This window comes from Molothrus ater, chromosome 9 (genome assembly GCF_012460135.2).
Source record: "Molothrus ater isolate BHLD 08-10-18 breed brown headed cowbird chromosome 9, BPBGC_Mater_1.1, whole genome shotgun sequence".
In the NCBI taxonomy this organism is placed as follows: domain Eukaryota; kingdom Metazoa; phylum Chordata; class Aves; order Passeriformes; family Icteridae; genus Molothrus; species Molothrus ater.
The window spans coordinates 24924073-25038041 of NC_050486.2; the positions used below are offsets into that span (position 1 = coordinate 24924073).

The window sequence follows — 113969 nt, forward strand, 5'->3', positions numbered from 1 at the left end:
GCAGTAGAGGAGAATTGTAATTCTGTGGGTTATGGGTAACTGGTCAGCACAATGGAGAGTCAACATTTGTTTGTTATTCCTGCAGCTGACAGCACCCTGCTCCCTTAGAGAAGAGCTCCAAGGAGCAGTCAAAAGGAACTGAAAACACTCTGCAGTTCTAGATTCACTCAAATGGCCACACATTTATCTGGACACAACGTTTTGCTGAATTCATACATACCTAATTACATGGATCCAAATCTGGGAAGAGAGACCTGAAGTTGTGCAATATCATTGTTCCTTTTCATCATTCCATGTGTGTTCCTTTGTGTCCTCCTTTTTGTCTGTTTGTTTCAGGGGTTGGGTTCTTTTTTTTTTTTTTTTTTTTTGGTAAAACAATGTCCACATTAAGTATTCATTTCTTTATCTTGTTAAAACTGGCAAATGAACAATTTGAAAAAAACAGTGTTGTCATGGTGGTATTAATCTTTATTTAATACAAGACTTGATTAAGAAAGATTTAAAAGAAGTAGGAAGTGATGGATTACTGAGCTGAATGCTTTCCTAGGCAGCTGACACCTGCGCAGCTGAATGCCTAACACTGATACTGACTGGGTTAAGGGAAGAAATTACTTTTATTAAAATACTTGTTAAATAGCAAAACGTGTGAAGGGCTAAAACTGGAGCTGATGACACAAGACCATTCCAAAAAAGTTCAAATTTTAGCTTAAAAACAGATGTGTAAATATAACAAATAAATCAAATTATTTTTCAAGTGTATAGGTACAGTACTGTTCTGGGTGCTTTCTATTTCAAATGCAAAGAAGAATTGATCTAAATTTAATGTAAAATAATGCATATCCTGGAATTTAGCTAATTGTAGAACCAGATCTGTGTTTTATTTCTACCATCTATAAGATGAAGATGTATTTACCTCCTGTCCTAGAGGTGTCTAACAATTACTTGCACTTCAAACACATTAAGACAATCCAGCACAGCACAGCTATTCCCAGCTGGACTCTCCTGCAGCTGGGTGAGGGGAAGGAGTTGGCTCTGGCTCACCTGGACCTGTTCACCCAAAGTCCTTCTTATGCCAGGCTGGGCAGGCCCAGAGAAAAATGTCTGCAAAGCAGTTTGAAGGAAAAAACAAACAAAACTCTTCTCTTAGAGCCACTGTGTGCAGGTACCCGAGTGTGGGGGTGCTTGACAGCCTCAAGAGCTGTTGCTTTGAAGCATTTTCCTAGGGCCTGTGCCGTGGATGAAAACACTGCCTGCAGTGATGGCATTTGTAATTTAGGGCTGGAAGTGGCACAGCAGCCCGGGCACAGCCCCAGCTGGGCTCAGGGATCACCAGGCTCCATTTCAGCAGCACAAGGGACAGGGGCTGTGAAACCCCCAGGCCCCAGGTCAGTGCCACCACATCACTGCTTCCCCTGCACAGAAACTGCAGGGAGGGAGGGCAGCACCTGCACAGCAAGGATGTGCTGGGGTTCCACTTGCAGATGAGAGTAGGAAATGGATTTTGTCTCCTGCATGACAGGGAAACTCTGACAAACCTGCAGCCAGAGATGTAATGACAAGTAAGGAATGCTCAGTTTTGTACAGACCTTCATGCTTAAAAATTCTTGCATGGTACAGGAATTACCACTTTAATCATTTTACTTCTAAGGATGGTAATCCTTACTACTGTTGCCAGTTCATTATGTGAATCTGGGGGAGAATCATACATAAACAAACAAACCCAGCCCAGAGCATTTCTTTCTCAGGAACATGAGCCACATAAGGGTTTAAAAGCTCTTATGGTCTTGCAGCTTCCCAGGGCTGAAAGGAGTTCCATGCTTGGAAGGCTGACAGGCTCCCTTTTCAGTGGCAGAGGGGTACATTTCTGGGCTGAGGGATTATGAAATACCTGAATTTACTTCAGTTGCCACAGTTTCAGGACTTCGACATTTCCTGTCCTTGTGCAATTGTGGTAAAGATGAAAATTCTTTTGAGTCAGACTGCCAGTGAAATAAATAACAAGATGGCTGAAACTAAACATCCAGGGTCTCTCAGCAGTTAAATCCTGGATTAAAATGACTCAGGAAAAAATGTGGATGCTGCTTGATTACAAACAGTTACAAATCTCTAACAGTTTGTTACAGATACCACATTTTTAATAAAAACATACATTCTAATTGACAACCTATAAAACACATGAATAAAATCTGTTCAGAAGAACCCTTCTTGACTTAATACCCAGAATAAAAATTAGCTTCAAGGATTAACTTTTCCTTTGATATAGCATTTAACTTTGAAGAATATAATTTATGCTAACCATCCTTTGCAGATTATCTTGCATTTAAACCTGTTCTGGGATAAGAGTTCTGGGCTTTGGAATTCTTGGTATGAAATGCAAAGTTAATGCTTTGTGATAAAGAGAGCAGTCTAAGTGCACTCTGCTAAAGCATCTTTTTGATTTAAGCAGAAGAAATAACTGTACTTTCACACTAGCAACTGATTCATTACAACATCCACTCTGCTCTGACACTTTGCTAAGTAAAAGCTGCAGAGAGGAGTTTATAATGAAGAAATCCTTTGTGCAGAGCCCTTTCTGTGCTCCCACAGCACCGAGGTATTTGCTTGCTCAGCAAGAGGGGCCCAGCCGCACGGAGAGAGCCCCCAGCCCTTCTCTGTCCTCTGGAAAACAAGCAGCAGAAGCTTAACAAACCTGCTCTTTGCAGCACCAACCCCTACAAAACATTCCTCTTTCTTTCCAAAAAGGCATTTCAAGAGCTCTGCACACAGCAGTAAATGTTGGATTCATCACACACACTGCACAGGCCCTGGCTGCCCACACTGAGCCCTTTCCCAGCCTCACTCTGCTCCCTGGCTGCTCTTTTGCCAGGGCTCTCGCTGCACCATGACAGACAAACTTCTCCTTTCCAGCCTCTTTTGCCCACACTTCTGCCACGTTAGCAGGAGCTGCCTGTGTAATGCAGGATTCACGCTGGGGAAGCAGATTGAGGGAGGCAGACAAGGCAAGAAGTCAAGGAGGGAAAGGATGAATCACTCCAAATCTCTTTTCTGAGCAGGACAGAGCCATCCCAGGCACTGTCCCACTGAGGCAGAGCTCTGCTAGTCCAGAGTGAAAAATGATGCCTTCAAATCTAGAGCATAAAACTGCATTTTTGTGAGGTTACTCCACTGAAGGGCTCTTGCTAGATTGCCTGTTTGCCTTGGGGTTTCATCTTCTAGAAGGCTGCAAACTGCCCAGTCCTGCAGTGTGATCTACTGCAAACCATTAGTAAAGGCCTTTAACCTCTGCATTTTCCTCAGCCACCACCAAAGCTTTCTTTTCTTTTTAAAGTATCTTGCCTTTTCTAAGTACCGAATTTAATAAATAGTTGAAGCAGTTAACTTTTCAAAAAGCTTTGGCTCCAGAACCTGTTACCTCTGTGTGTGAGTATACATACATACATAGATGTTTTATGTATATTTATATATGCTTTTCTTCATGTATGTGTGTGTGTGACAGATCAGACAACAGCAGAGCTGTAGCAAAGACACTGTGCATGGAATTCCTGCTGTTCCTTAGAAATACCAACATTTGTTTGCATCAGTGATGAGCCCAGCCAGCATCACTGAATGGAAACCTGACTTTGGTATCCACAAGCCATAAGAATGAAAGGCAAATCAAATTTTTCACAAAATTGCATGAGACATTGGAATAATCTCCCCAAGCAATGTTAGCTCTCCCAGCACTGGATACTTCTAAGATTCAGCTTACAGGGTGCAGGGCCACCTTGCCTAGCCTCTGCCTCTGGCAAGAAAGGTTGGGCCAGATAATCCTTGAGGTTCCTTCCAACCTGATATCGTATCTGTGACTGAAATATCAAAACTGTAACTGGCCCTGATGTTTGCATCTAAAAACCTCTGCAGCTGCACAGCCTTAGTGGTGGTGAGAGCAGTGCTGTACCCACATGAAGATGACCCTGAACATGAGCCATGTAATTCTAGGATCCTCTGGAGTTAACAGCCTTGCTTCACTCCCCAGAATGATTTACAGAACTCCACTGAGATACAGTTCCTGTGCCACATCTGCAGAGCAGAGGCAGCTGCAGGCATCTCACAGCAGCACCTTCCCCAGAACATCAGGGAAAGCACCACACTGACAGAGCACCAGCTCCTCCTGGGACTGCCCCTGTGCCACAGCTGACACCAAGCATGGCCCGGGGCTGCAGCGCTGCAGACAAACATCCCACACAGCTCCAGCACCAAGGATGTTGTTCTTACCTTCACACCCTGTGCACTGCAGGATGAAAGAACAGGAAGAGCAAAACTGTCCAGAGTACTGCAGCTTCTGCCTATCTTCTCTTTCCTCCACATCACCTACATTACTTTTAGGCCACAGGCCTGAAAGTGCTGTTCCTGTACTTTGCTAGCAGAAGATAAACTTTTCTTTGCCTTTTTTAACATTGAATCAGCCCATAAAAAGAGCATGCAGGGGGTTACAACTGCTCTATTTTGTATTCTTCCTGTAAAACAGCCAAGGAGAGAGAAAGCAAGTAGATTTCCCTGCAATGCATAATTCTAAATAAACATTTTGCCTATGCTTAGCCAGCAATGAAAATAAGTAGGTCCTGAGGTTTAAAAAAACCACAGAAGATAATGGAGCACAGCCCAGTTCTACAGAGCCATGACTGAATTTGAGCAAACACTATGCAGAACTTTACCACAGTGCAATGCAGGTATTTATTAATCCTATTGCTATTCATAAATCTTGGAGACAGGGATTGACTGGGCATGTCCTTAAAAGAAAGTACTTGGATATTTTTTTTAAAACACCTGAAGCAAACCTAGATAGCATCTTTAAAAAATATTCTATGATGACAAATCATTCAATTAAACACTTGCTGGTACACGCTTTGCACATCACCTGCCACCAAAATGTATTTGCAGAACATAATGAGAAAAGAAGCAAGTTCTTTTCTAGCCTGTTCAGGTTGCCCAGTCTCATTCATCAGTGATGTTGCCAACCATTACCCATTTTCCTGTAGAGCAGTAAACAACATGACTCACCTCTTTATCTTCTCCTCTTCCTCCCAGAGGGGGAACGGTGTTGAATGCATTGTTTTGGTCATTTCATATACATTTGCTTTGCTGCTGTGTTTTTATGCTTGAGAAGGCAAAGAAATGCATCTTGCAGCTGGAACTGGAGGCTGAGTGTTGTATTTAAACTCTTGGGAGTGCTTTTTGCATTCTGGAACTGACCTGTAGGAAAGCTTTGTCTCACATGGAGAAGCATTACTTGGTGCCTTTGTTGGGCCAGAGGCACACAAGCTGTCAGCCTGTGAGCCTTTAGCGAGCTTTTAGTCTTGGACCCAGGCCACAGATAACTAAATATACAAAAGCACTCAATACAGAATTTAATGCCAAAACCAGTGTGAAATGGGAGGAAATGTTTGGTATGATCCTGTTCTACGCTGCTGTATTTCATAAAATGCTGTTTCCTAAGCCAAGCTTTGAGATGTAAACAGCCTGAGGCCAGGCACAGTCAGGAGGGGACAGTCCCTATTCCACCCCTCCCCGATGGCACCTGTGAGCTGTGCATGGCAGCTGAACTGCAAGCAAAGCAGGCTCCTATGACACAGGTGGAGTTGAGCAATCTTAAATGTGTGTTTCCAGATCACACTATCGTGGTTGTGACTTCATCAAATTCTCTTCTAGCCATCCAGAAAAGCTGTGTCCAGGTTGAGCTCCAGCCCAACATCCCTCACCCCACAGTTTGTATCCAATCTCGTGTTACTCACAAGAGCTGGGAGCTGATGCAATTGCACCTGACCGGGCCTCAGCAGGAGCTGCCTCTCCTCCCTCAGTTCCCTTGCACTCAGGGATTCCACATCACTGAGCTCATGCTAAAGGGATGCCCCTTCCACTGCCTTGCCCTTCCTGCCAGCACCACTTTCAGGTGACAGCATTGTCCCATGGGCCACCATGGCTGCTGCTGCAGACATCCAGGAAACTGAGGAGGAGTTTCTACCCCTCCCTGGTTACTGCAGGAGAACACTTCCTAGTTTAAAAAAGGACACACAAGAAGAAATCAAGTTTGTGGATTTTATGATGAAAGTCCTACCAAGTGCAGAAAACTTCTGCTGTCTGAGTTAGTAATTTTTGTCTTTGGGTAAGATCTCTGGCTTTGCTGAGGATGGGCAAGAGCTGATTGCAGCAGTTTTTGGCTAAAGCTGGTGCACAGAGTGGGTTTCTCAAGCATTGCTCAGACAGTTCAGTGTTTGAATGCAGAAGGAACTGCTCTTTCTGCAGTTGAGGTGTGGACTATACCCATCTGCATCTCCTGAATCTTGGCCCAAGCTTCAGTCTCTGCTGTGCAATTCAATGACAATATCTGCTATTTTCTGCTGAGTACCCTGAGGGGAGAGCTCACACCTTTGTGCTTCCCCTGATTCACTGCATTTGGGACTCCAGACTGATGAAGCAATTTACTGTCCTGCAGAGCTGCTCCAGGCACCACACACAGCTGCTGGAGGAGCAGTGGAAAAACCAGCCCAGCATCAACCTTCCAGCCCAGACTGACCCCATGGAGTTTGGATCCCTGCCATGGAGGAGCACCAAAAGGAAGGAACTGATGAGCAGAGAGATGTTGGGCAATTGCAAATGTAACACATCAAAAAACTTACACAGTGACAATGTACCAGACCTTCCATTCATCTTCTCCTCAAGTGAATCCATATTATTACAGTCCATAAATCCTCACTGCATAAGGAAGGTGATTATTTGCTATGGCTTGGGAGCAAATTGGGAGCCAAGGAGTCAAACATCACAGTGAACTACAAAGCACTCAGCTGAAGCTGGACATCAGGTCCACAGTGTGACTGGTGCTGGTGTTTGGAGATGACTCTGAAAATCTAAGGAAGGTTATGAAAACCTTAGGAAAATCTTGGGATTTTCATTGCTGCAAAGCATCAGGGAAGCTGGCTGAGTATCACACAGTACATCCTTTTGTATTCTATCTAAGATCAGGCAAAAGCAAGTTGTGGGTGAAATTTCAAAGATGAGAAATGAATCTACACTCAGAAGGATTGTTCACTTTCTGCAAAGTACAATTTATGCTAATTTTTCACGTGGCATTACTTGCTTAGAAGATGCTAAGGCTGCCAAAATATTTGAAAAGGACACAACTGGAAGAAGAGGCGTTATATGCATGAAGTAGAACAAGAAACTTTTTTATTCTATACAAAGAATGACTGAATTTTTACACTGAAGTTTTGATGTGCAGCATGTAAATAGCATAACTGTTTGTATTGAATTTTATCTGAATCGAGAAATTTATCAGAACTGAATTTATCTGAGAAAGTCACTTTAAAAAATGCATTCTTCATCTATGATTTTTAACTTGCAAAGACTTTTATAAAGGGCATCTATTTTTAAGACAATGCAAGTTCTCCATGTTGAGGAACTGGTGGTTCTGTCTCCTTGCATATTAATCTACAGTTATAAAACAATTTTATTTCCTTTGAGGAGGCAAAAGCAGAGCTATAAACTGTCAATTTTCTCTTCTGCTGGGAACAATCACTTTAGAAAGGATATGCACTGTGAGGTACATAGATATGAATCTTCCTGACAAACATCTCCATTGGAGAGAAAGGGCTGTCAGAAGACCTCCCATCTCCACCCATCAGAATGGGTAATGGGGAAGAAGCTCTTTCAAAAGGGAGGTAGAAGTGTGCCCCAAAACCCCAGAGGCATGCAGACATGGAGCTAGCCTGGAGAAAGCAAACACGAGGCAAAGCTGTGGTACCACTGACTTCAGCAGTTTTCTAGCAAAGCAGGGATTCCATGGCAGCATTGGAAAGCAGACCCAGCTCACTGCTCTGTTCTCAAAGCCCCTGACACAGAAAACCTCCCAAAAGATCAATAAAGAGCAGAAAGATAAAGGGCTTTGTCCTTTGTGCGGAGGGAGCCTGCTCCAGCCCCAGCTTCCTCCCACAGGGAACATCAGCCCTGTGCAACAGGGACATCTCAGCTTGGGAATCCTAAGAGCAGCCACTGCAGGAAGAGCTGCACTGTCACAGCCACTCCTGGGTTGCTCCAGCCACTGCAGTGTTGCCATCTCCTAAATGACCTTCAAGGACTTGTGCTTTCAATTTGACATAAGCTTCAGATCATGTTCATTCTGACAAAAGACATTTCCTAAGAACCTCCCATTGTCAAAGAAGAAGTGATGCAGTTTTATGCCATCACCACCTTTCCCCTTGCAATCCTCAGTAAATTAATTCAGCTGCTACAAGCAGCAGACTTGACAGGAAAACCAAACTCAAGAAAAAGTCAAGGTACTTGCATAAGGGAGACCATTCTTTTCACCAGCAGGGTTCTTACAGAAGCAAAAATGGGAAGAGAATAGCTTCTCTTCTGGTAAAGAGAAGCTTCCTAAGCACAACTAGACATGCCCAGGATCCAGAGCTCCTCCCTGCTCACCATTCCAACTAAGCAGGTACTGGGAAAAAGCAATGCTTCCTTCTCAGCTGCTAGCAGTATGGATGCAAACAAACATTTAGAACTAACAGATTAAATCTGGAAATCTTAAAGTGTTGCTGTTTGGTTTGTTTTTTCAAATGTTCCCCTTTCACTAAGCAAGCTACAACATAATGTTGCAAATGCAAGAAAAAGGCACACAATTGAAAAATTAATTACACAGATGGAGGTGTGTGCAAGTGTCACAAAGCCACTGTTGGAAAAACAATATTTTTCAGGGTTATGGTTGGTTTGAGAGATTTTTTTGCCATGTTATTACACTAGATTAATGTTTTATGCATCACCTTTGAAATTTTAAGTTATTTGGTTTTTCACTGACTTGAAAGAAAAGGAAAAATAATTCTAAAGTGTCAGTAATTTTCTGCACCAAAGTTTTCAACAAACAGAACATCAAAGAAGAAAAAGTTACGACACTGCCGAGGCTCCACAGTGCATTCCATTTTCTGGGGCGGATTTGGCTTGGTGCAGGGCAGCTTGAATTCTGAAATGTGTCCTTGTTTCCATGGAGTAATTCTTGTAATTTTGTCTGAAACAAAAGAAAATCCACTCCAATTAATATATATGTTAAAACCATTTCTAAGTTATCGTTGTATTACTGTTTTAAGCAAAACAACAGTAGACAGCAAAAAATTCTTTCTTCACAAGCTCCTTTGTTGCCTACTCTAAAATACAAGGCATGTGTTCCTGGCCAAACAACGCAGCTCTTTGTTCTTTATTTGTAGTTCCACTGTCTGGCAATTACCAGAAAAATATAGCTTAGTAAGAAATTGAATCTGGTCCACTCAATCAAAATATTGAGTCCACATTAATTATCTGTAACATCCACTTAGTTTACATTCAGAAATTAGAACATTTTTTTCTCCCTCTCAAAGTGTAACAGGCTGATTTGAACACAAATATTTTCAGCATTTAAAAAAATCATTTTGATAAGACAGACTAATTTCAAGAAAGTAAAGAGGAGGGGAGAAAAAAAAGAGAAAAAAAAGAGAGAGAGAAGGGAAGCTGTCCTGAGCCAGAGGAGGGAAACACCCCATCTCCATCCTATGGTTGCCAACAATGTGAATTCTGTGTGTAGGAAATGAAGGCAGACAATTTGCTGCTCCAGAGCTTGGAAAGAGAAAGTGGGCACACACCAGATCCCATATCAGCTTTTGAGGAGCAACTCACCATCCCAGGGAAAGACTGGCAGGATTTCCACCACACACATCTAGTGCCTAGCTCCACACTGTCATCTGCCTATAGTTTCCTGTGGTTCTGTCATGCTCTAAAGAATTACTGGAAGATTCAAAGAACCTGTACTTTCATGGAAAATCTTACATAAAAAAAAAGGAAAATTTGCCTCAGGACCACATAGAAATTGCAGATCCTACTTAGTAGGAATTAACATGTCAGCTCCTACAGGATGGCTACAGAATCCAGATACAAAAGAGGATTAGACCATGCTAATTTTCTTGTAGAAGATATCTGTCATCTTTACAGAAACATAACATAAAGTATTAAACTCTGTGTATCTTAACAGCATTTCAGTTCTAAATTCATAATTCAAACCAAGCATGGCAGCGTGGTATCTGCCTGTGGCACTGCCAGTCTCTTGGTGAAAACAAGGAATTCCATGCCCATCCTACACCAGCTTATCATTTTATGTATGCAACACCCAAGAGGCTGACTGAGAAAAGGAGGTGGCCAGGTTCTGCTGTGTGCTGATCTGAAACCCCTTGGAGTTTTCCTTTTAAATGAAATGGATTTCGTCGTGCCGAGCCTGTATTTCTCATGAGTACACTGATATTCTTGTTTGTAGTTTACAGTCATACAAATAGAAATATTTCCATGCATGACCAAGCCAAAACTGTTTATCATCTCATCCCACTCTTTCTCCCAGAGCTGAGGATCCAAGCCAGCAGCAGAACATGGATTTAGGTCAGGCAAATCAAATGTCAGGCACCAGCCAAGCACTCCTGCCAACTGCAAAGTGAATTCTGCAGCCCCAGCCCCACCAAGGCTCTGCTCTCCCTCTCCTGGCTCCTGAGACAATCAGTGTTGGTAGCTGAAAGCTCATAAACCCTGAGCATTTTAATGCCACAGGTGGAAATGTAAGAACTGCACCTTTATTCATGACTGACTGAAACAAGGGGGTTTGTAATGAAGGTAGGTTTGGATTTTTTGGTTTTTTTGGTTTTTTTTTTCTGGTTGCTTGTTTGGGTTTTTCTGGTTGTTTTTTTTTTCCCCAGTCATTGCAGTTTTCAAGAGTTCTTTGAGCACAGCAAGTCTGAGTAGCAGCTTTCATAAACTGGGCACAGCACATTTTTCAGAGCTGCTGTCTGTTAAGCCAAACACCTTCTCCTGAGAGGACCTGAGACACTCAGAGCTACCAGGGAAAGGATGCAATGGCCAAGCAGCAATGACAGAAGTTCCAGCTGGAATCAGCAGCTCCAAATCATTCATTTCTAGATCTCTTGTTAAGAGAGATTTGAACAAAGGAAATGGGGACAGGAGAGGTGTTTTGAGGAACATGAAGCCAATTGAAACACTTTCCACTGCACTTTGGTAATGCGATTTTTGCTGCTCTTAATATCTTCCCTGAGTCTACAGAGAACCAGGCTCAGAAGCACAGGAGACTTAAGACTGTAATATTTTAATTTTTGTGCTGACAGGCTTTTGGCATAATCTTTGGTAGACTTGATTTGCTACTCTGACTTGCAGAGTTGCCTGAGTTGGACAAAAAGCAACATAAAACCTCCATCTGACCTCTCTGAGCCAAGGGCAGGCGTCGGCTTTGTAGCTGCTCACACCTGTGGCAATGACTCTGCACATCTGGCCTCATTCAGGACCCAGGCAGAGGTGAACTGCCTTGCTGCTGCTACATGCTTGAAGAGGGAGTTGTTTGGGTTGGATTTCCTCCCTCCCCATCTCTGCCAAAATTTTGCAGCAGAGAAAGGAAGGTTTAAACAGAAGCAAAACCTGTATTTTGTTAATTTTATAATAAAGAACACACATGAGCAAGTCTAACTTCCCATAAACCTAGTTTGCTAGAAAAATTACTCACATAAAACAGTAAAAGCAGGTGTTTTAGTTGCCTTGATGCATATGAAACAATACAAAGATACCAAGTGTAACCTGAAGCGTTATCTTAAATGTATTTCATCAAGGAAAGAAACAGATACTGCTGGCCATCAGTTTAAGTAATGCTATTTTAGCCATAGCACAGAGCTTTGATTAAATTTAATACATCTTTTATATGAACAAGCAAATAGACTACAAAGATTATTACATTTTGTTACACATGGATTATTTCTTATGGAGCCTTTGACATTCCTATTAAGATACTTAATTTTTTTTGGCTCTTTTTTCAAGTCCAAGACTGAACAAATGCAATACCTACCACTGGAAAGGTCCAAACCAAAACTAAGGCTTGCATGCTCCCATTGGAAAAATGAAATGAGTTTCCATGATATTAATGAAATTATTCTGCTTCCTGCTAACCAGTGAAACACCAAACTGATCCACCAGACACCAACACAGGCTTTTCACTTACTTTGCTTTTTCCAGAAGTTTTATTGCTTCTTCTCTTCTATCCTGGTCCAGATACAGTATTGCCAGCTCCAGCAGGGCATTTGGAATTAGGTAATGGTCATATTTTATCTTCTTCTCACTGCATTGGAAAAGAAATAGCCTAGAGACCTTGAAGTGATATATTGTTTCCCTCATTTAACAGCTCCAAACACAAATAAATAGGAGATTAGCTAAGATCAGAAGGAGCAATCAATCTCTATTACAACACTTGTCATGTTCTCTATCCAAAGCTCCCTTCTGAGTTATTAAATGTGTATTTTGCATAAGCATCCTACACAGTATGTATAATCTCAGGATCAGAAAATAATGCCTTTATTATCAGGGAAATGTTACAAAAGATGACAATATCATGAGCTCTATCCATGTGAGCTGACAAAAAGAGATGCCATTCACCACATGATGTGCAGAAGGTCCCAGTGTAATCATGCTCCCACCAGTCTCTGCAGAGTGCATTTGTATTTTTGGGTACGGCTTCTTCATGACTGGGAAGAGGAAGGGGGCAATAAAAGCTAAGTGGTATCTGAAAAATTTTGTGCACCTACAGTACCCCAAAAAGGAGAAAATACCTCAATTAAAAATTACTTTAAAATAAAATAAAAATTGAAGATTTGAAATTCTTCAACACATGGCTAATAACAGTGGAAATTAAAATTGAAATACCTTAGAGCAAACACTAAAGATACTGCAATCCTCTCTCCCTTCTATTCATATCATGGTTGCATCTCCTCTTACTTGAAACTCAAGAGCTCTCCTACATGCCAGGTATGAAAACTTACTTTAAATAGATGTAATTAAAGTGGTCTTCTGCTTCTGAGATCTTGCCCAAATGCTTGAAGCATAATCCCTTTAACAGCTTTATCACACACCGGTCATCTGCCAGCAGTTCTGTAGCTGCAGGAGGAAGGAATTGGCACATTTTAGAAAACTCTACAACAGAGAAGACTTTCCTGCCTGTAGGGAAACTTTTCAAAGGTAAGTGTGAGTACAATCCATCTATGGAAACACAGGAAAGAACCAGCTGGTGAATTTAATTTAATGCAGAGACAAACACACCTCAACCTTTTCATAAATTCATTGAACTTTGTCCAAAATTTGTTGGGCTGTTCTTTCCCTCCCTGCTCCCACTGAACAGCGATTCCACAGTCTTACTGCTCTAACACCTAGAAAATAATTTAAGTTAGTATTTTGTATTAGTATTTAGACTTTAGTATTTTGTAAATACTAAAGTCCAATTTACATTCTCTCAACTCTTTGCCTTCATTGCCCTGTACAGCTCTTTTGCTCCCTGACTTGTAGACACGTGGCCTACTCATGGGCAAGAATTCTGTCAATTCTCCACCTTCATTTGGCTAAATAAAAATATGTGAAACTTTGCTACCTGTACCTCACATCTCACCATACCTTCTTTGGAGTTTATACTTCTGAGAGCCCAGAGCCTTTCCAGCTTCACCAAGTTCAAAATCCTTAGTACCAACACTCTTTCTCCATCAGAAAATTTCTGCATAATGGATATCAAAGAAAACTGCAGGGTTTTTCATAGCAAATTCATATAAGCAGCTTACTCTTACAAGTTTAGAGACAAAATCTTCAGCTTGGTCGCTCATTTCCAATTCACTAAATATGCCTGAAAACAGCAAGTCAATATTTTGAACAGGCAACACTTTAAATTGGTGGCATATTTAAAATATATCCCACTTTTCAATTACATGTCCTCATAGTGTTCTACAAACATGAATCTGCTACAAATCCCTGCAAAATGCAGCCTTAGCCACAATTTGCCAACTAAGAAAAAAAAGGGAACAGGGAAATACTTCACTTTTTTAAAATGATGAAACAAAATGGGTGACAAAGAAGATGAATAGGTCAAAGGCCTTTTTCTAAGATGTCATATTCACTGAAAATATTTTCCCATTCTCTTTTTCAATTAATTAAAAATAGATAGTTTTAGCCAGTCTTTCAGGCAACCCTTTCAAATCTTGTGTAACTCACTGCACAGAAGTCCAAGGCCCTAGAAAAGACTGCAATGCAGTGTTTTAGCCTATATTCCTTTGTCAACAGGGGCCTGATCCTTTTGCAGGAAGGTTGTATATAATAGTAGTAAGATCAAATATTGGTCAAGGAAAAACTGACAAATGCTGTGCAGACTGCTTGCACTCCCACAGGAACTGGGAAAGAGTGACAAGAAATAAACACCAATTCAATTTTCTCATGGATTGCTAATTAAGAGACTGACAGAAAATGTAGTAGCAGAGGGTGTTTCAGTTCAATCCCATATTGTGCTCATTGACAGAAAGGCCATCCCTGGTGTCCTGGATTTCTGCAGCACACTGGTGACACCAGAACATTCAGCCCAAAGGTCACATCACAAACTGACAGCACTTCTAAAACAAAAAACCAACTCCTCTCCTATTTATCCTTCAAAACTGAGGATAACAAAATCTGAGGGTAACAGAGCTTCAGGATCCAAGTAATGAAGTCAATGAATATCCTGATGAGATCTAACAAAATAAACAGACCTTTATCACATGTCATAAACCACTCCTAACACACATCTGCGGATGGAAAAATCACTTACTATTATTGTAAATAGTTGCTACCTTAAAAATAAAAAAATTCCTATCTGCATAAATAGTTCATGGTTTCATTACCTATGTTCCTCCTGTGACCCAATTAACTTTACTAATGAGTGTGTCTCTATTCACAGATAATATCTCTAGCTATTGCAGTGTAAAATAACTGCTTAAACCCTACCACTGGTTACCTGAACTTCTTGCCAATGCTTCTTCTGCTTCATTTAAAGTCTCTAACATGCCTTCTGTTAAGTTGGGACATTTTCCAATTACAGCATAGCCATTCCAGATATACATCATTTCCTGGGGTCAGGGAGAAATGACAGCACCATTAATTACAGCACTGGATAAATGTAGTTGTCAAATACTTCAGTTTATCTCTGCATGATGAAAAAGTTACAGGTTCCTTAAATAAAGTCAGTTTGTCAAAATGTATTTTCATTGCAACTGAAAACTTGTTACACTGTTTATCAGAACAAATTAGCCCTGGGAGACACCTCAAGAGCCACTTACTGAAAACAATGCAAAGGAAATTGATTGAACAGAATGCAAACACATTCTCACTTAGAGAAGAAGGCAAGTACCAACAAAACAGACTTTAAACATTCACGGCACATGGCTAATTGTCACTTCATTAAGGTTTCCTCTTGTTTTTCAGTTCTATCCTAGCAAAGGCAGTAATACCCATAAATAACTGCAATGCACTGCTTCCACAGAAAAATTATGAAATCTCAGGACAGGAAAACCAAACCCTCTAACCTTTAAGCCAAGTTTCAAACAGACAGAATTTTAAATCTGAACTGTAAACTTCTTAGATTCCTCAGGTTTGTTTGATGTTCCCAAAGAAAGCAACTTCTTTATTATTCAGCTGTCCTTGGAGTAAGTTTTATTAAAAACTATTGGCTGAATTCCTTTTTGCTATTGGGATTCTTAGAGTATATCACCAAATGTGCCCATTGCTGCTACCAATCACAAAGGGAAAGATTAAAATATTATACAGACTTACAACTGGCCTTCGTGACATTATTTAATCACAAAATCACAGAACATCCTGAGCTGGAAGGGACCCACCAGGATTGTTGAGTCCAGCCCAAGAGCACCCCAAGAACCCCACCCTGTGCCTCAGAGTGTTGTCTACAATCTTCTTGAGCTCAGTCAGGCTGGTGCTGTGACCATTCCCTGGGGAGCCTGTTCAGTGCCCAATCACCCTCTGGGGTGGTTGAACCTTTACCTAATATCCAACCTAAACCTTCCCTGACACAGCTTCATGTCATTCCCTCAGGCTCTGTCACTGATCACCAGAGAGAAGAGATCAGTGTGTAATATATTTATTCTATTTATTTACATGACCTTCCCTGTGGGTGATAATTTAAAGCATTTGGATAAAATTCCTATATAGAACAACTGAATTGTGCAACTGTGGCACAAAAAGCTGTCAGGCTAGAATAGCTGAAGCAGCATGTTAACCACAGTCACTGTTGCTTTCACCATCTGGTCTCTGTTGATTGGAAAACCTGTGCTGAGCTTAGTGGTCCTAGTACAGATTCATTAACACGGTTTTCAAACAGGAGTATTCAAACCACATTTATCCAAGCTAAATCTCTGAGCTAAGACTTGCTTAAGGACTCACTCTTTCCAGCAAGCCTCCTGATCATGAAAAGAAAAATCCTGGAGCTGAGATTCTGTCCCCAGTTCCAGATCCATAAAGTGCTTTTGTCTGTTCAGCTGCGGCATCTGCTGCCTCGGAAACGCAACTGCACGGCAGCCAAGGACGGGGGGGAGCTCCTGCTACAGAAACCTGCTCTGCCAAAATCCCAGCAGCACAGCCCAGCCAAACCCCAGTGTGCACTCCTTCCTCTCTGAAACCTGAAAGGCACATCAAAGTAACCTAATTATTTCTCTCACTTCAGTCTTACTAGTGGAACACGGCCCCTGGTGAATACCCATGCTCTGCTGTAACAACTATTTCAGTGTCACATACCCCTGCTGGGCTGGGGAGTGGTCTCCAAGAGGCTCTCCCTGTTCTGGCATTTTCTTAAAGAATATTTACCAATTCTCCATCTTCTTCTTAAAAACACAACAGCTGAAAGCGCTGCAAGTGTTAACACCACTGCACTTGGCAAATCCCAGGACTCAAAAATCATTTATGTTCTTTTTCACATGTTCTTTGCAGACAGATTTTTGTAAGTGCAATGGGTGGCTCATGCAACTGGCCACAGGGAACAGGCCAGCATTACAGGGAAAAAAAAAAATTACCTGCAGTGGTTTTCTGGGGTGGCCAAAGGAGTCAGTTTTTTCTCCCCAGCACCCATGAGCTGCTCTGGAGAGCACCAAACTGCAAACATTCAGGAGCACATTCAACAGCTCCTTACATGCAGTGCCCAAATCTTCCATTGTTTCCTTGACACCACCCCTCCTTGTACCTTATAGTGCTCTGTTAGCAAGTGACACGACAGAAGAGACCCAGGGCAAAGTTCCTCCAAAGGGGACCAAAAGAAAGCTGTTGGGAGCACGCTGCTCTATAGCTGGAATAATGAGTTACACACGCAACACATTTACGTGTCACAAACAGCTGGCTGAGTTCCCTGTGGCTGGTGCATGCCCCAGTTTTACAGCATTCCTTGCATTCATCTGGCTTTGCTTTGGGAACATTCCAGTCTCCTGCAGAGGGTTTACCTTAGAAACACGGAAAGATACTATTCCAATTATCTCTGGTTTATTTCTCTAAATTACAAAAATGTTGAAGAGGGGGTGTGTGTGGATATTTCTTACTTACCAAAGGTGGGACAGGCAAAGGAATGGGGTTTGAAGAAAGATACCGTCTTGCTTTCCGAATTGCAAACTTTTCTGTGGGCAGAGATTTCCCTGCAATTTTCAGTTTCAGGCTGGGAACAATCCTGAAAGTTTAGAGGAAAACGTAAGGAATTTTTCCCCTGTGAACCTCTGAGATGAAGACATTCAAACTTCAAAACCAAAAAAAAAAAAAAATCAAACCAAGGAGAAGTTTAAAAAGCTGTTACACACTGGGCTATTGCTACCTCGGGGAAGCTGAGCAATACATACTCACAAAAGCTGTCTTTATGCAGGGCACGTTTATCTCTAGGCTTCCTCTTTAATCAAGCAGGAGGAGAGGGACTCTTCCCCACTGAAAGATTAAATTAGATGATGCACCTGACTTATAAAGGGCTCATCTCTCTTCATAGACTATGAAAGAGGCAAACTAGCTTTTGTCTCCCCATTCTCCCAAAGACTAAAACTATTCACTTCATGATGGATTCCACATTCAGTGAAATCTGTTGATAATGATTACAAAAAGACAGAAAACTTGAAAAGATTAATGTAATCACATTTTAAAAAATTATACTTCATATAAAAATTGTAAACCTAAAGTAACCAAATTTTCTTTGCCCCAACAAGCCTTTTGAGCTTAAACATTACATTAACACAGTGAGGTTATCTCACTGTGTTTATAATGCATAGATTCACCTGCACATTTAATTATTTCTTACTTCTCTGAGACTCAGAACCCAAGAATCAAGTTGTGCTGATGTTCCCACTAAGGAAGAACACATCTTGCAGAAAAATCTATTGAAGGCTTTCACATCTTACATTCCATTTTGATTAAAGGAAGCAACTGAAAAAGAATGCATTACATGGAACAGCAGCAGCCACTGTATGGCCAGGAGAAATCTGCTGTCTAAACTCAGGGTCCACTTTAGTCTAAGGGATGGTTAACTCTGCAATTTCTTACCAATCCAATGCTATTTGCATGATAATTTTCCCTCTGTTCCTCCAACACTGTGACATGAAAAGATAGTAAATTGTTGTAACTGTGAGTTTGCAAATTTTACCTAAATAATTCAACTTCGCTGTCTCCAAAAGGACTGCAGTCATCTGGTCCAAACATACTGAGATAAGCAGCTTTCATGTAAATGTAAGTAGCCTGCAAAGGCAATGAAGAATATCTATATAGAAAAATGAATTTACAGCATCACCTTTATTCATATAAAGCACAACAGCAACATAAAGGGAAGAAGTTGCTGCTTTTGCTCACAGTTTTACAAAAATTTAAGTAAGAGCTAAGTATTTTCGAAAGCGAGTACAGAATATTGTTTTTAAATCGTGTATGTGTTTGCTTAGTATGTATCAGTTTATAGTTTGTGTCCAAATTCCAAGAACAAATCTCATGCTTGAGTAAAGTAAGTTTTTAATACTGTTAGGAACACATGCTAGAAAACCTAAGATAAGGTCATGCTCAGAGAAAAACCTTATAATATACAGTCTCTGTGTCCCATCACAACTTAGTAACATATCCCAAATAGTAAGTTCTAGGAAACAGTCACTGCCTGGAGTTCAGGAGAGCAGACTTTGGCCTCTTCGGGGATCTGTGTGGTAAAGCTCCACAAGATAAAGCCCTGGAGGGAAGAGGGACCCATGAAATCTGGTTAATACTCAAGGATCCCTTCCTCCAAGCCCAGGAGCAATGCATCCCAAAAAAAGAGGAAGTCGGGCAAAAACTCCTGGAGGCCCATGTGGGTGAAAAAGGATCTCCTGGACAAACTCAAGACACAAAAAAGGGAAGGGGTGAAGGGAAGGACAGGTAGCCTGGTAGGAATACAGAGAAATTGTCTGAATGGCCAGGGATCAGGTTAGGAAAACTTAAGCCCGATGTCTGGCCAGGGATGGAAAGAGCATCAAGGAAAGACTCTATAGGTATGTTGGTGATAAAAGGAAGACTAGAGAAAATGTGGGCCCTCTCTGGAAGAAAACAGGAGACAAGCTTACCCAGGATCTGGAGAAGACTGAGGAACTCTGACTTCTTTTCCTCAGTCCTCACCATCAAGTGTCCCAGCCTCCCTGCCCAAGTCACAAAAAGCAAAGGCAGAGAATGTGACATGAACTGCCCAGGGCAGGAGAAGTTTGGGCTCAAGACCATCTAATGAACCTGAAAGGGGCAAAGCTCATGGATTCCAAGGGAAGGGGTGAATGACACTGTTGAGCTCCTGCCCAGCATATCTGTGAAGTCAAGCTAGCTCAGGAAAATTCCCACTAACTGGAATAGGGAAAATATTTTTTAAAAGGCAAAAAGGGAAGAGAGAGGGAAGAGAGCTACCAGGGTTCTGGATTGAAGAGCTCCTCCCTTCCAGACGCACAGGGATACAGGCGCCACTTCTAATTGTATTTATTACCCTGGAGGCACCACCGTGGCTAAGCTCACTCACCAGCAGAAGAGCTTTTACCCACAGCATAATGAAAGAAATGGCAGCTTGCACCATTAATGGCAACATCTGATGACATAACCAGTCAATACACAGCATCTTTAACAAGTTGCTCTTCATCTACCAGTTGGGCCCAAAAGATTTGTGCTTGCCCACCATCTGTTCAGATTTGGATATTTGGAATTCACATCATTCTGCAGCAGCCACAGTGGGCCAGGTTTTACTTTACACTCTGCACCTTCAAAGCTACAAAAAATCAACTCAATTTACTTGAAAGTTTGTAGATAGAGGCCTCCTGCCCTCCTGTTCAGCTGAACTTACCTTTGACCAAGTGTTTTCCTTGCTCAGCAGGTCTGCATAGAAAAAAGCCATTTTCCACTGGCGCTTGTAGGTGAAGCACCACATCAGCTCCCAGTAGCACATGTGATGAAACTGCTTCCAGTACTGCTGAGCTTCACAGCATTCCTCGTACCTATTGACTGCCTGCACACAGAGATTGCCAAACATTGCCTTAGTCAGGTGTAAATGCACAGACAGTGGAGCTGTAACACACACTGGGGCTCCAAGATCTGCCTGCATGGCTCCAGTATTTCTCAAAATCACATTGCTTCACCCAAGAGATTCTTGGCTCCACAGTCATCCTGGTGCTAGCAAGTTTACCCTGACACAGAGCTCCCCATTCCTTAAAATTATGTTTCTAAGCATATTCAAAATGAATGTTTGTGTCTTGGGAAATTAGGAAACTGAAGGCAGAGGACAGATGCTCAGCTGACATTTATTGCTGCACTTCCATGGATTTCAAGGGATCTACTGCCCTGCACACCAGCTGATACTCTGTCTCAGAGTGTTTTGGGCATGCATTTTTCATCTTAATAATTTTTTCTAGTCTTTTATGACTCTGTTCACACTGAAGGCAAAGGATTACCACTGGGTCTCATTAAAGATACAATCTGCTGCAGGATGGGAAAGACAATGATAAAACTGTGTCATTAATCCTGGTGGACTACATTATCACCAGAAATTGAGAGGGGTAGCAAAAAGAGGTGGAGAAACAAGTCAAAATAGTGTACAAAATTCCTGTTTGTAATTCAATAAACTACGAATTACATATAGGCCAAAGCCAGAGGAAGCATTAGCCAAAAAGGAAATAACATTCCTGGAGGAATTTTTCCAAAGCTTTTGAAATTTACTTTCTCAAGAGCAAAATGATTACTTACCGCATCAATATTACCCTTTAGTGTTTCTATCCTCCCTGCAAAAAACAGGAATATGGCTCCCTGTAATAAATAATAATAAAAACACAAGTATTCTATAACAGTTTTCAATCTGGCCATACAGTCTAAATCTTTGATTTTTGGCATGAAAACATTAAATGACCACACCAAATAAATTATGATTCATTTTACCTTTGGATAGCGTGCCAAGTAAGGCTTAAGTAGTTTTTCTGCCTCCTCAACATTTCCTTTTCCTGTCCCTAGAATGTGTAAAAATGCAAGTGATAAAAAGAGTTAGAAAACAAAGCAAAAAAGGAGAACAGGAATGCAAGGTACTGATTTTCCATCCTCAATTGGCCAACATGTTGGTTCCTCTCTCACTAAGTAAAGCATAAATACAGGTTGGTGCTGCCCTAAGGCAGCAGCAGGAAGCCCTGAAAACATTGTGCTTCCTGACTTGAAAACTCAGGCACAGACAAACATATTTTGTGGAATGATTTAGCAGGAGATAACAGAGAAGTACACATTAGAGGGAAGCTGTCACCTCCCAAAGAAAATCCAATGTCAACAAAGCAATTATCACTTACAGTCATTATTTTAACCTCCCCAACAATGCATCCAGCTAAAACAGATTTCAGTTCTCACAACTTTCTTGGCCATCCCCAGTATCTCCCTTCTCACCTGTTAAAAAAACCTCCATCTTGAAAATTAAAAACACTCTTCAGTTATGATTACTGTAAAATGGCCCACAAATGACCTACATTTCATCTGGTTACAAACAAACTATTCACCAACAAACAGGTGATGGAATCATCTTTTTCCCCTTTGTGTCCCACAAGAACTAATCAAATCCAAGAGTTATGATAAACAATCTTACCTAACACAAAGGTCATGAAAGTATGATAGCAAAGCAACAGCATGGTACACAGCACCGACCTAAAGCTGTATGAAGATGCTCCCTCTTGAAGCTGCAGCAGACCATGTTCCTGTGAAACACAGGGAGGGGGACAAGGTGTTGGGAAAGAACCAGGGCTGTGTTTTGCTGGCTTAACTTCTGCAGGGTCAGCTACAGATTGCTCACTCACTAAATTCCCTAAAAGGCACCGAAAAATTCCTCAAAAATTTTTCAAAAGGCACTAATTGCTTATACAGCAATTAAAGATAAAAATACACCTACTACTTTATCTAATAGCTTTTCTAATAGTTACTGCTTAGCCTGGAAAACACTTGGTGACAGAGTAGCAACTTGGGATGTATTACATGGTTAACATAAGAAAACGAGAGACAACCTATCACTGTGATCCAAGTGCTGCTGAACAGCATTCCAGAAACAAAACACAGGGTTTTGAAAACAAAAAAACAAAACCCACACATCACCATTGTACAGAGTATTCTTGTTTGCTGTGGTTCAGTGCACAGAAGAGTTAAAGGTATCAAGAAAATAAAATCTGCAACGAACAGAGGAAAATATGTCAGGGCAAAAAGACATTTTAAAGTATGCCAAGAACAAAAGGAGCTTTGCAATGATGTTGGCCCACTACCACCAGTGGAAAAATATGATGAAAAGAAGAGAATTTCTGTTCCCTTTGGGAAGCAATCAAGGATAACACTGTGTTCGTAGCCAATGACAGCATGATGGATAACCAACTTTAGGGATTCAAGTTCCTGAGGCAAGAGCATTAATCAGCCCACTCTAGGACTAGTTCCATGATATCAACAGCAAGAATATAAATATGCAAATGCATCAAACAAGAGATCTGCCCACTTGTAAATATGCAGAGTAAGACATCCACTGTGTGCTGGGACAAAATCTGTTTCCGAGTTACTCCATCACTGCCCTGGAAGGTTGCTGGAACACGATGTGTGTGACTACAAGGACACCTTTCCAAACCAGCTACACTATAAATAGGAACCCTGAGGGAGGTCTATCAGAGGCACCAGGAAGGGCATCAGGGAGAGCCCTCAGAGCACGATCCCAGCACAGATTTACATCTCTTGTGTGTCCTTGTTGACTGAGGGGTGTTGCACTACCGCGCCTTTACCGTGTAAACACTGAAGCCTGTAATCATATTCTCATTTTCCTCAGACATCTATCTTTGCACTTAACTAGTGCAGTTAATTGCTTTTCACATAAATATAGGGGAGGTTGTGATTTTGCTTCTCTTTGTTTTTATTTTGAAAGCTCCTTGTATTACATTAATTACTGCTACAAGGAAAAATATGACTCATATTTGCAGATCAATTATTATAACATCTAGTTGGGACAAAATAATGAAAATACTGAGTTGCATGTCACTACAGAAGAAATAAAAAGATAGTAAAATCATTACAGAAAATCAGTGACTTAATGGAAATCAAGTACTCAGCAAAGTAAAACCAGCTTCATTTTCTGCTGAGAGGAAAAGTTTGATTGATACAAATAAGTAACAAAATATTATATATTCAGCTTCTTTAAACACCCTAGATGAAATCCACAAACATTTGTATTTTTAAAAAGTAGCACTTCAAGGTAGAAGTAAAATAAAACATTCTGTGGACTGAATTTTGGCAAAAAAATTTTCCAAAGTATATTTCCAAAGTACATTTTTTTGCAATGAAAATCTTCAGGCTGATATTTCACTGAGCCTTACTGGCACTAGACTTTACAGCATTTGGTATCTGCCATATTATATAAAAATAAATATAAAATGAATGTGAATAGCACTAATAATGATTCAAACAGACTTTGTTTGTCATATAAAATAATGCAACCTTTGTCAAGTTGATCTCAATTATGTTTTAGTCTCAAAAGCATATTTGAGTGCAGCCAAACTCAAAGTTATAATCTGTATAAACAAGGAATGAACCCACACCCATTTTACACAGGACTGCATCCTGGATTACAGTAACTGGATTAAGAATATTGCCCATTCATCAGAAGAGGGCTTCAAATCTGACACCCTTAATTCTAAATTCTTGAACTGAGTAGTTACACAGGCATGAGGAGCTCACTGAGCAAGTTAGTTCACTCTGTGGAATATCCAGAGAGGACATCTAGTCCAGCAGAGGTATTAAAGGCTCTTTACTTTTCACTCTACCACCCGAATATCCCAAACTTTCTGTATTAAAATAATAACAATCAGTAGAAGACACAGACTAAATAAAAGAAATCTAGTAGCAGTTGTTATTAGTATTTTAATTCTTGCTTGTAGAATACACTGCAGCAAAGCTGCTTCTCCTCAAAAAAACCTCTTGCACACTGCATCTCTCAGAATGGGATACCCAGAAAATAGGACTATGAAGGGTGTCACTGGGAGTCATGTTTTACATCCCACACTCCCTCGCTGGCCTCCCGAGGCTCCCTCTGAGCCTGGCTGGGGCAGGGGTGCTCCCCAAGGAAGAGTTTGGCACAGCAGCCTGGGTCAGGCACACGAATCACCTTTTCAAGCACCACCCTTTCTCCACAGGGAGCCTACAGGGATTAGCCAACAATCCCCACCAGCCAAGGGAGTGCCAGGAGCTGGGCAATGTAGAGCTCTCTGGGATCAGACTGAGGATCTGGGAACCAAATCACAAGCAGCTACTTGAGCCTGAGGAGTAACTCTGCAAACACAGTGCACTCGCTTAGGCACTGGCACCAGTGAGTACATTATAGTTAATTGCCAGGACACACCTTCTAACCATAAATGACCATAACTACCTCCCACACCTATGTCACAACTGATAGAAGCAATCCCAAAACACCAGGAATGAGTCTCCATACAAAGTCCATTACAGGGCATTTGGTGACAATATAAGACAGATGTCAAGGCAGTGAGAGTTCATAATTTTTCCAGAAAGACATTTTTGTGATTTCCCTAATTGACACTAACACATTTCAGTTTTATTTTCACACAAAACATAAACTACTCTAAAGGATATAAGGTAGAGCACAGAGCAGACGTGATCCAGTGTGGTAACTCAGCATTCTGTGCAAGTTCCTCGTGACATCCCACAATCCAATTCCCAAAACTGTCACTACATTGTATTATATCAGCATCTCATTGATTCAGTTCTTGTCCCAAGACACCCAGTACTTCATTCAGGACTCCCCACGTGAGCACTGGGGATTCCCACAGCAACTGCAGGATGAACAAGGACAATGCTCAAAATCATTATCAGACAACACTGAGACTGGTTCATATTTATGTCAGCTGTTACTGACTAAAACCCATCAACTTTCCTGAAACAAAAGTTCTTGGATGTTATTTTTAAATAAATATTTTAATTAGGGATCTTGACAATGAAAGCAAAGCAGGGTCATTGTTCATGTCCCATGGCCTGATCACATTGCTGCAGGTTTAGCAAGGAGGATGGATACTACTAACAGCTTTACAAAGAACTGACTGATTAAGCTGATAGGGCATTTGAATGTATCCCATTAAATAATATTATATTTAAGCTTCATTTAAAATTTGAAGAGACTAAAACGCAATTCAAAAGAGATGCTTAGTGAGAAACTGGAATTCAATTTATTAGAAATTGACACATCAAGAATATTCTTCAGCTTTGGGGAAAATGTCCTCCCACATTAAAAAAAAAAGTATAATTTGAAATAAATTGCTTCTATCTGACAGTTTTCCTGCCTGCTCATGAAATCACGCTGTCATCTGACCCCCTGACAAATTGCACTTAACATATGGTAGGCTCACGTCAAACTGTTCTACAGTTTAGCAGCACAGCATTTGTAATCACCTATAAAATAAGCCCAGGAGTAAATATTAGCCTGAGAGCTGGCAGAGGAGGCAGTGGGGAGGGTTCAGGCTTCCAGGAAGACAGAGCAAGGAGTGTCCTGCCCTCACGTCACAGGTTTGTCACATTATATACCTGAGTGCAGATGGGACACACGCTCCACCTACTGCCCAGCGAGGCTGCTGTGCTCCCCAGCACAGGGGGCCTGACTCCCCTCTGCCCACGAGGCTCTTCTCTCAAAACTGGGCAAAACTGCACCAAACTTCACTGCCCAGATGTGGGGCCTGTGCTACTAAACACAAATAAGCCCATGATTTCAGTACTGATGCAAAGGAAAGGAGCCTGAACAGTGCAAAGGGCATAGCTGGCACATCTTGGACTGGAAGGGAACAAACATGGCCTCAGGCTACTTTTTATATTTTCTTGATCTTATCCCACCTACTATTCTGAGACTCCAGACTGCTGTTAAGTTGATCATGATGTCCACAGTGCCTGTAAATGGCTTAGGAAGTGCTGAAGCTTTGGGCATGTCCTCATTTGCTGTTCCCCATGACATGACTCAGAGATAAAGGAGAGTCCCCAGGGGTAAATGTGCTGGCTTTGAGGTAGGTTAGTATCCTGGAAGATCACACAATGCAATTTATATCCAGTTTTAATAAACACATCATCCACACCAAAATCAAGCTGTCCTGCAGTGCACTACAGCTCTCCCAGGTAATCTACAAACAGCTCAAGGCACTAACCACGACTCTGCTGCACAATCTGATACTCAGAGTAAGCACGTAAAGGGAAAGACTGCAGCATCAAACACAGGTGTATGAAAATCTCCTGGACAATTGAAGCACAGATGAACAAACTTTCCTCTCCTCCTCTGTCACTGTTTCTTTCACCCTCTAGACTCCTACTGTCCTGTTGGAAACTTTGGAAAACCACCACTGGAAAGGACTGCACATGTAATTGTAATTTTGCTTTTGGCTTTAGGCACCTGACTCACGAATGTTAAATGCAGAAAGACTTTTTTAGAGTGTTAAAATAAAATTTTCAACAAATAAATTCATTGTTGATCAATGAACTTTGATCAACATGTTTAAAATGCTCCTTTGTATGGTGTGCAAACAACAGGGGTTTTGCTCAAATTTATGGTAATCTAGGTCATGCTTCAGTGAGTTAAGGAACTGAGCTGACTCATCAACACAAATATCAGCCCACTCACAGCCATGCAAGAAATCCCAGGGCCAAATGAAAACTCAATTGCAGGGACAATTTCCATCTGCAGGAGTAAGATGAGCACTCACCAGAGTATTCTCAGAACTCTGCTGGCACATGAATTACCTTTACATTTCTAAGAGAATATTTGCTTTAAATGCTCTCTTGTTGAAACTGACAGGTAGAACTATTTGATTTTTGCCTTTACCGATGTGAAATAGCTCCTGGTCAGCTCCTGGAAATCTCTAAATTGTAATCCACACTCTGCTCCTTGCTTTTAAATAAGACATTTTATTTTCAGATATAAGATCCTTCCCGTAAACCAATAAAATGGTGATGACAGTAATCCACCTGCCATGTAAGGCTTCATTCTGATTTAAAAAAGACACTTTTCTCCTTAAAATTTGTTTTGTAAATAGAAAGTATTATAAAAGAGTGAGTTTTCTGGTGCTCCATTACTGAACTTCCTTCCTTAAACATCTTGCTCAAACAACATAAGTCAGACTGGTTACTCTACAGTCAAAAAAGCCCTTACTCCCTTAGGCAGGAGAATTTAGGTGCCACACTCAAATTTCCAGTTGCTATTAAAGCAGAAATAAAATAGATTTTTGTTTTCCCCTACCATGCAAGAACCTGTCAGGAACATTCAAACCCTATAATGACAGTGACTACCAAGGAAGCTATATAAATATATTAAAGGCTAGGAATACACTTTTGGCTACAGATTTCTGAGCACAAGCTTACATCAAAAGACCAATAACTAAAAACCTAAATATGTTGACATCCCTGTATTAGCCATTGCCTCTACCATGTTTCACAACTGTTTCAAAACTGAACAATGGTATTACAACCTTTGAAGTGCAATAATTCAGAAAAAAAAATAATAAAGTAAAACTGAGCTGCATGAAAGCAACAGTGCCACAGTGCACATGTGTGATACCAGAGGGTTACAGCTCATGTGAGGGAGAAGAGAGAAACTCCTGCCTCTGTTTTTTAATTTAAGAGTGAGGGGAACATACCAATAATATTTAGTTCACATTTACCTTATTCCCAGAAAATCCAACAAACTCCAGTAATCTCAGAATCCGTGCAGGAAACATGGACAATGTCTAGAGAGAAAAATGTTAAGAGTTATGCAGTAACAGACTTTCTGCCTTTCAGCTACCAATGGCCTCCTACAATTTTTCCAAGCGCAAGAGATAATTAATAAAATTACTAAAATCATCTCTATATGACATTTTGCAGGGTAAATGTATACACCTGCAGTATTTTACATACAATTTAAACAGAAATATGTTTAATATATGCACCTTGTGTCTCCAGGATGCCCTACACAGAAATATGTTTACACAGCACATGCTTAGTAACTCCAGTACTTCTTGGATGTTTCAGAAATGCTGGGTTCATACCACGCAGTCCATATTTGTTCTTTGTGCAGTAAATCTGATATTTGGGCATGTGCCAGACTCATGCAAAGCAATGCAAGCAAAAGGAAGCTCCAGGCACTTTCTGCAGCCCATCACCCCTCACCATCTCTGGGTCAGTCCCCTCCCAGGAACCATCCTGCACCATTTGCTCATCTGCTTTTTGGCCAGAACACAAGCAACAACAGCCAACAGTGGCTGGAGTAGCACCTCAAACTTTATTCATGTACCCCACCCCTTCCAACTGCCCTGCTAACAGCCTAGATCCTGCTAGTTTTCCAAGTGTCAATAAAGAGTAAGTGGAATTCAACAGGCAGAGGCAACTGGTGCTCCTGGGCAAGGCTTCTCTGGGCCCTCACACCACGTTGTGGGCAGCAATCTCTTTATTTCTGAAGTGCTATTATCTGCTCAGACCAGGCACTGGGATCCTGCACTGTCAGAGCACACACCTAATTTTAAGCACATGATCAGTATGATGCCAGTGGAACTTCTCAGGAATTGAAGTCAGGGTGATTTTCAGGAGGTAGCAGGGCAGCAGCTCAGGATGGGAGTGTTGGTACATACCAGGTTAAATGCTCCAACTCCAAGTTTTACACCTCCCTCAAAATGAAGATGGTTCTCTCCTTTGACATAATGTGGGGACTGTATGAGACTGTCCAACTCCCTGGAAATACACAAGATTCTGTTACAGTGTCAGTAAATAACATGTTTAATTATAATTCAGTAAGACAGTAACCCCATTACCCTGAACTACAGAGCAGTTTAGAAAAGGCCAATTTGCCCTCTCACTCAAGTGAACATCATCTACATTTTGCTGCATTTATCAACAAATAATTTCTGTCACATTACTATCAATTAAAAACCATGGAATCCTGGAGAGGAATTCCTGCCAAACAGGAATTCAATAGTCCAATATTCAACCACATTTCAGCCTGAAAACGTTTCAAGGATGGCTGTTGGGAGCATCACCAAACTTAGCCACTGCAAAAAGAGATGATGGAGCAGTGCATGAGACTTAGATTTAAATTAGCAAATTTGACTTTGACTTTTTGCTAATTTGACTCCCTAATCTAGGGAGGTTCACTAATCCCTAGATTCAGTGCATGGTCAAAAGATTGTTTTGTTTTATATAGGAAAAGACAATCATAATAAATATTATAAAATGGGCAGATGCATCAGAAATTACTTTCACTCATTTTTCTAACTTTTATAGGTCTCTGTTTTGTAGTGTCCCTTTATTTCCCATGTAATCCAGCTCAGCTTGAAATCAATTTGCCTCCAAGCTTTCTATAGCTATGTGGTTTTTACACTACTGTTTTAGTTTATTTTGTTAAGTATTAGGAAAGAAAAAACACTGGAAAATGGAAGCATGTATTTGTGTTCAGGCTGCCACACGTTTTTGATTGGTTGCTGCCAACAGACTCAGCACTATTCCCTGTAAGTGTGATCTTCTGGACCTGCTTTTAGAGCCACCTTCAACCCACACAAACGTGGACACTGTCATCTCTCTCTCCCTTCCAGTGGCCTTCTGAACTTGAAGCTGTTTTGTGTCTGCTGGACACAAGACATTTTGTGCCCACTTTGAAACAAAATTTATAATTCTAAAATAAATAAAATGTGATGCATATTAAGCCTTCACTTTTTACTGTGCTTCAGCTACTGGCATTAAATGCTCCAAAAAGCTGTAGCTGGTACTATAAAGAAATGCCATTTCACTATGCCTAAAGCCTACAAATCCTGCAAATTCTGCTATGCTGACACAATGAACAGTACATCATTTAGAACAGTTATATTTTGGACATAATTTCAAGGATATAGTACTCCAAGGAAAACCTTGGGAGTTAACAGAGCTAGGGTCCACTGTCTCCACAATCCAAATAACCATAATGTTCATGTCCTTTGTTATGCAAAGGAAGATTCTGTAGATGCGAGGCCCATAATAAAGACTCAGTAAATACAACAGTAATGAATCTGTGAATTGGATAATTTCACCAGCAGCACTTTTTACTGGTAGAGTGCACTTAATGACATCATCACTCTGACTCACCTGTAGGTTTGGTAACTGTTTCGGACTTTGATGCCTCCTTTTATGAAGCTGACCATATTCTCATCCTGTTGGAATGGAAACACAGCAGCAATATGAATTTGCAAGCATTATAAAGGGCTTTTGTCTTCTGAAGATGAATACACACCTGGAACATAACCAGCATGACAGACAATATAAGCCTCTAAGATATAATACATGGATTTAGGATTTCCTTTCTATATTAAAATACTTTTTACTCTGCTTAGACACAGGCATTTTATTTTAATGCTTTGTGTGATCAGTCTAGCCCTTGTCACCTTTGAACCATCTGAATTTGCATTAATGAACACAGGAACTCAGCTAATAGATGTCACCTAAGGTACATGCATTTGTGGCTCTCTCAAAAAAAATAGCTTTCTCTCATTTGTACTTGAGTGTAGTTAGGATGTACCTGGTGCTGAGCCAGGAAAGGCTCCCAAGTAAACTGCCTGTCCTCAAGAGCCTGCAGAATAGAGTTTCATGTCCTGAAAGTGAAGCAGGGTCAGTAAAATTATGCAGGATATGCTCTTTCTGGTTTGAATATTCATATATATACATGAGATCCATACTAGGAAGATAACATGTTACATGATAAGCTATAACAAAGTGATAAATTACAGCAAAGTATCTGGGGGACTATTAGTTAGAGGGTCTTTAGTTTCATCACTTTTTGAAGGCACTTTCTTGCCTCACATATATAATCTGTCCCTCTGCTTTGTTTTGATGTCTGCTGTTGCATTAACTCAGAGTCTACATGTGTTTTAACAGAAGATACCATCACAGAAAAATCATAAGGGGGCATTGTGGAGAAAATACATGGTTTAGATGAGATGTACTAAGTACAGCATATTGGGGGGTGCAGCACACCCAGCCATGTGTAAAGGTTCAGTTATATTTTCCTTTGAATGGACAGTGGAACAAGGACAGAATATGGCTTTAAAATGTTTACACTCAGAATGATACCAACAATAGGGATAGAGCCAATGTGAGAATTTTTCTCAGCCCCTGAAAAATGCTGAGACTACATTTCATGTGTTTTCAACTGGATTTGGTCATTTTTACTAAGCATCAAAACTAACCCACTTCAGTAGCTGTTGGAACCAAGTGCCTCTGTTTAATTTTTCAAACTGGTTCATGTGTTCATGAAAAATTAAACACAGAAGAGAACAGGAAGCAAAGAGACTTTTGCAAAAGAGGACAAGAAATTGTTTTTGTACTCTTAATCCTCATGTCTCCATAAACATTTTCATAAACAGATATCTGTGAAAAATAGTGCTTAAAACCAAGAGACACTGCTTTAAAATGATCCTTTTCTATAGACAAAACAGAAAAGTTCTCAAAAGTCTTCCTTTCATAGTTTCAGATCTCACCCAAACTGGCTCCTCATCCCAAAGGAAAATGGAAACAGACAGCTACACCTTGGTCATATCAAAGTCCATCATCAGCACTCCAGAAACTACTAGAAGCTCCTTGATTATGGGTGTTGCTATGAAGCAATAGTTTCTAGCAGAGGGACTTAGCAGATGGCTGAAAAAGGTTACACGGTTCATAAACTCTAAGCAACATAAATCAGAGCCCACCTGGCAACTCCCAAACACTATAAAAGCACCACCTGCATTCCATTTCCTATCAGCACCCTTGCGCCAAGAAGCAGCAGCCTTTTTCTGACTGTGGCTTTTATTATCCCCTTGGTGGATGAAGAGGCCCACTTCCATACAGCAAGTACAGCCAAATCAATTAAAAAAAACAGTATTTCAACTGTGACTAACAATTAAAATTGCATGCTGGAGACCTAGCAAGTACTGCTAATGTTGCTCCATCAAACAGATCAAGCTTCATTAGGACAGGCAGATAAAATCCAAAGAAGAGGGAGAGCTCCCCTTTGTTAAAGACAGACAGCACTGTTAAGGAGAAAGCATGTGTGAAGCCTAATAGCTACACAGAACATAATTGCTGCTCAAGAACAAACCAGTGAGAAAGCAGCCTTGGGAGAGTGAATACCAGCCAGACTCAAACAAAACTCTTGCTTGTATTCCAGAACCAATGACCATCAATGACCATCTCACCTTTTACTCTTTTTTTAATCTGATACCCCAACACATCATCTAAAAATTGGTGCTTGCTGCAGTTACATTTCACACATCCAAAAGGGAGTGGGGAAAGGTGTCATAGGGCACTCAGCACTATATGTCTTGAGATAAGTATTTTTTAGTAATCATGAGGGAAAACTAAACATTCTAATATCCACCAGATAGCCCAGATAAAATCCAGACTTGATCCAGCTGAAAGATCCATTAGGTCAAACTATAGTCTTCTATCAGTCCATTTAGGAAAATAAACCTGTATGATATTTTTCCCCCCAAGAGCCATGCAGGAATCCATACCTGGAGGAATGTGAGTGCTGCTCTCTGAAGTAAACATTCAGCATAACAAATTTCTGCATGGATTTCCTCTAACAACACACAGAGGGAAGAAAACAAATCAATCAGTCAGAAAGTAATTAAAAACCACTTAGCCCATTAATTTAGGAATAAGATCACAGAGCTCAAACTGAGAAAAATATTTTCCAAATTTGCTGTGATCTTTCAGTTCTAGACTACTGATGTAACTCCAAACAGAAATTACACACAGTCACAGAAACTTTGCAGAAACTTTTCTGGTGCTTTCCATAAATTTCTGGATCTAGAACCTTTACAGGCATTTCAATACTTCTTTCTAGATATTTCCTTACCCAACACTTTTTTCTAGATATTTTCTTAGCCAGCAATTTTTGGGAGTGCTGAGTCAGAAAGCAACAAGACCAGTGATTTTGGATTGGTTACACAGCAATGGCCAAAACACTCACATTTGGTCTAGCAAATCCAGATCAGTGATTTTGTCAGTGAATTCACAATTTGCAAGCACATACTGAGTGAACAATTCTACAGGACTCAAACTGCATAAATAAAAAAGGGAAAAATTACCCATGTGAAAGATGTTACCTTCAGTGAAGTGTTCAAGGCTTTGCCTATGCACAAGATTGTTGATAGAATCAGCTACAGTAGATTTCTTCCTAAATCTGCAAAAAGTCAGTTTGGTCATTCTGAAGAAGGAGCATCAAGAACAGAGAACCACATCTTCCAGCCAGCCACCCCCACAGTCTCTAACGTGCCTCCAGTGCTCACCAGCCCCCTGTTATCTCACCACACACACAAACTTCAGCACAATCCACAGAAAACTCAACTTAGCCAACGTGGTCCTCTGGGATCTGTCTCTTACCCTTTGTGCACAGAAATCTATCTTGATGAAGGAGAGGGATTAGGGGGTGTTTTGATTTATTTTTTGTGTGTATGGGTGAATGTGGGTGCAAAAGTGGGAGCACAGTTGACTCAGACAAATGCAGTACAACCATCACCCATGGGAACATTCTGCAGTTTTTTAACATTGTAAACAACTTCCAGACCCTGCAGAACCAGGACTACAGGTAGGACAAATTCTAATTGACAGGGAAAATCAGATATTGTGGTAAACTGAAGTTTTCAAGACTAGACTGCTGAACACCCTCATTTATGTGCTGTGATCCTTCTCTGAGCAAGAGGCTGGACTAGATGACCTCCTGATGCCCTTCCAACCTCAGTTTTCCTGTGATTTATGTAAGATTACATTTCCTTTTGTATCCAGTTGCCTTTCAAAACTTTCCCAAGAAGGAACTATTTACTGACAGAATTGCTCCAGTCTTACCTTTGACAGGTGGCTTGAGCTTCCTTCATTGTGTTCCCTGCATTCAGTATGTCCTGAGGATCAAATGTCATCATAGCTTGCATCTCCAGTATGGTGGCATAGGTCAGGGCATGATACATGCTGTCTTTAGTTCTGCAAGAAAACAAGGTGCAAAGCACAGCTGATTTGATTGTATTATTGCTTTAAAAAAGCAAATACAAACCCAAATCTAGAAATGCATCAGCCTCATGGGAACAAGGTCTAAATGAATTAGAAAAAACACAAAGAACATGCAAAATAATCAAGAAACAGTAATAGACTGAGATTTGTACAAGAAATCATGTCTACAGTTCTCCATACTCTGCTAAAATGTATCAATTCTAAGCTGAGGATAGATATTTAACAAACATAAAGCACAGGAATTAACCACATGGCTCATCATTCAGAAACAATAGAATTATGGTGGGGTTTATTTTGGTGGGGGTTTTTTATTATCTAATGAATGCTCCAACATTTGACACAAATCCAACTGATATTCTTCTAATTTGGGACAGTTACTCAGTACAGGCTCAAGGAGATAAGTAACACAACACTATAACCATGGCCAAAATAGAATCTCCTTGAAACAGATCTTTTCACCAGAAGCATTAAAGTCTGTATCAAAAAGTACAGCTTTTTTTTTCCTCTCCCCTTCTGCCAAACCTCCATCTCAATCTGTTCAACATAAACATTATTCTCTAGGGGTTCAGACAGTGCCACGTTGGCAGAAAGTAAAAAACTTTGGCATCAGTGCAAGGAAAACAATTAATTCCTATGTGCAGCCATTGCTGGCACCTTTTCTCTGACAGGAAAGAGGGTTTATATATTGCACACATTTAGAGCATTCACCTGTGTCTGGTGTAATTCTCTGCAAGTGAATCAAAATATCTTCAGGCACAGAGGTCTAATAAGGACGACTTGAGAAATATGTTGAAGGGTGAGCTCAGATAAATTCCTGACACAGAAACTCTCTGTAGACCTTGCTAATCCACCCTGACAAACAGCACAACTTAAGACAAATATTGTTAAGGAGCAACCATTGCTATTTCCATTGTTTACACTCTGGAACAGATCAGATAGCTCTGTATGGCAGGGAATATTCAAAAATACTTGTAGTCAAACAAGGATATCCTTTCAAAATCTCCACCCTCAGCACACCTGTTCTCAATGTGTTTACTTCAGGTGCTTCTTCATTTTCTTTTTCTTTCAAGGAGAAAGGTGCTCTTGAGGCCAACAATGTGCTCTTGACAAAGACAGGGCTGCATGAAGAGGAGTGTTGCTGCCAGCAGGATGAGAGAGAGGGGCTCCTTCCCCTCTGCACAACACTGGTGAGGCCCCACCTGGAGTGCTGTGCCCAGCTCTGGGCTCCTCAGGGCATGGACACACTCAGGAGCAGGGTGGGGAAGGTGATTAAGGGACTGGAACATCTCTCCTGTGATGAAAGGCCAGGAGAGCTGGGACTGTTCTGGCTGGAAAAGAGAAAGCTCAGGGGGCTCCTATAATATCCAGAAATACCTGAGGGGAAGAAGCAAAGAGGATGGAGCCAGGCTGTTTTCCCTGGTGCCCAGGAACAGGATCAGAGGCAATGGGCACAACATGAAGCACAGGAGGCTCTGGCTGAACATCAGGAAACAATTTTTTTACCGTCAGAGTGACCATGCAGTGGCACACACCACCCTGAAAAGTTGTAGAGTCTGTAATCCTTGGAGACATTCAAAATGGCCCTGCTTGAGTACATGACTTTCTGAGGTGCCTTCCAACCTCATCCCCTCTTATTCTGCAGGGGTTTTTTAATGAGAAAAGCCAGACTTTAAAGACACCTCAATTGATGTAATTACTCACCCCAGAAATACACTTGCCTCCCTAAGCTTTGGTATCTGGACTGGATTGAAAAAAAATATTAATGGATAATTTCAGATAATCCTACATTAATCAATAATCTAATAATTCACTGTGGTGACTTGGGCCTGGTGCTTCCCAGCCCTCACAGTGACGACAAAGGGCTGCTTTTTCCAACACACAGGGCACAGAGCAGGATGGCTGCACTGAAGGAATTTGCAGTGCACATCTTTAAACTTCACTGCAGTCTGTGCTCTGTGGCTGTCCTTAATTCCTACTTGCCCTCACCATCTAAACCAATCTAGCAGAAAAGCTGTTTTGGGAAATATCCTGGTGCCATAAGTGCTATGAGACCCAGACTGTGCTACCATCCATCTCATTTGCAAGCTAAGAAGAACAGATAGATAATGGAGAAATTACTTTAAAATCCAGTGGAGTTAGGACAGCTCTTTCTTGGCCTTGTAAATCATGATTCTTTCAGTAGACTGATAATGTAAAGTAGAAAAAAATGAACACACTAAAATGCCAGCCTGATGAAGTGTTTCTGTTCATTAGATTATTCATCACCTTCAGTGGGCACAGAAAAACACACTTCATCTTGTATTTACTAAACTAAAACCTTCCAGAGGCTCAAATTCAAAGCACAGGGAAGTGACTGAAATGGTACGCTTTCAAAATGACAGAAATTTGCTTTCTAAAGCAAAGCAGATAAACATTAAATTCACTGCACTAAAAGGAAAATTGGTACTTTTCACATACATGTGGTGAAGAGGGATTTCCCTCTTCAGTAATTTGTTTCTGAAACAAAACCACCCCTTCCCAAATCAATGGTTTCAGCTATTTTACTTCTAATATTTAAAAGAGATAATAATTAATGTCTATCATTAGCAAACTGGTATTTAGCAACATTCAAATTTGTTCTTTTTATTTCAGGGGTGGAGATGCTGGCAGAAATGCAACTTATCTGTGCTATTTCTATTAACCATTCAATTAAAGTTGCCAGCTACATCCTGGAATATTCCCAGGAGTTTTAAGGCCTGAGTTTCATATGGATGGATACAGAATGAAATGTTATCTTTTTACTTTTCTCCTTTTGATTCCTCAGCAGCAATTTCCTCAGGACTTTGTTGGAGTTAACAAGCCTGTATGACATGAATGCAACAGATATTGTGATTAATGACTTTCCCCAGTAGTTGGTATCACATGACTGAATAAGAGGATTATAAGTAATATCTTTAGGCAGTTATGGAGTTCTGCCACATGCCTCTCCTCCAACTATGGTGCAATCATTGTCCTCTTGCAGCACTGTCCTTTCTTGGAGCTGCTGGAGAACACTTTTATTCCTGCTCTAAAACAAATGCTTAAGTGAGAACAGTCACAGCTTTCCAGCTGAAGTATGAAAATCAAACATCTCGGCTTGGTTTGACCTCAGAATTAACCCAGGGTTAGTAATCTTTTGTGAAAAATAGGACTCAAAATCTTTTCTGCAGATCCCTTAAAGTAATCCAGCAGACAGGACATGCATTCCTAAATTACAGAAACCTCAGATTTAAATCCATATGTTGATTTAGTACCAAGATGCTTCCAACACTTAAAACAAATCCAACAGCACAGAGGGAGAAAGACTCTGCACAGACCAGTCAAGAGTCTGTTCATCCAGGAGGGCTCAAGAGTGAGAGATCAATGCCCAAATCAAACCTGCATCAGGAGAATGTGGTCACAAGGGCCCAAAGGCTTTCCTCATCTTTGATCCCAGGCTCCACCAATGTCTGAACAACCCACTAGACCCACGGCACAGGCTTTCACAGAAATGCTCACATTTGATGAACCAACATTTCTGATAAAAACCCTTTTCCTGCAGGACTCCCCAGTAGCAATAAGTTAACAACCAGCAAGGACCTCTCCAGTCAGCCACCACCACAGCTCCCTTGCTAGCACAAACCACCAGGATGGCCCAAGACAAAAAGCTGTGCTTCAGCAAGAGAATCCCTGAGCCTTTTTAACCAAAGCCATTTTCCAAAGTTCCGAATCTGCTAAGCTCTTCCAGCAAAGAGGTGAAACCAACAATTTAGTTAGGTTTTGCTTGCAATTAATTTATTTACAAAGACTGTAAAAGTTGTGTTCTTCCAGACCTCAGGTACAGAAAAGACAAACTCCCTAGAAATAACAACCTTGCTCTTGTTCATGACATTCCTTACAATAAATAGCTAACCCAGGCTTTGAGGAACATAATTATCCATTCACTGTTTAGAGCTTGACTCTACCTGGGTGTGCTTCCCCCTGTTCTTTCACCACTTCCATTTGACAGTCACATCTGATCTTTGAGAGATCCGCTCCCAGGGAAAGCTTTCAAAGCACACTCATTCTAGAATTAATATTCCACCAAATAACACCAAGTGCTTTTTGGAGTCTATTTTCAGAATAAAGTCAACTGCCTGGAACGAATCACTGTCTTATTATTCCTTTAATACTGCAAGCAGCAACACATGTGGTGCTCTTCATCCAATGGTCCAGATAATTCTGTCACAAATTTATCTTATTTACCACTCTCCCAATGGATCTGATATCACCAAACTATCAGGTGATTATGCCATGTTTTCCTTCAGGATAATTATTAAAATATTAAGCATTTGTCTTGGAGAGGAAGGGAACATCTCACCAGAATCAACCCTTAATTTATTATTGTCTGTTTGCAATTACACAAGGGCTAAAATCCAGTCAGCATTTAATGGATTTACTGCATGTCTTAGGGCTGAGAAGGAAGATGAGATTTTTTTCCCCTGCTCCAGTGATTGGACAGTTTCAGTGTTATGCATGTTAACAGTTAACACATTACATACTGAAAATCACTGCTGCGCTTGGTGACTGAACTTTGGGAATTTCTTAAGAGTTTTTGGATGCAGTGTGAGTACTCCATATAAAAGAGAAATTTGATTAAACTTCCTGCAGAAAGCACAACATAATCAGAACCCACTATCGTACAATGATTGTTAATAATAATGAAAACTGACTCTAAAAGCTAAAAGGTAGTTCAGGAAACAAGAAAAGTTACATAACATGAGGCAAAAACACCAGATGTATTTTTTCTATGAAATGAGATCTCTTCTTTATAACGGATTTGTTTTTCTTTATGATGGATTTGCTTTTCTAACAGGAAAAACAGAGCTTTACCTCAACACAAGTCTAGACACCATCCTCAGATATTTATTTTTAAGCTTCTAGGAAAGCTCTTCTGATTTTAAGCCTCACACATTGTGCCAAATCTGCTGTCAGTTTCACATGGTACAAATTAGTTGAAAATACTCTTATTGTGGAAGTCAAATGTGAGTAATTTAGTGACTCTGCATTAACATAATACAGAGCAGAGTATCTCCTACACCAGAAGCGTTAGAGCCACAAAAATCTAAGATATTAAGTTTTCCACAAGCATGTAAAAACTGAGAAGCATTTCTCTAAACACTGATAGTATGTTTATGGACTGTGAAAACTAATTTCAAATCTCAGCACATCCAAAAGGAACAGTGAGGAACTGGTGGCTCTGAAAGAAAACACTCAGGACTACCACATGTGCCCACTCTACAACTCTTCTCATTCCTGAAGAGATGGAGTGTGTCCATAATGGATTTCATCTGTGGGGGAATTCAGCATCCTGTTTCTTCACTGCACTCACAAAGATCATAAGTCTCTATTTCCTTCAGTGCCAAAGGCAACAGGAATAAGGGCCTCCTCATAACAACGGGCTAAAATGAAAAATTAGCTTCAAAATGGTTTTGCAGTGTGGGATAGAGTCAGGTACAAAAAGAGAATCAGCTCATGAAATAATGTTCTGCAGAGCCCAACAAAAGCTGAATGAAAACCATATGCAACAGAAGAAAAATGGATTTACAGAAAAAAACAACCCATAGCTTTTGCAGTGTTTTGGAAACCTGCTGCAATAAAATATCCCCTTATTTTATGCTAAGCACTGAGTGAGCCTTCCCAGATGGGCAGAGAGGCTTTACTGTCAGGATTTAATGAAAATACAGTTATTCTTCTCACCATTTTTATTATATCTTCTGATAATACATAAATGCTAAACAACTTTGCTGTGAATAAACCCAGCATTACTTAAACAGCTGATGCTACAATTTATCATTAATCTTTCCCAGAGTGTATTTACATGGCTAAACTACAGATTCTGGCATCAAATATGAGACTAATACCTCAGCAAAGCAGATATGTAGCATTCATTGTAGTTACTCCTGGTGTATACCAAATTCACACTATGAATTTTACTTCTTTCATATTCCAGTGTCCTGGAATAAGGCATGATGCAATTTGCTGGTGGCTCAAAAATAAATGGAGCAAATTGGGTGGGTGGGGGAGAAATTTAAATTAACCACAGACTTCAACAAGCTAAGAACACAGGTAACTTCAGGACAGGGTATGACAGATCACAGACATTGTAAAGACACAACAATTTTTAGGAACTATTTCATGACCTCATTGCTTGCAGCTGGGCCACTCATTACACGTTGGGCTGCAACATAATTAGGAAACAGAGTGCATGACCACAACACTGACTTGCAAAATAAGCTGTGAGAAAGTTTCTGCAAATGGTTACAACAACAAAGAAAGAGTTGATACCTAATGTTTCTCAAAACTTCAAATGATGGTCAGTTACTCAGTTAGAGATATAACTATAATTATTCAGATTCTCACAGTGTGCAGAAAAATATGGGAAAGAAGACAAAAATTAAATGTGACAGAAGATGGTTTTTACTCTTCCAGGAGGAAGAATATCACATACTGCACTACAGCTGAGGACATCAATTTTAGAAGACAAATAAGTGCTTTACACTTGTGTGAGTCAATAACAAGATTTTATTTACTCACACGAGTGTAAAGCACTTATCAGTCTTCCCCAAAACTTAACACATTAACTTACCCCTCCCTTCTGAACCAAAACCCTACAGACTTATCAACTATTAAGAGAGAACCAGCTGTCTGGTCAAAATCTCCTGAGAGATGGTGAAGCAAACTAAAATAAACAGAGAAAAAGTAAGAAGTCTTATCAACTTACTTTGCTTGTAGAGAAGCCAAAGCATCTGAGAACTTGTTGTTAAGAAATAAATCCAGAGCTGCCATACATTCACGCAGTGCCACGTTGAGGTCTGACGTAGATGACCTGCCAGAAGAGATAACAAGCTCAGCACATCTGTTCTCCTTCTACCACTGCATTATTGCTGCACTTGAACCCCCCTTCCTCAATTCCAGATTTATTCCCTTGCATAACCTACTATTTTATCTTAAGTGATTGCAAAAAGTAAAAGTGACTGCTATTATGTTTGTGGATTTGGGGTTTTGGAGGTTTTTTTAAACTATGCTGTCACCAAGTAACATGTGAAAGAGACTGAAGTTTTTTTCTGAAAAAAAGCCAAACCAAACTGCACGTACTTTGTGGTAAGAACCTGGACATGGTGAATTTGCCATGTGGGAGCACAGCAATTTGATGAGCTCAGGTACCAAAAACACAGAAGCACTGGGTGACAATGCACATCTCATTGTAAGGCTGCCAGACTCCAGCTGGTGACATCATGATCATGTTATCACTTTAAGGATGAGACATTGTCAATCTGCATCAGAATATTACACCAACTGCTGCTGGAACATCTGCCTTCATTCAGCTCATGTTCAGAGTGGTGCCTGAGCAACTAAGTCACTACAAACTCACAGGTGGGTTACAATTTCCCATTGTGCATATTTGTGGGAACATCACTGTCTCTAAGAAGTGCCACTGCACTCAGAATAAATTACTGTGGTATCTCAAAGTCAGAAGACTCTCAGTGACTTACTCTGGCTGTACTTTTCTCCTTTACAACATTCAGATGTCAGCCTGACCTGTCACAAGGCTTCTCAGCTGGTCTTTAGGGTTACTGACAACAGGATAATACAGACCAGCTGAGTTAGTCTGGCCCAAGTTCATCACCACCAGAACTGCTGGACAAAAAAAAAAAAAAATCCACAAAAGAAACAATAAAGCCTTGCACTAATGAAGTTAAGTAGGTCACCTAGCCAGTGTTAGGACAGTTGAAACATCTGCATCTAATGATCAAAGAGCTCCACTGCACTAATATATTGTATACAAGCATGTACAAAACATCCTCCAAAATACAAACAAATCCTCACCATGTTCCTGATTCTGAACAGCTCTAAATAATGTGATCTATCTTGTGACTTAGAAACTGTGTTAGTTCCTTAAAAAGTAGCACAACACAGAATGCTGAAAGGAAAACCAGATAGCAAAGTCCTGATAACATCTTAAGGAAAAGGCAGGGGAGCACAGCACAAGCAGATAGCATCAGTAATAACCACCCACTGCAGCAGTGGTTTGGTTTTGGTTTCACAAATAATGACTGCAAAGAAATAAAGAGTTTATATAAACAAAAAGCAGGACTTTAAATTTGAGAGAAACACTATGTGACACTGTTCCTAGTGGCTTTGTCATCACAACTTCAGCTACACTGCAAATCCTTTTGCACCCAAGACACTCTGTGAGTGCTTTGCAAGCATTGATTAACCAAGTTTTGGCATCCGCCTCATACAAAATGCAATATCATGTCTGCCTACTCTGAGCTATTCTGAGCCCTGCTTAATAATTAAAACTTGGTCAATTATTGCTTATTGTATTAAAGCTCCTACCTTCCTGGTTTTAAATCTGTGTCCCTGAACCAAGTAACATATTTAACAATAAAGCACACCTTCACCTGTTTTAAAATATTTAGACTTACTAGCATTTTAGCTGAGTTTTTTGTTTTTTCGTTTCTTGTCATGCAGCAGAATTACCCCATTCAATACAAATAAACCTTTTCAAAATGTTCCTTTGAAACAGAAAGATGACAAAGAACAAAACCACTGCTGAAGCTCAAAGCAGAAATAAGATACTGTAATTATTGGCATCTTTTCTGGAATAACAATACACACTGCTACCCACAGCAGCAGCAGCAGCAGCAGAAACACAAGCAGCACATTTCCCTCATACTCCAAGGAAACCTGCCACAGGATGCAGCTCCCAAGTCAAGGGCTTAAGACCTGGGTAAAATACACACCTCACATAAATGCTACGAACCATCACTTGCTCCTGTTAACAATAGGGCAGAAATACTTTAGGCTCGAGGGTGCTCAGCATTTTAGCAAACTGATTAGTCATGCTTCAGTGGGCTGCAGATTCCTCCTGCTTCCAACAGCAGGACCAGAACCGCCTCTAAGCCAAACGCAAAATGCTGCGTGCTGCTACTCACCTCTCTGCTGAGTGTCCTGCGTGTTCTGACATAGTCATTGTAAGCCCACTCAGCTTTTAGGCTCGACCATCGGCAGCACTCGGTGCTCCGGAGCCAGCTGCGAGCGACAGCCCCGGGGGGAGCGCAGGGCAGCGCCTGCTGCGGCACCACCCTGCGATTGGACACTGCCGCGGGAACGGGAGCACCGCTAATGCACCGGCCACATCCTACAAACCCTGCTTCGGAGGCCAGGCCGTGCCACAGCGGGGCTCGTGTGCCACGGGATCCAAATGCAGCTGGATACCTCCAGCGTAGGAGGGGCTGGCGGCTGCCAGCCGATCTCTGATCTGCAGACCTGTCTGGAACGAGCAGCAGCAGCAGCAGCCACCTTTCCTCCTGTCCAAACCAGGCAGAAGCCAAATCCCCTTGTAATTACAGACCTGAAACAACAAGAATTACTGCATGTGGCAGTGGCCCACATCAGAAAGCTGCGAACCAGAACGGAGAGCCAAACGAGAGCAGCTGACAGGCGGCACTCAGGCAGTAATTGCTGTGAATGTGAGAACCACGCAGGCGAGAGACACAAGCAAGTGCTTCTTCCCAGCAAGGATTCTCCACGAAACAGGCTCCAACCCCGCAGCCAAACTGCTGCTTCTCGTTAGTTCCTGTACCTTTGGGAGGAACTGAGACGTTACACGCTCTTTGTAACAATCTCTCTTTAATGCCATGGAAAATGAGGCGAGTTGGCACTAACAGTTTAATCAGGGGAGTGAGTGCATCTGGCTGATTTTGCCCAAAATGCAACAGTGAATTCCCCTGAACTGCTTTGCTGGCACATCAGCTGTACCAGCCCTGCACACAACTACAAGCAGCATTACCAGTCCTTCCACTCATGACAAGAGCTGGACTGTGGAAGTTGATCAGCCATGATCTACTTACATAAATTAGTTTCTCCAAGAGCATCTAATGGCAGAAGTTATCTGTTTGCTAGATTACCCAAAGCAGAACCAATAATGAAGACATACACTGCAGAAGGAAGGCCCAAAAATGATAAACTAGCAAAGGACAATTCCAGGAAGGTACTCTGAATCCATTAACATACCTGATTAAATCTCTTTCTGGTTTTATGGCATCCTGTACAGAAAAGCCTGTGCTGCATTTGGTACAAAAATTACTGTAATAGATCCACAGGCTGCCCCAATAATGACTCCATTTCATGTTCCTAACAGCATTGGGTACCTGGGCCACAGCAGGAGATAAAAGACATTACTGGGTTTTTTTTCCCTAGTAGGGAATAGCTACTGGTTACAACCCAAAATTAACTGGCTGGTTCCATGGCAGGATCACAGGCTACCCTGAAAAGGTTTCTCATCATTCTCACTAGATGTTTGTACAATTTCTAATTAATACTGTATTCTCCAAAAAGTCCTTAAAGCCCTGTTTGGTGAAGGCTCTAGCTGTCTCTGCCAAGTTCTTCAAGACTTGATTTGGCAGGTTTTTATTTGAAAACTACTTCTCTAGAAACAACTATATGCTCAGACAACCTTCAGTCTGCAACCTCCCCCTCACCACATACATGTATGTTTTAAGTAAAGAAAACAAATGTAAAAAACTCAGATCTGAAATATTTCCACATTTAGGCCATTTCCCGGCTGGTTTTACAAGGTTCTTTCCTTCCTTGCTTTTGGGCAGCAGGTTTTGCAAGGACAGTCATACGGTTCTTCTTGTGGTTTTGTTATTCATGAAATCGTTGTGCTCTGCCCCAGGGACCACGAGTGGGGTTGCTTCACAAATCACAACCACAGCATATCCTGGGAGTTGCAGCAAGAACTGCTCTCCTTACTCTGCTGCATCCCCATTGTCTCTAGCTGGAAACACAGGTCCTTGGAATATCCCAGGCAATGCCCCTTTTACTTAAGCACCAGATCCCTTCTATGTCAACAGCAGTATCAAACAAAATGAATAAGCAGAAATAAGCAAAACTAAAATCTGGAATACTAATGAATAGTAAAGCATCTTAAAAAAAAGTTTCCATTGTCAAAAGGAAAGAGACACACGATTTTTGAGCATGGGAGTTACCATATTTATGCATAATTTTATTTCACTGTCTGCATGATGTTGGCTGGTTTCTTACTATGACTTTGCAGTGCATAAGCTTTGTGATTTGTCACTGGGTTTACAGACTTCTTCAATAAAAATAGCATCTTGAACCTTTTACTGTGCAAAATTCTAAAGTACTCAGCCTCAGTAATTACCAGAACTTTACAAAGAAAGGTAAGTCTGAGGTTTGTGCCTTTGTAGTAATGCTTTTAATAGTAATTCAAGAGCTCCTTCAGTACTGTGAAACATTAAAAGCAAGTTAAATCAGTGATATCCTAAAATATGGATGCATTTCTCTGCCAAATCTACCTTATCTGCATAAGTCAGCTGCGGTTGCGTGCATGGGTAACTTCATTTGGAGGAGGAGAACAAAATACAAAGAATCAAACACCATTTAAGCTTCACCAGTGCTAACACTTCAATCATTCGCAGACGTGGGAACTTCCCAAAGCACATTTCAAAGGCCTCAGTTTCAGTGTTAAGGAAACTTCCCTGTCTGAGCATCCAGGAGCCACTGGCAGTCACACTCCCATCACCTGAGCTGGGGCCAAAGCCCCTTCACAGCTGCACATCCCACACAGTGACACAGTGAGACAGGCTCCGCCTCAAGTTTCCCATAACAGTGTCTCAGATGTCTCAATCCTTCAAATTATTTCATCTTGGTGCAATAACAAAATAACAGCTTCAGCTGGTGCCTCTGAGGAGGGACTCTGAACCAAGGAACCCCCAGGCTTTTATCCCCTCACAGTCTAAGCAGGGAAAAGTCTGGGGGTCTTCATCCCCTGCTGTGTCCCCAGGTGTTCCTCCCTGTGCCCTTTGTCATGCAAAGGTTCAGCAGTTCACATCCCATGGTACCATCACCGATGCCAGGGTGTCCTTCCCACTGCCCGTTTTCAAAAAGATATAGAAACATGGAAATTCTTGCCATGACACCATTTTCTGTCCTCCTAATGCTGGATAATCACAGGGACATCAGGAGATAGCAGGGTACACCTTTTCCAGTTCTCCACATCATTCCTAAACTCACTACTACTTTTCTAAATAGTTGACTTTGAGCAACACTGCACTACAAGTTGTCAGCCTGAAAAAAATCTCAACATTCAAAGAGAACAAAAACCACAACACTTGGGAAGAATTCTTTTCTTCTGCAAGCATTTCCAAACCCACATGAGATCAGAAATAATCTTGCATGAAAAGAACAAATAAGCAGTTCTCACAATAATTTGTTACTATTCAGTTTTCAGACAATACAGAAACATCTTCATAATTCAAAAGCAAGTAAGTTAATGCAAGAAAATTAATTCTCCCATATCCCTTCCTGTTCTATGTGCCAAGCTGTTAATACCTCAGCATTTATCTTTCTGTGTTCCTGAACACTTTTCTGGCCCATGTCTAAGACTCCTCAGTGCTGCAGAAATGCCATTACTTCAACAACAAAAGTAACTGGAAAGATTTCAATATTCATGTTCTCCAAATATTCTGCATAGAGACACAACAGTGATACAACTCTGGAATTCATAGTATTTCAAGTTGTACATGGAGTATGACACCATTTATTTTTGAAGTTAATTCAGCTCTCAAATCACTGAGTTATTGATGCCTCAGCAATGTCAAAGGTCTTTTAAAAAGCTCTTCCATTCCAGCAAAAGCTCACAAATCAAAGGGTTGTGACAAAGCAGTGCAGTGAGCAGCACAAAGACCAGGGAATTGGCAGAGAATCGTGTTCTGCCCTTGGTCCCATCATGTTTAACTTGGACCAAGCAGGATCTAGTTTGCATTAGGCTCACAGTTCTCATCCTGTATTTGAATGGGCAAACAGTGCAATAAATTCATTAAGATAGGTTTGTTCAGACAAATAAAATGTCGGGGGTGTCATTTCTACTGTTCCCTTTCCTTGTTGTGCTGCCATGGCTGCTCAGAGGGTGAAATGCACCACCGTGGGTGAGCACTCCCAGTCAGCAGAACTGCCTGCATCAGACAGAATGAAAATATATGAAAAGACACACAATCCAGTCTGGGATATTACAAAAATAAGCCCAAACATCCTGCAACACCACTGATCTATTGGAATGTACAAGGAAAAGGTTACCTCACACAGGATCAACACTGAAATAAAACAAATATATTCAGCATTACAGAAATTAACAGTATTGCTGCAATTAGGAGTAAATTTTCATCATAAATCACACCACAGTAATTTTAGCAAGCTTTAATAGCTCCTCTTTTTAAATTCAGATGATCTACAATCTTTGTCACTTTGAAGGGTAAGTGTGATTGATATCATTCCTTTTGGGGATTTTAAGGGTCTTTAGACAACCTTATAATACCCACTTGCTCTTTTTTCTAAGTCCTCTGACTTTTCAGTTTTCCTGCCTCTGGTCCACCTACACTTCTGACATAGTTACTCTCAATTTTTAAAGGTCTAATTCTCATCTCACTAAAATTAATGAGAAAAAAAAAATCAGCAAGAGCTGCACTACACCACTACCATGCAGTGGTACTGAGCACATTTAGGTACCCAGCAAACAAAAAAAATAAAGCATAAAGCAAAATGCAAACTTACTCTGCTGTGTTCATGGTAAGAAGCCAGACAAAATCTGTGAGATTTGCTTTTCCTAGGGACTGCAAGGTCAGGGTAGAGATCTGTATTACTTCTGAAATCAGACTGGGTGAGGCTTAGGAAGGGAAGTCAGGTAATTCCCTCTTTTGGCTGGATTCTGCACTTATCAGCAATGATAAAGGCTGGCTAGGTAACAAGAGAGCTACCTGGGCATGTCTGGTTTGTACTCGTTTATGCTGACTTACTTCACTTCTTTCAGACTTCAGCGTGGTGACCAACGTAGACAGGATGAAACACACATTCTGGCCCAAAAAGCATTTTCCTGCAGTACTTCATGTGAGTTGAAATGCTTCTTTGTTTGGTTTTATTTCATTTGGTTGGATTTGGGTTTTGTGTTTGGTTGTTTGGTTTTTTTTTTCATTAAATCTAAGCAAAGTTTTTTCAAAATAAATTACTCTGTAACATGTTTTGCTGCAACTTAAAAAAAAAAAAATCATGCTTTTTAAAATCATTCCACTGCTGAACAGTATCTTAAGCTCCCATAGAAATAATATATAGGAATGACACAAAATACTTGAACAAATAGGGGATTGCTGCTTTGCCTTTAATCATTGCTTTATGTGACATTACAGATTATGTTTCCCTGAGAGCTTCCAACAGCCTGAGTTTATTCTTCAGAAGTCACCTGCAAAGCATACTTCACAGCACCTTGATCACTAACAATGGCACCTTCTCTCCAATTCAGTAAAAATTCAAGCATGGCACTTCAATACACCTTTACAGTTCTTTGAACCTGCCCACTGAATCAATACTCAAGAACAGAAAAAGAAGTACCAGTAGAAAGTTGCCTTGGCACTCAGCATTGCCAAGGCCTTTTTGAAGAGTTATTCTTTGGCACAGTGGCTTCAAGAAGAAAATAGTTATTATTCTTTCCATTTCAGAGTGCAAAATCAACTAAGCAAACTACCTGAGGAGAAAAAACAAAGCAAACCAAAACAAGTGAGGCTGATGCTGAACTCGGATTCACGGATTCAGTGAGACTGGAATCTTTCTGTCAATTTTTCCCTTTCTGACAGGAAACAAGGGTTGGTAAAAAGTAAGTTTTAATGCAGATGCAGTGAGAAGATTTCATCCGTTCAGGATGGCAATTTTAGTTAGAAAGAAATGTAAAATGACATCCAAATTCAGTACTGCATTCTGTTTGATATACAACTGAGGCTCCAGCCATTGAGTCAAATGTATCTGAATGACCATCCTAAGATTGAGACTTTCTTCTGACAATTGCTTTTCCACAACAGATGACTGACTGAAAGTTTTATTATCAAGTTGAAGACAACAGCTGAAAATCTCTAAAATGGGAGGTTATTTTTCATCACCCCTGCTCAAATACCTGTTTACTTTTCAGTTCCAATCATTCCACTAGACCATTTTTCCTCCAACTATGATCTGATAATCTCAATCTATTCCCAAAACACACATGATACCTAAAGAAACCACAAATTCAGATCTGTGGAAACACTGTCTGGGAGCTTCATTGGGATTTTAAAGGACTGATTTAAGTAAAATGTGGGCTACAATAAGGAAATAGTAATTTTTTCCCACAAACTAGCCAAAATCCTCATAGATCTTTTCAACACTTTGTAGCACAGTACTGGAAACACCTGAATCCCTTTAGATCCCAGTGCAGTATCACCCTGGAATGGGAGAGCTGGTTCCAGCAGATGGAGCTCCAGAAAGGCAATGAGGAGCCAGCACCAAGAGCTCCAGCAGCTTCAGTAACGCAGACTTTCGGAACAACCTGCCCAACCTGGAAAATTCACCCAGCTCCCTCCTGCTTCTAAATATTTCTGCACACTTAGTTCCCCACGCTCAGAACTTCCTGAAACACAATGCAACTGCAGTCCCTCAGCCTGCTGCTACTGTCAGTGCAAACACAGCACCTGGAGGTCATTTAATGGTGTCATTTAACATCATTATTACAAACACACAGCCCACCTCTCCAGCCTGGAGTTAAAAAATATTTTTAAACTTCCTGGGCCATCCGTTAAAGAATTATCAAGATAGAGCATGGCAATAAAATTATATAAAGCTCTTAAAAACTACAGAATCATAGAATTCACAGGGCTGGAAAGGACCTTGAAGGTTATCTCATTCCAAACCTGTGCTGTGGGCAGGCATACCTTCCACTACGCAAAGTTGCTCAGAGCCCCATCCAACCAGACCCTAAATACTTCCAGGTAGGGGTTATATATATAAATACTAATAGACAGGTCATTTTTGATCATTAGCAAGTCTAGCACTCTAGATTTTAAAATCCCACAGGACTTTGCTGCTTTAAATGCCACTAGACCACCTTCTTTGATCTCTGTAATAACTCTAACATTAATATCAATGCCACCAAAAAGCACTATTGTACTAAAGCTTCTATAATCTAAAGTTCAGGAAATGGTTTTTCCCATCATGGTTTCTTCAGCAGAAATAAAGTCTCAGGTAAATGTTTGCTGTTTTCAACTTTAAGATAAAGGGAAAGTGTGCAGCCAGAGAGAGCACACCACTGCTCCAAACACCTGATGAAGAACCATGAACAGAGCCATTACCATTCTTCTAAGCAGCAAACTTCTCCAACAACTGCACTTTTAAAAGCTTCTACTCCTGCACAGATGATTATAAATGTCTTATGTCAAATACAGAATCCACAAGCTGACCTTTAACGAAGCCACGTCTAAAATTTAACACACCATCATCATGGCGGAAGAATGTTATTGGCAGACTGATTCAGCTTTGAAGAAACAACTCTCACACGCACACAATGGAAGTTTATGTATTTTAGGGGCAGTGGGAGTGCACACCTGGAATGGAGAAAGTTATCCACCTGCAGTTCCCTCTTGAGGGTGAGCAAGAGGATATTGAGTTACAGGGTAAAGAACAGCCTTTCGCTGTCAAGGTGTGTTGCAAGCTGCACAAACAGGACCTCAAGCAAAAGGACCTGGTCTTCCACAGACATGGCACGCTCTTCAGCAACCCTTTGAAGCCCAAAGGCAATTTGCATAAAACTACTGAAGGGCTGCTGCGCAGGTATGTAATTAGCTCAAGCTGACGCTCTTGTCTAAGAAAAAAGAAACCCCCCTCAAAGTGCAAGAACCAGCTTGTGCCCGCGCAGTGGCTCAGCCGGCACAGGTGGGCACGGTCCCTGCCCACATCGGGGTCAGCCCGGTGGCCGGAGCGGTCCGCGGCATGGCCCGGTCGATCCCGGCCCGGTCGGTCCCGGCCCACGGCCGCAGGCGGCTCCGGCCCCAGCCCCGAGCGGCGGTCGGGTCAGCGCGGGGGCCCGACCTGCCCTCAGCGGCTGCAGCGCCCGGAACCCCACCGCCCTCACACCGTCCCGCGGCCGGACCCTCCGCTCCGGCCCCTCCTCCCGCCCGGGCCGGAGCATCCCCAGAGCCCGGCGGAGGCGGCGCTGCCCCCGGCGACCCCCGGCCCGGCCCCCCGGCCCGCCCCAGCCGCGTACCGAGCACCGGCGCTGCCGGCCGGCTGGGCGTCCATGGAGGCGTCGCGACGGGCAGCGGCTGAGGGCAGGGCGGGAGGGCGGCGGGCACGGCTGGCGCTGCTGCTGCTGCTCCCCGGCGGCCGCCGCAGCCCGCTCGCATGGTGTGTGTGGAGCGGCGGCAGCCGGAGCCTCGGCGCATGTTCGGGCAGGGCCGGGCCGGGCCGGGCCGGGCGGAGGGGCCGCCCCCGCAGGTGAGCGGCTGCGGCAGCGCCCGCCCTCCGCCGGCGGCGGGGATGGGATAGGAATGGGAGGGGAGGGCACCGGGGGAATGCGGTGCTGCCCCCGGTCCCGCCGCAGCGCTCGGGCGGGACCCGGGCGTGTCGCTCCGCACCGAGAACGGCCCAGAGGAACGCGGGCATCGCTTCTGTGTGCTGGAATTGAGAGTCATTAATTCCTCTCGAGAAAAAGCATGAGGAAAACATAATACATATTTCGCCAGGTTAATCAATTAGCTGCACTCTTGCACCTGCTGCCAAGGCAGGGTTTGCCGGGGTGCAGCCGTCTACCCCCAGCACAGGGGTCAGCGAGTTGTAGCACAGGAGTAACACCCCAAAGGGCTTACACAAGTTATGACCAAATTACATAAATAAATAATTAGATCTAACTAATTAGATTCTTTAATTTGTTCATTAACATAAAATTCATAAACAAAATAAATATTTACAATTTTTAACTTGCCTCTTCCATTAAAGAAAACCAAACCCACTGAAATTGCAAATAGAATATGCAATACTGAAAAAAATTGCATTACTTTGGCCATTATTTATGTTATAGTTGTATCAATCACGCAGCTTCAGGGTTACAGGGATAACAGTTCAGAAGAGATTAACAGAAGAAAGGAGCCTGTGGAAGGAAATGAACAAGGCAAAGGAAGGCAAAGGTATACACGGCCGAGGGTGTGGCAGGACAAACAGAAGGACTGGGTTGACATAAAGAAACAATGGGCACATTAACGGGAACAGTGGGTGTATAAGGTTAAAAAAAGAAAGAATTTATTAGCTGCACACTGACAATGTGGCTCGTGACGTGAGGAACAAGAGGTGGGTGGCAGGACGGGCTCACGCTCCAGTGCTCGGGGTGCAGCTGCTCCGAGAAGAGAGGCAGACATCCAGTGACTGAAGGATGATTCCCTCTTCTGACACCAGCCAAGAAGTCATGATTGTCTCCACTAAATCGAGCATTTTAGCTCAGTGAGGGATAGCAAAAAGAGTTGTGACAAGCACCTTCCCGCGCTTTCTTTGCCAAAAGAGCTGTTTTGGTACAAATGCAAGCCTGCGTTTTCCAGCATAAAATACCTGTTTACATACATTCCATTTTCTGAATTGTGAGGCTCATACATTCCAGCTCCCAGCGTTCACAATGAAGCCAGACTTTCTGTGCAGTTCTGCACTTCAGCCCATTGTCAGTAGCCAGTCACAGCTAACTTAAAGAACATTTTTATTAATAAACACCCCAAAATATACTCTAAATTGCTTTTTACAACTTTTAGAATTATATGTTGTAGGAACAAAGTTGAAAAAGCTAAAACAGAAGGACAAATTTGCTCCCCTGAGCATAGTATTGTATGTATGAGAAGAGCTCTGCTTTTAATATCTGACAGTAAAATAAAATAAATATTTTAAGTTAAATGGATAGGATATTAAAGAAAATTAGAGAATTTAAATATATGAGTGTAACATTCAACAAGTACTTTACCTTTTTCAGGATTCAGGGTCAGTGATTTGAACCTCAACTGAGTTATTTATTCAGTAAAAATTATTACTGAATGTGGGCCCAAAATGAGATTCACTCTCCAAAATCCTCAGAACTGTTTGGAACTCAAGGACCCTAATTTTAAAAATAAGGAGGTATAAGCAGAGTTTCAGTAAGTATTTAAAAAATTCTATAAGGATCTTACCTAAAAACCCACCGAGTCTTTTAAAATGACTTTTTTCTTTGTAAGTGACCACACCTGTTCATGTAGCATCTCAGGAGAGGCTGCATTCTATGGAAATCAATCCTAAAGACCTTCTGGCTTTGAATACAAACATTTCAATGCTACATAGTCTTAACAGAATAAACAGTAACTCTGGCCAGGCAGGAAAATCAGTTTGTGTGGATCAGAGTGAGTCTGGCACATGCAAACCTGAGAGAGCCGACAATTTGCAGTGTTACAGGAGCTCTCGCCAGGACAGACCTCTGAAGTCAAAGGCAAGAATTTCTCCCTGTATTACCAGCAAACTAAACCCTCTAATTTCTTGTATAAAACAGCACTTCTGTTAAATTCTTTATTTATTTCCAGTTATTTGTATAGTCCTGTACAGGACTGCAACTGGCTGCTTATACCAACAGAGAAAACACCTCATAACTTCGATCCTATCTACGGGATACAAAAGCAAAATGGGATAAAATTCCTTTTACTCTGCACAAGGTTGTCTTTCCAGATTAGGGCAGTTATGTAATAACTACGAGACCTGTTATCACTTACAGAACAGGAAATGGCTTCGCATGAAGTGGTTTGTCCATACTCACTTATTAAATCAGCAAGAGATAACTAGAAACAACATCCTGACCTCCTGAACACACATCCAAACAATGCAGCATTTTCCCCCTCTATCACCTGCTCTAAAAACTAATGCTCTTTGTTTTCAGTTAAAATCTAAAGTCCAGGCAGCTCCAGATGTCTCCATTTTGGTACCACAGGAATTCTCAAGTATTCTGAGCAAGAAATGGGAATGCAGCTGCTGTTATTTATGTGTGTTTTGCTATTCCTCATTTCTTTAAAGAGCTTGTGGATAAAAATGACTTCTGTTTCAGGATATTACTGACTGATGGCTTGTCAGCTGAGGAATTACAAGTTCCTTCCCACCTTTTCTGGGATAACATGTTGTCTTCCCTCCCTTCCTCTTTACTTCTGCACCTTTTCTAATTTAAGCTTCAGAGGTCCCTGCAAACACAATTCTGCAGAGAATTCAAGAGTTCAGTAACATTAACATGGGCAACTAAACTCCACTCTGCCGACCACAAAAGATCAAAAAAGATTTTTCATTAGGGAAAATCACTGTTCTCTTCCTTCTTATAAGAAAAAATTGATGCATCTGAAAGCCAATCTTCATGTTCACTCTGGTTAACAATGGAATTAAATTCAAGAGTATTCACTGACATGATAGAGAATTCCATAAGAAAACATAGGACTTTAGTTGCCAATATTTTGAACAATTACGTTACTTTCCCAATCTTACTCTCTGCTATCTAAATCTGGTATCACCTAAATTACCATCTGTCAGTATTGCAAACACAAGACCATGAAGTTGCACATCCCTGTACACAATGACGTAGAAGATTCAGGCTAAAGCATAATTAAACACTCATAAAACTTCATGAAACTGAAGTCATAAATTTACTAAATATTCAAATTCTGAAACAGCCAATTTAAACTTAGGTAGGTAAATGAAACTGTTGAGAAGTTACTGGGGAAATAACACAAGACAACACAATTGTGCCACTGGATCCTATTCCTGTGAGGGTGACCCTGGCAGGTGTGCACGGTGGCAAAGGCCACAGACACCAGGCTGCAGTCAGGACACCTCACACTGCAATACATGCACACAAGGCTTTGCATCTCACAGCACCCTCTTGAAAAAAAACAGGCAAACAGTTCACATTTATGTACTTAAACTTTATTTCTTCATAATTACAGGCTATTGTTAGAATTTTTAAACAAAAGGGGAGTCTATAAATAGAGGCTAATCCCACCTGAACAGGTTGTTTAAAAAAAAAAACCAACAAAACAAACAGTTAAAACTTCATAAAGTAATGCCATTTAGCTCACAGCAGTGGTTTGTTGGTAGTCTGAGTAAAAGTCCTATAGTCAGAGTCAGTAACATGAAATGTAACATCAAATGACTCAAAACTTTAAATCCCATAAAGGAAAGCAGGAATATATATATAATATATACATATAATATTGTGTTGGTCCACTGAGTATACATTTTTAACAAAAGATAAGAAACTATGTAATCCAGTTAAGCATATGATTTGCAAGATTAGTGTACACTCATTACAAAGATGTATAAGATAAGTTATAACTATTTAATACTTGCAAAATTTTAAGTTACTTTTTTTTTTGAGCAGGTGTTTAAATGCTCATCTCCCAGTGCAAAAGAAAAACCATCCCAGTCAGGTTACTCATTTTTTCTTGAAAAATTGAAAACCCTCAAACTCATGCAACAGCAGCATTGACAGGTAATGGGAAGAGCTTAAATATACTGAAGTGTGGCTGAGTTCTCCCCCTTTGCCCCAGTGCTTTGTGTTGAAACACTTCAATTTCCTCAAAAGAAATACCACAGGTTAAAAGTGCAAGAAAAAACCCCCTTCTAGATGTTTATGCTGCTGCCATCCATTTTTCTTAGATAGGGTACAAGATTATTGGTTTTGGAATTATTTTAATGAAACTGATTTTCCAAATAGAATTCATTCAAAATGAACAATAAGTTATTTTCATTAAGTTATTTTCATTAAAATTCTATCAATCCTACTCTGACTCAGTGACCATTCAGAAATCATTCAGTTTAAGGTGCAACTATCAGTTGGCATTCAATAAATTACATATACAGAAAACAACTGTGGTTAAAAAAAATAGAAATCAGACTACCTGTTTTTTCTTTCTATTTTCAATCCTATTTCAAATGGAACTCATTAACTTGCCAGTTCAGCTGCATATTTCACAGGCAAATGTGGCTCAAATAGCAGTGGGGTCTCACAATTTGACAGTCACCTTAGCCAACAGCAAATGCACATGAATTTTCAGTTTAATTGCTTTATAAAACAAAATAACAGGTCTGTCTTAAAACCTATGATCATGCAGGAAAAGCAACAAAGGTTTCAGAAAGACATACTCTTTCTGATGGAGACTTCATGAAGATTATGTTAAACCCAACATAAAATCTTCAATGAGGAGAAAAAGAATCTATATGCATACATATAAAATAAAGCACTCTCCAACTCTGGCATTACTAAAACCCCTTCAGAAGAATAAAAGGTTTCCAGTGACTAACTGCTTGATGGAGACAGTCAGCCATGACAGAATAATTGCTGTGTTCACTTTATGCTCAATTACCAACTGCTGATAGATTACAGTCAAACCCCAATCTCTCTAACTGCATTTTATAAACTGATTTGCTTTCAGCTGGGAAAAGTAGCTTTGCTCTCCTGAAAACTTGAGAGAAACTGAATGCTAAACTTAACAATTATTCAAACAATAACCAAAAGGATTAAATTTAGCAGAAACATTCACATCACTTTCAGAAATTTAAAACCTTTCATAGTTTCTTGTATATATGCATTTTCTGATTAACATTTAAATAGGTTAGGTACTCAGGAAAAGGGACAAAACAGTTTACATCAGATAAATCTTATTCTAAACTTCATGCTTCTGATATTTCAGATTTACTGAGTGCAATAGCCAGTTCCAAGTCTTCTTGCTCTTGCTGTTTTAGTCTTGCCAATCTTTCTTTTTCTTCTCTCTCACTTTCTCTCTTAGCCCATTCAATCATGTCTTCCTCAGTAGAATACTGCAAGTTTAAAAGACAAAATAAGACAGATTAATAATACAGTGATAATTATTACTGTCCAAACAGTCAGTTTAAGGGACAATTAGTTTTTCAATAGTTATAGATATTCTAGTCTTCAAATATTACTTGTTTTGTAGTTGTAATAGACTAAATTGGATTAGTCTAAGGTTTAACTACTAAGAAGTGCACTAAAGCCATCAAAAGGATGTATTTTAATGAAATATGCCATGTTTCAAATTTCAGTATTAAGTTTCTAAAATGTTACTGAGCAGAAAGTGCTATAATTTAAATACAGTTTTATTTGGTTAAATACCAGTCCATACAAGAAAACCTTTGAATAAATCAGGAGAACATTTTGCAAAGCACACTCCTATTCACACTGTACGCCGTCCTGATTTATCCTGATTTCATTAGGGATGACTTTTCCAGGTGAAAATGACTGCAAAAATTTAGCTCTAGATTGACTGTTTCTGAATGTGTAGATGACAAATATTGCTGCCAAGAAGCAGCAAAATGATAAGGGTAACTGTAGAGTTAGAAAGCTGGTAGTAATACAGAGAAAGGTCAGCATGATATTAGAGGGGGAAAAATAACAGATTATTTCCATGTATATTGGTGAGAACGGATTGTGAACTAAATACCTCTGGTACAATGATTATAAATCAGAGACAGCTAAGGGTATTATCTTAAATAAAACACAAAAGATTGTGCTAAAGTTTCTTCCTAGCAAACATGCAGAAAAATTAAGAGGTAGGTGAAGCCCTTGTCCTCATGGATGTCCCAGCATTAACTGAAAGGGTTAGAGGTTAGAGACTCCAGGGGTCTGCTTTGAGCTACATCCTGGGGAAATAAAAGCAGAAACACCTGAGTTTTCTCCACAGTGCACTCAGTATTTTTAGTAACTGCAGCTGGAAAATAACACTATTTCCTTCACAAAGATAATAAAAAATTTTTGCCACTCCTCTCAAAGTGGCTTCTCAGTCTCCCTAACCACTGCCACAGATGGATAACCACATTTCAGAAGTTACCATGCTCCAAGACACACCAACCAGTGCAAGTCTACTTTGAGAGCCTGACAATCCTTAGTTTACTTCAATCAAGCATGTAGCTTATTAGGCCTGAACAGAGAGAGCAGTATGGTCAAGATACTGTAAATGCAAATTGCATTTAACAGGATTGAAAGTGAGATGATGCCTTTCAAAACTTCTACTTGCAAAAGCTCAAAAGAAAAAAAATAATATATAGGTATGCACAAACCTTTAGATTTGCTTCTACTGCTTGGACACCACGACTTCTATGAAATGAATTCTGGTTATAAAGAGACACTTACTACTTTACTTCATTGTGCATAAGTCTGGAATTTACTAACCATTCAAAACTCATCAAATTATATTTCATTAACATACACTGTTATGAGGCTGTTTATCAGTATTTCAGTACATTAAAATTATGACCACAGTTCAGTGGCAGTTAAATTAAAATGACATTTTGGTTTTTTTTTTTAATTGGGTAGTTAACAGTGTGCTTGTTATAGGTTTGTAATTTAAATCTGCTGCACACATTGATAAAATGAATAATCCCTAGAACATAGATATTTTTGAAATCCTCTCCTCTAAAAGCTAGAAGATCTCTATGAAAAAAGGCATAAAACCAATGCAATTTAAACGTTAACTACAACATTTTGTAGCATTTTGTTTTAGGACAGCCTCAGCTGTAAACTAAATGCAAACACTGTTTTAACTGGAAGCAATATCCCTTGTGTACATGGGATATGTTTTAATAATTTAAATTAGACTGAAGACTTCAGTGTGAACATTTCAAAGCTGCCGTTAACTGAAACAAATGTAAAAAGCGTTTACTCACAGTACTGAAGTTTGCAAAATTGTTGGGGTCAGCCTCTTTACTGATGCTGGTGGGAGCAAATGGATCACAGAATAGATCTGCTTCTTGTTCTTTGGGAATGTCTGGGGTGGGGAAAGGCTGAAATGGGTCGCTCGACTTAAAGGAATCTGAAGAGTCTATTTGATTGATAGGTCTTTTCCCTTAGATTAAAATGAATTTAAAATGAATTTCAGATAGCAGGTAATAACATGCCAAAACTAGTAAAAAAAAAACCCATTCAAAAGCTACTTAGAATGCAACCACTTCCCACAAACTAGTGGAGCTGTAGTTTCAGGGGAAGGGTTGCCAATTTAAAAAATGAGGGTACAGCCCACACTTTCTGAAAGGGTAATCAGGTAAAAAGGAACACATGTATGTTAATGAGTCAGGAACACAGTTTATTAACTGTTTTGGAAAGAGAATTTCTAACAGTTTTGAACACCTATTCTGTCAGCACAGTATTGTTTTCTGGTTATCAGCTGTCTTTGATCATTCCAGCAAGGCTCTTTCATTATTTCTTTGGATCAAGTTAGCACAATTTTATTCAGAGAGCAGAAATACATTACATTTATAAGTTTTCAAAACACTATGGTCCTCTCCCTAAGCTAAGACCAGGAATTTCTGCAGTTTAAAACAAGGAGTATGATAACAAGCAATCACAGGCTGAGCTGCTTTGTTAATTCTTGCCTAAGAAGCTGCAAAAAAACAGAATCAGGGACAAACCCCCACTTATTCTGTTGGGGTTTTTTCAGCTTAAGCCCAGTCAACTTTCAACACCATTGAGGACATTAACCCAATTACTTCCAAGAAGAGCTGAGCTGAATTTCACCCCTCCACTCCCTCTGTAGGTTACTGTTTACACAAGAGGTTTCAGTGCAGTTTCCTGAATTCTGCTACCAGGTTCTGCAAGTGGTTCCACACTTGCAGTGGCTGTGTTTTAGAACTTGCTTCTGTTTCCATTTAAGATTAAAACTACAGAATTGAACAAAGGTGCTTATGATTTCATATAAAATTTTTGAAAATTAACCTAAAATTACTACATAAGAGGAAAAGAGATTCTCATGTGGCAATGATTTAGAGATTTGGAGAACATCCCCTGGGAAACATATTATTTACTTAGACACTTCCCAGCTAACCCTGCTGTCTCTCTCACTGATGATGTTCTATCATCAGTATCACTGATGATATTGTGCTCCCCCATCCCTGGAAGTGTTCAAGGCCAGCCTGGATGGGACTTTGAGCAACCTGCTCTGGAGAAAGGTGTCCCTGCCTGTGGCAGGGGCTTGGAACTGAATGATCTTTAAGGTCCCTTATAACCCAAATCATTCTATGATTTTACAGTTCTGTTACAATTAATGCCTGCCTATTTCTTGAAAAATGTGGGAGAAGCATCTCCAAATGACAACCAGGGAATTTTATTTCTGCATGAGAAGGGTTAATAATTGTAAGAATACAAAATACACAATCACCAAATCTTCCCCAAAATCAAAAAATGGGAATGTTTATCAGTATCTAGAGAAGCAACAGAATTCAGAGGCATCAGCCCTTCTACACACTTTCCAGCAGAGAGAAGAACTACAAGAAAGATTTTTGGGTATTTCATTGAAAAAGCATTCCATTGTTTCAAATCAAACCAAGGAAGTAATTAGAAATAATTAAATGTAAGTACCTCAGATTTTATTTCCATTAGGAAAATAATTAATTGGGAATGTTTATCAAGATAATCACATTTTTAGTGTGCATATCAAAACCACCTATTTTTTCCCAATTATCTGTTGCTGAGGAAGCTGCTGCTCCACCCCTACAAGCTTGCCTTCCAAAAGTGCACCACGTCACAGCCACTCCCATACAATCAAGTCAGAAATCCTTTTTATGTTTAAATAAGGACCAACATCAAACATTCAAATTATCACCACTTGCCATGTCAGCTGTTTTAATATTATTTACAATGGAAATGATGACTTGCAAGGCATTAGCATGAACCAGATCTCACACCAACATTAAAAATCAAACAGATGAGTTTAAACTTCTGTATGAGCACTCCTGTATCTACTGTGCTCCCCTTCTTTTGAGGAAAAGATGAATACACATTTAACTTTCATGCCAGTTTCTCAAAACACCTTAAGACTCATCCACTTAGTGTAACAGTGAAACAAATGATGCAGTAGAATTTTTAAAGACAATGAAACAGAGGACAGAAATTTTTAAAGGAATACTAGAAATATATTCTTCTATATTTGCAAAACCAAACTGAGAGTGAGGAGCCCGTTGTAATATGGCCTTGTTGCAAGCACAAGAAGGTGTTGTTATTCATGATAATCATGGCCTTTTCTGGAAAGTAGAGTGGTTTGTGCCATGGAACATCCCAGAAACTCCACTATCACTGAGGGGAAAACAGCCCAGGGAACTTGGCTTTATTACTGTTACTGCTACAGATCTCTGGCAAGGCCACCTAGAAAAAGTTAACCTGAAAATCTAAGCCAGTTCTTTAACCCTATTTAATTCATCTTCCATTAAACCCATCTGTGTTTGCAACATACAAAGCACAGTAAATTCTCACTTTAAGCATAATTTAATTCAAGATTCACAGTGTAGCACATTAGCAACTATTTAACTTGCAGCTATGCTGTGTTCTTGCACACACTTGTAACAAGTCTTTTTTCCTGTTTTCTAAATCCTTTGTGTCTTCAAACTCCAATCCCAAACACCATGCAAAACTTTGAGGAAATGATCAGGAATGGACTTGTTTCACATCTTGCTCGTTTATTTTAAACTGAGACCCTTTGCCCTCCCCTCGTGATTCCTGTCCCTCTGCCAACATGAAGCAGCTGATTGTGAGCACATCTCAGTGTCAGCTCTTACCAGGTGGTGGTGGACAGGGCCTGGTGGGAGTTCCTGTCTTAGGGGGCAGTGCAGGAGGAACATCCTCATTTTTAGCTGGTGCTTCCTCAAACAAGTTTTTAGTTATGGTGACACTGCTGACAGAGCCTGATGTGGAAGAGCTAAAGGGATCCTCATTGTTGGCCTTCAAAAAACAAAACAGCAACACACACATTTTCAGTGCAGTGCTACCAGACATTCTCTTCAATGATACAATATTAAATCACAACTAGAAGTTTGGACTAAGACTAAAGAAAATACTTTTGTCTGTTTTTACACATATCCACATACTCCAGAAGATTGAACAGAAAGAAAAATCAGGAATGGTTACTGTGCACAGCACTATAAAGTTGAAAGCAGTTAAACATGCAGAAGTAATACTTTTGCTGCTAAAATCAGCAAATTTACAAATAAATAAATTAATTATAGCATCACTGGAAATAGAGAGAAAATACTTATCAAGCCGAAAAGATTACATTGCATTCTTCACAGAATTTCAGGACAATTTGCTATCAAGACCTCTTTTTCAAGCAAATCAGCCATTATAAATGTATAGTAGTGGCAAAACTGTAATGAAACTGAGTATGCTTTGCCTTGTCACTGCAGTTTCATGCATTTTCTGTGAGTAGCAGCAGCTCCACATTACCTTGGACAGTGTGCTGAAGTCAGCAAAGCCACCTTCAAAGGATTCACTTCCAAACAGTGAGGCAAAGGGGTCTGTAGCTAAATACACAAATCAAGCCAAGAATAAGATTAAAAGTTAAATATAAAAGACTGAAAAGAAAAATTCCCACTACTCTTATTACTAAATAGAAACTATTACATATTTTGCAACTTCAAGTAATTCAACTGAAGTATTTTATGTGGTGAGCATTTCAAATTATTAAGAAACTTTTTCAAAAATTCTAAGTGTCAACTTCCAATTAAGAACAATAAATCTGAAGGAATTAATTCAAAAGAAATACTGGTAAGTTTTCCTACATCAAAACAATTTAAATTCCACTGAAAGTACCAAATAACCATACTACTGGAAATGTTCTACCAAGATACATGTATGTATACACACAGAGGTGCTTTTTGTGTGCATACACCTATACATATACAGACATATATATATATAAATTTATGTGTGTAAATATATATATATGAACATGAACCAGAGCTCTTTTCTGACTGCAGACCCACTTGTGGAATCAAATACCTGAACCTCATCATCCCAGTCTAATTCAACAGTACCTTTTCATTCCCATGTGCCTAAAATATGTGAAAACTGCAGTACAGTAGAGAAGGAAGTGCCATACTCATTTCTGCATCTCTAAAAAACACCATTTTTCCCTAGAACTAAAATTAGTAGGTTTACAATACAAAATCACACATAGACTCCTGTTTTGGATTATCACTTGCAAGTGCAGTTTAGGAAAAGAGGAGTTAAGAGCCTTCCCTAAAACATCTTTAGCCCTCAGATGAGAGAGAGTCACAGATGGAGCAAACTTGAGCAGTAAAAAAATCTCAGTGGAGGAGTTACTGCATTCCACATCTACTCTTGTGGTGCAGAGCTATCCTGATGTTACTTACACAGCAACATGAAATCCCTGAAAACAACCCCACTGGGAAGCAGTACAGACCATCCAAAAAGCCCAAACACTTAGATCAGGAACTGCCCCAGTTTTAGTAAAGCAGAGGAACAGTTTTTGTGGAATCAGTCTTCAGTGATACATACTGCAGATAAAGTCAGTTTTGGGTTATAAACATCCCCCATGAAAACAGGTACCTTATGTCACACTTTTGGGAAAATTCAGAACACAAGGGAAATCCATATAATGCCCTGTTGCAAATTCAGTTAAAAGCCTAGAAACAAAAGCAAGCAAAAGCAAAAATAAAACCCAAGAAGCTTGATATTACAATCTACTTTTACCTAGATCATTTGATGTAGTGACAGTGGTTCCACCAGGAGCAAAAGGATCATTCTTCTTTGATATCTCTGTCTAAAATAAAATATTGCTTTGGAGGGAAATTTGTTTTCAGCTTAAAAGATTCTTCAATCTAAGAATACAGTCACCATTTATTTTAGTTTAGAAGTTGTAAGATAACACATTCTGGAAATAGCTTTTATCAGCATCAGTAAACAAGCCTATTAACAGAAACTCTTCCTCTCTGTTTTGATTAATATTTTGAAAGGATGGAAAAAAGGTACAATATGTACAACATACTTGGTAACAGCTAATGCAACAGTCAACAATATCTACTGCTCATTTTGGTCTCAGATTTCTACAACCAGAGCCATCTTCAAGGAGATCTAAGATTTTGACACTCCAGAGAGGTGTGGTAAAGCATTTAGGATGAATGTATAACTTCAGTTCTGAAGTACAGATCTCAAGAATCCACTGCTAATCCCACACCACAGCTCTGACCTTCCTGGTTTTTTTCTTCCTTTGGACTGTAATAAGACCAAGAGCTGATTACATCAGAATACCACGACTTTGAAAAGGATAGTGTGCTAAGTACTACAAATTGTAGAAATCTAGTTTTTAAGGCTGGAGGTGGAGGCTGTGGTGTGTAACAGGACCTTGAGATCTGCACAATGTGCACACCATGGGCAAGGGCAGGACCACCACTGCCAGGTGCACTGATTTCTCACTCTTGGCTGCTGTGGGTCCACCCCAGGCACACTCTACAGCCACTTAACTTGCTTCTTATTCCACATGTATCTGAGTTTTATTTATGTCTATGCATGTTTTATGTTTTACACAAAGCTGGAAGTGAGGCATGAACAGAAGCAGCATTGAAAACGAAAGGAGATGGCAAAAGAATGGAGACAAAGTTAATGGCATGAAGAATTTCAGCTGCTTCAATTGTTTGTCTATCAGCTTTAAATATTACATATTCAACAAGTTCTATATACCAGAGAGAGTTTTATGCCCACCTCCAGCTTATTAAAAGCTCAAGAGTATTCAGTCACTGCTCATTTATAATGTGAGCTAAAAGCTAGACTGAAGCACCCCTGAAAGAGGGACATTCAGTAGGCATCTCCACATTAGAAGAGACCTTTGGTGATTCTTATTAAAAAAAAAACAAATCAGACCAAAACCTAAACATATACCTATATAAAAATCTGACTTTTCTGAGGGGAAACCCCACACACCACATCAGATTTCAGATAAAATACAGCACATAGTTCTTGCCCCTATAGCATGTGGAGGCAAAAATCAAGTGTCTGAGCATAACCTGATGAGGTTGATCCTGACTTTATTTCCATTTATTATGTTCCACCAACTAAGAGAGTTTTTGGAAAGCTCTAAAGCTTAACAGAGCTTAAGTCATTGTTAAATAATGACAGAGCTTAAGTCATTACTGTCAAATGCTCTTAGCTGTGGAGCAATGAAGGTCCACAATTAAATACTTTAAAAATGTTTTTATTTTTACTTCTATTTCATCTGTGACTATTTCTAGAAAATAGGACACAAAAAGACAAGACAGAGCCAGGGGATCAGAGGTAACCTTTATATGATTTCTGAATATCAATTTTTTAAAGCATGTCTAAATGTACAAACCAGGTTATTTTGTCCAAATCACGTAGAGAAAGCAGTAAAAGGTGTGACACCAGACTTACTGTGGTATTATTACTGTTGTCTGCAGAACTAAATGGATCAGTGCCAGCAGTCACAAAAGGGTCGGTGGAGGATTGTTTGAAGAAAGAGTCAGCTGCAAAAGGGTCTGAGCCTTTGAAGGGATCACCACCAAAGGGATCTAAAAAGTAAACATCTCCCCAATATTTCTGCTTGCTTTACTTAGCTGATATCTTAAAAACTAAACAATGTATCACCTTTTCTCATACTGCTGCAAAGTGACACATTTAAGGCCAAGAAGCTTTGAAGTAGGAAATCTGCCTGTGAATAATTTGTATTCTGTGATTCAAAACATCAGACAAGGCAACGTTTTCTGCACATCATGGAACAGCAGTTCCAGAATCATCTCAGCATACAGGTTCTTTAACCAAGTCCCTAAAAATGAAGCATTTTACAAAACCTAATGCATCTAAGAACTCTCCTGGCACTTCCCAAGCCCAACTGATGTTTCTTATTTGACACTTGGTGCTCTACCCTATTTAACTGTTGCTTTCCCACTGGTTATTTGGCTTTTTTGCCACCAGTAACTTCACTCAGGACCAAGCAAACAATTCAATGACATTGCCTATACAGTTGACCTAAACAGAGACTTCCCACCTGTTCAATACTTGATTCTAAAGGAAGTTGGTATGTTAAGAGCCCTTAAAAGAGCACAGTTCCAATACTTTGCAAATAAAACAGGCAGCAAGTGTTTGGGATCTTCTGTTCATCACTTTCACATACTTAAATCCCAGCTAAGGAACTTCCAACAAGAGCAAAATTCACTGGCACTGGACTTCTCTGAAAAGCTTTTACATAAGCGGCCAGGTGCTAATGTCACGTATATTCTATCACAACTTTTTGTGACATTTCCACCTACTTTTTTTCTCTGAAAGTGGTGACAATTTTCCCCACTAGCAAGAACCATCTAGAAAAACAAAACCATTATGAGTTATAAAGTTACTTACCAATTTTTCCAAAAGGGTCATCTTTGAAGGGATCATCTGTTCAAAAGAAAAGCAAATATTCATTAAAGAGCTTATTACCATCATGAAACACACAGAGAATCAGCCATCTCCAAGCTGCATTTCCGTTGGCTGTTGTCCACAAACACCCACATTCTGCAGTATTACCACTGCAGTAATCCAGGCCGGCTACTGAGATGAGTCCCAGGTTTGTTTAATTGCCACAGACACTGTGGATGGCAGCTCCTAAGTGTTCACTTCAGTACTGGATGCATGATCCCAACTCATTTCTACTTTCTCATGTTCATCTGAGAGACAGATATCCTGTCTCTTAGCTGTGGGTATCTACCCCCAAAAGTTTGGTTCTTAACAGACAGACCTTTTCTCTTCTGAAAGAAAAGCCTTGCTGTAAGATCACTTCAATATAAACAATAATCAAGCAGTATCTACATAGAGACATTGCAACTGTTTTAAATTAGTTTAATTTATTCATAAAATATTCAATCTGCACTGACATTCTTTCAGAAGCCAAGTGATCTGAAACAAATTTAGCTTATTTTCCTTTCAAAGCAATACAAGCTAAATTGATCAGACCATGTTGATCTGCAAGGGTGTAAAATCATATTAATGTGGCTGAAAACATCTGCTTCAGCAGTTAATTCAAAATAACTCCCCTTTCCCTATTGGCTCCATATAGGCAGATCATTCCTTCCATAAAAAATAAGAGCAGAGCAACATCATTCGTCAATGGCAAGTTCTTAAAATAAAGCCCAGCACTTCCACAAGATGAACAGATGGTGCAGCTCCACATTACCTTGCTCTGAGAGCCAAACTCCCCAGAAATAGGCCACAGCCATTCATTCTGAACCACCCACACCCTCCCCACAGCAGAGCCCAGAGAACCCTCTGCTGACCCCTTTGTGGATTGGGGCTGTCAATCAGATCACTGACACCACACACATCACAAGCCTGCCCACACCTTTACAGCCAAAATGCCACCAGGGCAGAGGCATGGAGGGGATGGGGAAGAGAAGCCCTCAGGAGGAGCAATGAGGGAAAGGAGCAATTTTCAGAGCTCATTAGGAAGTCCAGATGAAGGAAGGAGAAATACCCCAGAACTCTCATTTCTATCACTTCTATTTCTGTAATGCTATTGGCTTCGGGCTCCTGTCACCCACACATCTTCAGATTTATCCTATAAAGAGCAGTCTTAAGGTGAAGATGAGTCTGATGCATTCACACAAGACCTGTTTCTGTAAATCTGCTCTTAGAGAGAAATGTTTACTTACTGCCAACAAAAGGGTCAGACTGGAAGAACTCTAAGCTGGCTTCAGAAACTAGATCAGGCAAGGGATGAGACTCAGCATCAAATGGATCTTCCTGGGCAATGCAGACAGAGACAAACACATCAAATTTTTAAGACTTGCAAGGATGGAAAACAGTTATGTCATCTCCTGTTACCATTCAGTGGTTTCTTAAAGCTTAAGGCAAAGAGACAGCCAGAATTCTATATAATTCATCAATGGAGATCCAAAATATTGTTCAACAACCTGCCTGCTACAGGAGATGTTTTCAAGACATCACACTAAATAAAAGCAGTAGGAAGTGACAATTATTCCTCTATTGTTGTATGACCATCATGCAAGCCTGAAACAGTTTAACCAGGATTTTTTTAACCTATTTTTTCCTCCCCCAAAGCTGAATAAACTCACTTTTTTGGTAACAGTTGTAGCTGGGGTCTCTTTCTCTTCTCCTACAGAGACTGCTGTTTCAGGACTATTCCTTATCTGTACAAGGGTAAAAGCAATTCACCATAAATAAGTAAATATAAGACTGCACAATAAAATTTTAAGTTTTAAATAGAATCACACAATATACAAAAGCATACGTCAAGAGCTTCATACTTATTATAGCACATACTTTATTTCATAAACCCTGTAAAAGTTTTTAAAAAAATAAATCAATCACGAACCTACTGAGACATAAGGAGGAACATTTAAAGCAAGACAGTTTTAGATTTTCTGTACTTTTCCTTATTCTGTTCTCATTGCACCAAATGGAGACAGCTGCTCTCCTTTAATGTTAAGTCTGCTATTCAATTTATGATATTTTGCTTTGGAAATAAATACAGGAAAAAAAAAAAGTTACTGCTACTTTCCAGGCAAACTAAAATTACCTCCTTTTCTGCTTATGAACTTTCAGATATGTGGAAACATATCAGTCCTACAGAAAAACACCCCGAAATTTCAGTTGTGCAAATGTTTAAAAACATAATCAATCTTGGTACATTCTTAACTTATTCCAGTTTCACAGCTGTAATGCATCGTGATCAAGCAGGCAAAACACTACTCACTGGAGACACACGGTTTGTTTGTTCCTCTTCTGCTATACTTTCCCTCTCAGCATTCTCATTAAGGTTTGCAGTTTCACTGCTGCTGTTGCTAAGACTAGAATGATCCACAGTTCCATTAACAAGTGTACTATGGGCCTGAGAGTGCCAGCCAAACTGGTTATTTTCCAGTTCTTTCAGCTCAAGAAGCTTTGTCTGCACCTGTAAACAGAAATAAATTATTAGCATCAGTATGGCAGCACATGGAAGCCAGTAAATGGCCATCTCCTCCTAAATATAAGGTGGGTGATATATGCCTGAAAATCTTGTTTTCAAAAGCAAATATAATAAAAACCTGTTCTGTCAGTCAAAGGGTGAAATTTGAGAGATAAGCAGAAAACCTATTTAGCAGAAGTGCAGACTGGTTGAAGGACACACCTTTTGCCAAGGAAGAAGAGACTCTGTCACTGGCAACACCAAGACTTGTCGCTATTCAAACTCATCAGAAAAGTTGCAAAGGTCTCAGGGGTTTTTTTTTATTTGTTTAGTTTTGCTGAGGAGTTTTGGTTAGGTTTATTTTTTCTTATTTTTATTTTGGACTGAGGTTTGTGTGTGTGTGTGTGTGGTTTGTGTTTCTTTCCTAGATTATGTATTTGCAATTTCCTTAAACTCAAAATTAAAAAGGCTTTATCAGAACTCCCATGACTCCTATGACTTCTGAAGTCTACAAAAGCCAGTATATCTTCCTAAGCAGACACTTATATTCATCTTTTACTATTTCAGCAATATGCTTAATGCAGTGCCTTACAGCAAACATTTATAACCAGTTATGAAGGAATTACTGGATCTGGCAGGTTATGCAAAAGAATAAACCTAGTCCAGATATTTGGGTGCCCAAATCCCATGGAACTCTGCTAGGTCAGTGACCTAATAGAGTTACTGGGGTGTCAGCAAAGACACCATCAGGTATCTTTTAAGTTAACTGACCTCAGACCAGCTATTAGACAATCTTGCCTAAAGCACCAAAGCACCTACTGTTCCTTATTTAGGAGTCAAGAGCATAAAGTCAGAAGTACTGTTATAAAACCCAGTAAAAAAATAGACTACAGTCAAGCACAACCACTTATATTATCAGTCTTGTATCTGTTCATGGCTAGCACTCTTGCCATATAAAAACACTGTAGTGGTATAACCTTCTCTCCACCTGTGATGAAATGCCGAAAAAATCCATTTGTTTGCTTCTCAGTTTCTAAACTAAAAGCCAGATTTTGAACTTAGGAACGTTGTAAGACTCGTTAGCCAGTCACAAATGTGAATTGTGTGAAATGACCAACCCTGAGGTCAGTTATTTCTAGGGCTCAAAGGGAGCCTAGAAATGGCTGACCTCAGGGTTGCCTTTTCTTTTCAACTTGGTACCAGTGTGAGTGGCTAATACATAACACAGCTGGCAACAGGGAAGGAGAACCATGAGGAAAGGGTGTGCAAGCTCAGGCATCACCAAAGTTATAACAGATCCCTGATTACAGAGAGGAACTGAAAGTGCTCATGCAACAGCAGCCACTTCAAAGCACAGGGCTCTCTGCCTCTCAGGGTCTCATCTCAACCCAATTTCTTCTTCTATCCACCTCACCTTCCCACCTCAACAATGCACTAAGTAAATGCTATCAGTAATTTTATACTGACTTCACATCAATTAAAGAATAGTGAGAGCATGCCCCATGCCATGGAGGATGAAAACTTTAATAACTACTGGACACAGAGAATTTAAGTCTGCATCAGCCATTTTTCACTCATTACATTATGACAAATTATTTATGGACTATAATAAATTAATCCCTTTAATTAATAAAAGACCCTGAAGAATTTTGAGTGACTTAAGTCAGCCTCTAAAAATCCTAACAACTACTAGCACAGAACACATGTGTAAGTAACTAAAGACATGAGCAAGCAGTGAAGAAAAAAGGAAACAACGCCTTCCCCTTAAGGCAAACCACACTAAAGGTTTCCAGCTCAAAATATTTTTGGGGGGTGGGTCTTTCACACTGCCTTACTGAATTGATTTCCTGTTGTGAATCCTGCAGATGTTGCTGAAGAGGTCCCAGCTGTGCTTTCCCAGACTCTATGCAATGTTCAAGCTCTGCAGTTTCTTGCTGCAGGCGACTCAGCTCCTCTTGGGCTTTGGTCAGTTCATCTTCATAGGCTGAAATCTTTGATTCCTGGCTTGTTATTTCAGCCTTCAGCATGGCAATCTAAAGCATGAACAGTATTTTAAGTCAAAAAAAACCAACCCCAAAACCCACAACCAAAAACTCACACAACATTTCCAAACACTTCCAAATACTATTATTTATGACCGGAAAAAGTAAAAAAATCTCATAGCTATTGCAGAGATTATAGATCATACCTGAATAAACAGTTAATTCTCTATTGGTCTCAATAAGAACAGAGCATTTTAGCTGTTTTTCTGACCAATACAGACATTTCTGCTTTAAACCTTATTTGTGTGCAAGTAGATCTCAGTATGTTTGTTGACACACTGACACTAAATTAGGAACACTGAAGCAAGTGATGTATTTCCTATACTCTGTTGGTCACAAAACCTTGACACTCAGGCTATTTATTCATTAAAGCTTTTTTCCTGCCCCTACAACTGGAACTCTGCAAGGCTGAGTTCTTCAAGACAAGGCATTTATGCTTCCCAAGGGCACTGGCCACCAGACCTTACCAAATGGGCCTCCTCTGCACACTTCTGCCTGATGTCATTAAGTTGTTCTTCCAACTTGGCCTTCTGCTCATCAAGATCATTAAGGGTTTCCTGTGCTTCCTGTTTCTGAGCTTGCAGCTTCTGCAGATTACTGCTCTCCCTCTTTACTTCATCCTGGAGATCCTGAAATAAAACACACAGCTTGACATTTGTTCCCTCTCTCCCCTTAACCACTGAATTCCACAGTACAAACTGCAGTGCTAACCCAGATTTCAAAGTATCAACAAATTATCTTCCAGAAGCCTGCATGGATACCAGACAAGCAAGTACTCTGAGATTCTAATTCAATGACATAAAAATAATCAGCTTGTTTGCCTTTGCTCTTCTCCAGTGCAACAAATCTCACTGAAGTGTTGAGATCATACACCAACACACAGATGAACTGTGTCCCTCACACAGAGGACAGGTTTTCATTTGGAAGTTCAAAGTTGTCTTTATTCAGGCTGCTACAGGGTCTCTGTCCTGTGCTTTAGCACTGTGTCTTTAGTTTTATGTTTGAGTTTCTTATCAAGAACATGGACCTGCTGGAGGGAGCCCAGAGGAGTCCATGAAGATGGTCAGAGGGCAGGAGCATCTCTGCTATCAAGACAGGCTGAGAGAGCTGGGGTTGGTTGTTCACCCTGGAGAAGTGAAGGCTCCAGGGAGACCTTAAAGCACCTTCCAGGAATGAAAAAGGGCTCACAAGAAAGTTGGAAATGGACTTTTTATCAGGACATGGAGTCACAGGACACTGGGGATGGCTTCACACTGACAGAGGGCAGATTTAGATGGGACATTAGTAAGCAATCTTTGCTGTGAGGGTGGGCAGCCCCTGGCACAGGCTGCCCACAGAAGCTGTGCCTGCTCCATCTCTGAAGTGTCCAAGGCCAGGCTGGATGGGGCTTGGAGCAACCTGGGATAGTGGGAGGTGACCCTGCCCATGACAGGGGGCTGGAATGAGATGGGCTTTGAGGCTCCTTCCAACCTAAAACATTCTGGGATTTTATGATAATAGAAATCCATTATTCTGCTCCTTCCCCCTTCAAAAACACATGGCCAAAGATAGGAATTGTTTTTTGGAGCATGGTGAAAGACCATTAACCCAAATGCAATGCCTCCTAGGGCATTCCTGCCCCCAATTTTGCAAGGATCAGCCAAAAAGTTATTTTCAATGTACCAGTACAGGTAAAAAATGCACATTTCCTACACAACAATGTGGAATCTTCTGATTTATGCAAGAGCAGCAAATATGTGTCTTGTGTTTTAAGTACATTAAGTAGCATCATAAAATAATTACTTTACTTCTGAGCAACAGGAATGGTTATACTTCAACAAGCTGCAGAGGCAACACTGAAAAACATGTCAAGGAAAGAATTTAGGAAGAAGAAAGAATCGTCAAAGTCAGGAGGAAGAGACAATACAGGGAGATCAAAAAGGATTAATCCAAAAGGAAAAGTATTAGATGAAAAGAGAAGATTGCAGCCTTTCTGAGAAAATACAGCAATTTCAGGAAGAATCAACAACAATAAAAAATGAACAGAGAGAAAAAAAAAATTAGGGAGGATAAGAAAGCAAGCAGACATGAAATTCTGATTAGATCTTACATTTGTGTGCTGCTCTAAGCTATAATCCTGCTCTCCTTTTCTAGGGGTGTTTTGTTTGGGTTCTTTTTGGTGAGGGAGACAGTTTATCCATGTGTTGTGTGCTAACACCTCCACATAAGGAGGACAAAAAGCCAGATAGGAATAGAAAGGCATATGATGCAGCAGTCAGATGCTGGGGAATTAGGTAACCTCAAGACAACTGGAGGGCTACCCAAAGATACATCACAGATGGTTTTACCTTAAAAATCAACCACAAAACCATGCAAAAAAATCTCCCAAACCAAACCACAAAAAGCCCCCCCCAAAACTCCCCCAAATCAAATCTGAATTTCAGTGAAGAGTATGTCAGTATACAGCAGTCAGACTAGGAAAAATACTGGTTATTTCTAACCCAGGAGAGAAAAACCAATGTGCACACAAAAAGCTCTCAGAGCAGCTACTGACTTGGATAATTGGGACACTCTTGATCCATTCATTTTCACATGGCTTTGAAAAGCAAGGATCAGCTGACAGTTAACACAAGCAGTGGAGGAAAAAAGTAACAGCTTAAAGAGACTTCAGCCTCCTTTCTCCTAGAGGAAGCAAGAATTCACATCCACACAAGCTAAATATAGATCATCTCCACTTTTTTCTGTCCTAGGCACAGCAGTAGAGAAGCACTGAAGAGACCTAACTAAGCCTGATGGCTGCCAGAAGAGAAAAGAAGGAAAAAAGCCCAACCAAACCCAAAACCTGTGGTGATTTTTGTTCACATATGCACCTAACATCTCCAGAATTAAAGGCTACAATAGATACAACACACAAAACTGGCTATCATACTCAAAGATGCCTCTTCATGAATTAAACCAAGCTCCAATTAAGCTTCAATTTCAAAGAACACCCTTCAGCATGGAAGCAGCATCTTAATGATCAAGCACTAAATGAGATTTTAAATGAAAACCCCTAAGATACTTGAGGTGTTACAAAGTGCCATTCTGATGGTAACAATCCTTGTATTAGATTTTTGATCATTGTAACTCTTCATGCCAATAAAGTGTAGCATGAGGAAAGTTTAGGAATCCATATTTCCATGGACAAGGGATTTAATAGTTTGCCTGTCTGTCCTTCTCAAGACAATTCATGTAATAGACAATGTCAAGCCTGCAAGAGGACAGAAAAGTAAAACTTCGCTGACTTTCTAATGGCATTGGTGCACTGCAATAGAGAAAAAGAAAATCCAATTCTGAGGGATACTCAGTGCATGTAACTTTGAGGAAACACCCTTTAGTCTCTGCTACTAAAGAGCTGATATTTTAACAAGCACATTAAACCCCATCTAGATGCTACATCTTCCTTACAACTCTTTTTCTGCCTTTGCTTTTTAGTACCTATTTACACGGTTTTGAAATTATTTTATAGAAGAAAAAATGTCTGTCATTCTTCCCCTTCAGCTATACAAACCAGTTTGATTGATCACTGACCATGGCTCTATTTGAGATTACTCACAGGTCTGTGGAAGGAATTCTGGTATCAGAAACCCTGAAATGTCATGCCACAAAATCAGCTTGAAACAAGGAGGCAGGTTAGAGCAAAATGGTTTTTTGTTAGACCATCTTTAGAAATGTCCTCATTAGAATAAAACCAGAAACAAAATGCATGAGGAAAAGATATGTTTTATCTGTCCTATTATTCTCTGAAGTTCTAGAAAGTTTGTTGAAACATGCAGGTCCTCCACCAGCCAGGAATAAGAAAAGATAAAGGGCCAGCAGATTAAATAAATGCTGCAGCCATTTCCTGTTTGATCCTGGAGGTTTCTCCTTTTTCTGACAAGCCCATAATAGATTGTTCCTTCTCTGCAGACTGACACAACTCTGTAACTATATGTAACAATAGCTTGTGTGACCACTAACAGGTTAAAGACCTGAGACAGCTGCTCCCAGCAGCACTGCTCAGGATGCAGAGACTCAGGGGACTCTGCTGCCTGTCAAACACACATGGATGACACTGGAACACTCAAGGTAAGGTTTTTATCAAGCTTACAAACCTTTTGTGCAAAGGCACCAGAAAACTCAACCCTCACATGAGCCAACACAGGTTCCAGAAGACACCAACAAAATAATCCTGTGTGCAAAGCCAGGAATGCCCCTGAGAATTGTGTGAACAGTGGGAAAAGGGAATCTGCAGGGTGGGGAGGGGAATGACCGTGGAGCTCAGGCATGGGCAACTTCCACACGCATTCCTGCAGCTGCTGGAGCTGCTGCCAGCACGACCAACAGGCCAGCATCTGATTATCTCCTCAAAGGTCACACTATTAATTATCATCCAGACTCCAAGGATATTAAATAACCCTGCACAAAAGTCACAACTCTTGTAACACATTAGCTCCTTTTCAGCCCGACCCAAATTGAAATGCTGAAATCTTGCATTATTTGCTCTTAAGTAAAGATTATGGAAAATGATAGATTCTTAAAATAAATTTAGAAATAAATATAAATGGTCAGATATCACACTGAAGATTTTTTTTTTAAACAGCAACTGAGAATTTAACTGAAATATTGCTTTGCAATATTTAATTCAGAGCTTGGCTAGTCTGTCAGCACTCTAAACACTGATGCTGACTGCATAATTTTAACATCTGCAAAACACTTGTAAATTTAGATTTTCAGATATTCAAGAAATTCAATATCATCCTTTCAAATAAAAATCAACAGATTCTTTATAAAATTAACTTAAATTAGGCAAAATTAATTTGAGGCAACATTTCTCCCTAGCTGGTAATTACTGTGCCTCTTAAGAAGCAGCCCGATACACAAGCCCTTTTAATTCAGCCACTTAAGTTTATTAAACAATTTACACTGCTACAGTGTCCTCTTTAGTTTTAATTACACAGTAGATAATCTTGCTTAAAAAAAAAGAAAGAAAAATCTAGTCTTTTGTAATATTTTTCATTTAAAACCCCATGCATGCTATATATCCTATAGGAGCTAGCACATTTATATAAATATACACACCTACACAAACCCAAAATTATATTTAAAATACACTTCAAAGTACATTATTTTTCTTGGCTACCAATTTTTTTCTTTTTACTGGATAAGTGACGTGATCTAAAGACTGAGAAATCCCACTGTCATTAAAACAGCACATGGTGCAATATCAGATGTCTGAACCAAAATTTGGTGGTTTATTTACCTGGACCTCACTTGTCCTCTGCTTGATGGCATCTTCTTTCTCCTTCAGATCTTGCTCTACATTATTCTTTTCCCTGGAAGACCAGCAAACAATGCAAGAATACTTAAGAACATCAGCTACAGCAGGTACAGTTATCCAGCCCCCTAAGCCTGTATCTCTCTTTAAATACATAGTGAAACATGAAACAAAAAAGATGTGAGGGATTCCTGCTTTCCAAATTATTTACAAGACAGAAGCCCACAGAAGTGTTCTGCATAAACCCCCCTGTCTTTCCACCAACTGCACTCCAGTGATAAGAATGGCTCAAAAATGGAAGGGGGCGGGAGGCAGAAATCAATGAAATACTGTCTCCAGTGATCTCACTGTTGCTATGGAGCACTTGTCTAATGAAAACTGCTAGGAAAAGTGGGAGGGATTGCATCAGATTCCATCTATTAACCCCTGCAAACACAGCCATGCCCGTGCTCACAGCAGCCAGGGAACACTCCCACGGGCCAGCAGAGCCTGTGAATGCCCTTGGCCCGTCAGATTTGGGATCTGGCTCTTGGGAAGCTCAGGCAGGAGCAGGAAGGTTGGCTTGGCTTGCTGGAACCACAATCTGCTCAGACACTGCACACAGAGTGATTTGCTGTGTCATATCAAGGCTGCCTCTACAGACATTATTCAAGTTTAAGTGACTGCTGATGACAGGGGAATTATCATCAATAAATTCTCATCAGTCAGACACAACAATAGCTTTAAGAAAGGGAACCAACCCATACAACTGAGAAGTGGTACTGTTATTAAAAATGAGTGTTTCTCTCTAGACAGCATATGGAATCTTTTCTCCTTCCATATATGCAGGAAAACATTAAGCATTGCAGTTTTTACACAATCTTCTGTAGACATATACTTTCATAAGGACTCTGTTAATAAACCAGCACACACAGGGAAGTTAGAATTTGAACAATAAAACTAACATTTCTAAATAAAATACCATAGTGAAAAGCTATTAGATTGTATTACTGGTATAAACTGTCATTACAAAACTTCATATTTTAATAGCGGCAGATTGTTAATCAATCTAAAACTATTTATTTGTTTACTCTTATTTAATACAGAAGAAAGCATTTCTGTATTGAAGTAAAGCAGGTCTCCTCTAAGCTCTTTACTCAAGCTGAGAAAGTTTTAGTTTATTGCTAAACCACACACAGTGGAAAATAAAAAGAACCCAGATATTGGATCTTAAATGAACATTTGCTCTGACAAATAATTACTACAGATTATACTCTGCTATTGTTTTTCTCATTATCTGAGTAAAGAGGAACTTCCTGATTATGCCCAAAGGGGAAATTTAAATGGAAGGAAAAGGAAAGATGTGGAAAGAGGAACTTTGAGGATCAAGGCTATTTATTTTGTTAAGTGTAATCCTTCAAAATAAAGGATCACACCTTCATAAAATTCATAAAATAAATTTCATAAAATTCATAAAATTCCTCACTTTCCATTCATCAGAAACTGGAAATTCTAAAAAAACCTTTACCTTTTCAATCAAAGCTACAGCACACTCCTCTAGCTCAATAAGCATCTGTAGCATAGTTGTACTTAGATATTTAAAGCATTGCAACACAGGCTTGAAACAAGCTCTGTTGCTTTGGCTTCCATAACTTCCCATGAACAAAGGTCTCAATAAAGCACTTCTACAGATCTATGTACAAATCAGGCTGAAAAATACCTTCAAGCCCTCAAACACCCATTAAGCACAGCCAACATTCATATATATTTTTCCTGATTGATGATAAAAAAGAGTAGGAAAACAAGCACTTGTTATTTTTCCTGCTAGGGTGGGGAAAATGAGCAAGAAATAGAACTGCAAGCAGGCATGTTTGGTTAATATACAGCATTTCTACATTACTGTCACAGATGTGCCTGAGACTGTCAGAGATGCAGATCACTTCCTTTATATTTCAACACAAGCCAGGTACCTAAATCCTTGCAATCTGGACTAAGCAACAGGATACAACACCCACCCACTGGCACTTCCATGAGCCAAATCAGAGCACAAACAATGAATTGGAAAGAATCAAGTGAAAGAAGTATTGTCAGGCAGAACAAGAAAAGCTTAGGCAGCAGTCTCAGGCAAAGGAAAACAATCTGAGTGCATATAGTCTGCACATAACACATCCCATCCTCCCCCAGAAATGCCTCTTTGTTTCAAAGAAAAGACAACACAGAACTACTTAATTCATTAATTCTTCTGAATACCTTCATTTCTTTTACAAACTATCTGCTATGCCCCTTTAGGAATGTTCAGCAACTGAAAGAACCAAAAACAAGTAACAAAATTGATTTGTTGGATATGACAGATTTCCTTGATCATAAAGTCCCATACTACATCCAAAAAGCAACTCCAAAAGAACTGTGGTCTTGCCAACAAAGGACACTTGTAAGCAATTCAAGCCAATTTTTGAAAGCAATACCATTTCCCTATGCATTTTAATAGCAGTCAGGTTGGGAGAACCTCATATCAAATAAATTAAAAGCAATGATGAATATCAAATAAATTAAAAGCAATGACAAATTGATGGTTTCTCCCATCCAGATGCTTCATGATTTACCAAAACCCTAAATTTAATACTAATTTGTGAATGGAGTCATTTATAAATAGGAGCCAGCACATTGCAAATATCTGTCATAGCTGAGAACTGCAAAGTCCCTGTGTCAGCAGAGGTGCTCAAGCCAAACATTCAACCCATGCCAGGCTGAATCACCTTAGATACAAAAATAAAAAAATCATAGTTCTTTCCCATAATAAGATGATGACTACTCACAGAGCTGGTAGTATTATCTACACTCATAGTTGCCCAATATTTCTTATTTTCACATACATCAGTTGTTTTGGGAATTCCTAATGTAGTAATACTTCAGTTTGGCAATACTGAAAAAAATGCCAAGGGTTCTTCTAACATTTGTTGCTCACAACCTCTTCTGCTGCAACAGCTCATTCCAAACCAGAGGCTGAGAAGAAATGATCTATCCTACATTAAAGTCCTTTGCTAAGGTGATCTCTGAAATTTGAAACAAAGGTTTGATGCAAGTGTATGGCAGGGAGAGATTGTCCTGTTTTTCTGGAAGATGTTTTGCTCTTCCATTGCTATTGAGAAACCAACTCACCAGCTTTATGGTCCTTTTAATCTGATTTGTACTTCAAGATAATTTTTAAATGTTGCTATCCAGCATATGTGAAGGATGACATCTCTGGTGAGATATCCCAAGTTAAGCTCAGCCACTCCTCTGCTTAGAGAGGAATGGAGTGTCAGGAAAGCTTGAAGAAATTCTGTGAATTTGTGGGCCATCACTAACTTTGAAAGCAAGAAAGCAAAGCTGGGTTTGTTGGGGAAGAAAAAGGTTTTGTGGCATGAAAAAGAATGGTCCGGCCTCCCACCATGTTGATCAAGAAAAGCTTCAAATAGTTTTCTAAAAATACAGGGCAACTGCAACTGCAACAGAATTTAGAGACAGCAGTGCTAACAGGCTCAAAATGATGCAGGTTCCACAATGTCCAGAGGCAGATCATCCCCCCACCAGAGGGGTATTATCCTCCCTAACAAGTGTTCTGCATTTTATTCTTCATCTGATCCTCAACCCCCACCTTCCTGACACTATATTTATCAAATTAAGATTAACAAAGCTATTGGCCACCAGACCCCTTTCCCACACAAACTGCTGAGCCACAAAGACATCACCTCTGTATTCTTTGCTTAGTCTCTCCAAAAGCTCTTCCCACACTGTCATTGTGGGGCCATTCTTTTGGCCATTTCCTCTCCTGTCATTCTTTTGGCTGTCATTCTTTTGGCCATTTCCTCTCCTGTCCTTTTTTTTTTTTGTGTGTGGTTTTGTTTTTGAAGTGCACTTCAAAAATAGATTCAAATTCTATTACTGGGTCTCAAAAATGCAGCTCTTGGACACTTCTCAATGGAATCAGAGATTAGATTTCTTATATATTGAGTCCAACAGCTGAACAATCCATCTTGCTTAATAATGAACAAAAATAACTTCAGTTTAAATTCCATTTTTATATGACAACTATCAAGTCTGAAAGTGTACTTGACCAGTTGTAATAGAAATGTGGATTCACCAAAGATTGAAGCACACTGTTAATCCCATTCTGTTCTGAACCTCTAAATCATATCAAAGTAAATTTCCCCTTTCTAAAAACAAATACACACTAAGAGTTGCCTCTATCCTATCTTCAACAATCTAGTATCATTAATTGAAAATAATTGTCAATGTATATTTGCCCCTCAAGAAATAGTGACTTTTTCAGGAAGTAGTGACTTTTTCAGGTTCCTTCATAGCTCACAGTAAGAAAAGAAAACCAGACACAAACACAGCCTGACTTGCATGTTAGGCTGCAAGCCCACCTACTGAAAACCAACTTCATCTAAAAATTCATGCCAGCCAACAATTTATTTCCTTCTAAAATACCAACAGTAAATATACACAGTTGCAAATCCTATTTCAGGTTAATAAATATGAGTGTCCAAAAATGGAATTAATATAACCTGAAGAACAGTGGAGGCAGAGCAGAGAGAAGCAAGGAGGCAGTGGGAGTAATAAGAGAGAATAAGCAAGTGAAATGAAAAAATATTTATGCATTTAGGAAACAGACTGTGCTCTGACAAACTGCCAAGTTAAATCATTCCCACAAGTGACATGAATTAGAGAGGCAGATTTCATCATGACAAAGCAGCCACACTTAAAAAATAGGAAAATTTACTGTTCTTAATAGAATTTTCAGTGGATTTATGATAGTAACAAGAAAAACACTGAAGAAAAATACTTGCTGCCTCAAGAGCATTACTATAGAAAATATATGAATTTGATTTTCTTAGTCACTTGAAGTCATCTTAATTACCTTAGAAATAATTAATGGAATCCAAGAGTCTGCAGACATCAAAACAATTTTTCTCAGTCCAGCAGTTTATTTTATTACACAAGAGCAGCATCCCCATCTTTACCCCCATCAAAACCCAAGCAGAGGTCCATGCACAGTCATCTTCCCACTCCCTATCCTGCACACTCACTGATCTTTTCCATCTCACTTCCTTCCTGCCACCAAAAACAAGTCCTTGGAATGCCCTCTACAAATAAAAGGTAACTAACACCGGTTATATATGGTTCCAGCATCCTAAAGATTTGCTCCACTCACATCTGCCAATAAAGATGAACATGGAGAACATTCCCATGTCAGGCTGGTGAGACACACAGCTCTCTGAAACACAACCTGAGGGCACAAGGGACAGGCCCTTCCCAGTCCTGCTGCCACAAAGTGCACTCATGTGAGTGAACAGAGAGCAGCAGTGTCACACAGTACTACAGGCATGCTGACCCTTTACTCAGCAGAGCACTACCACCTGCTTTTCTCTTCTGCACTGAATTGTTCTTTAAAAAAAACAGTAAATAGCACAACTGAATCCAAGGCAACTCTGGCTATTCCTCCCTTACATACCTCTGCAGGTCCACAATTTCATTGTTTAATGTATCAAGTTCTTTAATTGCAGAAAAATCTGCTACAGAATTCGGTCCTTGAGTACTCTGAAAGATAAAAAATAAACACTGTTAGTCTGGAGCTTATGCTATTCAACTACTACATTCAATTTACTTTTTGTGGCAACATGAGCTGTCCTTTTGTAACAACTGCTGGTAGCATTGTATTTCAAACCTTCAATCTTAGGAACCCCAAAAGAGTACAGATGCTGGATGAGCAGAACACAACATACAGCCAAAGCATGGAGACAGCTCAATTCAAAGAGAGTTTGCTTCCACAAAAGCACAGGACTAGCTAATCATACAAAAAACCATAGAATCTTGTTCTAAAATAAGTCTTATGTTACAGCTAATATTTAGGTGGTTTCCTAGCATTCATTTGAGAGAGGTTTGCTTACTACTTTTATATTTCTTCACCTTGGTGATCCTCATGTTGCAGAGTAGACACTGACTTGCAAGGATTTAAGGGAGACTGAGCTTGTTTGACAGGAACTTCCAGAGTACTCAATGAAACTTTGATAATACAAAGTCACAAGGTAACTTACACCCATCAGTTCCTATTTGCTTAATGTCTTTGTAAGACAATGACTGTAATACAAATTATTTGTTTCAAAAGAAGTACACATAAATGGATAGAGAACAAATGCTGAAGACAGAAATGCTGTAATTATTCTTCTGTGCCTTGTCACAACATGAACATGCTTACAAAGCAACAGCCAGTGTAGCTACCTCCTATAAATACATCCATTCCTTCAAGTCTTGAATAAAGTCATTCAGGACAAACACAGCACTCTGAGGACAAGTACATACATATCATTTTAAAAGGCAAGTGATAACCCCCAAAATAACACAAAAGTTTTTAAATGCTTAAGTTTCTCTACAGATAAAGCAAGATATTATTAACTATGTGCTTGCTCAAACTGATACTCTGGGGAAGAAAAAAACCAAGAGCTATGAACCACTAAACTGGGAGCACACTGGCTGAGAATATTATTCAGCAGAGCTACAGAATACTCATGCATATTTTACTAGCACAAATGGTATGAACCGGGAATTAAAAAAAACAAAAACAAAAAACAAAAAACAAACCAAAAAAACCAACCAAAGAACCAACTATACAGCTATTCTTAAACTGGTTAGTGTACAGCTTCCCAAATGGGCAAACTAGCAGTGATGCTCAATCCTGCTCTACAGGAATTACACAGGAGTTTTGCAGAGTTGATCATGGCATTCCAATGGGGATTTTTACTTCTCCTATGACAAGGATAGAAGGAATACATGGAAATATTAGCTGCAACAAAATTTTTTTCCAGGCCTCCTTCTTTCACCAGTTAAAGAAATTCTGCACACTAATGCCAGCATCAAACTTGAGGAAAGTGTAGTTCAATCTTATTTTCAATTGTTCAGGAAAACTGGTGGGGGGCAGGAACATAAAAGCCAACATTTTTTAGCTTCAATACACATGTTAACAAGGACAAGTTAGAACCATAGGCTGCCATTACTACATTGCAACATACATGCAAAACAGCACCTCCAGTTTTTAAATCGAAGTCGTAGTAAAAGGAAATTCCCATCAAAATTCTTTGAGAGGACCTTACAAAAAAGTTTAATTTTTATGGCTTGTGATGCAAATGGTGACTACAAACAGTTCTGGGACAGGAAACACAGCAACAGGTTTTAAACCACAATGAAATACCATTTTACTTACTGAAATTTCTGCTATCACCTTTGTATGGGTCAACTCAGAAGATGAAGCCTAACATGGTGTTTTGGGTTTTTTTTTACCATGTACACCACATCAAGAAAACCAGCAAAAAGCCTATCTCCTACTACTTACTCAAGCCTTTGAGTTCAAATCTTGAACAATAATCTTCGACAAAAAAGTTATTTCATATCAAAAAGACAACACAACAACTCCTTTGAAAAAGCCAAAATGAGCTTTTTGAAGGTTCAGCTCAATTTAGTAAAAAACCCTCTTGTTCAGGATTTACAGAGCTAATTGAAAGCTAACTTACCTTCTTACACAATATTCTCACTCATCATTTAAGTTAGGAATGAAATAAAAATCACATTGATGTCTTTGAGAGTTTTACAAAATCAATTTACATCCACAGAACAGCAGCAACCAACATCTAATGCTTTCTAATCACTCAATTTTCTGTGCTATCTTCAGTAAAGCCATGGGCATTAATCCTAAGGATAAATGCCAAATGCCACATTGGGCTACTACTCTGTCACCACTTCCCCTGCAATTTCACCAAAAAGACACAGAGTTTTCTGTTTTCACTTTAAGCAACCCACAGGAGCAGCCCCAGAGGTCTGGGCTCAAGGGAGAACCCCAGGGTTACTCTGGATGAACAACACTGGAAATCAGCAGAACTTGAGCAGAACTTGACACCTGAGAGAAGTGCTGAGCTCATTCATGACTGTGTGAGAGTCTTAGAAGGATGCTCATTATTAAACCAACAGACATAAAAAATATTAGAAAAGCAAAGTTTCTCTAACCTTGAGAAAGCAGAGTTAACAAACTGACAGAATAATAAGGATGAAAAGCAGAGTGGTGCAGAATGGAAAAAACAGTCCAAACTAGAAAAGAGACATAGAAAGGAAAGCAAACATACAAAAAAGATTAGTAGAGTTGCAAATAAAGCAATTACTTTTTAAAAACAGAATGTAAAAACAAATTAGGTACCAGTTACAGAAACTCAAAAAAATAGTGCTAAATTTTGAGTTTCATTTTTCCAGGTGTGAATTTTTCATTCTGTTTAAGAAAGTTGTAGAATTAGGTCAATGTATTGCACAACCAAGAAAAGATAACTCACATCAGACTTCATGATGTGTAAAACACGTAAGAATTTGTGATGACCTCTACCATTCTGATAGCTACAAGTTGAACTGCTGAGGTACAGCTAACTGCTGGATTAAGATAGATGGCAACCGACAGGCTATGGAGATATCTAAACTATTTGTGAGGTATAAAGTGGGGGACCATTTACTTTTAAAATTTTAAATAACTCCAAACTTTTAGTTCACATTGTTCCCAAACTTATTAAAAAAGATTGATGTAAAAAAGGTAACTGAGCACATTAGGAGAAAAGCACAAGTGAACTTGTGCATGTCACTTCAGATGAAAACTCAAATTTCTTTAAAATGGCAGCAGAAGGATTATTCTTTCAAAAGAGAAAATAATGCTTTCCCAACATAAGATCTCTCTGCTTGGTTGGCAGCTGTAATACATGGCAGCTTCATTTTGAAATATGGATGGAAATTTATTGTCAATTCTTTGCACTTAAGATTTATTTACTTCCTGATATTGTGATAAATTTAAGGTATGCCAGCACTTGAGGTTGCTTCTTGCGTAGCCTTTGAAATTGACATTATTTGTTTGGGATGTACACCAAAAATGCCAAACCCATCCTTACCTTTTGTAAACTGACACCCCTGTCTGAAGGTGGAATCATCTCTGGAGTCAGAGCCTGAGGAGGATCAATGCCCTTTGTTAACTTCTGATTAATTAAATGGAAAGCCAAAGCAAACTGTTCCTTTGAAAGCTTCCCGCAGTCCTTGGTGTCACAGAGAGCCCTGCACAGAGATGCACATGCAATTTTAAAAAATCCTCATTTCTCCAAGTACAGCCCTATTTAGTGTAGTTGCTGTCATTTACAAATGTGAAAATTGCTAGGGTGTATCTCCTCTTCTAAAGCAAAACTAGAGGCGTAGGAAACATCACTCAAATACACACAGCCACTTTCACTTTGCATGTTGGGGCCCACAGCTGTGCTCTGGTGAAAAGCACAATCAGGCCTGTAGGACACTAGCAACACCTTCAGAACCAACACAAGTTTATTTATATTTTCCTAATTTAGCAGTTGTGTTAACCATAACTTGGGGGAAAGAAAAGTTGCTCCTATCAGTATGCCTGCAACAGCTCATAGCACAGAAAGAATTAAAAAGCATTGAGTGCAATAAAAGCATTTCTGTAATGAATAATGCCAAATAAACACATAGCTGTAAGGAAAGACAGGTTGTAGAATAAGGTGGGACATAAATCTTGCATGCTAAAAATTTTATGGAAACAATTCCCTTTCCTAGCGCATGAGTAGGATCAGTGATCAGATACCTGTGATGATGTGATGTCTTAAATACACAGGGATAGCTGAAGTGCAGCATTTGTAACAATCTGTGTTCAGGCATAAACCTGATTTCCACCCATTTCTGTCCCAGAGCAGAAGCAAGTTCTCACTGGTTATACAGTGATAGATAAAAGCCATGCTATTATATACAGAAATGTCACTTTCAGAAATGCCAGCATAGCAAGAAGTGAGAACTATGCCATCATCTACACAGCTGTCACAGGAAAAAAACCTACCAGATATGTGCAAGGAGAGCAGAAGGCAGTCCTGTTTTCAGGAACAGTTCTCTGGCTTCCACACCTGACACAAATCCATCCATGTCCTTGTCAGTTTTCACAAAGATCTCATCGTACTTAATTTTGTCTGCAGGCGACACAACCCACTGAAGGGGGGTGAGGATGGAAGGGAAAAAACCAAAACCACAACACTAAGATACAGGCAAGTTCTGTTTCCAGTTCAGATTTACATAATTCAAGGGCTACAGCATAGATTTTTAAAAAGTGACACAGGTGCCTAGTTCATGAACCAGTTTTATCCTCCTAAACAGACATGCAGAGATCCTCAAGCAACTGCAAAAGTAGAAGCTTTTCCCTCAGGAAAGCAGCCAGGCTGCTTGGTGCTGCTCTGCCCCCCAACCAAGGCATTCCTTGGAGGCTGGATCTCCTCCCTCACCCCTGTGCTCAGTCACAGTCCTGCTGACTGTCTGGCTCTATCAATTTTATTCCCCTTTACACAGCTGGAAAGTTTTAGCTGGAGGGACAGGAGAGCTGCTCAAGCCCAGGTTGTTAATAGCTGGGCACATTCTAAACTGAAGGATTCACATCTGAACAAGGTAAAGATGGGAATTAGAGCCACTTCTGTTACTTGAGCAATCTTTCACAACATTCAGCTAATATAAAGATGTCTGGGGTTTTTTGAGTGAGAACAGCTTCAAGTGCATGTATGGATGCTAATTAATTTCAGTGCACACAGACAATTAACAGATGACTCCCAAATGGTGCTGTACACAAACTCACCCAGAATGGCACTGCTTTGCAACACATACAGCAAGACTTACCCTCAAGGCAAGGAAATTTCCAGGTTAAAACCTTGGCACCTCCAAAATTTAGATGCCAGTTTCTTACTGATTACTCAAATAAGGGCACCCAAATGTCCAAGCTGCATTAAGTAGCACAGTTCTTATCTTAAATCAATGTTTTTTTCTTATTTTGAATATAACAAGTTATCTATAAGCTACTTGGCAAGACATTTCCCAATTTTTGGACTCTAAAATGATGAGAAGTAAATAAGATGTCTGGGGAGGGTAAGAGGCATCAAGTTGCCTAATAATCACATTCAGAACAAAAATCAAATCTCCTGTGTCTAGGTGGATGTGCTGCACCTTTTGTTTTCTTTTCCCATTGCTTGCATTTATCTATTCCATTTTAATTCATGTCTTCTCCAAACTGCACACATGCACACACATACATGACTGTGTACATGCCACAAACTGTTTTAAGAATGTGTCCACATTCCAATCAGTCCTCATCCAGAAAACTTGTGCTCTGCAGATGTGTACCTGGACCACTATTTTTTTTTTTTTTAGCTTGAAATAATTTGTTCTAAAAATATCTTCAAAATCTGTATTAAACAATATTTTTTATCCATTTGTTTATATCTGAAGACATTTAGGAAAAGTAAAACAGGGTAAACTTTACACCTCTCCATCTGGTCTTCCCATCAGCCTCCTAAAACGAACCAACAGGGCAAGAAGCAAACTAAAAACCTGTATCAAGTCTCTTCACACAGGCAGTCTCTGAAGCACAGAGCTAAGAGCAGAAACCTTCGAATCCCCAGTAACTTCAGAACTGTACCTGTGTTAATGGTGTTTTGGCAGCTAAAATGCCCACAGGTGGCAAGGACTGATGAGATTCTTTGGTTGAAGATGGTATTAATGGCATTGCTCCTGGAACACTGAGAGGTTTTCTCTTGGATGGTGGCACCAAAGCTGCAGGCAAGGACATTGGCACTGGTTCTTTCTCCAAAGCACAGTATACCAAAAACATGGCCTGAACAAGAAAAAAAATGTGTGTGGAAGTAAATATATTAGAAATATATATACATATATATAGAGAAAGAGACTAAAGAATTCATTAAAAAATAACTTTGTAGCATTTTTTCATTATGTTTCCCCTTCACAAGCCCCTCAATTGATGCAGCTCATTGCCTTCTAAATTGTGTTTTTCATTACCACTTTCTTTTGAGGATCAGTGCTGAGCAAGTGAAGTTCAGTATCTTTTAGAACATTAAATAATCTTCCAAGCTTGTGCCAGTACTTGTGGAATTTTATTGGAGAGAAGACTTCAAACACTTTAGTTTATCGCCATTTTCCCAGAAATTGCTCCACTTAGCATTTAATTCTTTTGTTGTGTCCATCTCTAATTTAACACTTCTTACTATTATTTCATCAGTCCTGGCTTTAATAGTGTTAAAATTCTAACTTACTACAAACTTTCCTCAAGGATGCCTTGAGGCATTCAAGCTCTATAAATACTGAAGGTTAAGGTAAAACTCAGTGCAAACACTCAAGTGTCTCATGGGACAGCAGATCTCAGGTGTGAGTTTTTAATGGCTCATCTAACCCACAAAGAAAGTTACTGCTGTGTACTGAGACACATTCAACAAACTGACAGAAACATTAAACAGCACTAAAACTTGATTAAGGACTCTGAATAAAGATAATAGATGAACCACACAGTCAGAAATTAATACACAGTGCATCTCTTTTAAACCCTGCCATCAGGCTTTCAAAATCCCAAGAGGCAGAAGATACTTACAACTGCAAACTCATCTCGATCCAACATTCCATCACGGTCAATATCACTCAATTCCCACACCTACCAATAAAAAGCAGAATATAGGCATCTTTGACTAAACTGCAGCAGTTTCCTACTTAAATCCTCATTAAAAACAAACATGAGAACAGCCTCCCCCCCACCATAGCTCCAGTTCTATTAACAGCATTAGTTTGCAGTGAGCAATGTAAATTCACATAAACCACACAAAAGCAGAGAGATTCTTAAGTTGGAGACAGGCACCCAGCCTGAGCCAAGTGTTAAAGAGTACACATAACTGATAAACTGCAGCTGGAGGTGATCTATCCAAATAGCAAAAGAAATTTTATTTTTCTGTTCAAAAGTTCACACTCCATAAAATCTAATATAAAAGTTAGGTTCATTACTACAACTCTTCAATTTGAAAAACAGGTATTGCTGAGTGCAGCACAGGTATTAGTTGTGAACTGACAATTAGGAAGAAAGATCTTCTTACTCGTCCTAAGATATCCACTGGCAGTTTTGAGTTGAGGAGCACAGGTTTCACCTTATCCCCTGACAACAGTCCATTCACTGGATTTAGGCTGTCAAAAATAGAATCATACTTGACCTTGTCTTCCAGCTGCAGGGGCAGAAGAAAAATATTACTTATACAAACAGTCACATTCATAGCATAAGAAGCAGAAGTTCTTTCAAAAGTGTTAACTTTTTTTAATACGGACACATTGCAGTTCCTGATGCTTATAAGAAAACATCAAAAAGATACTATTTTTAAGTCAAAGACTCATCAAAACCCTGTGAGATTTCCTCTTCAATTATTTTCATGACTTCATGTAACAATCTTTTTTTTTTCTTTATTTTAAATTTCTAAACATGAAAAGATTTCCCAAGAGTCAAGTGTTCTCATTAAATTAGGTCTATTAGCCCAATTACGAATTTGATAGGAATGGTAACTATCATACTTTAGAAATGCAGCATTAGATTTTTCTAAGAAAGACAGGTTTTCCTGCAAACCAGATTAACAGTTCTAGGTAATAGCTAATATTTAGTTTACCTTTACAGCCCATGGTAGATCACTTGATGCTGTTCCACTGAGTAGCAAAGGACTACCAGTATCAGTCTAAGGAAAAACAAGACAAAAAGCCAGCAGACACATTAAAAGAGATGTGATTCTGACTTTGCAAAACCACCCCCTTATTTGAGAAGCTGCTTCTCAAAGCCAGAACTGCATTTTAGTCATTCATACCAAAATTTAGAGCAAGAAATTTTAAATGTTTATTCCATTAAGGACAACACTAATAGAACAAATACCATATATCTTCAAATTATACACAATTTTATATTCAAATCCCCACTAGAACATGTAGCAGCTTATTCCATACTGCTTGATTCTTTTCCCTGTTGTAGGGCCCCATTGCCCTACAACATCACCCTCTGAAGTGTTTGGCATTTACACCAAACCTTCCTAATTTTTCACTTAAAAGCAGTTCTTAATAATATGTTCAATTAAAAATGAAATCTTACAAATCTTGGTGGAGGAACAGGCAAGTTAAGACTACTCAGGGAAACATCCAATCCATTCTGTGCACAGGCTACAAGTCTCAGAGCCACAAAAAATTCCTACAGGGAAAAGAAAAGAAATTTTGAAGGGTTTATAAAATTAAAAAATATATTATATATGAAAATATAATTTTAAAATATAGTAAAATTTCAGAAGAATTAAGAGCTTTTCTAGTGTGACTGTACAGATGAAAAGTTGCACATGGCTTCAAAGGGGGACAGAAAGTGACAGAAAGCAGCAGCCAGCAAAATGCTGGATTCCTTCTGTAAGAAAAATTTTGCAATTAATTTTCCAAGAATTAAGTAACTTTCTGGCCAGTGTAGTCAGTTCTCAGCACTCAGTTCTTCTGTAACAGAACATTGAAAATTTGAAGTGTAATTGCAGCTGTTTATCTTGGAGGAACTGAGCTGATCCCACAGATGGTTGATGGAGCAGAGAAAAACAGAAAAATGAACCAAAAGAAGCCCAAAAAACCCCAAAATTGTTTGGTAGACATTACAGCCTCCTCCTCTTCCTACCATGGGAAGAAGCAGTTCCCTCTCCACAGACTGTTATTTATATTTCAAATCAAACAGCAACACACATTAGAACTTGTGGTAGCACCACTGAGATGCAAATTTTGTTCCCACACTGCTCATTGCCACAGCTTGGGAAAGACAACTCCAAACAGAATGTACCAATGTCAAGTCCACCATAATTAAAGTAACAAGAATTTTTAAGATTTTACAAGAATTTTAATTTCTGCTTTGTTTCCTACAAGATTATGAGGAAAAAGTCACCTTCTTCATAAATGCAGTACATTAAACCTTAAATTACTTCTAAGCAAATTGCACAGCTACACATCAGCCCATTTTGCAACCTGGAGAAAAGCTGATGAGGCAGCTGAAGGCTATTTATTGTAGCTTCCACTCAAATGGGAATTACATAGCCAGTCAAAATTAGAAAAAAATCTGTTAGAAAAATCTGTTAGAAAAACTGCTTTCCTGAACCAAAAATTTCAACTTTCATCTTGTTTCAAGGCTGGGTAATGGTTAGTGCTACACCACATAAATAATCTTACCTGTTTGTTCAGGATACCTTTGCCATCAGTATCAGCTAGGTCCCAAATCTGAAATATAAAAATAATAAAGGGTTCACAGTGCTTCAGAGGAAGTTGGCAAGTCCTCCCACCATTTATAATGGACTCTTGGAGGAAAGTTCACATCTTAACTTCCATGATAATACTTAATTGTGATGACAAATTTAAATATTGCAATAATTTCCATGACTGGATAGAAACTACTGGAACTATTGGATAGAACAACTGAAAACACATTAGGGAAGATCATGTATCCTGTAGTGCTACTAAGTATTTTAATTTAAAGAGGATACTATCTGAAGCAAGAAGGCAGGATAATTAAATAAAAAATTGCCATTAAATACCTTTCCAAGTACCAAATCTGTCAATCCAGACTTTTTCAAGAAAACAGCTGCATCAGAAGCTAACACTCTTCCAGCATTAGCAGAATCAACCTGGGAGAGAAAAAAATCCTCACATGACAAACTGGCTTTTGAATTGATGCCATCTCTAATTTACACAGGCTCTCAAAAAGCTACTGAAGAAGAATGCTCAAGTTAACAGTCACTCTGAGGACTATCTTCTGAACCTATCTAATTAGTCCCTCCTAATCACAGGCTTTTCTTCTTGATGCCATCAAAACATGTGATTTTTAAGAACAGAGAATTCCAGGGTTTGATTACTTGTCATTGTCCAGCTCTGCATTCGTTACTGTTAGGGTCTGAAAAAGAAAGCTCTGCTTTGAAGATACCTTTACCACCACAGCAGAGGGAAATACTCCCTGAAGTGAAATTTATTTACACAGTGAAGAAGTTGGTGATACTGGCAGCATACCAATCAGCATGCATTTCTCCCTGGATCAATAGAGATCATTAAAATAGAGAGTTATTCAAGTTCTTAAGTGGAAACGGTACCTAAACTAAACCTTTTCAAGTGGGAACAGAAAAAGGAAACCTACATGGTGATGGTAAGGGCTAGGGAAATAGAGGAAAAGCTGAGAATCCTTGAGAGCCTAAAGAAAAGGATTCTTCAAAAGGGCACAGTATGGAAAATAGAACTAGGTGTATCTTCAGTCCATTCAGACTGTCAGCCTTACTACACACCACAGGTAGGGTGATGATGATGACAACTGCACCATTTCCAGTCTCACAGCTTTGTGTTTAAACAAAGGCCATATTCAATATTGTGTTTGGAACACAAGACCAGCTGCCCAAGCTCACAGCTGCAGCACACACAAGGTGCTCAAAGCTAACAGCTTCCCAAGATGGGATTAGAGCTGGCTCCTGAAAGACTGTAGGGAATTTATCATTTGGAAGGAATGCTGCAGCAGTTGTCTGTAGATACTTCTGAAAGGGAACAAAACACTCTGAAATCCCCAAATCGTAATTTAATATGCAAGTGAAAACAACTATTGCTTTTAACATAACCAGTATGATTTTAATTAGGAGAGGGCTTTTCCTGTAACTGAGGATGCCCTGGTCAGAGCAATAAGGTTGCAAACACTACAGTCCAGCAGTTGGGCTGAGTTATGGGAGAGCTGTTCATCTATAGGCACAAAGCTGCCAAGACAGAGCATCAAACCCCCTTTTAAATAGTGCAGTTGACCTTGCATGTAACACAACAATCTTGGCATCCACTCAGAAAACCTCCAGCCTAGCACTCCTCCTTCAAGCAAGTCAGAGAACACCACAGTATCAGCTGTGTTTACTTTTTAGTTCCCCAAGTCCAGGCCAGAGGAAGGTGACTTTAAGGGATTTAAGCAGGATTCTTACTTAACCCAATACTGATCTAGTTTCTTTTTGTACAATTAATTATCAAAACCTTAATAGCTGTTTTTTTAAAGGGCTGATTTCAATTTCTGTACAAATTACTGAGTCTTGAGGGCTGGGGTGGGGTGACTTATGTTTGATTATTGCCCTGGGATGATGGCTGGTGTTTGTCAGTTATACACCAGCTTGGCAGAGCTTTTCCCCTGATGTGTAAGGAGCAGTTTCCACAGCTGCACCAGCCAACACTCCCCTTGTTACAGCCTGTCTCTTGTAGGACCAGGAATTACCAAAAGTTACAAACATCCATCTGATGTGATTAGGGCAGAAGGTTACAGTGAGAAGTGCTTCAGTTCAGGACTCATCAAGGACTCAGCACTGCTTCCCTGCTGCACTGCATCATGTGATTAAGTAATTTCCAAGTGCTTTATGACAGGTATTTAAGTTTATTCTTTAACCTCACCCTGCTTTGAGTCAGTCTATAAAAGGTTAAACAGAAAAATATTTATTTGAAAGAAAAGAGTGCCTACTGAAAGGTTGAGGTTCCAATCTCATTCTAAGTACAAAAGGCAGGATTTACACCCATTTCACAACACACCTTTTGCCAGATGAATTCCTTTAAGTTTGTGATAGAACTGAAAGTGTAGTCAGCATCAGAGCTGTTCCAGGTGATGAATTTATTCATATAAAAGCACACTCCACCAGCACCATAAGACAAAGTGGGAAATGTCTCTCTGAATTTCTGTTCTGAAATCTGACATCTCCTTATCTGAGGAATGGAAGGGAAAAGTTCCCCAGTGGCACTGAAAGTCTTCTGACATGTTTGAAAGCTCCTCTTTAGGAAAAATCCTTGCAGCAAAGAGTTCATCTGAGCAAGTCAGAAAAATAATCCTCTGGGAAACAAATCCACTGGCACCACTTTACTAACAGTAACATCATGTTTAAGGAATCCCTGTTCCTGTACACTGCTGAAACCACTGGACAACAAATAGTGCTCTAATTTCACTAAGCTATGTATTCCAACAAATGGAAGACACTGACTTAGCAACCAGTATCACATTAGTGCTTCAATTCAGTTCCTTTATCCAAGTTTTTGCTCCACACTTCAGTGGTTGAGCAAATGGGGTCAGGAGGAAGAGACAGGCACATGGCAAAGTCCTGACAGTCAGAGTCAGGACTGAGGTGGCAACCACAATGTGCAGAACAATCAGTTCCCAGCCTTTTCTTGTATCTTATTATAAGGGACTCTCCTAAGGCTTTTAATCCAATGCCTGGAGATAAGCACACAGTGGATTTGTCCATCTGAAGGAAAACTTTATAAGGGTGATACTATCTCCTTCAGCCATCAGGAGCCATCTGAACTTTGATCAAGGTAAACTCTCTCTTCTTGTTTAGCAATTTCAAATCTGCTACTGTCCTGCAGTGGAGAAAATCCCTTACTGAAGTACAATGGCAAGCTCAGACTTCTGTTCTCAGACTGCTGTTTTTTGCACTTGATAATGGGACTAATCTTCTAAGCACAATCTGAAAATAGGGCATGGATAGAAATCATGGCCTTGTCCCTTCCCCAGCACATAGTTTACATTCTGATTTTGACACACAGAAGAAGCTCCTATATAAGGAGGCCATATACACCTTAACCTTAGAGGAGCATTACCAGTTACAAAGGTAAAAAAAAAACTTGGTTGGTTTTTTTATAGGGTTCATCAATTACTCATCAGGTGTATTACAAAACAAAATTATTTTTAACTGTTTTATACAGCCAAGTAGTTTAACTTCCTTGAAAGTTTTTACAATACATTTGTACAATAAAGTACATTATGTACATGACTGAAAATACTGTTATTACAGAATAGGTGAAACAGCTATTTTTGAAAAAAAGTTGTATTTATAGGAATCAAAACGTCTTGGTGTCAAAATATAGAAGACAAGTGATAAATAATTCTTATATTTTATTTATATGTATTTTTCATTTTTGCCTCAAGTAGTCAAGAGATTTGCATCTGTTGAGTGAAGCTGCAAGAGCTACAGGCATTCTTTTTGCATTCAGTGGCCTTCTATCCAAATTTCACTCCTTACAACATCCTGTGATTAACTCTGGGGATATTCTGAGCAAGAATCAAGTTTTACATGACACTAACTGAGCTACAAATGCAAGAAATTAATCTTCACTTGTAAAAAGTAACCAAGAACATATCAATACAGCATTTTTAAAGAATTTACTCCATCCTAAGACTTCACAGTCTGTTAGAACAGTCAAGTGATGTATGTCATATACACCTGGCAGTTCCCTAGAAAATAAAGGTCATCTTACAACCAATATTAAATTTATACTGATAGAGCTCAGACCTACATGTTAGCTACTATGAAAATACATTTTAAAGCACTATTATTTTTCTTGAACTTTTATTGTTTACACACTGTTGATCAGGCTGAGTCCATAGCAAAAGAATATCAATTCTTTAAAATCCAGATGAGGATTTCAGAATATATATCCTTTCAGAATATACATACCTGTCGATAGAATTTCTCATACACAGGATTTGCACTCGATAGCTGTAAAAGAGACACAGAGGAAAAATGAGCCCTGGAGATCCATATTTCAATTTCCCTCTCCCTGGACACATAAAGACATAAAACACACACTCCACTGGTCTTCAAAGAAGCATTAAGGATTTATTCTGTACAATGATGAGGAACTAGGACAGCTCTTCATGCTGTAACTTTTACAAGACTGACTTCTTGTTTTGCAGTCATTGACACCACCCCAGATCAGATTTCCCTCAGCCAGGTCACCAGGTGAGGCTGAATGAAACAGGAACTCTTAGGCAACATTGCCTGGGGGCAAAAGCAGAAACCTGAACCGACTCAGGCTAGGAAGTGCTCTCTAATATTAGAGTACAAAGCAACATCATTTTATTTCACTGTCCTCTGCATAGTTCTTTAGAATTTAGTGTCATATGCAACCAGCCTGTAAAATTTTCAGTTACCCAAATTAATCCCTGGATTCAAAACTAAACCCACAGCAACAGTACCACATTAAAATAGAATAATATTCTAACTTTGGGGTTTGTAACTTGAACTCCTGTTGGGGATAACTTCTGCCTTCATTCCACTGCCCTCTACCAGACATTCGGGGCTCACCTAAAGTTAAGTGGACAAGGATAAAACAGCCTCTTTGGAAAAGGCTCTTTCTTTATTTTTAAATTATTCTTAAAAACGCCAAAAAAATCTAAGACCTGAAACAATGCAAAACCTCATCTCTTGGCCTACACGAAATAACCTTGCCCAACAGACTGCCAAGAAATGAAGTGTTAGGGTTCCTTCTCTTCCCCAGTATAAGAACAGGTACAAAATCAGATTCTGCTTTCATGAAGTGCACGTTGCCTAAACCAAAGGCATTTAGGCAGAGGATAATCCTAGAATTCAGAGTGTGTTGCCCTCACAAACCCTGTGGGAACAACTGAGCATAATACAAGCTAATTACACACTACTTACTAAAAAAGCCCAGAGCACATAACTTCAAATATCATCCAAAACCAGAGTTCTCCCCCTTAAGAGGAATCATAATGTCAAACCTCAGGGTTTGCAGACCTTTGTACAAACAGAATCCAACAAAGCAGCTTCTCTGGATTTAAAATTTAGACCTTCAAATGGAAATATGGAAACCAACAGCATCATGGATGTTGTCAATCACATCTTTGTAAAAACCTTTACTACAGATTGTATAAATGGTTGTCAGTTAAATAACACCACATCCATTTTCCTACAGCAACAGCTGCTCCTTTGGTTGAGTACTCCATGTTCACAAGTGCTGATAATCAGAAAATATTACTAAGAGAAGATGTTTGGTAGAAGTTCATTTAGTTTGATCTTGTGCAATTACAGAAAGTGTGCAGCATCACCAGAATGTCCTAAATACAAATTAGAGAGTACAGCTAGAAATAACAGGTAGAACAGCTAGAAATGCCAGCTAGAGAGTACAGCTAGAAATAACAGGAGAGCTTCCATTCAGAGCTGGTTCAGCAAGTATAGTGCCCCAGAGACTCAGCTTCTGGTTTTCTAGCTGGTTTTGGGGTTTTGTGTTTGGTATTTTTTTGGTGGCTTTTGTGTTGCTGTTTGGTTTGGCTTTTTTGGTGTTTGGAGGGAGGGAACAACAACAGGGGCACACAGCTGGCAAGGTTTTATTTGATTACTAGGAGGTGGGTGGGAAATACCTCTCTCAGAGCCAGACATGAAAAATTACATAGGCTGGGAAACCATCATTGGTATTCACTGCAATACCTCCATTTTTATAGCTTAACCTTGCTCTGACTGCTCTGGTACCCGAAGACTTTTACTATTTCAGCCATCAACTAAACATGCAGTTTCACATCCCTCAAAATAGCCTGACACAATATTTTCAAGTTTTGCCAGCCCTCAGACTGCCACAACACCGATACAACAAACACCTTTCAATCATTTCCCAGCACTTCACAACACACTTTATTTTCTTACCTAAACCTCACATGCTTTATTTACCCACTCAGACACACTTTGCCCAGCAACCTACAGGGGTAGTTCTCCCAAATATTCAAGTATTTGATTTACTAAGTGTTACTTCATGAGAAAGTGAAAGTCTAGGCACAGGACAAAACTAAAGCTGTGAGCAGAGAAGCAGAACAGAGCTGGCCAGTGCATCTGCTGGAACCCTCGATTCCTGTGCATCATCCCTCTTGCCCAATGTCACCCTTTGTTCAGCCAAATGTCTCCTTTTTACAGCCAAACTGATCACTGTCACTCCTGGACAGGAAACATCATGCTGAAGTCCTGCAGTGGAAACACTAAGTGCAAATAATCTTTTCATTCAGTACTTAAGAGTATGAGCCAATAATTCTTTACTTCATTAGTGCTTCCAATATCCATTTTAATATCAGTATGACTGAAGTAACTGGAATTTCCTGTGAATGGAAAAACAGTAGTAAAAAAGTTTCTCAGACTATTTTACTAGTAATAAACTTGTTTTTCCTTCAAAGTTTACCCCGTAATAAACAAACAAATGCAAATATGATCTAGGATATTCTTCTGGGATAAGAAAAAAAATACAGTTCAACACCTTTCCAAGTGCTGCCTTAGAATTTACCTGGCAAAATTCTTTTCATGGGATTTGTAACAACCATCTGTAGAGTAAATTCAGCTTGTTTTAAATGCAAAATGAGGGAGGGAGGAAAGGTCAGATTCCACAGCATATAAAAATAGAAAGACATTATTATGGCTCCATTTCAAAGTTGATCACTTCATAAGGGTAATGTGTGTTGTAGTAATTACAACCTTTGATACAAACCTATGAACTTTAGAATGATAACCTAGGAAATAAAAAACACCTTCAGGGGACACCCGTCTTTTTCATCTTCTGTTGTCAGTCAATCCCCATGTTTTCATGCCTCTGGCACATTCCCATTTAGGTGTAATAAGATACTATTACCAGTCTGCCCACCCCATCCAGCCACGACCTTCCTTCCAAAAAGGCTTAAAAACACACAAACAAAAGCTGTCCATTGAGAAAAACAAAAAGTCATTTCCCCTTCCAACCCCAATGAGGTATCAGGGGAGAAATAAGCTATTCTATCCTGATTAAAATCCAAAATACCATATTCTATCACAACAAAAAGCTCCAGGACTTATTTTAAGAGTTTCCAAAAGACACAATCTGGCCTTAAATGTTCTTCCTGTAGTTAGCCAGCCAAAAAGCAGGTAAGCTCAAGGCAAGCTGGTTTCCTTACAATGCCATTTCAAAACAATAATCAACTTCTCTCTTTTTCCTCTATTGCTTTATTGTCTTAGCTGAAGTGTTTCAGGGTGAAGCTTTCTACCACTTTCAATTATATAACCAGGTATATCTCCCACAGCAATAACAAATGTAAAGAAAATATTTACTATAAATTTCCACACAATTATTACCAAGTACTTAAAAATGGAGCACTTTCTTTCCCATTGAACAGCTGAAGCAGGCACAAGAACTGCTGTCTTCTCTCTGCAGAGATGTCTGTCACTGCATAATTAGAAATGGTTCCATTTAATTTTCAAATTGCTACAGAAAATCTCCACCATCTTCTAATCAGTACTGAACAAAGCCTGTGCAAAATGAAAGAGTAGCTGCACTGCCTTTTAAGAGGCAGCTTCTCTCTAACATGGTGGATGCAATACCAACCAAAAAAACAGGGTTGTATCTGCTTTAGGAGCAGTCAGTCCCCCCTGTGTGCAGGTTAAAATATACACATGCATACTCTGGTTTCTTCATCTGCAGGACAGAAAGAGGAACAACAGGTTCCTCATTCCACTAAAAATGACAAACTCTGATCTTTATTTAACAATTTTGCTGATTTCTTTAAAAAACAAAAACAAACACCACGAGTTTGCCAGAGACCTCAAAATCTCTGGCTCTAGATTATACATAATATGTTCATTAGTATGAGGGCATCGTTCATACTGCAAGTATTTGGATCCTGTGTATTCCAGTAACAAGACCTTAATCCTGGCAATGTGTGCACGAGACAGGAATCCATCCAGCCCAGCCTCAGTGTAATACTCCATGTTTCCCTTCAGCAACACAGCACAGCATTCTCAACTCTGCAACACAATGCTCAAGTCTAAAATGAGACTTGTAGCTAATTAGGATACAAATTGATACTACATGATTTTGTCTCGTTTACCAAAGCAGCTCGTAACTACTTCAAGACAGTTACCACATTTCTCACAAAAAGCATTTCATCAGGAAGACAAACACAAAGTTATCTTCCTTTTCCTCCTGAGTACTTTACAGGGCTTCCCTGAGCTGTGAGCTTACCCTTCAATCACAGACAGTTTTTCAGAATAAACCACAAGTTCTATTTTCAAGAGCAACTAGAAGGTACTGAATGTCCATATTAACCCACCTTTCAAGAAATACCCCTGCCCCATTTTCCACATCTTTAGTTCTCTGTTCTTCCTCTAAATTCCTCACATGAAATTGAGCAACCATCCTTGGAAGGTCAAAACATACAACCCCTTATACTGGTTTATAGCTTAATTTGACTTTTCCAACAACAGATGACAATCTGTGAGATCGGTCAGTTCCTTCTCATTGCTGTTGTTTGCTTGTTTCCAAACTAAAGGCAACCACAACAAAACACTCCCGTGGTAAAAGTTCCCTTAGAAGTTCCACATGAAATTCACAGTCATGCGTTGAGCAAACGCAAGTGGCAACAAGATGTTCCAGAATGGGTTCAAAATGGGGAGATTAAAAATACTTCAGATATTTACTATTAAAGGGAGAGAGGAGGGGGAGATAATCACCTTCACTTTGCAACCCTTGTTCAAGCATACTTGGTGTAATAAATTTCACTACAGCTACACAGTCCTGAAGTATTTTTACTAATCAGTGAAAATAATACAATTAGCACAGAAAAGTTTCAAATTACTGAAATTACAGCTTTGATATTCAAATAAAGGACGTGCAGCCCTCTCAGACATTGCAGCTGCAAAGCCATCTGAAAACACCCTCATCTCAGCTGGAAATACCCAACGTCCCAGCCATGCTAAAGCAGTGTCAAACCAAGCACAGGAAGGGGAACAGAAAATCGGACCCAGCAGCGAGTCTGAGTGCAGGTTCATGCGCCTCCTGCTCCCTGCGTGTGACCTGGAGCAGATCGTAGTGATCTGCACAACTTCACTGCTGCTGTCCGTAACCGATCTCGGTGCAGCCACCACTGCCCTCCCCACCCCCGTGCCCTCATTTTCACTTCCTCACGCTCTTCAACAGATTCTGGGCACTTCAACACTTGTGAGGACTTTTTATAACCCAAAAATTCCACATGTTAGAACCTACGTTGAAAAGAATTATCTTCAGGCTTGCTTGACTTCCTAAGATGATTCTTATGCAACACAAGAAGAAAAAACAAACAAGCCAAAAAAAGAAATCCCCACACAAATGGTCAACACACAGAAATATCTCCCTCAGTTTAACCACTGTTGTAAGCTGCAGCCACAATGGTTTTAAGGATACTGGCAATTTTTCTGCTTCTGTCAACATTATCACATTTGTATTTAGTCCCCCATCCATGTGACTAAAAAAGTAAAGAAATTCTATAATGAAAGGATTACACAGCCTGTAAGCAATAATGTCTTGCTGTAGAACACACCAGAGCCAACACTCCACTCCTCTTCCTAAATCAAGAGACAGAGCAGCTCTGTGAAAACTTCTTTCCCTTCAGTAAGCAGATGTTTAAAGCTTTTTCATTTACTTGAAGACTATTAAGGGACTCAGACAATGCTAACTTAGCCATTTTAATATAAAGCAAGCTTTCACAAAAAGTACTATACTTCATAACTCTATACCTTTAGACTCCTAAAGACATATTTGTTTTCTCCACATTTGTTTTCTCCACATATTCACCTTTTCACTGAACCACCCCTTCTTTCCTTGAAATGCTTGATATTCTCAAAAGCAAGCTGCGTAAGTAACTGCAAACTTGTGCAGCCCTGCTGCCAGCTTTTTAAGTGTACTTCCATTTGTGTAAGCAATTCATTGAGCTCATTTACCCGCTTTGCTTTCTGTAAATGTCACAACTGGCTATCAGATTGAAGCATCCCAAGCCAGCAGGGTGAACCAATAGGCCCACCTCAGCCTTATAGCAGGCAGGAATGGGAATTTCTCATCTCACTGCTAAATGAAATTAAAAAGTACCAAAAAGTGCCGTTCATTAGCTATTGCAGCTCTAGGGAATAAGACATGATCCTAACGGTATAGAATAACCTGTGTGAAGTGATTCCATCACCTCCAGAAAAAAATGCGAGCAACAAGGATTGAGGTGAACTGAGATGACACGAGCACGGAACAGTGCCAGAGTCTCCAAGTTTTGGGGCCATCACCTGCACAGCTCCTCACTCTAAGGCACCTGTACGGGCACTATGTGACATACCACGGGGTCACCCACACCCACACCACGGGGCCCACCAAAACCAAGGTAAAACGATACTGCAGGCAGTATCTGCGGAGATGGGTTTCTGTTAAAACAAGGAATTCGTCTGCCTCTCGCAGGGTCACCTGCCCACGGTCTCGCTGCTCCGGAGAACCCCTCGATGCCGGGTGTGCCGCGGGGCTGGCACCGGGCACGGACACCTTAACCCGGCGCTATCGCCTTTCAGTCCCTGCGCGAACGCTCCCCGAGCCCGCCCGCCCTCGGCGTTCCCGGGACGGGGCTCGCTGGGCTCCAGCCCGGCGCCCCGAGTCCTACGGAGACAAAAGACGGACCGCGACCGCCGCCGGCGCAGCCCCGCCCGCCCAGGGCCGCTCCCCCGCCGGGTCTCCTCAGCCCCGGGCAGAGGCACCTGCGGCCGGGCGGGACCCGTTCCCCGCCCGTGGCACCCCCGGGTCGCGGCGCGGGGCTGCCCGTCCGCCTCCCCTCGCCGCCGTTCTCCCTCCCTCCCTTCCTCCCTCCCGCAGCCACGGACACACCCCCGCCCCGCCGCCACCTGACAGCGGCGGGGCAGCGCTGCGGGGCGGCGGCGTCCGCACAAAGCGCGGGCCCCCGGGCAGCCCCGCGGCGCCCGGCCGTGCCTGCGGCGGGAGCGGGCGGCGGCGGCCCCGCGGGCGGGCCGGGCGCGCAGCCCCTTACCTGAGCCAGGGAGAGGCGCGCGGCCATGCTGTTCCATGCCCCCGGCCGGGCCGCAGGAAGGACGCGCCGGGCCCCGCCACTCGCCGCACAACTTCGGCAACTTCCCCAGCCGGCCCCGGGCAAATCCCGGCACCGGATCCGCGCCCGCCCGCCGGACGGAGCCGGAGCCTCCCCCGCCGCCACACGGCAGCGCAGCCGCGCGCAAAACCGGGCGCGGATTGCCGGAGCCGGAGCCCGCTCGAGGCAGCTGCAGTGAAAACCCGGAGCCGGAGTCCTTGGCCTGACATCCCTCACTGCCCGCTGCTGGCCTCTCCTCACCTTCCCTGTTGTCCCTGCTTCTGCTGGAGATGCTTCCAGCATGGTGAATGGTTGCCGTTCTCCAGTCCAGTCATGACACGGCAGGAGGGAGTCCCAAAACAGGAGGTGAACCAGGTCCGGGCTCAGTTGCAACAGAATTGGGCACAAAGCCCAGGAGGAAGCGGCACATGAGCCCAGCAGGATGTCCTGACCCGACGCATCCTCACAGCGGTGAGGAGCAGCCCTGGGCTCGGCCTCCTGCTTCCCTCCACTCACAGGAAATTGGATGCCTGTCCAGGCAACTCATGGTTGTACTTATCCTTCTGTCTCTCTGCTTGTACTCAGGGCAACAGTGGCTCTTCTGGGGCAGGTAACCAGAAGAAAGGGATGAGCAGCCCTTATGGCAGGAGAAACTATGAGACATCACAGACACAAAGGAGCAAGCTGGAGTGCGGAGTAAACTGCACCGCATTCTCCAAACCCATGGGAAACAATTGTGTACAGACTGGCTGAAAACAATACTTGTGTCACCACTCATTCTCCTGCTCCTCCTGTACCTGCTCATCTCCTCCCACTGGCTTATTTCCACTCCTACTCTGAGCTCTGCACTACCTCAGCATACATCAGTCACTGAGGGCTGAGAGAGAAAACATTCCTATTTTTATACTTTAACCCAAGGTGGTTTAGGCACACATTTAAATTTGAAATATGCATTTGGACCTGTAAGAAGAAATTAGCTGAAGTCATACTTGATTACTGGAAAGCTTTCCCTACATGCTCTGTTTTCTTTATCTGTTCGTAATTCTCTACACCTCTGCATTGTTTTTGTGCCCCACCTCTGCATCCTGTCATTCCTCATCTGGCAGTCATCCTGAGCTGCTAGTGCTCATCATCTGTCCTGAAATGTGGGATCCCTCCTTCCCACCTATTCCTTAATAAAGGTTTTATAGAAGCTCTGCTTTATCAACCTGTTTCTCAGCCATTTTTTCAGCAAGAAAAAGAAGATATGGAGGGGAAGAATATAAAAAGCAAACAAAATAGATATAAAAATATTCACACCATTCACATACTCACTGTCACTTCTCTACTCCACCTCACACTTCTCCCATAAGCAAAATCCCTAGAAATCAGCACAGACTTTATATTTCTAGGTTGATTTTTTCTTCTTTGATTAAAATTGGAATTCTATCCCAGAATAACTAATACCTTGAAATTAAACCAGAAGATTTTAAAGCTACAGCTGTGTCTCCTGGGGAGAGCAGTATTTTTGGGAGGGGGCCCCTTGATAGGCATTTGGAGAGCCTGGGTTTCTGAGCTGCCATGAGCTCATGTGGGTGCCCTTTGCTCGATCAGTTTTTTCCTTCATCTCTCAGTCTTGCAGCTTGGCAGGGACTGGTGGCCTCTCAGGAGAGAGGTTACACCCAGGCTGATGTGTTCTCACTGCAAAGAGAAGGAAAATGCAAAACAGGGACTTGGGATCTGGCTCTGGAGTTGGAGGCTTGGTGCCGAGAGCTGCTGTGAGCAGGATTTTGTGGGCAGGATATCTGGCTCAGCAGTGTTCTTGCTGCTGTTCCCTTTCTCTCCTGGGTGTTGCATCAAGTATTTTCCACCAGGTCCAGGAAGAGACCCAGAGCTGCAGCAAGGCTCTGGAAAAAGGGTGTTGAGCCAAGGAACTTGTGCAGGTCAGCCAGCAGAGCTGTGTCACCCCAGAGCACAATTAAAAGCCCCAGGTGCCCTCAGAGCAGAACATTTGTCCAGTAGGGAGATCTGCTCCAGCTGTCTGCTCCTGAGGGCCTTCCTGACCCTTTGTGTTACAAAATAAACACAACAGACCCCCCATTTTACTCCCTCAAACAGTGAAATGCACAGCAGTCTGCATCCAGAGAGCCTTTCCACAGTGTTCTCCAAAGCTGCTGTGGCAGACTCCAAGTTGCACCTGCAGCTCAGGAACGAGCAGGCAGTGCCAGGTACGTGGTTATGTACCTTCACCCTGGCTGTGCACACTCAGACATCAGGCATGACCACTGTGTCCACAGTCAGAGGACAAGAATCACTGAAGGTAACCACTCTGGCCTCTACAAATTAAAATAATAATGAGTTTCATATAATCAACACTGAGTTAATGTGGTCACGTAGATCTGTTGTTGATCATTCTGTGCATCTCACAGACAAATTGTCCTGGATGCCTCCAACCACCTGAGTTAAAACAACCAGCTCAGAGCCTCAGACATCTCTGTAGCAATCACAACAGCACTTGTCAGCCAGCTGATGGTGAATGATTGTACTGCAGATTTTCACAAATCTAGAATGACAGCTCCCAGAAGAAAAACAGCTCTCTGCTCCTCAGCTGGAATCGAGATGTCATCACCTGACATTGGATCACAAAACTGGACTTCATACTTACTTTCAGCCAAGAGAAAAACACAGCTACTAAAATTTATTCAAAGCTGTTGGCAGGTTTGCAAAACAATGCCCTCCAATGACCTTCTTGGCTTAGCCATGAGCAGCAGCTCACCCGGGCTTGGCTAGGATGGAAGAGCTCCTGAAATCTGGAACAGAGGGATTTTCTAAATGTACCTCTCCTCTGATTTCCTCCTCAGTGGAAACCCCATTCTTCAGTCTCTCCCTTTGCTGACCTTTTGCAATATCTTCTGTGAATTGTGTAAGGAGTGGTGGGATTCTGTGCTGGGTTTTCAGGAAAGCCTGTTAAGAACATAAGAAAGTCAAAAGATCAATGAACTGCAAGAATTTTAACAGTTTCATTTTATATCTTTTTGCATTCAACATGAATTCTCCTGCAGAAATATTTATCTGTAATCAGCTCTGTAAGAATTGCTATATGTTGATTTTTTGTTGCAAGATCCTCTACTACAGTGCACTTCATGCCCAAAGGACATGGAAAATAATAGTATTAGCATGCTTTTATTTGTAAGTGTAATAGGATTTTCTACAATTCTAAGTACTGGCATTTTGACAAATAGGTACCAGATCTCAATGTTCTTTATTGTTTCTTTAAAAGTACAATGCACAAGGTTATGTCTGCACTGGACAAACAAGGGACTGCTAACAAATCAAAACTAGCCAAATGGCTGGTGAGGACTGAGCCTTGCAGCAGTGCAGCGAGCACAGCAGCAGCACAATCATTTTGGTGCAAATCCCCAGGTGAAACACTGTGTAAGAGTAGAAAGTGACTTGTTCTGGTACAGCTGAGTTTGAAAATGTGCAAGATAGCACAGAAAGACTCTCCACCAGTCAGAGTCAAACACTAACAACCTCTGTTTTATAGATCTCCAAATATGATTGTTAGTAAAGCTGGTAATATTTGAATCATATCCACTGGTCTCCCTGGAAATAACATCTTGAGTGTCCATCTCTTCCTTTCTTAGAGCTTTGCTCACCCTGTGGATCAGCACCCAGGCAGCCCATAACAGCACACAGGCATTCAGTGTGATTTGTGCTGCTCGGCATTTCGTGTGACTCGCTCTGCTCGTTCTAGGAAAGGTGTTACTACAGCCCGTGAGCACTCCGGAGGCTGAGAGAGGAATGACTCAGCCCTGCCTCCTGCATTCCTGAGCAGGAAATGAGGTACCCAGCTCTCTGGAATTCCAGTGCAAAGCAGAGCAGGAGCTGCAGCATTGTACAGAACCAAGGATTTGAAAGTAAGAAGGACTAAGCCACTTTGAGTTTTACAGAATAAAAGGAAACATATGCATCAACACACAAAATCCCGGCCAGAAAAAGGAATCCCTGCCCTATGATCCAAGACTGTAATGCAAGGGAACCTGCCCACAGGCAAACAGACATTGCACAGGTTTCAGAGAGCCGAGCAGCACCCATGCTCCTGACACAGAACAGCATTTCCCACATCTAGGTTACTGAAAGATTCCTCCTGAGAAATAAGGAAGATCATCACACAAACCTTGACAACCTTTGCACTTGAGGGGACCTTTTATCAGACATCTCAGAGTTCTTTCCAGGATTAGTGACACAAGCTGGTTTAGGAAGTCACCACTGCAGGTGTGCCTTTATCTAGAAATCCACCCCAGGATATGCTTTGTGTGCTCTTTCCATTTTATGCAGCTGCAAGTTTTCTAGACAAAGGGTTACAGATAGGCTGCTATGCTTTAAGGCCACAAGAGAACACTACAATCATCTAGCCAGACTCCAACAGACCTTCTGTAGAGATCTGTTAATTTCTGGGTTTCTTTTGCATAAAACATGCAATCTGTGAGCCCTACAGTGTATCTTCTAGGAGGATGTGTAGTTACCAGAGCATGTGCATTGATCATTATGAAAACTGCATAGGAATTATCTGCTTATTCATCTTGTGCTGTGCTCTTGTCTTCTTAAGGTGGTTTGCACACTTTCAAAGTTATAGCAGCTTCGAAAGTATTTCAAAGTGGGTTGTGGGATGATCAAATTTATATAAAACTGTAGCAGTATTAAGGAAACACAAACTGGGGTATTAAGGTAACAGCATATTTCTTCATCTCTAAGGTGTTTCTGTTCAGATGTTCAGAAGTATTTGACTATATCTGAATTTAACTCCTTCATCTGGCAGAAACAGAGTACAGTATGGGATCTTTGTACCTCTTTGTTTTGCAAAATGATGTCATCCATATTGCCAGTATTCAGAAACGCAAAGGGTAAAATTGTATTTGAACTGTAGTAATTAGAAAAAACAATCTTGAGTTTCTATTAAGAGAATGGTAAAATTGAAAATAACCTGAATAGGGCTTGAGTGAATCTCTTTAATCATATTTGATGGAAGAGTTGGCAAATCTGAAATGCAGCAGTACAGATCCATGCTATTTTAAAACATACACAATTTATCTTTCCATTAAGACTGTAAGCATATTTTCTCAAACTAATTTATATTAGCCAGCTTCATGGGGCTACACCTCATGTTGTAAAAGAAGAAGAGAAAATGTAGATATATACAAGAGGTCAGCTTGACCTCTAGATAATTAGCTGGATGACTGACAGCATAATGACATTTTTCATTCAAGACCATATCTGAAACCCAGAAAAATCTTCAGTAGGCATTCATTTGACATGTCCAGCTAATGTAGCAGCTGGAGATTTCGCTGTTCCTTGAACAGCTTAATACTTGTTCTGAAATAGAACAAGCAATAGCACTGCTGAAACAGCATCAGTCTTCATTATAAATTAAACACATCGATACCATAGTGTGTGGTGTATATTAAACCAAAATGAGGTTTGAAAACTAATATGTTTACAAAGTAGCAGGCAGAAAAGCTTTTAGCAACAGTTTCTTCTGTTCCCCGTTTCCTTAGGCATGTTGTCTATAACATAAATCCACATTGCCCATCTTTCTGAAACAATTAAAAGATTATTATGTTTTAAGAAAACAAAAAATATTAAAAAATATAATCTACACACTGAATTCCCAACCTTTCCCTAACCTAGAATTAGTTTACTCTGCCCTTCACAAAGATTACTAATTTCAGAATTATAAGATACATGAAGTAATTAGATAAAAGAGCATTTGGTATTTTTTCTTCTCATTAAATGGTTTGTCTTTAAGACAAACTCATGATTGTTAATGGTAAAAGACCATTTTTATGGCATTACTGTAACTCTTCATACTAGCAAGTGTTTCTTCTTGAGACTTCCTTACTTGTCCTCCTAATTATTTTCATCTTCTTATCTATTTTTATCTTCTCCACTTTCTTTCATTTTCATCTGCTCTTAATTACAAAATGGTTCAGAAAGTATTAGAACAAAATAACACCAATGCAGTAACCTTAGCCATAAGACAAAAAATAACTTTCACAAATCACAGTAACCTACTACAGCAACCCAGTCTTCAAACTGAGAAATTCAGGTACCAACATTTAAATCATATTTTTTAATTCATCCTTATTCAGGTCAACACAATATTCCTATTTGATTTTACATTAGTAGTTAAAACTTCTCCTAAATGTAAATCACGTTCTGCTTGCTCTCAGCAACGAAGTCTCTCATGTAGGGAGCTGCAGTGACAGAACAGAGATCTCAGCTGAGTTAAGGCAGTGAGTGCCAAAGGTTCAGTGAGATGAGTCAAAAGGCTCAACAATGGTGGAAAATCAATCATATTTGAAAAGGTGTTACTGATTTAGCCCTCAGAGTAGACAAGGACAGAGATGATTCGACCATTTTAGTTAACCTTGATCAACTGACATTTAAAATGGTGGTTTTGCTGCTATGGAAAAGCTCTCAAATTATTGACAAATACAGTGAGAAGCAAGAGCAAAGCTTTCCTACATCTGTGTCAGTGCTGAGAGCTGTAAAGGAGCCTGCAGGTTGCACTCTGTGAAAGCCATCAAATACCAAATTGCAATGCTCCTTCTGCAGGCAGAAGGAACTTCCACAGATGCTCTTTCAGCTGCATTTCCCCTTCTCAAAAGCACAATCCTGCTGTATGTCCATAAAAGAGAAACCACCATGTGGGATTCTTTTTATTTACAGCCCTGTAGCAGGGAGTGGAATCTGTTCTGTTACTTGGCCAACTATTGCACAACATCAGCAGGCAAAATGTTCCTTTAAGTGCAACACATATAATCCCACTGGTGTCAACACATAAAACTAAGGAATGTTCCTTAAAACCTCTCTTTGCTTTTTGGACTCCTGAATAACTGACATGTAATTATATTTTTTCATTCTTCTACATCGGGTTGGTACTATCAAAAATAGAGTGTAACTTGACTGATGTGATAGTACCAAAAATATTTGTGTTTATGAAAAATGTTTTAAACACATACAATAAATATCACTGCTAAGTATTAAAGACTGAATATGTAAAGTACAAGATCACTGAATAGTTCACAATTCAAAATATGTTCTCATTTGATTGTACACACAATGCAATTAAAATATGAAATATCCTTAAATATGACCAAGTTATTTGCTTAATGACTGATTTGTTTCCTGGTTTGTTTGGTTGGTTGATTTTTTCTTTTTTTTTTAAGATTAGGTTGCAGAAGTAATGCAGCAGTGATTCAGCCTCAATGGAATTGTTAAGGTGCGCATGTGACTGATCAGATGCCAAAGGGCATTAATGGACTTTGAACACCATCAGCTGACAAGGACTTGCTTTCCTCTGTGCCACTTTATGTTTCTGTACTGTTATCATTAATAAAATATATCTCACCTGTTGAACAGGTGAAGCTAATACAGCTATAAACAGATATAGCTATGCAACAACTACAAAGTGAAAGTCTGGTGACCATTCATAATAAAATGTTTCTTCAAATGACATTTAGTAGCATTGAAAGCAGCTGTGGTAAATTCCAGTGTAATCATCACTGTAACTTAGAAAATACATCATGTAGCTTCACAACAGTTTTTCAATCAAACTTCCTCTCTTTACAAATAAAATTCCATTTAAATATATTCTGGTTTTAAAAATGCACTGTAGAATCTGAAAGACTCTGTCAGCTATCACTGTTATTGGTAATACTAATTTAAATGTGCACAAAATATGAGAAGCAATTGGAGAATATTATTTATAAATACCGACATCAGATTACCAAAATTATTGATGATGATGCATAAGCATCAAACCACCAAGATTTTTCAGATCCCCATATCAATTTAATTTGTTGAATCAGCTCAATGACAAACAAATTTGACCTTCTCTAGAAGGACAACCCCTCCTCCCCAAAGTGCTCACAAGACAAATATATATCAGGTAGAAAACTGACACAAAGAACACTGAGGTCCAAAGGAGAAAAGTAGCAAGGTTTTAGGTATGAAACAGAGGCAAAAGCCATGTAAAGCAGGTAAGGTCAGATAGCTGGATGAGTTTTGCAGAAACAGAAGAGATATCCTTCCTGAAAGAATCTCCATGATTCAAAAGACATTCAAATTCCATCCAAAAACTGAAACATTCTTGATTGTCAGTCTCTTTATGTTTAGTGAAGAGTTTGTTCCTGTTGAAATCAAGTTTACTGTAATGTTTTTTCCTTACAGAAATATCTGTACAAAATGATTTGATGAATTTCTCTCTCCTTTCCTTGTGATAGCATTAATGATGGTAAATCACACATATACAGATGAGCATGAGAAAAAAACACTCCAAAATCATCAGTAGAGCTATTTAGTTAACTGTAAAATGAATATATAGATGAGTTGCTCAATTTAGCCCAACTCCTTAATTCTTCTAAGTAGGGAATAAATTCCAGGATAAAAATTAGCTGTGGGTCTCCTACAGAGGACTGCAGAACAGATCCATGTTGTGCTAGATGGCACAGCTGCCAGCCCAGAAATACAAACCATGCAGGTACCTTGTAGAGATCAAGGTGAGGAAAACCTGTATTGTTGTGTTTCTAAATACAGGTATATAGTTACTAATTAAAAGAATGGAACAGAAGATCTTAGATGGGAGTGTGTGGAGGTTTTATGTGTGTTTTAACTGTATTTATCATGTACATTGGACAACAAATTGAAGCAGATCCTACAGCCAGAACTTCTGCTGCCAGTGAGGCTTGAAAGGGGAAAAATATCCAAAGATTGCTTCAGGACATGGATGAGGAAACTTCTGATCAAAGTCTCTGACAGAAGCACAGAAGCTTGGATTTCTTCCTTGGATTTCTAAATCCTTTTCTGGATAGTTTTCCAATCAGGCTACTAGAAATTACTGTATTTTTAATTTAATTTCTACTTCAAGAAGTGTGGTAGGGGCAGGACAGGCGGCTTGGCATGTGGAACAACTGGCACAGATGAAAGTCAGCCAGATGGCATTAGGCTAAAAAAGTTCTCTTGCCCAAAATATAGCACCCACGTCCTTGGCAGATTCTAAAACCAGCACAGAATCTGTCTCTGTCTCTCTTTACCATTATCACACAGCTCACTTTTATATATATCTGCAGTTCTGATCCCTGCCCTTACAGCTTTGCAATAACTTCACAAATTTCTCATATGAGGAAAGCACTTAACAAGATTCAACAAGGAGAAAATTTTAATTAGACTTCTTCTTCTTTCAGGTAACTCAATTTTTTAACATTGATGGAATAATGTTAATAAATTCCTGTAGCTCTTTGGGGATTACTAATTTAAAAAGTAATCGAATTTAATCCTTGAATAAGCAATGTAATATGAGGATCTATTTTTTAGCAGATGAGCAGATTAAATACATCACAAAAAGTAAAATGCCTCAAATTTTAGATGTTACACATTTAATTGCACATATGCAGTTATTTGATTAAATGAACTATGTGAGCTACTTGAACCAAGAAGAAATATTTCCAAGCTCAATCTAATCTCATAATTAAGATTCCTCATGTACATCGAGTAAGATCTGCCCAAACAATACAATATATCTACATTTGGTCAATGTTCTGTTCACAATTTATTATACACTATACTAAAGCCTGATCCTCATTACCAGAGGACTTAAACTTTGCTAATAATGCAATCGGGGAGTTTGCTTAATGTGAAAACCTGTAAAAAAAGAAATATAATTATGTAGAAAGAGAACCTGTGACAAAACTGCATTTATCCCTCAAATCCCCTGGTTAGTTCTAGATTTACCATTTTTTCCATCACTGCACTATCTGAGCCAAATTTTCTTCTCATACACAACTGCACAATTGCTATCCAAGTCCACAGGTTCAGAGAACTTCATGAAAAGCAGATGGTCTTATGTCAGTCTCTACTGCTTGCAAAGAAATCTCCTCCATCTCCAGCCAGCATGAGATTCAACAGCCAGAGAAGTTCTGCACAGTGCTCATGAGAGGGAAGTAATGTGTTCCCCTGAAAACTGGACAAGGAAATGCCTAAAATTGCAAGCTGACTGAAAGAGTAAAAGGAATTGAGTCAGCATTCTGGGGAAAGGAAGGAAAAGGGAGGGGTGGAACAAGCAGTATATTCTAAAAAAAAAAAAAAAAAAAAAGTATGTTCAAAGCAGATACCATGAAAAAGATAAGTGCTACTACTATGCCATAAATAATATAAGACTCACATAATGCACCATTAAAGTTTATGGATCAAATCCTCTTTCCTGGCCATGATGTACTTAGGCATTACAAAGACTCTCACAGAGTTGGTTACAGCTTTCTGATTCACTACCCAGCCCAGTTCATCTCTGGCACTGAGATGGGACTGGAGATGATTCATTAATGGAGGGAGCCAAATTGCAATTTCTCTACCCTACAAGCCCTTTAAGACACTGTTTAAAGGGGCTGTAAAACTGGCTTATATATTTCCTCTTAGTTCATTCAGAACTTTTCAGTCTAGAAGAGAAACTTCCTGGACCTTGGGTGCTTTTCTCTTGTTTTGCCTTACCTGAGCACTGCCAGGGGGCCCCGGACAGAGAGCAAGGCCTAAGGCTTTCCCCTTCTAAAGCCCCCTCAGGTTTCTCCAGCTTTGTGAATGCTTCAATTTGTCCCAAATAAACAGAGTTTATTTAGATGTGTCATGCACATGTACATGCACATCCATGCTCACTGATCACTAAACTGTAAAGCCAATTCAAATTTCTGGTGTTCAGGGGAGCTGTAAGGCTGGGTGCAATGTGCCCTCCGAGCATGCATAATCTGAAACAGATGGCTCAACAGATGAGCTGCCAAACACACAAGGCCAATTCAAATGCCATCCAAAAGTAAAAGTTATGTGGGATAAAAGTTTTCCTTGTCCCACTTTAGATAAACAGGGCCTATCTGCTTGGGAGATGATTCTTTCTCATTTTCTGCTTGTCTACATATTCTTTTCGAATATGGCATGCTCTAGAAAACAAATTCAGTTTTTACCAGCTGCCAGCATCTTCCAGTCTCTTGGTTGGGTTTTTCTTAATAAAGATCCATACTCTGGAGTGAAGAGATTGCAGGGTTATTTGAGCATAAGTTAAAAAACAAAGCCGACAAGGAAAGAGCAAAATACAGGAACTTTCTGACCTTCAAGGCTGCAAAGAAAAG

At 40.1% G+C, this 113969-nt stretch overlaps 2 protein-coding genes across 3 annotated transcripts; both read right to left on the reverse strand.

Moving 5' to 3' along the window:
- Positions 1–8448: 8448 nt before the first annotated feature.
- Positions 8449–51573, reverse strand: TTC39A (tetratricopeptide repeat domain 39A). 2 transcript variants are annotated; one of them, XM_036387487.2, is made up of 18 exons: positions 51494–51573; positions 41129–41233; positions 34210–34341; positions 33471–33547; positions 32874–32941; positions 30472–30536; positions 28989–29088; positions 28044–28109; positions 21962–22070; positions 21277–21344; positions 21088–21147; positions 20192–20353; positions 18503–18594; positions 17428–17548; positions 14843–14954; positions 12858–12972; positions 12044–12160; positions 8449–9037 (listed from the first exon to the last, which is right to left on the reverse strand). In XM_036387487.2, the coding sequence occupies exons 1-18, from the start codon at positions 51526–51528 to the stop codon at positions 8917–8919; spliced, it is 1725 nt and encodes a 574-aa protein (XP_036243380.1). In that variant the 5' UTR covers positions 51529–51573; the 3' UTR covers positions 8449–8916. The 2 variants fall into 2 exon arrangements, with proteins under 2 accessions (XP_036243380.1, XP_036243379.1); XM_036387486.2 differs by lacking the exon at positions 51494–51573 and adding an exon at positions 43347–43443.
- Positions 51574–55169: 3596 nt separating this feature from the next.
- EPS15 (epidermal growth factor receptor pathway substrate 15) lies at positions 55170–103043 on the reverse strand. Its single transcript, XM_036387482.2, is given in 27 exon segments — positions 55170–57084; positions 58948–59126; positions 61828–61990; positions 62492–62568; positions 63761–63830; positions 65456–65592; positions 66419–66454; positions 67705–67795; positions 68128–68202; positions 68769–68966; positions 70796–70993; positions 71470–71631; positions 76263–76335; positions 81754–81839; positions 85214–85373; positions 86161–86306; positions 87778–87972; positions 88741–88800; positions 89234–89359; positions 89792–89857; positions 90262–90357; positions 91359–91406; positions 91721–91810; positions 95636–95677; positions 102757–102837; positions 102839–102931; positions 102933–103043. Coding segments are annotated over 27 exon segments (3006 nt in total). The 3' UTR covers positions 55170–56937.
- Between the last annotated feature and the right edge of the window lie 10926 nt (positions 103044–113969).

What these genes read in the sequence shown, in the direction of transcription:
- TTC39A (XM_036387486.2), bottom strand. Translation starts at nt 43,384, where the DNA reads ATGACTATGTCAGAACACGCAGGACACTCAGCAGAGAG. An exon ending in GCTCAAGCCACCTGTCAAAG is followed by an intron (nt 33,548 to 34,209) that starts GTAAGACTGGAG and finishes GACTTTTTGCAG; the next exon opens with ATTTAGGAAGAAATCTACTG. An exon ending in AGCATTGGCAAGAAGTTCAG is followed by an intron (nt 12,973 to 14,842) that starts GTAACCAGTGGT and finishes TTCCTCCTGCAG; the next exon opens with CTACAGAACTGCTGGCAGAT.